Source organism: Sorex fumeus, unplaced genomic scaffold, assembly GCF_029834395.1.
Source record: "Sorex fumeus unplaced genomic scaffold, SorFum_2.1 ptg000026l, whole genome shotgun sequence".
NCBI classification, from domain to species: Eukaryota; Metazoa; Chordata; class Mammalia; order Eulipotyphla; family Soricidae; genus Sorex; species Sorex fumeus.
In genome coordinates this window covers 7,486,559-7,610,232 of record NW_026606083.1, presented here as the reverse complement: position 1 = coordinate 7,610,232, position 123,674 = coordinate 7,486,559, and the positions used below count along the sequence as shown (strand labels likewise).

Here is a 123,674-nt window from a genome sequence, read left to right as displayed (position 1 = left end):
GTACAGGTACTGAAAGGTTATCCTTTATCTCCCTTTATTTCCTTTCAGCTCTCAGTTGTTCAGAGTGATCGTTTCCAATTATCATTACCTTAGTGGCCCCTTCTCTGAGTTCAGACTTTTGTAAGGAATCACTGAAAAGTCATTGAATATCAAAGTCATGTGTTTGGGGCCTGGACAGAGGACAGTGGGGAAGGCACTTGACTGACAGAGGGTGATCGACCTGGGTTCAGTCCCTGGCACCACACAGGATTCCCCCAAGCGTCACCAGGAGTAAAGCCCTGAGCACCTCCAAGTGTCGCCCAAACACCCCCGCAGGTCACGCTTGAGGACCTGCAGGAGTTCATTACACACCCACCTGCGCAGGCGTTATGCTATGCCAGGGAACCCGCCAGAATTTCTGGTTCTTGATTATCTCCAGATGGTGTTAGCTCCTTCCCACCCCCAACAACCAAATAAATGTCTTGGAAGAAACTCAGCTTGATGGGCGAATCCTCCCGAGACTAAGTCACACAAGGCCCTGTTTGAGTGGTGGCTGCCCTTTTCTCGCTGTTGCAGAGAACTGTCACTGTGCCCTTCATAGTGAGGGTTGTCAGGAGCCCGAAGCTGTGCTAGACCTGACCGGCCTCCTTGGTGCTTGGGAAGCCGTTGTGTTTGCACTGACACCATGTGAGACCCCCAAACATCTGCAGCCTGGCTTTTGGCCTTCCAGACTGGCTGTGATCATGGTCTTCCAGAGAGTTCTCCATCCAGTAGCCCCGAAGCCGTAATTCAGCAACCTCGGAAGCCACAGATACTGTGATGCCAGTGAGTGGCAGGGCTGGAGACAGTGCCAAGGGCTGGAGCGTATGATCTGGGTGCTGGCGGTCTGGGTTCTGTCCCAGCACCCCTGGGAGTAACCCCTGAGCACTGCAGGATGTGGGTCAAAAAACCAAAATTAACAGCAACTGGCAAAGGAAGTATTAACGTTTCTCTGTGACTGCAGAAATGGTGTTGACAGTTGTGACAGCATTAGTTCCCTCGCTTCCTCGCCAGAGTCCCTTTTCTTCCATGGGGACTTGAGAGTCGCCTCAATGCGGCTTCTCTGAAACTGCAGAATGTTTCCTGGCTGCTCTGTCAAGTTTCACTCCCTTGAGACAGGTAGTAGAGCAGGCAGAGCACTTGCCTTGCATGGGGCCAGCTTGGGTTCATCCTCAGCATCCTAAGCTTATAATCCCCCAACCACAGCCAGGAGTGATCTCTGAGCACAGAACCAGGAGTAAACCCTGAGCACAGCCAGGTGTGGCAAAAAAAAAAAGGAAAGCGACAAAATGTTTCATTCCCTAAATCTTGTCCTTCTTGCACTGCCAGGGATTAAACTCAGGGCATCACACATGTGAGTGAGTGCCCTGCCGCTGAGCTACGCCCCCCATCTCCACCCCCCCAGTCCCTCTTCAACGTTTTCTCTCCCCTTGACCCATTACTCAGCACTTCCTGCTACCAGGAATGTCGCACATCTTGATCAGTTATCCATGTGTCCCACTAAAACTGGAGCTTCGTGGGCATGGCAGCGCCAGGTCTCTCCCTGGCAGTCACCCGCTCTGGCTCAGGAGAAGAGTGTGGGCATGGGGGCAGCCTCCTGCGGGGCTTCTGTGGCCCTGACCTCCATCTGGCCCACCTGGCCTTCTCGAGTTTGAGCAGGCGATGACTGCCCGGTTGTCCCTCCCCAGAAATCCCCCTGCGTGACCCTGGGATCCTGGCCGCTCCTGGAGCGTGCCCGGACTCAGGGGCTGTTCTGAATCGTGTGTGGGCTAGCCACAGGAAGGAGACGAAGAGGAGAGAACTGCTGACCACTGGGCCTAGATGGCAAAGCAATCCTTGCGCACAGCTTCCCAGAACTCCGGAAAGGAAGGGCAGGCCAGAACCTGAGTGATGCCAGGATGGCACCAGGAGCCACCAGTAGGTGGCAGGCCAGAGAACGTGCACCCCTTCCATAACCACTTGTTTTTCCCACTGAACTGAACCAAGGACTGCAGGCTTGTGCTATAAGGGCCAGCTCCAGAGCAGACCCAGGAACGGGCCTCTCCTCAAAGGGCTTTTGGTTCATAACAGAGTCAATAATGAACTGAAAACAGCCTGTCAGCCAACCATCAGAGATGCCCAGGGCTCAGGGCTCAGGACTCAGCAGGGTACATGCTTGTCAAAATGCAGCTTCCCTGACTCTGTTCCAGACAGATTCCATGCTCTGCAGAACTTTGTAAAAATATTTGGGGTTCTCAGTGACCATACAGGTGTGTCCTGCTTTGCCTGCAGCTGAGCAGGGCTCCACCTCCAGCACCAAGCCCTCCAGCAGTGATCCCTGGGCACAGAACCAGGAGGATCTCTAAGTGCTGTTGGGGATGGCCCAAAGCAACAAAAACAAAATTTATTAATTTACTTTATTTAAACACCACGATTTACAAAGTTGTTCATAATGCAGTTGTGACAGGCATTCAGTGTTCCAACACTAATCCCATCACCATTGTCACCTTCCCTCCACCACTGTCCCCATTTTTCCATTCACCCCCAAGCCTGCCCACTTAGCAGGCGGCACAGAATAATTTTATATTGCCTGTTACAACTAAATACCTAATGAAATTATCAAAGAATACTACAGACATACTACAGTGAAAGAAATGTTGTGAACTTTTTTATATTTCGCCATCTCAGTCCTTCTCTGAGGGTTTATCAGCTGTTTATTGGTGAGCCTTCTGTGGTATAGTTGTTATTTGCATGTGGCTGGTTTCAGTGTTGCTTTCCCATCTAATTTGGTGTGCTCGGGGCTGGAGTGATAGTACAGTGGGTAGGGCGTTTGCCTTGCATATGGCTGACCTGGGCTCGATTCCCAGCATCCCATATGGTCCCTTGAGCAACGCCAGGAGTAATTCCTGAGTGCAGAGCCAGGAGGAACCCCTGTGCATCGCTGGGTGTGACCCAAAAAGCAAAAAAAAAAAAAAAAAAAAAAAGGAGTGTGCTCCTCTGTGGATGACAGTAGTGTGGAATTTGGAGGTGTTACAGGGCCGAATGTGGCTGCATGCTCCAGAAAATGTAGGATCTGTAGAACTGAGCCCATGGTTGACAGGCCATGGTCATGGGATGTGAGTGTGGCTGACGAGGCTTCTGCAAGTATGGGGGAAGGTTGCCAAGCCCCGCTCCGAGAAGCCCCCAGAGGTCCCTGTCTGAAGACTGGTGCAGCTGGAATTTTCATCCATTTGGCATCTCTGCAGAGAGGAATGGAGAAGCAGTGGCGTTGGGCCGTTGGTGTGGCAGCAGCTGTGGGGTGTGGGTGCAGCTGCCGAGACTTCAGCAGGGCAGGGACTGGATCCTCCCTCCCAAGGGCATCCCAGAGCACAAAAACAAACTTTGTGAATATTTTTTATTTCTTTTATATTTTTGTGAAGCAAGAAAGATTTAATTGAAAGAAATTTAGAGAAAGAAATATGAGGGGAGAGAAAGAGAGGATGTGTGTTCAAGAGAGAACGTGGGCTTCTCCGGAGAGAATTCTGGAAATTTTTAACAACTAATGATCTGTAAGTATTTATTACTGGGGGTGGGTGGGTGGGAGTGAACCCTAAGTGGTGCCTGAATAAAACCCAGGTTGTGTGAAGGCAAATCCCTTTTCCACTGACCTATCTGGCTCTATGATCCCGTGACGTGACTATTGCCCAAGAAGGGGGACGTAGGGGCTTCTACCATGGCCCCGACAGGTAGCATTACTGCCTACTGGGCATGAGTGCCAGAAAAAACTTTCCAGACATTTGGCTGCTTGCAGCCCAGAGAGAGGCAGCAGACAGAGATCTGGGGAATAACACGGGGTACCAGCCTCGCCTGCTGCCACTCAGTTTCCCCAGAAGATGCTGCACTGCAGAGGGACACTGGGACGAAGTCGGAAGGAGCAGGCGCCATGGAGCACCGTCATCCTGTCCCTTTGGGTCATTTTCCTCCAGGTGGGAAGGAGGAAACCAGCAGAGTTCTGAGCAAAGGAGAAATGAAGACTAACCTGTTGTTTCTGTTTGTCTTGTTTGGGGGCCACACCCAGCATTGCTTGGGGGTCTACCGCTGGGCTGGGGGGGTAGAAACCTTGTGGTCAGCATGCATACTCCAGCCCTCCCAGCCATCTCCTGACCCCATATTATCTCTGTATGCAGGTGTGTGTGTGTGTGTGTGTGTGTGTGTGTGTGTGTGGTGTGGTGCTGGGAATGGAACACATGAGTCATGAGCTCGACCCCTGAGCCACAGCCCCAACCACTACTGAGATCAAATGATCCTTCCTGTATGCCTCCTGAGCCGGGGGGAAAAGGCAGCTGGGATAGAGAAGGGATCACTAAGTCAGTGATGGTTGGAGGGATCACTCGGAGGGAGACGTGTACAGAATAAGCAAAGGACCAGATATAATGACCTCTCAGTACCTGTACTGCAAACCAGAATGCCCCAACGGAGAGAGTAAGAAGGAAATTGCCATAGAGGCTTGGGGTGGGGTGGGGTGGGCGTGGTGGGAGGGAAACTGGGGACATTGGTGGTGGGAAATGTGCACTGGTGGAGAAATGGGTGTTCAATCATTGTATGGCTGAAACTCAATTATGAAAGCTCTAGCTATTTCACACGGTGATTCAATAAAAACAACAAACAAAAGATACAAATTCCTTCCCTCCCTCCCTTTTTTTCCCTCCCCTCCTCCCCTCCCTCTCTCCCTTTCCCTTTCTTTCCTTCTTTCATCTCTCCTCTCTTCATACCTGGAGATGCTGGAATCCATGTGAAGGGCAAGAGACTGGCCTTGACATATCTCTCCCACGATCTCTCTGACCTCTGTCTTACATTTTTACACTGGAAAATAGGTCACTGCCGGAGCTCATCAAGAATCACCTCCCTGTGGGTCTCAATGGGTCTCCAGTCAGAACAGACACTCCAGTACCCAGTGAAAGGGCTCAGGCTGCTCTTTGGAAATCCCCACTTTGTCTGTTAGAGACCTATGGAACCACGCCCATCCCCACAGGGCTGGCCTCCTCTGAGTTAGGGGGTGGGGACCCACCTTCCCTTGGGGCCTTACTCAGGATTTCCAGCACCTGCAAAGCCCCAAGGGAGTAACTAAACACTCGTCCCAGGGTCCTCAGCCTTGCTCCTTGGTTTGGTTGGCAGTGGGAGGGAGCTGCCAGTCCGGGGGTTGGGGGGCAGGCTGTGGGGCCTAGCAGACACCACCCAGGGTGCCAGGGATCTGGTCCATGCCTGTCCCAGATGGTAGGTTGACCACAGTCACCCCTTGGCCCGAAGGGGAGGGGGTATTCCCTGTAGGCAAATGACGCCCTCCCTGGGGTTGACCTGGAAAACACCCTGGAGCAGTTCTTCCTCTTTCTAAGTCCCTGAGTGCTGAGATCACTCCAGCAGTCTGGGGTTGGGGTTCAACCCCCGGCCAACATGGTTCTGGCCGAGAGGTCAGTGGGGAGGGCGCTTCCTTGCATGTGGCTGGCCTGTGTTTGATCTGGCATCCCATATGGTCCCCTGAACACTGCCATGAATGATTCCTGAGTGCAGAGCCAAGAGCAACCCCTGAACATTGCCAGGCCAGGTGTGGCCCCAAAACAAAACAAAAGAAAAAAAAAGGAACTGTGGGTTAGCTTCTGCAGTGAATGGTTAGAGCAAATTCTGGGAAGGTGAGCCCTCAATGCGTGGCTGGCTTTGTCCCCTGAGGGGACGAGTCTTGACCCTCCAGCAGGGTGGGGAGGGCATCAAGAACGGCTGAAGCTGTGCCAGGGTTGGGGGTTTCTGAGACACCCTAAGACTCAGGGTTGGCTCTTTCAAGGTTTTGTTCAGGGTTGGAGTGATAGTACAGCAGGGAGGACACTGGCCTTGCACACAACCCCCCTGGATTCAATCCCTGGCATCCCAAGTGGTCCTCCAAGTGGGCCAGGAGTGATCACTGAGCAGGTGTGGCCCAAAAACAAAAAATAAAAAAGATTTTCTTCAGGGCCAGAGAGACAGACTAGGGTTTGGTCCCTGGCACCACATCTGGGGTCCCTTAAGTTCCACCAGAAGTGACCCTGAGCACAAAGGCAGGAGTAATTCCTGCGTCCAGCCAGGTGTGGCCCAGAAACCAAGTGTCTGTCTCTACAGATCCCTACATCAATCCCCAGCACCTCTGGGAGATGTCCCCAAGCACTGGCCCAGGAGGACCCTGAGCACTGTCAGGTATGGCCATATGAACAACAACAACAAAGGAAGGTTTGATCTCACGATGTCACAGTCAGAGCAGAGAGCACGTGCGGGTGCGACTGGAGGGTTCCTGAGTGTTCTTCCTGCTATTCCCCAGGCTTTCGCTCCCCCAGCCCCATGGGAGGAGACACGCATGGCTGGAGCTCAGGCCCCAGAGCCCGGTGGGGTGAGAGGAATGGAAGGGTCCAGTTTCCGTGTCTCCCCCAGTGAAAAGGCTCCTTCCTGTCAACCGTTTGCCCCTCTCACAGGTCTGCACTGTCCAGCCAGCAGCAGTTGGGGGCATAGCTGGGTGAGAGGGCCCGGGCAGATGCCAGGTTTGTGGTGGCATCCAGCTGAGGCTACAGCGGGGACCTCAGCTCCCCTGGGGCCAGGCAGGAAGTAACAGTTCCTTCCTGCAGATCGTCCTGGCTGCCCGACCCATTCTCCAGCTGCACTTCCCTCCTCAGCATCCAAATATGGACGCAGGCACTGGGTCAATGTGGAACATAGCTGAGGTGCTGAACAAGGCTGACATTTTCTAGGGCAGCAGGCTGTGCTCGGGTTCCTGGTGCCGGTGCCAGCATGTGCCCTTCCCGCTGCCCTATTTATCTAGTCTCACTTCATTCAGTTCTTACTGGTGTCTTCCACCTAGAACCAGGTGGTACAGAAATTCTGTGGAGCCTTCTCGCTTCCATAACAGCGAGACCATGTCGTGTCCCGACAGCCCATGCTCGGTTTCGCCACACCCTGGTTCGCTGGGAGTTGGTGGACCTGTTTCATCTTGCATGTGAAGCAGATAGCCATCGTGCTGGGGTGAAGCTCTGCCTCCGAGTTCTGGGCTGCGGTTCCCCAGTGGGGCACACAGCTTTTCTTGTGCTGCCTGCCCATCTGTGGGTTTTTTTTTCTTTTTGATTTTGGGCCACACCCGCTTATTCCTGGCTCTGCACTCAGGAATCACTCCTGGTGGTGCTGAGCGACTAATGGGATGCCAGGGATTGACCCAGGTCTGTCATGTGTGCCCTACCTGTTGTCCTGTCTCTCCATCCCCCATCTGTAGGTCTTTTTTTGGGGGGGGGGCAGGGGGAGGATCATTCCCAGTTCTTCTCAGGGCTTACTCCTGGTTCTGAACTCAAAGATCACTTGTGGAAGGGCTCCGGGGACCATGTGAGGTGCTGGGGATCAAACCCAGGTCAACTGCGTGTAAAGCAGCAAGCATCCTACCTGCTGTACGATCTCTTGGGCCTCTGTATCTTTTCTTTATTTTCATTGTGTGTTGTGTGTGTGTGTGTGTGTGTGTGTGTGTGTGTGTGTGTGAACATCTTCCTTAGGTCAGTGTTCATGTCCATGGCCCATCCCCAGCCAAGCACAGAGCTGGGAGTAGCCCGGGAGCACCACTGGGTATAGTCCTGCAAATCAACCAACTGAACAAATGGAAAACAAAGACAAACCGAGACTCTGAACTGGGAATGTGCCCCGGCAGCAGAGCACTTGCCTTTCAGGCGAGATCCTGGCTTCCACGCCCAGCTCCGCCCTGCGGCCAAACTCCATCTGCCTCTTTCCAGGCCGAGGGCCTTTCTGAGAAGCATGTCCTGAAGGCCTTTTTGACCACTTGGAAACAGGCTCAAAGAGCAGGTGCTCAGTCTTAACTGTTGGTCTTTTATTCAATTGTTTCCCACCCTCCCCTCCTCATACTCAGTTAAGGAATGAATGAATGCCCTAATTGCACTTCTTCAAGCCATGGCTACTTTGCACTGTGCCTGAACACGCCCCTCTCATGTTGGACAGTGGGGATTGTGAGTACAAGCTGCTTCCGTTTCTGTTGTTCAGTCCTCCTGCATCCCCAGATGTGGCAATGTTGTGGTTTAATGTTCCTTACTGATGTGACAATACTATTTACAACCTTGGCTGCCATATGTTACAGTGTGAGGAGAATTTTGGTGACTCTTGTGCCACACCAGAACAGTCCTGCCCCCAGAAATGGGCCAGAGATAGTTGGCACTAAATATTACCAGATGTCTCTCCCCAGGTGGCACTCGCTGTTTTAGCCTCTTCATGATGCTAAGGATACAATGGGCACTATCTCTCAGAAATGAGAGTCTGACCCTGGAGTGTTCCACAGAATATTCTGAGGGAGGAGGGCCCGGAGGCGCATGCACTGAGTGGACGGCTGGGGTTGTTGGGCTAGGCCTCCTGCTTATCTGTCACCTGACTCTTGTTCTTCGCAGCCTTCACAACATAGCCAGTCCTCGTTTGTCAGCGAGCCCAAGAACAGATTCTGCTATTTCTGAGAGAAGATAAGATGTTCTTCTAATACTTTGGTATTCATCTCTGGTGGGAGTCAAGACTAACTCTGGGAATTTGCTCTGGCATATCACTGTCACTGTCCTCCCGTTGTTCACTGATTTGCTCGAGTAGGCCCAGTAACATTGTGAGACTTGTTACTGTGTTTGGCATATCAAATAAGTCACAGGGAGCTTGCCAGGCTTTGCCATGCGAGTGAGATACTCTCGGTAGCTTGCTGGGCTTTCAGGGGTTAAATGTGTGACAGTTCCCGAAAAACAGGGCTTCTGCTTTTAGATTACTGCTAGGAACACCACAACTCACAAAGGTTCTCACAGCAGAAAAACCCACGAGGTATACGCAAGAGGTTTTATCTCAAACTGGAAAATTGGGCCAGAGAGATAGGACAGGGGTTAAAGGCACATGTCTTAAACAAGGCGCCTGATTTTGTCCCTGGCACTGCACAGGTTCCCCTGAGCCCCACCAAGAGTGATCCCTGAGCACAATGCTGGGAGTAAGCTCTGAGCACCACAGGCTATGACCCAACTCCCTGTGGAATCCTCAAAAGTCAAATAGACTTTCCCCCAACAGCCATGCTCTTGGCCCCCTGTATCTCAGTCATGCGCCAGAGTGAGACGAAGTAGCTCTCTGAAGGACAAAGGGAGACTGCTGTGTGTTTGAGTCTATGGAGTCAGGACTCCCAGGCCCAGCCCGACCCTCCTGCGCCTGACTGCAATATTCAAGCACTGCCAGAGCAGAAGCTGGTGACAGTCGCCGAAGGCTCCCATTCCGCAGACAGGTTTTTATCCCATGCACAGCACTCAGTCCCCGAGCAATGCTGGGAACTATTCCTAAGCACCTCCAGGTATGCCCCCCCCACCCACACCCCAAAGTTGTGATCTAGGACAAGGCACTGAGAAACAATCTTTGCTACTTAGTTTCTTCCTGGAAGTTATGTTTTTTTTAAGTTCTGGGAAAATGGAAGTCATTCTTTTATCTGCACACAGGTTTCTTAGCCTTGTGGGAGTAGCTGGTAACAGTTCTGTCTCTGGAGAAGATGGCCGGTTGCTGGAGTCTGCCTCCAGTCTGAGGCCCTTAACCAGTTAGTGATCACCACAACTCCTTCCGAGGTTATTACTTGGGCATTGGCCATCCACTCCATGCACAGCATCAATTCCTGCAGTGGGAACCCTGGGGGTGCTGGGACATTACGGGGGCAGCTGTAGCCTCAGTAGTAGAGGACACCTTCTACTTGTTCACAGAAAGAAGATAGATTACAGGGGGCCACTGACTAATCTTTTTCTGAAAAGGGGAAAGAAGGACCATAGACATTTGGAAATCTCTAATTTTTGTTGTTTTTGGCCACACTTGGGGATGCTCAGGGCTTGCTCCTGGCTCTGTAGACAGGGACCACTCCTGACAGGGCTTGGGGGGCCATATGGGGTGCTGGGGAGTGAACCCAGGTCTGTTGCGTGGAAGGCAAGCACCCCACCTATTAGCTCTCCAGCCCCTCTTTCATGTTTTGTTTTGTTTTGGGAGACCACAATTGGCTGTCCCGGAGGGCTTGGAGGAACATATAGGGTGCCATGAATTACACCCATGTCGGTCTTGTGCAAGGCCCTACCAGTTGTACTATTGCTCGATACCCCTTTCAAGTTTGGCAACAAATTCCCAATAGTAGATACTGCATCCAATATCATTGTTTCAAGTACCTGAGTTGGATGTCTGTAGCTAGAGATCAAACCCAAGGCCTCATCCGTGCAATTGTGACAAGCTGAGTGCTTTATAGCTAAGCTCACGTGAGTGCCCCAGCCTTGACAGACAACAGCCAATGTCCAGCTCCTGAGCCCACTGTGTCCCTAGAAACCTAGCAGATAACAGCAGTTATGGTTTGAAGCCAGCAGGCTTTTTTTTTCCCCTAAAGCCATGGGGTTCTGGGTCATTTGCTTCATAGAAAAATGGAATTGATGTGGAAAGAGAGAAGGCAAAATCAGGGATGGTACTTGAAAAGCGGGTTCAGGGTTAGGACCCTGCTGAGATGGAGATGGGAGGAGAGGGGCAGTTTGGGGGGAAATGGATGTGGACAAAGGCTCCATCAGAAACTAGGAGATACATTTTGGGAATTTCATGCTTTCTTTCTTTTCTAAGTTTCTTCTTTGTGTGTGTGTGTGTGTGGGGCACATCCCATGGTGCCAGGGCTTACTCCTGACTCAGCACTCAGGAGTCACTCCTGAAGGGACATGCACGGTAAACACCTTGTACTATTTCCCTGGTCCTTATTATTCTTGCTCTTCAGTACTGCTATCCAGACTTGAAACTTTTATATTTTCTATACTCTAGCTTGAGATATTCTGAAATATTAATCTTAATGTCTTCTGTTATAAGAAAAGCTGTATTACCCTCAGGCCAGTGAGAGAGTACAGGCTTTAACACATGTTCCTTGCATGAAGCCAGCCAGGGGCTCTATCCCTGGCACTCCATATGGTCCCCCGAATTCTGCCAGGAGTGATCCCTGAACACAGAGCACAGTGCTCTGAGCACTGCCAGGTTTGGTCTCTGCTCCCCTCCACCGACCCAGAAAAAGAAAGCACCCCAAAACATCAAACCAAAATGAAAAATTGTCCTGCCTCTCATATCTGAAGTGGTGTCTTTTACATCACATTAGTTGTTGATTAGGGATCAACACACAGGCCCTATTCACCATCTTCACCCATCCTGTTTATTTAGTCATCCCAGTTTCTCCCTGTCTGCCAGATCTCAGCACTCTGCTGTGGTCTCTGGTTGGAGCAGAATTGTGCAGGAGTCATTGGCAGCCAGGCCCTGTGGAATTATATTCTGATTGACAGGCAGAATATAATTGATGTGGAAAGAGAGAAGGCAAAATCAGGGGTGGTACTTGAAAAGTGGGTTCAGGGCTAGGACCCTGCTGAGATGGAGATGGGAGGAGATGGGCAGTTTGGGGGAAAATGGATGTGGACAAAATGGATGTGCTCTTTTTTTTGGGCACAGAAAACAATTGCTAATTTGCAAAACGCTATGAAAAGAGCAAACAAGGTGTTGAAAGAGGAAAAAGAGTTAAGGGGACGGGGACGGACCCTACTGAGATAAGGGTGTTGAGATTTTGTGTAGGTGGGTATGGGGGGCAGTGCTGAGAATTGAACCCCAGGGCTTTACATACATGCAGGCAAGTGCCCTGCCACTGAGTCACATTGCCCACCAAAGAATGATCCTTTTTTAAAGCTGAAGTTAAGGAAGTGGAAGGACCATCTGTGAGAAGAGGTGCAGGAGGGGAAGTGAGGGTGGGTGGCTAGGGGACAGACAGTCTGGGGTGCACAGGTCCCTGGTGGGGGTAAAATCTGACCAGATTCTAGGAACTGAAAGACTACAGTATTTGGAGGGTAGCACAAGATGAAGCTGGGAGGGTTGAAACAAGGTGTTGAAAGAGGGAAAAGAGTTAAGGGGATGAACCCTATTGAGAAAAGGGTGTTGAGATTTTGTGTGTGTGTGGGGGGGCAGTACTGAGAATCTAGAGGGGACTAGATCAGTGACTTGATTCTAAAACAAAAAAAGATGGGCAAAAACATGAGGGGGAACTGATGCAGGGTTGAAGAATTTGGTGGGGGCTGAAGAGATAGTACAACGGGTAGGGCATTTGCCTTGCATGCAGCCAATATGGGTTAAATCCCCACCACCCCACGTGGTCCTCTGGGCACTGCCATGAGTAATTCCTGAGTAGAAAGCAAGAAGTAACCCCTGAGCATCACCAGGTATTGGCCCCCTCTACCCCAAAAAAGAAGCTGGTGGTTCAAATAGGATGGAGGAAAGTTGGTTGATAAAATATTGTAGTGATTCGGCACGGAAAAGAAGTCTGGGACTAAGATTTACACAACTTTCTTTCTGACTCTTCTTTTGTAAAGTGCGGAGGAAGTCACAGTTTAAAAAAAATTGGGGAGTGGATAGTATAGAGGGTAAAGTGCTTGCCTTGCACACGGCCAACCCAGATCCCATCCCCAACAACCCATTTGGTGCTCTGAGCCCACCAGGAGCGATCCCTGAGTGCAGAACTGTGTACAGTAAGTCCTGAGCACAGCTGGGTGTGACCAAAAAAACAATAAAACCCCGCTGACCCAAAAAACAACAAAACCCCGCAAAACAGCAAACAAATGCCCAAGTATAAACTAGGTGCGAGTCTTTGTGTAATGATTTGAAATATTTGAAGGTCGATGGTGCTTTCCACTCCTCCGCACCAACCACCTCCCCCAAACCTGGGGTTCAGTCTACCAGAAACTGTCAGTCTATGGCCTTGGAGACACTCAGCAATTAGTGTTTTTGAAGCTACTTCACCACAGACAATATTTCTTGTCTACCAATTTTCTGGACAGCCGGCATAGGTGGGATGGAAGATCCAAAAGCAAGCATAGAATTTTGGGTGGATTCAATCTGTTGAAGAACAGCTCACTTGGTTTTGTTAGCTTATTTCTGTCCTTTTGGATCACAGGACTTGCATTGCCAACAGAAGGAAACTTTGGTGTAAGGGACCAGACAGAGGATCCTTATTAGTCAAAAATTTAGTTCCTGGGCTGGGAGGTGGCAAAGGGTGCAGGTTTTGCTTTGCATGTGGGAGCCCAAGGTTTAATCTCTAGCACCACACCGTCCCCCCAAAGCATGGCTGGGTGTGACTCTTAAAAAAATTCATAAAGCTAGAGCAAGAGTACAGTGGATTGGCAGCTTGCCTTTCCAGCAGATGAGGTAGGGATGATTCAATCCCTGGCACCCCATATGGTTCCTGAGTCCCACCAGGAGTGCTCCCAGAGTGCAGAGCCAAGATTAAGACCTGAACACTCCTACAGTGTGACCTCCCCCCACCAAACGCACAAAAAAAGACTGGAGCATGCCCAGACCTGGATTTTATTGCCACTTATCGTGGACCATGTAGCACCAGCACTGTCCAATGCACCTGTGAAGCACCAGCTGGAAGTTGCTCCAAACACCACTGCAATTGGCACCAAACCAAAGAGTGGGTCAGTATTTCATGTCACTTAACAAATGTGGGTAATGTTTAAAAATCACGCCCAGGGAGAGAATCTGCCCCCTCATATTCAGATACTATTTAAGAATCTCCAACAGGGTTGGAGCCATAGTACTTGCCTTGCAAGTAACCAATCAGGGAGGGCTCCAAGCAGATGAAACCAAGCTGAGGGGGTGAACTTGGGAAGCAGGCAGGCATGGCATCTGGGCACCTGGAGTTGGTACTCTCCGCCTACTCTTGTCAAGCTGAATAATAATGCATTTGTAAACATACATAAAATAAATCAATTTTTTTGGATGGGGGGTGGAGACATATCTCCATCATGACCCCCAGGGACTTGGAAAGCTAAAAACGGGTGGAGGCACCGTTTGGCCAACAGAAAAGCCACAACTCCCTCTTCCTGGATGCACTCACAGTGTGTCTAGTAAACTCTGCGTAGGTCTTTAGCTCGTTAGAAAAACTCTCCTGGGCAGCAACGCTTACAAATGCCAAGGATGCACATGTACTCAAAGACTGCTTTCTGCTCCCACTTCGCAGAAAAAAACAAAAAACCAAATCCACAGACCCACTGACGTGTTCGCTTCTGGGGGCCTGGTAGGCTTGGGGCCACACTGAAGGTCTGTGAGGCGCTGTGGGGGTCTGTGAGGGAGTTGTGAGGGATCGGTGGGGTCTGAGGTGGTCTGTGGGGGCTGCAGGGTCGGTGGGATCCGAGGGGTCTGTGGGGGGGGGTGTGGGGTCTGAGGGGGCGGTGGGGTTCTGAGGGGGCAGGCCCCGCGCCTGCAGCTGTCCCAGCCGCCGGCCTTCCTTTCCTTCCGGCTCACTCCGCCGAGGAGGCCGCACGCGGGCGCCGCACCCGCGACGCTGACAAGGCGGAAGCGCCTCGGCGGGAGGCCTGCGGGCCCACGGGGCCGGCCCCGTTACGTAAAGCGGCGGCGGGGCGCGGTCCACGTGGCGGCCGCAGGCTCAAAGGCCGAGGACGGCGGCCAGGCGACAGGGTCGCGCGGGGCGGCGCTGACGAGGCGCTGGGCCACACTCCGGTCGCCTGCGGGGACCCGCGCCCGCGCTCGCGCCCACCCCGAACCCCGTGGCAGCGCCGCCCGCCGGGAGGCGGAAGCCGGGGCGCGGACGGCCCGCCCCCTTCTCGCGACAGTTCGGCAGGGAGGCGGGCGGGGCGCGGAGGCCACCGCGGCCAATGAGGGCGCGGGACGCGCGTGAGCGACGGGCGCACCGGCGCCTAGGGAGAGCCCGCCCCCCGCGGAGGCCGCTCGCCGCCCCGCCCGTTCCCTGCCCGGCTGAGGTGGCGCCGGCGTCCGCGTCCCGCTCCGTCCCGGCCCCCAGCCCGCGCCTCCGCCGCCACCCGCGCGCCGCCCGCCATGAACGAGGAGTACGACGTGATCGTGCTGGGCACCGGCCTGACGGTGAGGGGGCGGGGGGCGCGGCGCGGGGGCGGGGGGCGCGCGGGCGGCGTCGGCGGGGCGCGACCGGGGGCTTGGGGCCGCGCGGGGCTGCCCGTTTCCTCCCGAGCCCGCGGCGGCCGCTCGGGGCGCGCGTGGCCTGAGGCCTGGCGGGGCAGTGGGCAGCGTCGGGCCCCGCCGCCTTTTGTTCGGGCCGCGCCCGGCCGCCCCATTGTCCGCCGGGCGCCGCCTGAAGGAATCGGGAGCCCGCGCGCGAGTGACCGCGGGCGCTGCCTGAGGGAGTCGGGAGCGCGAGGCCGGCGCCGCGCGGCCCTGCCCGGCGCTTCCGACAGACGGACCCGCCGTGCTGTTTCCACGGGAGCCCCCGCGAGCAGAGCCGGATCCGCCCTCTGGAGTCTTCCTCTTGCCTGAGATGCAGAGAAAATCCTGACTCGGCGTTATTTCGGCCCGATAACGCGAGCCCGAGCGGCCCTCAGAGCCCTGAGTCACCCCGTGCGCGGCGGTGGCGACTCCAGATTTGTGGCCGTCAGAGCAGGCCGTGGGGCTCGCGCGCGCTGGACTCTTGGGGTGCGGGGACGCGCCTCAGGGCTGACCCCGGGGTGCAGGGCGAGGAGGGGAAAGACGGAGCGGGTCGGCCCCGGGCAGTGCTTCAAGGCGGGTGTGCCAAGCCCCTCGTTTGACATCCTTCGATTGGTTTGTCTTTGCGTCACCTGGGGTTGCTCAGGGATCACTCCAGCCTTAGTGCTCATGGAGCACTCCTTGGGAGCCATGTGGGCGCCAGGGAGCAAACCCTGCTCGTCTGCGAGGAAGAAGGCGAGCAACCTTCCTGGCCCGTCTTTTGACTTTTTTTTTTTAAGCAAAAAGTTAAGAATAGAATGACACTTCTTTTTTTTACGGTGAATTCTGGTGATTGTAGAAAATTCAAGTCTGAAGGCTTTCTTCTGTTGGGGGGGTGCAGAAATAGACGTTTGATTGCCTGGGAAATTGGTACCCGGAAAAGGTTACTCAGAAAGCTCTCTAGTCACTTTGATTGAGGGCTTGGGTTGGATTTCCTGGGGGCGGGGGGGGGGGGGGGGGAAGGGGGGCCGGTTGCAAGTCTTGTGGATGTCAGATGAAGGGGTCTATCTAATAAAGCGGGTGGGTTTTCGTTTTGTTTTGGGGAGGCGGTTCGGCCACACCCATCCGTGCTCAGGACTTCCTTCCTCCTGACTCTTTTGTCTGGATTACTCCTGGGGGTGCTTGGGGGACCGTCTGGGGTGTTGGGGGTTGAACCCAGACCTACCAAACCTACCTGTTGCTCCAAACCCAAAGCAGGAGATTTTAAAATTGTTTCTTTGATTTTTTTTTTTTTGTTTGTTTGTTTTGGGAGCTACACCTGACTGTGCTCAGGGCTTGCATCTGGCTCAGCTTTCAGAGATCACTCCTGGTGGTGCTTGGAGTGAACAATAGGGAGTTCCAGGGATCTAAACCAGGTCAGCTGCATGCAAGGCAAAACTTCCTGCTTTTATTATTGATCGGGCCCTTTTATGTGTTTTTTGGTTCTGGGGCTACACCTGGCGATGCTCAAGGGTTACTCTTGGCTCTGCCCTCAGGAATTACTCCTAGCGTTCAGGGGTGTGCAGGGGCATCATATGGGGTGCCAGGATCAAAAGCAGCTCAGCTGCATACAAGGCAGGCACCTTACCCGCTGAGCTATTTCTTTGGCTCCAGACAAGCTATTACTTTTCAAGATGGTGCTGGTATAAACAACCACGTTAAGATAATGCACTTTATTTAAATTTTCGTTTTGATTAAAATGAAGTTGTAGATGGTTACTTAATCAACAGCCTATTTTTGCTTGTTTTTGTTTTGTTTTGTTTTCTTTTCTTTTTGGGTCACACCCAGCGATGCTCAGGGGTTACTCCTGGCTCTGCACTCAGGAATTACTCCTGGCGGTGTTTGGGGGATCATATGGGACGCTGGGAATCAAACTCAGGTCAGCTGCATGCAAGGCAAACACCCTCCGCACTGTGCTATCACTCCAGCCCCCAGCTTGGTAATTTTATAGGTTTAACTTTGATTGCTACCAGCCATTCCTCCCTTGTTTTGAGATTTTTTTTTTCTTTGAAAATTAGAGCAATTATTGGTAGTAGTTGTTTCAGGGTTGATAAGGATAAATCTTAAAAATGTTTGTTTTGCACTCTGCCTGGCTCAGTGTTGCAGTGGAGTGACCCAAGGAGGTGCTTGGGGTCCCTATAGCGCCAGGGATCAGCCTGGGTCTTCTGCATGCACTCCAGCTCCTTGAACTATTTCCCCAGTCCCTTATTCTCTGGATTTTAGTGTAAGGACTTAAATGAAGAGACCGTTAAAGTTAAATTCTTCAAGTTGAATTTAATTTTAATTATTTGATTTTATTTTTGTCTTTTTTGGCCACATCTGGCAGTGTTCAGAGGTTACTCCTGGCTCTGAACTCAGGAGTCATTCCTGGCAGGGTTTGGGGGACTATATGGGATGCTGGGTATTAAATTCTGGTTGGCCTCGTGCAAGGCGAACTTCCTACTATTGCTCCAGTCCCTGGATTTAAGTTTAGTTCGTGGAGTGAGCTTACTATTTAGATTTCTTTAGGTTTTGTTTATAGAGTTAAAACCCTAAAAACAGGGTAGAGAGATAGCTCATTGTATAGAGAGCATGCTGTGGAGGAAACTTTGATTGGAGCAATCTCTGAGCCAAATGTGGCCCCCCAAACTGCACAGACACCCCCCCCCCCCCCCAATAAACAGAACTCCTAGCAGTCAAGACACGGTGCTTTCACTGGTGGCCATGCACAGGACCTATCTTCTGCGACCAGTCCACATAATTCTGGTCAGCTGTGCTGCTTCAGGCCAATGTGCTGGGGGCCACCCCATATATCTCCAAGGTGGCCAGGATCCTAGTCAGTGGCAGGATTCACACTATTGCTAAGTAACCTTACTAGAGAAGTCATAAAATGAGAGTGGACTTTTCCGTATAAATATACCTCTGAAGGGTTTAGGGCGGTGTTAAAGAACATTTCCCCTCCCCTTCTGTGATGATCAGGGGTGTGCGGGGGCATCATATGGGGTGCCAGGGGTTGCACATGCTTATACCTATTAAAGTACCATGACTTTTAGATAAAAGCCTTTTCAAATGATGGTACAACATCAACCAATGAGCAGCAGATTTCCTTCATGAGGGCTAATGACTGTGGTATGTTGTAATGAAATGAAGACGTGGCCTGGGTGCTTTGTGTGCAGGAGCCCAGCGCTTCATGGTCCTCCAGGCACTATAGGGAGTGGCCCCAAATATCGCTGGAAAAACCAGTGTAAAAGTAAGCATTGCAACCTAATACACTTTGTTGGAGCTTGGGCCTTCTTTCTCAGTTGCCTGTTCAGTGTTATGAGTTCTTTAGTCTCCCACTTACTCTGGATTGGTAATTTTCACTTTGATTTCAGTATGTGTCTGCAGTCTGTCACCAATTAACCTGCTCTTTCAAATGACCTTTGGATTGACTGTAGACTCCTGAATGTTCTTGGAAATAATACATAAAATAAGGATAACTTTTTCCATGGCTGTTTCGGTGGGTGGCGATAGCTTTCATTTTGTTGTAAATAGTAATTTGAATAAGGATACATTTGTAAATAGAAAAACACACTTAAGGGGCTGGAGCAATAGTACAATGGGTAGGGCGTTTGCCTTGCATGTGGCTGACCCAGGTTTAATTCCCAGCACCCCATATGGTCCCCTGAACACTGCCAAGAGCAATTCCCAAGTGCAAAGCCAGGAGTATACCCTGTGTATTGCTGGGTGTGACCCAAAAAAAGCAAAAAAAAAAAAAACCACATTCAGGGGTATCTGATTATTCAGTATGATACATTTTTTAAAAGTTTATATTCTAGGTGTACTACTTTTAATCCCTTTATTTATTTATTTATTTGCTTTTTGGGTCACATCCAGTGATGTTCAAAGTTTATTCCTGGGAGTGCACAGGGGAACATATGGGTTGAACCCAGGTTGGCTGTGTGCAAGGCAAGTGCCCTACCCACTGTACTGTCACTCTGACCCCTCTTAAATTCTTTTTTTTTTAATTTCAAGGAGTAGATATGTATTATACCTGATTTTAAAATCTTGATCTATACACCGTCCTTTAGCTTTGCTGCTTAAAAAGTGCTGATCCTTGCCCCTACCTGTAGTGCTGTTGACCAGGCATTTCTGTGCACTGCAGTAGACCTTACAGGCAGTCTCTATGGTTTTGCGGGGGGGGGGGGGGGGTGTGTGTGTGTGAGTGGACATTGCTGGGGGCCAACAGTGCTGTATCCAGTGGTTCAAAGGAGGCCAAATGGTGCGATGGATCAGATTTGAGGAGCCCTGCATGCCAGGTATGTGCTCCAGCCCTTTGAGCCTTCTTCCTGGCTGGTTTTAAATCAGTCTTCAGAATCAGCCTTCAGCAGTACGGCCTGATAGGTGCAAGTATAGTCATATATCCGTTACCATACAGGGAAGACATTTGGGTTGAGAAACCACTAGGTAAATGTTTTGACTCTTGAACAGTGATTTGCCTCAGTTTTTCTTTCACAGTAAAGACTCAAACTGGATTAGTTATTTAGCTGCCTGCCTGTGACTGTTGTGATCTGTTATAAGTAATTACCATTTAGATGCAAACATTTTTTTTGGGGGGGGTCACACATTGTGGTGCTTGGGGCTGACTATGTGATTGTGCAGCTGCTGCCGCGTTTCCCCCCTCCCCCACCCACCTCTCTGGTGCTCAGGGCTGATACCTGGCTCTGAGGTCAGGGATTACTCCTGACAGGGTTTGGGATTCTGTATGGTGTGCGGGAGATCAAGCCCAGGGCAGTCACGTGCAAGGCAAGTGCCCTTCCCGCTGTGCTATTGCTTTGGTCCCTATGCAAACATTTTTGAGCATTCACAGGTCCCCAGATAGCCAAATGTGAACACTTTATTTCAGACATGGAGAATTCCTATATAGAAATTGTGCTCAGACTGCTCTCTGGGCTCTGTTTGATCTGGATCTGTCTGGGGGCTATCACAGTTGGTTGCTTTTTGGTGATTTCACTGGTAGTTTCATGTGTGGGTTGCTGAGTGGACACGATCAGTTTGCCTGATGGGTCTTTTCCCCTCTCTTTTCACGTACATAGCTACACAGAAGAGAGCTTTGTGTCAGCAAACTTTATTCTTTTGTGAAGGTTTGGGGAAACGTGGTGCTGCAGACATGATTGGGGTTGACTGCACCTAAGGCCAGGCCATAAGCTCCTTGCTGTTTACTGGGCCTACAGCTGCACACTGAGCAGCTTTCCCTAGTGACCTCATTGTGTCGAGCAGTATGAAGTGCCAATAGGGGCCATCACTACCAGAAAGAACTTGGATTCTGAAAATGTTTGGTGAGCATGCGTTTACAAGGAAACCTCATCTTTTCAAAATAACCCAAACACTGGATTTTCCTGAGGTCCTTTGAAACCTCTGCTTTATGGCACTAAGATTATGATCATACACAAAACATAGCTGGATCTTGTAAGACACAATGTTGATCAGAGTATATGCTGTACAGTTCATTTATTCAGTTTGTATCAGAGCCCCTTTGCTGTGAGAAGTCCTAGGGGTAGCTGGGTTAGGGATTATTCTAACTGAAATTCTGGTTTTGGATTTTGTTTGTGGGGGATTCTGTGCTTAGTGTTGCTCCCAGTGGTGCTCAGGGGACTATGTGCTGGTGGTCAGACCCAAGCCTCCTGTGTGCAGAGCAATCCCTAAGCTCAGAGCTACCTCCTTTCTCTGGTTTTCTGTTAGTTCTCTTTGGGTTTAGCAATACTTCTGGGTCATTTGGAAAATACTGGTTTCCTAAGTAGTACAAATCTTTTTTTTTTTTTTTTTGCTTTTTTGCTCCAGCCCCTTTTGAATTCTTCACACCTTGCATCATACAGTGAATTTTCTCAAAAACACAGATCTATCCAGTTAGTACACTTGGCTTGCACATGGCCAGCTTGAGCACAGCCAGGAGTAAGCCCTGAGCTCTGCTGGGTATGACTTCCAAAGCCAAAACAATTTCTCTGTTAATATTGCTAGTGTTTAAAAATTCCTTATGAGTATTGAGTTTTGATGGGCTGGAGTGATAGCACAGCAGGTAGTGCGTTTGCCTTGCACGTGGCCAACCCAGGTTCGATTTCTCTGTCCCTCTTGGAGAGCCCAGTAAGCTACCCAGAGTATCCCGCCCACACAGCAGAGTCTGGCAAGCTACCCGTGGTGTATTCAATATGCCAAAAACAGTAACAAGTCTCACAATGGAGATGTTACTGGTGCCTGCTTGAGCAAATCGATTAACAACGAGAGGACAGTGCTACAGTGCTATTGAGTTTTGATATACCCCTGAAGTTGATGGGAGTTTCCCAGATTTCCAGGGTTTTTTTTTTTTTACATTTTTCTTTGGCAGGATATACTGTTATAATCCTTAATGTTTATCTTTATGAAACATGTCTACCAAATGTCTGAGTAATGAATTTATATGATGATCCATGAAAAAAGTAGTAGCTATTTTAGCTTATGAATCATTTTTATAGAAGGTTTTCTGGAGCCAGAATTGAGTAATGTGTATTTCCTCTTTTGCCACACAGAACTTTTTTTGTTTTAGTTTTTGTTTTTGTTTTTGTTTTTTGGGTCACACCCGGTGATGCACAGGAGTTACTCCTGGTTTATGCACTCAGGAATTACTCCTGGCGGTGCCCAGGGGACCATATGGGATGCTGGGAATCGAACCTAGGTCAGCTGCATGCAAGGCAAATGCCCTACCCGCTGTGTTATTGCTTCAGCCCCCACACAGAACTTTTTTTTTCCCTGGGGGAGGGCACAGCCGACCATGCCAAGGGATTACTTCCAGTGTGGTGCTTAGTGATTGTCCCCAGCAGTCCTTGTACTGTGTGTGATGTGGTACTGGGAATTGAACCCAGGGCCTTAAAGGAAATGCTCTACCTCTGATCTATGTCCTTGACCTGCCACACAGAATATTGAGTAGATGGTTCTTACAGATGCATACTTCACAGAGATAACTTTTAGTATTTCATCGAGGGCATTCTCTTGGGGCCATACCTGGTGATGCTCAGGAGTTACTCCTGTCTCTGCACTTGGAATCATTCCAGACGGTGCTTGAGGGACTATATAGGTAGATGGGGATCAAACCCTGGTTGGCCACCTATAAGGCAAGCACCCTGCCCACTGTGCTATCTCTCTGGCCCCCATCATCAAGGGCATGCTTAATTCTTAAGTGAAACTAGCTTTCTCTTGAGTGTGGTGCAATATGAAACTGTGAGTGTTTGGTGGTGAAGATACAGTGACTAGAGTAGTTGATCCACCTTTGATCTTGAACTAGTAATGTCACAAGTATCAGTATAGGAGAAGTAAATCATATTCGTGTTATGTCAAAAATAGCTTTTGTTTTGGACATAGCTGGCAGAAGTTGGGGTTCTGGGAATTGAACCTGGGAGTCCAGCATACAAAGTGCGCTACAGCCTTTCAAGCCTTCTCCTCTCCCTGGCTCATGAAAACAGTTTGGTTTGGGGCTTGCAGGGGTCACTTAGAACCTTGGTTGCTTGAGGGCTGTGTCCTTAAATTATATCCCAGATTGCACATATGTAAGTTAATTACAGAACGGACGTTTAATGATAAGCTATGTTATGATTTGAGGGGAAGTCTCCCAGGCAGTAGTTGGATAGCCAGGCCTGTGGTTGAATGAGAGGACCTGAGGGTGCTCTGCTGCTCTGGCCAGGTACTTGAGGGGCTCCAGAGCCAGCTGGCCGTGCTTGGGAGACCTTCATCCAGAACTCTTGTTCCAGCTCCCCCTCCCCCCCCCCCCCCCCCAATGCATAGATCCCTGCCCCATTTTCTGATCTTTTCGTTGTTTGGGCCACATAGACTTGAGGGTCACTCCTGGTGTCTCCGTGGTGTTTGGGGGGGGGACCATGATGTACTCAGCCTTAAAGTGGGGCTTCCCCCATGCAAAGCAGGTGGCCTTGCACTTTGAGCTGATCTCCAGGTCCCACCTTCATGCTTCTGAAGCTGCTTATGCTTCTCTCATAGGAATGTATCCTGTCAGGTATAATGTCAGTGAATGGAAAGAAGGTTCTTCACATGGACAGAAACCCATATTACGGAGGAGAAAGTGCTTCTATAACACCACTGGAAGATGTAAGTATTCAAACAGATTACTCTGCCTTTCATACTTGGAGTGATTTTCTGTGAGTACTGTCATCTTTATTCTTTATTGAATTACTTTTTTTAGCAAAGCAAGATAGTTGAAGTTTTTCTTTTTTGTTGGTTTTGGTTTCTGGACAACATCCAGTGGTGCTTAGGTCTTAGTTCTGCCTGGCTCTGAGCTCAGATCAGTAATCACTCTTGTTGATGCTCAGGGGACCTTATGGGATGCTGGAGGTCAGACCTGGGTTGCAAGCGCCCTACCTGTTGTACTCTCTCCCCAGCCCCAATCAGGATAGTTTTTATTGAAGGAGACTTAGAAAGACACAAAGAAAGATGGGAGTGGAGTTAGGAGAGAACACACAATTGAAAGCACCAACAGAACAGGCAGAGACAGAGTCAGCGAGATACATCCTCAAGGGAGAACATGGGCTTGAGGAGCAAGGCTGCTTGCTTTTTAATTTATTCTGTTTTGTCTTTGGGCTATATCCAGCAATGATTTGAGGGACCATATGTGATGCCGGGGATCCAGCATCAAACTCAAGTCAGCTGTTTGCCAAGGCAAACCAAGTGCCTTCCCTGCTGTACTACTGTCTCTCTGGCGCCAAGCCTGATTATTTTAAATTTTATTAAATTTACTGGTAGCATTATTGTTTTCAGAAGTTCCTAGTTTGAGGTTCGTGGAAATTTAAATGTTTCTTGCCCTCTGGAGCCATTATCTGCATTAATGGACCTAGAAAGGTGCACGAAGAAGAGCACTTTATCTGGAGCAGTTTGTTGTCTTCTGGGGCAGTTACCTGCACTAATGAACTAGAGAGGTTTATGGACAAGAACACTTTTGAAGAGCCGATGTACCCCAGCCACACCCCAGCCATAGTTCCAGTTTGAGCAAACTTGTGTTGAATCACACCTGCTGGTGCTTAGGGACTACTCCTACTCCTATCTTTGTTCAGAGGTCACAGGTGGTGGTCAGAGGACAGTATGTGGTACTGGCAGTAAAACTGGTATGGCCACATGTAAGGCAAGCATCTTACCAGCTGTACTCCTCTCTCTCCAGGCCCAAGTAAAGCTTTTTTTGTTTTGGAGAGGAGTTTAAGTGATTTTTACAAATAATAAGAAATGTATCTGTAGGTGTAAAACAGTGTCATTGATAAATTGTTGTGCTTTTTTTTTTTCTGGTAGTGAAAAATTGTGCTTGTATAGCTATTTTAGCCTGTATTTGTTCAGAAATATATTTAATTTACATATTTAATTTACATAGGGAATTTTGTAAGATTTTTTTACCAGATTGAAAATTAAATGCTACCTCATAGTGTTTTACTTAGCCTATCCAAATCACTTAAATATTGGGGGCCAGGACTGTGGCTTAGTAGTGGAGTGCCTGCTGTACGGAAATGAGGGTTTGACTTTAATCTCTGGCACTGAAGAAAATTGCATAACATAAATTCTTATCAGTATTTTTCTTTGCTTTAGTTATACAAAAGATACAAACTACCAGGAACACCTTCACCATCAATGGGGAGAGGAAGAGATTGGAATGTTGACTTAATCCCCAAGTTCCTTATGGCAAATGGTAAGGAAAGCTTGCTGAAGTCTAGGGCAGCCAGTGTTGAAACTGACTCATGAGAGTATTAGTCTAGACATTTGAAAATTGATTTTGAATGTCAGTGTTGTGAGTAATAATGGTCTGTTGGCAGTGTTTGAGTCAGTAAAAGAGGGAGGGAGAAAGGGATGATTTATTAATAATTGGTTTTGGAGAAACAAAATTATGACCTGTTCACAGTATGCATCAAAATTGTCAACATTAAGGGCTGGAACGATAGTACAATGGGTAGATGTTTGCCTTGCATGCAGCTGATCCAGGTTCAATCCTTGGCACCCAATATGGTCCTCTGAGTGCCGCTGGGTGCAATTCCTGAGTAAAGAGCCAGGAGTAACCCCTGAGCATCGCCAGGTGTTACCCAAAAAGCAAAACAAATGAATTTAAAAGGTCGAGATTTGTTTTGATGCTTTTGTGACAATCTTAGATCACTGGAGGGATTAATCTAACTGAACCTGACTGCATAAACCCTTCTGTTTCTTGTTTGCAAAGGAGGGAATTTGTTTTGTTCTGTTTTGGGGCCATTCATTTCTGTGCTCAGGGCTTAGTCCTGGCTTAGTCCTGGTCTGCATGCAGGGATCTCTTCCTGGAGGCACTCAGGGGTAACATTTGGGGTGCTAGGGATCAAACCTGGTTGACTGTGTGCAAGGTGCTTGCCCCTACCCACTGTACTATCACTATGGGAAATTATTTTATAGAGGCCACCCCCAGAGGTGTTGAGGGCCATCAGGCTAGCCACCATGGTTAATGCGGCGCTGGGACTGAACTCAGAGCCTTGCATATGTGGGGAAAAAAGTTCTTGACTATTCTGTGAGTTTGTCCTTTCAAATGAGTTTTAAGAAGCCCGGAAGGCTGGAGCACCCACTTAGTATTCAGAAGCCCAAGTTTGAACCCCAGTACTGCCTGGTTCCCCAAACACTGCTAAGTGTGCCCCTGGTAGCCTCTGGCACTGCTGGCCTCTGGGCCCACTGGATAGTGCCTAGGAGGTGCTCCCCCAAAATAGAACTTCATAGTGATTATTTGGTTTTTCAGAAAAGTTTGTTTCTGGTCTCCCTCATTTTTCAACGCTCCCTCTGCTGGTTATTGTGGTTTTATTTTTGTCTCTGTGCCATGCCCTGGGGGGTGCAGGGTCTCCTCTCAGCTCTGTTCTCAGGTCTGTTCCTGGTGCCAGGATCAGTGTTCAGTGTACCCAGCTCTCACTCTGTCACCCTGGGCCCGTCAGAGTTTTAAATTGCCTGGCTTTTTCTTTTCCTGGAATTAATTTTCATTTTAGTAAAAGTAAGTTGTCTTGGAGAATCCTCGGGCTGGGTGTAGCTTAGTGGTGTCCTGTGTCCTTCAGTTCACAGAAGTGAAGCCCTGCATTTAATCCCTGGCACCACAGAGAAAGAAGAAACCACGAAGCCCCAAATCCTTAGGAAATTTTATCTGTGAATCCCCCCCCCCCGTTTTTTTCTTTTTGGGTCACACCGGCGATGCACAGGGGTTACTCCTGGCTCTGCACTCAGAAATTAATCCTGGCGGTGCTTGGGGGTACCATATGGGATGCTGGGAATCGAACCTGGGTCGGCCACATGCAAGGCAAATGCCCTACCCTCTGTGCTATTGCTCCAGCCCTGTGAATCCCCCTTTTAAAAACGGCAGGAGGTTAACTCGGGCAGAGTGCGTGCTTTGCATGTGGGAAGTGAGCCAGGAGTAGCCCGTGAGCAATAGCTGGTTTTGCCCAAACATTCCCACCCCCCCCCCCAAAATGCTAAGTGGATGCTATTCATATTCTCCCCACTGATGGGTGGTTGGAGAGCTGGTACAAGCGTTATGATGCATGATGCTGACTCTAGTTTGATCCCCAGCACCACGTGGTTCACCAAGCATCACAGAGGCTCTGGAGCTCCCCAACCACCACTGGGGTGACATGGGTTATATCTGGCACTGCAGGGCCTGGCAAAACACTCCTCAGGTTCCTGAACAGAATTGCCAGCCAGGATGGTTCTTGATTGAGAATTGCCGCCTAGGACCCTTGAACACCAGTTGGGACCTGCTACCCCCCAACAGGACAAATCCAAATTGGAACTGGGGAGAAGTTCAGAGAGCTGGAGCTGCGTGCTTTGCTCCCTGGCACTGCGCGTGTCCCTCCTTGCCACCCTCTCTTAGAGGCTTTTTTGGGAGGCTTTGTGGGAGTTAATGGACAATGGTAAGAAAAAATTGCAAGCTTGTGAGTAAATGCATTTTCAATTTGCTAATTTTTGAAGTTGATTTACAGTCATGTGTGAATTCTGTAATTCACAGGTCAGCTGGTTAAGATGCTGCTTTATACAGAGGTCACGCGCTATCTGGATTTCAAAGTGATTGAAGGAAGTTTTGTCTACAAAGGAGGGAAAATCTACAAAGTTCCTTCTACTGAAGCAGAAGCCCTGGCCTCTAGTAAGTCGTTTTATTTTCTCAGACTAGGAAGATTTGACAGTGGAAATAGATCTTTCTCCATCCCTTTTCTCGTCATCTGGCTTCTGTTAAGTGACTTAGGTGCCTCTGAGAATAGACCGAGAACAGAAGAGTAAGGAACCTAGACCCCTTTGAAGCATAGTTTATTTTTTTTATTATTTTTGTTTTGGGGCCACACTTGGCAATGCTCAAGGAATATTCCAGGCTCTGTGCTCAGGAATTTTCCTGGTGGTGCTTGGAGGACCACATGGGATGCTGGGGATAGAACCCAGATCAGCTGTGTGCAAGGCAAATACCCTACCTGCTGTACTATCTCTCCAGCCCATGGGAGCATAGAGTTAAGTGGCCTGCTTGCTCTGTGTGATGCAGTGTTTTGGTGTTGAATCTGGGCTTCTGCAATACTCTTTGCAAAATGGTCACTCAAAAAGGCTGCTATTTTTTGAGGTTTCCTGTGTTTTTGGTCCTGAGCTAAGCACTAGGATTTTCTAATTTTGATGTTTAAGATATCTTTAATGAGGTGGGGTTCCTATTTTTATAGATCAGGAACTGGGGCTTGAAGTGACTTAGGTAATAGTTGTGGGATTGGAATTGTAACACTGATTTCCAGTGATGCCATGCTGGTCCCTTGAGGGCAGATAACTCCTTCTGTGGGCCTTTGATGGACAGTCCCAGTTCCCTGCTGACACCCACTGCTGCCTAGAACCTACAGCGACCTGCAGGGTGGAGCTTGCCTGCATAGACCCACACAGTGTTCAGATCTCAGTGTTACGTTGTCTTTGCTTAATTCTGCGGCAGTTTGCCTGCCGCTTTCCTCCTTGCTGGAGCTGGTGACAGGCTGGCTTAAAGAATTTGAGTTCAGGCCTAGGGCATGATTGCTTATGATAGTCATGAACATAAAACAAATTATAAACAATTTGGCGAAGACTTTTCCCACCTTCTCCCTGCATTGTTGCTGCTACCCTGACTATTTATCATCCCTAATACTTGGTGTGCTGCTCACTGGGGGCCGCTGACTCTGGATTGTGGGGTTTACTGGGGGTTGTTCAGTCTGGGTTGCGGTGCTGGCGCACTTGTACTTGCTGGCTCACACAGAGCTGCAGTGTCACCCAGTCGAGGGGTTCTCGAGAGTGCAGGTATGGCTGTGCTGGGGAATACAAGTGGCATTGCCTCTGAGAGGGGATAGTGCTGCTATCTATAGAGGGGATTATTGCCTCTGACTGCTGCTTCTGTAAAATTCAGTTAGAGATGTTATCTCACCCTGTGACTCTGACTTTTGAGAATGAGCAGTGCCTTAAAAAAAAAGCATTTCTTGTCTGGGCCCTGGACGGTGGTAGTGGTGGAGCATGCTAGTTGGTGCGTCTGTTACGGCGGCAATAGGGTGGAGTGAGCGGGTCCAATGCTGTCCTGATCAGCCCAGTGAAGAGAGAAAATGGAAGAAAATGAGAGAAGTTTTACTGATTTTTTTCAAACAAAATAGATGAGTTTATTGCGGAGGTTTGGCTGACTTGGCAGGAAATGCAGGCTATTGGAACAATAAGTTTCTATGGTTGAGTAAAAAATTTTAAGATAACTTGAAAATAAACTGTTGGTAGTAACTTTAGTCTTTGTGGTTTTCTTGTTTGTTTTGAGGCCACACCTGGCAGTGCTCAGGACTAACTCCTGGCGGGGCTTGGGGAACACATGAGGTGTCAGGGATCCAATCCGGTTGGCATTGTGTAAGACAAACACTGTCCACTGGGGAGCTCTAGCCCCAGTAGCTTCATGTTAATTGTGAATTTTGTTTCTGGGGCACAGTTCGTAGGTTTATTCCTGGTTTTCTGCTCAGGGATCTTGATATGGTTCAAGGGATCACGTGGTGCCCAGGATTAAACCTGGGTCAGCTGCATGCCAGGCAAGTACCCTCCCTACTTGTACTTTTTCCAGTACAGTAGCTCTGGTTCCTCCAGGGTCTGACTCCTGAATGATGAGCCCTGCATGTTTGTTTCCTTATGCTGAGATCAGTCCCACCTGTCAACTTAAATCTGAGAAGTGGCCTTTTCCTCTGGACTTCCTCCTTTTCCTCTGAATGATGCCTTCTGCCTACACACTGTGAATAAAAAGATTAGATGTAGTCAGCTGTGTAGCTTTATGATCATTTACAGTTTTCAGTTTTGTTGGTTTTAACTATAGTTATGAGGAAAGTAACATTAAAAACATCAAAAGATAGTTGCAAATGAAATTTTGGGAGTTTCTCTTCAAGGCTGTGTTAACCATTAAAACTTTGTTATTTTCCCTCAGTGTCCTAGTCTGAATTTTTTTTTTGTTTGTTTTTTTAACTTCTTTTCTAGGCTTAATGGGGCTATTTGAAAAACGTCGATTCAGAAAATTCCTAGTGTATGTTGCCAATTTTGATGAGAAAGATCCTCGGACCTTTGAGGGTATTGATCCTGTGAAGACGACGATGCGGGATGTGTACAAGAAGTTTGACTTGGGCCAAGATGTCATAGATTTTACTGGCCATGCCCTAGCCCTTTATAGAACTGATGAGTAAGAGTTTTGGCTTTTAGATTTATCGTTTCCTTGCCAAACTTACTGAGTTTCCTTATATGCTATGAAATAAAGAGGCTCTAATTAGAATTTTATATTAGGCCTTTTAAAAGTGAAAAATGATGTTACTGATGTTACAGCTTCAGAGAATTCTAAATTGAACACGAGAATGAAATCTAAAGCCCTTTTCTAATATCCATTTCCTTTTCAGTTATTTAGATCAGCCATGTTGTGAAACCATTAATCGGATTAAACTTTACAGTGAATCCTTGGCAAGATATGGTAAAAGCCCATATCTTTATCCACTCTATGGCCTTGGAGAACTGCCACAAGGATTTGCCAGGTGAGAACCCATGTTTAATGGAGTTGCTAAATTTAAACCCTGCGGACCCTGTTCTGCTCTTCTGTGGAAGTAAATGAGATACAGTTGTGAATGATATGCCTGTCAGAAAGTTTTCTTTTTAAAAGTTTGAGTAAAATTTATGATTAATGTAACACTATGTTGAATAATTTGTGTTTGATGACTACAGATCTGGATAGCCAGAATTCCAGTCGGGATATAAAACCTTTCTAATCATCCAGAAAGTTTCCTTCTATCACCTCATGTAATCACTTAATAGCTATTATATTTGTGATTTCTATCACTGTAGATGATTTTGCCTGTTTTTGAAATTCATATAAAGAAACTAATATAAGACATGGGCGCATTTGCCTTGCACGCAGCTGACCGAGGTTTGATTCCTCAGTCCCTCTTGGAGAGCACTGCAAGCTACTGAGAGTATCCCGCCCACATGGCCGAGCCTGGCAAGCTCCCTGTGGCATATTTGATATGCCAAAAACAGTAACAACAACTCTCACAATGGAGACGTTACTGGTGTCTGCTTGAGCGAATCGATGAACAACGGGAGGACAGTGCTACAGTGCTAATATAAGAAAGACATTCATTTGTCTTAGGGCTGGTGCAGTAGCATAGCAGGTAGGGCGTTAGCCTTGCACGTGGCCATCCTGGGTTCGATTGCCCCATCCCTCTTGGAGAGCCTAGCAAACTACTAAGAATATCCCACCCGCACGGCAGAGCCTTGCAAGCTCCTTGTGGCGTATTTGATATGCCAAAAACAGTAACAAGTCTCACAATGGAGATGTTACTGGTGCCTGTTTGAGCAAATTGATGAACAACAGGAGGACAGTGCTACAGGACAGTGCTACATTTGTCTTAGGCTTATAAAAGACTCCGTAAACATAGGTGTGAGGACAATATCCAGAATTTGAATTGCTGATTGGCAAGATAACTAACTTCTTAAGAAATTGTTTCCAGAGTAGTTGTACCTTATTTTATGAAAACTCAGCAGTATATTCGGAGATTTAATTGTTCTCCATTCTTTTTAATATTTATTATTGTCAGTCTGTTTAATTATCAAGGAGTATAAAATGATATTGTTTAGTTTTTTTTGATTGAATACTCATGAGATAGACCACCACAAAGCTGTTTCTGATTGGGTTTTCACTCATACAGTGTTCCAGCACCCATCCCTCCACAAGTGTACATTTGCCACCACCAATGTCCCCAGTTACCCTCCCACCATCAGCACAGATTCCTCCCCCTACTTACCTTTATGGCAGGCACTTTTCTTCTTTCTATTTCTCTCCTTTTGTGCATTATGGTTTGCAGTACAGGTGTCAAGATGTCATCATGTTTGTTCAAGGCATTCAGTATTTTTATTGGGAAGATAAGTCTCGAGTAGCATATTTAACTGGGTGACAGCTTTGGGGTATGGATGTGACTGCCAAGGCTTTCAGAAGTATAGGGGAGTAGGGGAAGGGTAGCCCATTCCAACTCAGAGAAAACCCGGAGATTTCTGTCATGAAACCCACATACCTGAATTTTCAGCAGATTAATATCTCAGTGACGTCTGTCCCAAAACGCTGGAGTCTAGCCGGGCATGGCGGGGGCTCTGCTTGGTGGGCACCAGGCTGGCCTGCCCCACTCTGATCTTCCCTGTCTGTTTAGCTTTGTATGGGTCAGAGATTAACTGAAGCTTTCGATCTCTTTCAAGATTGATTTATGGGTCTCTGGAGCAAGGCCGATATAAATGAGCTTATATGACTGAGCTGGAGATGGTTTGTGGGCGTGGCTCCCACATACCTGACTTTTGGCAGTTTAGTTTCTTGGAAAACTTTGTCCTGAGTTGGTGGGGTCCGGCCAAGGCAAAGTGGTGATTTTGGTTGTTATCTGTTAGAGCGCTGAGAGCTGCTGCCACTCTGCTGGCTCTCATGCCTGCTGGGTTGTTTTTATGATTTCTCTTCACTTTGGCTGGTCCCTGAGGCAGGAGAGCTGGACAGGCTTAGGAGGAGGCCCAAGTTCTATCCCAATACGTAAGGTCCCCTGAGCACAGAGCCAATTAAACCAAAAACTAAAAGCTGTTGTGTGCCTTAGCCTGCTCAGTTCATTGTGAAAAGTTGTCATTGGTGTCAGTAGTTAGTTGCTCTTTGGCCGCTTTTAAGATTTTGTTTCTTTGATAGGGTCACCAAATTTGTTTAGACAAGATCTTGCTTGAGATTTGTTAAACTGTTTGGGTGTTTAGAAAAAGTTTTAATTAAAAGGGCATCTAGCTTCAGGTATCAGCCCCTTTTCTCTCATAGCTTGGGCGCTGATTTTTGTCAGATCCTTTTACTGTCAGACTCACTCAGGGTCTGCTTATTTTCTTTCTCTGCTGTTTTCTGGTTTTTGTTTTTTAGATTCCCCCCCCCCCCCACCCCCACCCCCAGCGCAGGCTTCTGTTGTCTTTCAGGGTCATTGGCCTCTCAGGTATTTTCATTATACTTTTAATCATTTATTTTGGGGGTTTGGGGGCCCTGCTTGGTGGTACTTTAGGGCTATTCCTGGCTCTGTGCTCAGAAATGACCCGTAGTGCTCAGGGAATGCTGGTGCTGGAGATCAGACAGACATGCAGGGCCAGAGCCATTACCCTTATGCACTCTCTGGCTCTCATGATTTTAATCTCAAGGGTTTTTTTTTTATTTTTTTTTTTTGGCTTTTTGGGTCACAGCTGGTGATACTCAGTACTCCTGGCTCTGCACTCAGAATTATTCCTGGCGGTGCTTGGTGAACCATATGGAATGCCGGGGAATCAAACCTTGGTCAGTTGTTTGCAAGGCAAATGCCCTACCCGCTATATTATTACTTCAGCCCTCTCTCAGGGTTTTTTTTTTTTTTAAACACACAGACACAGACACAGACACAGACACACACACAGACACACACACACACACACACACACACACACACACGATACTGTATTCTTAAATTCAAGTCTCCATTTTTTAAATTTTCTTGGGCCACACCCAGTAGTGCTCAGGGACCATATGGAGTGTTGGGGATTGAACCAGGTAGGTCCTGTTCCCTACCCACTGTACTGTTGCTCCAGCTCCTCTTGGTGTAGGTTTTGGATTGTTGCTGAGAATTTATATGCAGGATTTGAACATATAGGCGATGCTTTGTGTCATTGGACTTGGTTTTCAGAATTGTGAATTATGAGGTATTTTGATTTTTTTAAAATTTATTTCCCTCCCTCCCTCCTCTCTCTCCTCCCTCCCCCTCCCTCCCTTTCCCCCTCCCTCCCTCTGTCTCATACACATGCACACACAACACCCTTTTGGGCATTGTGATTTTTGTGGTTTGCAGTATTGATACTGAAAGGTTATCAGGAATATCCCTTTACCTAGTTTTAACCCTCAGATCTTGATGATCATGGTCATTCTCAGCTATTATTGTCCCTTACTAGTCCCTTCTCTATCTTCCTTACCCTCTGCCCCCCTCACACTTGTGGTTCCAACTATTGACCAGACCTCCTAATCCCAGTTTTCCCTGGCCATGGAAAACTCTATTCTCTCTCTCTATATATATAGATATATATAACATTTACTATATATATCTATATATATTTCTATATTTATATATATAGTATCTACTATATATATCTATATATATACTATGTATATATATTTTCTACTATATATATTTTTTCTTCTAATATATATATATAATGTACCACAAATGAGTGCAGTGGTTTTATATCTGTCCCTTTCCTTCTGACACATTTCACTCAGCATGATACTCTCCACGTCCATCCATTTATAGGCAGGTATTTGATGGTTTTGACTAACTGATGCCATGACTTTTAAGTGAGCATCATATAGTGAGAGGGGAAAAAAGGTGGTAACTGCTGTCTTGTAACTAAAAGGAAAAGGGAAGGTTGAGACATAACTTGGCGATAGAGCACTTGATTTGCAGATGAGGCATTGGGCGTGGTTTCTGAGCCCCCGAGCCATGCCACACACAAAGGATGTTTAACATCATCTGGGAGGAAAGGAAACAAATATGCCTGTAAGCCCATGTTATCAAAGGAGATTTTAATAACTGAAACAATCATAGATTGTAAAAAAATTTTTTCTAGACTAAGTGCTATTTATGGCGGTACCTACATGCTGAATAAGCCAATTGAAGAAATCATCGTGGAAAATGGGAAAGTGGTTGGTGTAAAGTCTGAAGGAGAAGTAAGTAGCTTTTTCAGTTTAAGAAAATGTTCTACCCATGTGAAGACATTTTCATGAGCCAAATATGCATATAATTTGGTTTGTACGCTGAAGCCAGATAGTGAGACTGCTCACTGGCTTCAGAGATAGTCTTTCTGGTAAGTTGGTTTATTCATAATGACTCAAAGGCTTGATACAGTTGATAGATCAGAAACAGATGTTACTACTGTAGGGCCAGCCTGGAGAACCACCGGAACACAGCACCACATTGCCAACTGTCCAAGCAAGAAGCACTGAGCCCCTGAGCCTTGCCAGGAGTGATCCCTAAGCGTCAAGCCAAGAATAAACCCCGAGCACAGCTTGTGCCTCTAAATAAAAACGAAAAGGGGAAGTATTTTAGCCTAGTCTTTGTTTTTTTTCCCTGCTTTTTGGGTCACACCCAGTGATACTTGGGTTACTCCTGGCTCTGTACTTGGGAGTCATTCCTGGCATTGCTTGGGGTTCCATATGGGATGCCAGGCATTGAGCCTGGGTCAGCCTCATGAAAGGCAAAGGCCCTTCCTGCTGTGCCAGCTCTAGGGTAGTCTTTTTAATGGAGGAGGCATGGGATGTTTGGAGGGCACAGCCAGCATTGCTGAGGGGCTTCTCTTGGTGGTGTTTGGGGAACCTATATGCAGAGCTGAACGTTAACCCTATGTGGGCTGTGTGCAAGGCCAGTGCTTTAAGCCCTGTCCCATGTCTCTAGCTCCTAGTGTAGTCTTAAGATGAGTATGATTTTGGTCTATTAAAACACTTTTTAGGGGACTGGAGCAATAGCACAGCAGGTAGGGCGTTTGCCTTGCATGCGGCCGACCCAGGTTCGATTCTCAGCATCCCATATGGTCCCCTGAGCACCGCTAGGAGTAATTCCTGAGTGCAGAGCCAGGAGGAACCCCTGAGCATCGCTGGGTGTGACCCAAAAAAGCAAAAAAAAAAAACCAAAAAACAACCTTTTATTGGTTATATCCATGTGGGCTGGAGCGATAGCACAGCAGGTAGGGCATTTGCCTTGCACGCAGCCAACATGGCCGACCCGAGTTCGATTCCTCCGCCCCTCTCGGAGAGCCCGGCAAGCTGCCGAGAGTATTCAATATGCCAGACACAGTAACAACAAAGTCTCCAATGGAGACGTTCTGGGCCCGCTCAAGCAAATCGATGATCAACGGGAGGGCCTTTACTTTACTTTATATCCATGTATAAGTAGTGACCTCAAATACATTCATTCCCCCCCCCCCCCCACACACACACACATTTGTGCGTGTGTGTGTATTTTGGTGAAGGCCCAGTGCGGATTGTGCTTGGGGATGGAGCTTGGTTTATTTTTTGGTTTTGGGCCACACCCAGGCGATGCTTAGGGGTTACTCATGGCTCTTTGCTCAGAGATCCTTTCTGGTGGGCCTTGGGGGCCATCTGGAATGCTGGGAATCAGACCTGGGTTGTGCAAGGCAAGTGCCCTATCTGCTGTACTATCACTCTGGCCCCTGGTTTCTAAATATTTATATTTGAATAAGATTTAGAATTCATGTATCTATTCCAGAATTTGTAAGGATGATTGGCAGAGCTTGTTTTGTTAGCCATAGTTAATATTTACTAATATATTCAAGGGAAAATAGTTATCTAAAACATGTGGACACTGAATATTATTTTCTTATAGATTGCCCGCTGTAAGCAGCTCATCTGTGATCCAAGCTATGTAAAAGATCGGGTAGAAAAAGTGGGCCAAGTCATCAGAGTTATCTGTATCCTCAGCCATCCCATCAAGAACACCAACGATGCCAACTCCTGCCAGATTATTATTCCACAGAACCAAGTCAATCGAAAGTCAGGTGCGTCTTAGGATCTGATTGGGTGTAGAAAGGGACTCGGGTTTGAAGGGCTCCCTAGCATGTGCTCTAAATCTGAAAGTCCAGTAAGAGTTAAGAGAACCCAGTGATGGTTTTCCACATTGAAAATTTTGGCATTACTTCAGTAACATGCAAATAGAGTCCATAGAACTTTGTCATGCCAATCTAGTAATAGTTTCTACTAACTTAGTTTGATTTGACTTTAATAAATGACAAATTAGTATTCATCTTAGCTTTTATTATACAAGTTCTTTGTGCAGGGTTCTGGGTGTGAGACACCTCGATAACTAGGTTTGCCAATTTTCCAGTTAGTTGTGGCAGGGCCGAGAGAAGAAATTTTTGGCCCCACCTGTATGTAAACAGTCACAGAAGGCCGCCAGGTCACAGTATAATTGCTGCCACCCATCATTGTCACCCAGATTGTCTAGTCAATCTGGTGCCTGCTGCCTAGTTTGGTGAGGTGCAGAGACATTGACAATGAACTGGATTGTTTCTAGATATCTACGTCTGCTTGATCTCCTCTGCACACAATGTGGCGGCTCAAGGGAAGTACATTGCCATCGTCAGCACCACTGTGGAGACCAAGGAACCTGAGAAAGAAATCAGACCCGCACTGGAGCTTCTGGAACCAATTGAACAGAAGTAAGCAGCACATTCATTCATAACCGCTAATAGTCAAATGCTGGGTTTTGATTTTGACTTGGGGTCCGGGAGTCTGGCTGGACAAATTGCATAGCTGTTTGGGCCCTTGGCCTAGCAACCTAGGCTTGACTCCTAGCCATGCCAGTTGTGACTCCTGAGCAGAGCACAGACAAATCACTTGTGGCTGTGGGGAAACTGTTCTCTCTAGCCTCATCCTTTGGGTTTTGAATTTCAGACAGGAATGAGTTGGTATGGGGTCTTTGACCTCTTGATTCTTTTTCTCTCCTAGATTTGTTAGCATCAGTGACCTCCTTGTACCAAAAGATCTGGGAAATGAAAGCCAGGTGAGTGGAGATTAATCTGAAAAATCATTACAGGTTTTATTGGGATAAATTTCACTTAAAATCCATTGTTTTTTATTTCCAGATCTTTATTTCTCGTGCTTATGATGCTACAACTCACTTTGAGACCACCTGTGATGACATTAAAGACATCTATATGAGGATGACAGGGTCAGAGTTTGACTTTGAGGAAATGAAGCGCAAGAAAAATGATATCTATGGGGAAGACTAACAGCTCTGACAGCTCTTTTCTGATTAGGACAAAGTTAAGATTTACCAATGATGCGTATTCTATGAAATCAATATTTTAAGGCCTGCTTTTGTAATCTGAGACTGCAGAGCACTGCACCAGTCAATCTTCCTCCCCTTTCTAATATCATGTATTAACCTGTTTTCATGGAGCGGCTATTCAGAATTGGCAGGTTATCACATTCTGTTCAGTTTAACTAATACTGGCTTTCTCCCCCAAGTGAAGGATCGGTTTTTTTTTTTAATTGTACTACTGATAGAGAACTTGATACAGTATTTGTATCTTTTAATCAGTGTAGCCTTTGCAATTATGTGCTTCTGCTGCTCAAGAACTGGATCAGTACAATTGGTGTGTGCCAGCTGTCCTCTGGACATTGAGATTCTAAATTGAACATCCACAATATGGGGCAGCTTTCCTGTTTTTTTCCTGTATGTTTACATTCTGTCCTGTCAAGTATTACGACAGTCTCTACATGGCACAGCAACATGTTTGGTTCACGTGGGCCTCAAAATCCAAATCAAACTTTGACTTCGTGAGTCATTTTGGAGGAAGCCTGTATACGGTGTTTTAACCTAGTAATATTGATGAGAAAATGGGAAAGAAATGTATAAGGCAGATAAAACGTAGAAGCTTCTTTCATATCCCAGGTATGGCTAAATGGACCAAGCTGCAATGCAGTATTGATTTGACAGAGCCCCTGCTCCAATGATGTCTTGTCTCAAAATGGCTCCAAATGATTTCTGTACTGCAAAATAAAGCCAAACTCTGGAAACCAGCTCCTTCCTAGTTCCTCTGTGTGTCCTGATGTTTGAATAGTTTCTGCTGTGCTGCTGGAAAAGTTGCTCAGTAGAGCTGATGCTCAGGCCGGGCAGCCAGAGGGAGGTGTGTGCAGGCTCAGACTGCTCGAGTCAGGATTGAATCTGGCTGCACTCAGTGACTCTCAGATGGCTTCACTGTGAACATCCCAAGTAACAGGTTTGATACAGTGTAATGCTAAAATAGTTAAGACTGGCATTTCTCAACTGATGGGGTCAAAAGGATATCCAAGGCTATGCCTATTGGTAGAACCAGACAGATAGGAAGACAACCTGGTCAGAGGGAGCCCAGAGAAGTGCAGGTTTTGACGGAGCATTCTCCAGATGAACACAGGCTACTATGGTAGTTCTGCTGTTTTGAGCAGTGAGAAGAGAATCAGCAAATTGGTGGTCTCGTTAGTATTCTTCATGCAGCTGGAACTGGTTGGTTTTATTGATAATTTCCTTTCCCCCTACTTAAGCATGTACCACACATTTATTTTCTTGTATTTTTGGTTTTTCTTTCAGTGGTGGCAGGGGGAGAGGGACCATATTACAAGGCAAGTGGTTTAACTTCTGTATTTAGTCATTCCAGCCCCAGCCGAGGCTGAATTTTTAGGGCAATCGTTACGCAGATAAAGAGGGTTCTTTTGATTTTTAAAATCTCTTGCTATTCTTTTTGGCCAGATTGTTTAGATGCTTCTGCAGCGTCTCATCTCTAGCCATTCGATGCCAGTAGTGTGACAAAACAACACCATAACCGTATATACTTTTTTTTTTTTTTTGCTTTTTGGGTCACACCTGGCAATGCTCAGTGGTTCCTCCTGGCTCATGCACTCAGAAATTACTCCTGGCGGTGCTCAGGGTCATATGGGATGCTGGGAATCAAACCTGGGTCGGCCATGTTGGCTGCGTGCAAGGCATACGCCCTACCCGCTGAGCTATCGCTCCAACCCCCCCGTATATACATTTTGCCTTATGTTCTTCTAGCAGTCTCTTCCTTTGCCAGAGTAGTTGTAAACTGTTAATGCAGGCTAAGGTGTAATAATCTAGGTTAACAGTAGAAAAAAAAAATGCCGGCATTTACTACTTAATGTGCCAGGCCAGCCTGGTACGAAGAAAGTAAAACTGAAAGAGGGGAAGCTATAAGAAAGCAATAAATGGTCTTTGGTGAAACACGCACCAAAGGCAGTTATAGTCTTAGATAATCATTTCTTGGAGTGCTACTGGCAACTTCTTAGTCCTCCAGAGAAACTGCATTATGTGTAAAGTTCGCGCACCTCCTTTGAAAGACAAAACATCCCATAAGCAAAGTGATATAACAGTAGGGTAGATTACAGAAACAGTTTAATTTTTTAATTTTTCTTTATTAAAAAATGAAACAAAAATAGTTACAAAAAGTTGTTCTTAGAAATGTATTTGCTTCGTTTATTGTAGAAATCTATTTCTAATATCATAAATAAAATTATTATTTTCTCTTCCTCCCAGAAGGCTGATTTTGTAGTGTACTATGTACAAAAACTGAGTAACTGAAAAATACCAGCCTATAAAATTTTACCACATAGGAAAAAACCTTAGTGTTGTTTGAAGAATGTCTTGTTTTTTTTCTCACCACATGAGTTTTCTGATACTAACATGCAAGAACCATTTTTTCTGCCATAATGGAGCAATTGTGTTTGTACAATTATTTTCAATGAATAGCACTGAAGGCATTCTTAAAATAATTTGTGAAAGTATTTAAATGGCCCACTCAAACCTAATTAAAAGCTACTGAATGAAACCAGGTATTTTATTAGCCAAGCATAAATAAATATTAAGGTGATGTCAACACTGTCTAAACCAAATATTTCATATGAAGGATGCGACTGAAATCTTCCATGAAATGCACATGTTCAGATAGTGTGCGTCCATCCATAAACACATCCAATGTTCATTCCAGTTCACAGTGGGAGAGTTGCATAAAATATTACCAGTAGCTACTCCTAAATGGAGCTGCTACTTTCTGTATATTTTCAATAAAGTTTTTTACATCTGTAACAAGGATGCCACTATTTTCGAAGACTTCTCTGGAACCTGCAGGCTTTTCTGTGAGAAAAAAAAACACCTATTTTGGTGAAAACTTCATTTATATACTCTTTTTTTTTATATATAGCATAACACAATCCCCATCTTACTAAAAAGTTTGTGACCCACCCTCCCGCCCCCAAAAAGGAAAAAGGTAAAAGCTATACCCCTACATTGTTTATGGCCAGGAGAAATACTTGAGGGAAACTTGCCTGTCAGGAAGATGGCGAACCTGGAGCAGATGTGCTGGACCTGCAGGCTCCGCAGACATTGCAAATAGTCGCCCTTTGCCGGCTGTTGGGAATCACACTGATGGTAGTGAAGCGATTCAATGAGATTTGCACTCTGGCATGACTTCAGTATTAAGTTCTTTTTATGTGCAGTTGAATCCACTCTGGAAAAGGGAAAGTTAACTTTTACATATATTTTCAGCTGTTAAGTTTTATTTGTATTCCACCCCCTCCCTGTGTCTTAGTTTTAATCATGTTATAAATGCTGGATGGTATCTTTGTTTCCGTCCTATTCTAGTAACTTCTTGAGAGCTTACTACTTTTGAAAATAAAGCTTAAAAAATGCGTGGCATTATGGCTCAGTGTTGTAATGCTCCACTACTGCACATGGGAGGCTTCAGCCTCATCTCTGGCTACCCTCAGCAAGGTCACTGTGTTTGCCCCAGGTTTGTCTTTCTGTTCCTTTTTTGACTGGGCAACCATGCAGTACCTGGGAAAGCAACAGGCTCAGCTGTAGGGAAGGCACTTGGACCACCGCACACTCTGGCCATCCCCTCTATAGTGATTTCTCACCTCCCTTCAACCTTGGTATGACCTTTGGTCTTCCTCTTCTAGAAGAAAACTGCCAAGCTTCCAGCTTTGTTCTTGATTCCGTCTCTCCAGTCATGTTCGCTTGGAAAGATCCATATCCCCACTAGTTGCTAGTACAATCTTTATAGAAATTTGGTTTGAAGTAAATTCCCGCTGAAAACCCGTTTGTGGTGTTTCATTCCCTTGCCGCAACTTTTGAGTCCCCTTAAATGTTGCGCTTTCTAGGTTTCTGTACACCTTTGCCAGCTGAAACCAGCTTCAAAACCAAGCTTGTGCCCCACTTGACCTCATTAGAATGAAGCAGGTGTCCCGTGACTCACCTTCTGCAAAACATTGGGTCTTTTCCTAGCTCCAGGTCCCGTTTTTACTCTTCTGTCCCTACCTGGGCTAGAACTAGGCAGCCTCAGCTATAAAATACTCTTAACAATGAACTAGATAGGCTGCTTATGGTTCTCCTGTCTATTCTTTGGTGTTAAAATGTTCCCGTGTGTGCGTGACAGAGGAAGGTCCTGAAAATATGGTGCGGATCTACGGCCATACCACCCTGAACGCGCCCGATCTCGTCTGAAAATATGGTGCGGAGGATCAGACTTGGGCCTCCCGCATGCCAAACCATGCCCTCAGCCCACTGACCTGGTCAAACTGGGGGCTGAGTAATGGCTGGACATTTGCACAACTTTTTTTATATCTATGCAGTTAACCAGGTGCTGTGTAAATAATTTGGGGGCGAAGAAGGGTATGAGAGAAGTTTACATTAACTTGTGGCCCAGAGGAGCCCTAATGTCCCTCAGATTCAAACCTCTCCATAAAGCTCTTACCTGACATCTTCTTTGAGCTTTTTCTGTTCCCTGTAGTGAAGGAACCATTTCCACCTTCCATTTCCATTTAGTTTCTCCAGGATTTTAACAACTTCTTTCAGCTGAACTACAGAATAGATCAGTGGCAAGAGAAGATACTTCAGGGTGTCGGCTCATCTTGTAAAAGTAATTTTTATTTTAATTGTGAAAAACTGGATGCTGTTGAATGTATCATCACTGCTGACTGTGGAGCCAGGCAGGATTTGAAAACAGCTCCTGACTGAAGTCCCGCCAACTGACACTACACCACCGTGGGAGAGGCCTCAAGCTCTAGAGAGAGCTGGGCCAGGAGTCAAATGGACACATTTAAACTGTGACTAATACTCCTTAAATTTGGTGCCCTGAGGGGCTAGAGCAGGGAGGGCGTTTGCCTTGCACTCTGACAACCTTGATTTGATACTGGGCATCTCATATGGTCCTCCAAGCAGAGCCAAGAGCAACCCCTGATCATCACCGAGTGTGGTCCCCGCCCCCCAATGTGCCTCCCCACCCCCCCAATTTGGTGGGCTGGGAAAATGCAGTGTTCAAGCACATAATTTGGAGGAATTTTCACAACGCAGAGTACTAACCACTAATACGATCACGGCTGGGGATTTTCAAAAGAAAGACCCCCACCTGCTGACTTTTTTATTGGAACTTAATTGGACAGTTTATTTTTGGCTTTTGGGATCACACCTGGCAAAGCTCAGGGGACCATAGGGGATACCAGGGATCAAACTTGGGTTGGCCACGTGTAAGGCAAACACCCTACCCGCTATACTACCAACCTGGCCCCTAACTTGACAGTTTAAAAGAAAAAACAAAAAATGCAGGAAAATAAAAGACCAACCTAATGTTAACATTTCTAATACTCTGTCATCTGATACCACGAAGCCACCTGCTGGAAACAGCTCTTGGTAGGTATAATCAAGTACATCCTCAGGGCTGTCGATTCCAGCAAAGAGGACATTGGGAAAATGTTTCAGCTTCAGCAAAGAAGGAATCTGGAGAAACAAAAGGAGGGCCCCAGTGAGGAGCAGCTCATAGCTCGGGGGTTCAGAAGCTGAGCACACTTTTAATCGAGGTGAGTGACCTTCTGTCTTTTTTTTCCTTTTTGGGTCACACCCAGCAATGCTCACGGGTTACTCCTGGCTCTGCACTCAGGAATCACTCCTGGCGTTAGGTGGGGGACCGTATGGGATGCCAGGGACTGAACCTGTGTTGGCTGCATGCAAGGCAATGTCCTACCCACTGTACTGTCATTCTGGCCCCATGGTGACTAACCTCTGCCCAACAAAAGACAAGAACTAAATTCATTCATTACAAAGTTACTTCTCCAAGTCAAAAGGCTGAGGTAGGCCGAATAAGGGGAGTGTCTCTAGGCTCATATTTTGGGGCCCTGTAAATTATGAGGCAGGTGAAATGCTGGCATCAGCTCCCTTGTGTGTGGTGTCACAGTCTCTTTTGAGGGTTCAATTACTGCCCCTTGACCACTCCCCTCTATCTTAGGACAGCAATTATTTTAATCAAAGAATAAGGAAATACATATATAGTAGAACTGAGCAAAGTTTTTCGTAAATCCTAATGTGAGACATTCAAGAGGTGCCAATTTATATCTCAGATGAGAAACTGACCATTCTTTCCTGTTTTAAAAGTTCTTCCTTAGGTACTATAAATCAAAGTTTTCTTTACAAAACATAATTTTCCCTATACATACTTGGGGTAATATAAAATCCTATACCTCTTACTTGATTCATTATCTGAGTTACAGATTCAATGGGTTTTAACTTCTCTAAGATAAACAACAGCAATGCTGACTTACCGAACAACAGAATGCCTAGAACATGTTTCTCTTTTAATAAAACACCCAAACCTACTTGATGCAAATGTGATGCTATATCTTCATTTCTGATAATGATTATTAGCGTATCATTCTCTCTGTGGAAGGTTTGACAGAAATGTTGAGGTTCAATTTCTTTGTGGCCTCCTTTCCTCAGAATGTTCTGAAAGAGTTACAGAGCACAGAAGTTATTGTAAAATACATGGATAATGGATAGCATAAAGCACGTAATTTAAATCCTAACAATGCTTATTACTAAGCGTATTACTGGCTGTCTTATTACTAAGCATTTACCCATAAAACACATGTCACTATTAGCTGGTGTGCAAGTTTACTTTTACAAAAGACAAAAAATACCATTGTATGATTTTATATCCGTAAAGAATTAAAGGCCAAATCTTTTGAAATAGGACAACGTGCGCGCGCGCGCGCGCGCGCACACACACACACACACACACACACACACACACACACACGTTTACCCCTAACGTGCAGTTGTCAGTCAAAATGCTTTGGAAATAATACTGTAATTCCTGAGATATGCTTTCAATCTCACCAATGGAGAGTGATTTTGAAGAAAACCAAGCAGTAGTTGGTTTATGTTGGGACAGGACTCAATTCCTAAGCCTCTGTCCTGTGACTGACAAGTGTCCCAAATCCTTGACAGCCTTGTGGTGCCAAGCACTGGTGAGTCATATCTCCAGGTAAAAATACACTGATATAATAGCTCAGCCGTGAATCTCAACTGCACTGCACTGTAGCACTGTCCTCCCGTTGTTCATCGATTTGTTTGAGCAGGCACCAGTAATGTCTCCATTGTGAGACTTGTTGTTACTGTTTTTGGCATACTGAATACGCCATGGGGAGCTTGCCAGGCTCTGCCGTGCAGGCAGGATACTCTGGGTAACTTGCTGGGCTCTCCAAGAGCGACAAAGAAATCGAACCACATGCAAGGCAAATGCCCTACCTGCTGTGCTATCACTCCAGCCCCAAGTCTCAACAAGCCGCACTAATGGAGGTGGGGCTGAGGCTGTGTACATGTACTTACAGACAGACATTGGGCAGCTCCCAAGCTGTGTGTGCATAAAACATAATTTTTCTTTGGGGGTGAGTAGGAGGAAAGGGCCTCCATCCCAGGAAATGATCAGGGCACCTAGGGGTCACTCCCAGCCAACAGCCTGTGTACTGGGTTGGTGGCTCAGTGCCGGGGAATTCCAGGGTCACGCCAGCAGTGCTTCTGAGGTGTCAAGAGCTACACCTAGGAGTGCTTGCTTGGGTGAGGGGCAAGTGTACTGGGTTCAGATTTGGGTCCTGATACCTGCAGAGCACTGGAATCCTGAGCTATCTTCTTGGCCTCTATTTCCTTCAAATCTGTATTTTTGCTTTGGACTGTGTTTCCATTGGGATATTAGTGTGTCTGACAAATTTCTGTGAAAATCCATCACTGCACTCATTCAGGAATACCACCCACTTCTAGTATTGATGGCACTTCCTTAGAGCCACAAACCATGAAGTTGTGAGACTGAGACCCCAAATCAGGATCATGTTCTGAAAGTCAAGAGCACTGAATGTACTACTACAATTTAAATTGAAATTAAACAGCAAAATCTGGCATACCTTCGTTCTTAGAAAGAATGACTTGTCTTCTGTCTCCACAAGATAGAACAGGAAGGTGTTCTTACGGGCTTCTTTCATGACGCTCTTCAGTCGGATATGCAGGCTGGCACATAAGTCTGTGATCATGTCTTCATAGGAGGCACACCTTCTCGGGAAAGAGGAGCACATCTCTTCCAGCAAGGTGCCCCCAGAAGCAACACTGGGTTCACCCTCTGGGATGATGACTTGGTTGCTGTCCACCATCACCTTATTGAATTCGGTATACTCGTTCAGAATAAGTGAAATATCATTCCGGGGGTCTTTCAAAGTACTGTTATATTTCAGTTTGTTGAGGTGGAAGGAAACAGTCTTTCTCTCAGGATTGGCAAGCTTTCTACTGAGACTTCTCTCCTTCCAAAAGGGAAAACTGTCCAAACCACTGGTGGGTAGGTGGCCTCTGGCATGCACACACTGCCCAGGATCTGGGTGCACAATGGTTACCATCAGGGGACTTCTGCTTCGGGCCATAGGACATGGGCCCTCGGGTGTTTTTGTCAAAGGGAAAGCTTCACTTCGAGAGGATTCCTTTGGAAATATACTAGTGGCAGGAACAGAATGCCGAGAAACTCTGTTCTTTACTATTTGTTTTAGTTTATGTGCAAAACGCAGATACTCCAGATCTACTGTCCTCTGGGTGAGGCTGCCTGCTGCCTGCCATGTGTTTACCCAGGAGCTGAGCAAATCATACTGTGGGCGCGTCCCTGAAGCATCCTCACACTCCTTAGTTATGGTGAAGTTAGCGTAAGTTCTGGGGATGCCACGGACATCTCGGATCTGAATAAAACGTGGTGCACACTTATCTTTCTTTAATCCGAAGCCCCCATTTCTAGAAGTCTCCAATCCTGGGATTTGCTTTGAATAGCCCCAGTTTTCCCGATCATTTGTGCGTGCGAGCTGGAAAGCGCTGCCCTCCTCTTTTCTTCTGCTGCGATTACACCGCAGAGTAAATGGGGGTTCCTGCAGGTCAGATTTAGGTTTTCTACCAGCACCTGGAGAGTATGCATCAGAGTCGCCAGAAGAGGGTTCACGGTGCATGTGCGAGTTTGCATTGACATCCAAGTCTCTGCTCAGGGCTCTTGCATGACCCCAGGGCCTGGGCCTCTCACCAGGGCCATTCCCTTCTGTCTGCTCTTCAGATACACCACAAATAGTGTCGCTAGATTTGGGAACAGAGGAAGCAGAAGGCTCACTACTCACTGTGTCACTCGATATGGCTCTGTCTGGGGAAGAACCAGCACCTGGGAAAATAAGCTGAGAACCCCATGGATCTTTGATTTCAGACACTGATGTGACTTGTCCACCCTTTGGAACTGTGGTGTGTGTCTGAGAGACAAAGCTGCCTCCATCTGTGACATCTTGTAACTGAACTTCAGTTTCGGTACTCTTAGGCTGAGTGGACATTCTGACTCCTGCTACTTCCTGTGGTGGAAAGTAGGCTGGCGGGGCACCATCAGAGGGGGCAGTGGTTTGGGGCCTCTCTGAATACTCATGTGTCTGTGTGCTATCACCCCCATCCGCAGAGGCCAACTCGAAGGGCCTGACTTGTATGTAATTCCCTTCCCCGCTAGAGAATGTCTGCATCATGCTCTTAAGGCTCATCTGCGGTTCGGATGACGTGTTCATTCCATTACTTGGAGCAGCTGTGGAAGTCAATGTGTCTGTTGAAGTCTTACTTTCCAGACGCCTTTGGGGACTAAATGGAAGCTTGCTGATCTTAAAGACAGGATGATTTAAGTCTGGGTTTCTGTTCTCCACATGAATTGGCCACAGCGGATCTCTTGACATTTTGAGAGAAGATCTGAGGTCATGAATGTGATTGGTAGCTAAGTCTGAACCCTGAGTCTGCTCTGAGGAAAAGATACCTTCACCAGGCTCACCTGGGGCAATTTCCTCAGAGGTGCTACTGGGGATGGTTAAATGTCTCTCTTTTCCTTCTGGATGATTATATAACAGCAGAGGCTTTTCAGCAGAGGGCTGTGTTTCCAGTACCTGAGTTAAGTTATGTTGTGCGACTGGATGGGTAGGACTAATAAAAACATTTTCTTCATTTATGGCTGAATCTCCTGACTCAAATTGGGAGCATCTGTCATTTCTCTCGCCATCTATACATGGGTATTTTATACTGGCCTGAGCAGGCTGTGTTTCTGCAACAGGAGCCCGGGGGGCAGGACTAGAAGCTGGTGACACTTCTTCAATTAAAGAGCCAAAGGGGAAATCTGAGGGAACACGAATTTCCTCGACAATGTCAAGGGTACTGTCTTTCTGAGGAAGTACAACAGTTAAAGGCTGGACATGATTGCCTACTTGTTCCTTATTTTCTAATGGTTTGGCTGCCTCTACAGGACACATGGATGTGGAACTGGAATTCACTTCTATGTTTTCTCTGAAAGCTGCCCCTTCAGGCTTAATGTTTTCTTCACCCGTGTGCTGAACGTGTGCAATTGTGAACAAGTCCTGCTGCTCTGGGGCTACTTTCCCACATGGTGCTTCTCTGGGGCTGGGAGGCGGTGATACTGTTAGAGTTAGGTTGATGTCAGAATCTTCCTCTGATAACTCTAAACTGATCTCTTTGCTCAGAGACAAAGTGCTTTGTTTGGCAAATGCTAAATTAACTGATTCAAAATTCACATTTTCACTGTTAATAGCACAGTTGTCATTCCTTAATTCTAAAGAACCATCTGCAGTATTACTATTTGATGAAATGTGGTTAAGTGAGTGATTTTGCACGGAGACTTCTTTGACCTGGGAAGGCACGATAATCTCTTCTGAAGAGATGCTCAAGACTCCTGAGGACTGCAGAGCCAGGTCCCGAGAGCGGTTTGTTTCCTCTCTGGGTAACAAGTACTTTGAAGTTTGAGCTAATGATAATGCCTCCATTAGCACTGCACTAGCAGGTGGCAACGAGGCACCTGCAACAGGAACCTCCTTCTCTACTGAACATATTTCTTCAGCATGTGGCTCTCTACTTAATGGGAAGGCACAAAGGAACTTAGTGTCTATTTGTCCTGGCACTGCGAGAGACCTGATGTCACCATTATTTTCTGTCTGTGCCTTCTCGAATGATACAGAACCTGTTATACTCGGAGAAGGTGGCTTCTGTTTGATCAGCTCCAGATTGAACGTTGCAGGAATATCGGTTCTATTTACAATTTCTGTCTGTATTGGTACATACGCATGTTTTTCAAAAGTGAGAGTGATTGGCTCCAGATTGATCACCACATACTCGGTACTGCCATCTTTCTTTTCCAAAGGAGACTCACAATCTTTGGACGGGCCATTGGACGGGCCATTCTGAGGGATGAGGCCCTGGAGAGCATCACTGTCTGTCTGCACTGCTGTCTGGAAAATGTTGGCTTGGCTTTCCGGGGTTTCCAGGGTGCTGTACCCTGACTCGTCACAGCTGACAGATTGACTGGTGAGCCTGCTGCACATCTCGAAGGCTGTGGCTCGTGTGATATCATCAGTGGAAATCACCACTCTTGCGCTGTCAAGTGGCTCCAAGGGCCTATCTTCACCAAGAACAGAAGGAATAGATGTGTGGGAACTTCCAATATTAGAGAACATAAAATTAGAGGTTTCTAGTTTATCTGATGATTCTTGTTCATCTTTTTCTTCAATTGTCTATGATGAAAGTAAAAATAAAAACATCAGGTTCAAAAACGTTTATATACAAGGACAGATTTCAGTTTGTTCTCCTCAATCTTCAGATATATGAACATCACAATATAGGAATCAGGAGAATTCCGCAAATATGAGTTCTTTTTTTTTTCTTTTTGGGTCACACCTGGCGATGCACAGGGGTTACTTCTGGCTCTGCACTCAGGAGTTACTCCTGGCGATGCTCAGGGAATCGTATGGGATGCTGCGAATCAAACCCGGCTCGGCCGCGTGCAAGGCAAACGCCCTACCCGCTGTGCTATCTCTCCAGCCCCGAGAGTTCTTTTTTAACACGCACACAGGTAAGAGCCTGAGTTAAACCACAAAGCCTAATTTTGAAAGATGTATGAAGTGCTGAGGCAGTCAAGTGGACCAGGGGTTCAGGCTGTGACGCTGCCTGGGCCATGGGGGCTGGGGATGAGTCAGGTCATCCTGTCAGTAGTGGGAGGGCACCATGTGACATCATGGATCAAACCAGGGTCAAACCATCCAAGGCCTGTGCCTTTCCTTCATTTCTCTCTAGCCTTTCAAGTGGATTTTTGGAAAGGAAAATGGGATTAGGCCACTGGTAACTGAGAAAAGTTGAAAATGAAGCCTAAAATGACATGGATTCACACTTTATATAATTCAGAATGGTAGCAATATAGAGAAATTTATTTTCAGTACGATTAAAATAAATTTTTTATCTGGGGGGACCACACCCAGTAGAGGTCAGGGCCTACTCTGTTCTGTGCTTGAAGGTAACTTGACAGTGCTTGTGGTACAGCAAGTTCAAACCTGTGCCTCATGCATGTGAAGCAAAGGCTCAGCCTGTTGACCCAAAAAGGCCTTCCCCCTGGCCCCCTATTAGGAGTACTCCGGGCTCACTCCTAGTAAGCTTGGGAACCACAGGGGAGCCATATGGGGTGCTGGGGATTGAATCTGATCCACTCTGTGCAAGGCAAGCACCTTACCCACTGTACAATTGCGCCAGCCCTTCTGGGTTGTTTTGTTTGTTTAGAAAGGTAATTTTTTGGGAGCAGGTGGGGGGAATGAATGGACTTTTTTTTTGTGATGCTCAGGGGTCACTCCTGGCACTACACTAAGGAATTATTTCTGGCAATGCTCAGCGGAGCATACGGGATGCCTGGGATCGAGCCCGGGTTGGCCACATGCAAGGCAAATGCCCTCCCCGCTGTACTATCACTCTGGCCTCTAGAAAGATACTCTTAAATAGCAAAGAAAACAACTCAGGGCCAGGGCAAAAGTCCAAGGCCAGCTGGACACTGGGGAGTCCTGCACAGCAAAGTGACCCCCATGGCACAGTTCTGGTGCGAGGGATGAACTCAAGGAAGGAAAATACATCCCAGCACTTGGCTCCCTCCAGAATAACTTTCTAACTCCCGGGAGGAAAGCAGTATATATTTACAGTCCCTCAGACACAACACACTGATTAGTAGGGGTTTTTCTGGGTACAAATCATATTTTTATTTTTATTATTTCCATTCTCAGTATAGAATTTGGCAAACTTTTCTCCTATCTTGCTGTTATCCACATCTTTGTGTGTCATGTGCAATTTCTATTTTTATTTATTTTTTTGTTAAATTTATTTATTGAATCACTGTGGGAAAAGTTACAAAGCTTTCAAGATTAAGTCTCGGTCATACAATGATCAAACATCTTTCCCTTCACCAGTACTTATTTTTCACCACCTAGAACCCCAATATACCCCCTCCTACCCCTCCCAATGCCTGTGAGGCAGATGATTTCTATTTAACTCTCTCTCTTGATTAGTAGTTTTTTTAAGGACGCAATCTCCTCTGAGAAAAGGCCCCTTACCTTTCCAATAGCTATGCTCTTTGTTTACAACTGGAGATAATTTCTTTCTCATTATTATATGTCTATCACAGAGGAACAGGAAACATAAGGTACTAATTAGTAATAAGATGGGATATAAGTGAAAATAACATATCTTGGTCAAAAGCTTCAAAGAGCAGGTCTTCTGTCAACCAATTACATACTACCTCTCTAGACCTTAGTAACTTCTGATTGTTCCAGTTAAAACGTTCAGCCTGGGGGGTATGGTGCTGCCAGCAGGTCAATCTGTACCTGTGAGGCGAGTGCATCAACAGCCTGATGGCACTGTCAGACTTTCAGATACCCCAAAATTGCTGCTGTGCCTTTGGCTAGACCCCAAAAACTTGGGGCAAAGTTTACCAGGGAAGTAAATGGCCAAAAGTTAGGTATGTGGGAGACACACCCACAAACTACCTCCAGCACAGCTATATAATTGGAGGCATGGCCTCTCTGGTTCCTGATCAAACTGTTTAACGGCCATGATCCCAGAGACACAAATCTCGGAACCCAAAGGCTTTTCGCAGAAATGCATCCTGTTCCTGCAGTAGGTTACTGGTGCTGGGCCACTCTAGGTGGGAATAGGTTTCGTGCCTTGGCCTGTTCCCCTTGGCGGCCTAGTGACCACCATCCTCCAGAGGACACTGGACAGTCAGGTTTGAGCCTGCATGGACGAGAAAAGTGGGGCCTCACCAGATGGGGGTGGAACCGACCCTTTTCTCCCCATCCCAGCGAGACCCCGAGTCGCTGCCTACAAATGGCCTCTCTCGCTCCTGATCAAGCTAATTCTAACGGCCATGATCCCAGAGACTCAGAAACAAATCTCGAAACCCAGCAGCTTTTGGCAGAAATGCATCTGAACGGCATACAAGGTGGCTGCTGCCTCAGATCTTATTGGAAAGCCAGGTATGAGCCAGCGGTGATGGGGCAACTGCAGTCTCATGGGAAGGGGGGCGGTACCATCTTGTCCTTCATGCTCTACCGAGGTCATGAGTTGCCCCCCCACAAGTGGCTCCAGAGGCAAAAGGACTTACTCCAGAGCCCAGCAGCTTGCGGCAGAAATGTGAATGGACCATGTGTTAGATTATGGCACCATGCCTCCCCGGGAGGGAAAGGGTGTTGCTCCCTCCTCAGTGATGAGACACATGAGGCCTCATGGGATGGGGTGGAGCCAGCCCTTTCTTCCCCATCCCAACGAGACCCTAAGTCACCACCCTGAACGGCCTTTCTGGCTCCTGATCAAGGTGCTTAATGGCCATGATCCCAGAGACTAAGGAACAAATCTTGGAACCCAGCAAGTTTGGGTAGAAATCCCTCCAGATTTAATTGTTAAAATTTCGGAATTTCAAAATCGCGTGGTCACTACTGCAGCCACACGATATCATATAACCAGCAATAGAAAACAAATTGTCTACTGTTGCCTTTTTAGCAGATCTGAGTGTTGGGGTAAAATCCCAAATAATAATGGTGGGTCTGGTGTCAAAATATTGAATGTAATCAAAGTAGAGAGAGAGAGTAATGTGGAAATCATCTGCCCCACAGGTAGGGGGAGGGTGTGGGATGGGGGTATTCTGGGGTTTTTGGTGGTGGAGAATGGGCACTGGTGAAGGTACGGGTGTTTCATTGTATGAGACCGAGACTTAAACCCGAAAGCTTTGTAACTGCTCTCATGGTGATTCAATAAAAAAAAAAATTACAAAATTAAAAAAAAAAAGGTAAGGTGGAGTTCATGCCCAATTCAGTCAGCTAATCAGTGGCTGAATAAATATCAGTACTCCTACATTAAAAAAAAAAAAAAGAAATAACTTGCCCCAAATGACACAGATCTGTTAAGTGACACCCTTATGTTGAGCTCGCAGATCAAATAATCACTGTGATCTTTCTCAACTTGGATTTCTTCAGCCGAGAACCTTAGAACACTAGGGCTGCAGAAAACTACAACTCAGGGAAACCAATTGTCACTTCTGGTATAACCCTTAATACAGTCAGAATCCCCTCCTCCCTCAAGCTTCCTCTTTCCAAACCCAATGCCTGCCCTGTAATGATTTCACATATGAAACATAAATGTTCTTCAATCGTGGGGCTGGAGTGCCCACAGCAGGTAGAGCATTTGCCCTGCACATGGCCGACTCGGGTTCGATTCCCAGCATCCAATATGGTCCCCCAGAATCCCCTCCTCCCTCAAGCTTCCTCCCTCCAAACCCAATGCCTGCCCTGTAATGATTTCACATATGAAACATAAATGTTCTTCAATCGTGGGGCTAAAGTGCCCACAGCAGGTAGGGCATTTGCCTTGCACGTGGCCGACCCAGGTTTGATTCTCAGCATCCCACAGCAGGTAGGGCATTTGCCTTGCACGTGACTGACCCGGGTTCGATTCCCAGCATCCAATATGGTCCCCCAGCACTGCCAGGAGTAATTACTGAGTGCAGAGCCAGGAATAACCCCTGTGCATTAACAAGTGACCCAAAAAGCAAAAAATTAAATAAAAACCAAAAAACAAATGTTCTTCAATCATGAGTAATAGCACAGTACTCATTTTCACTTACCTCGCTCTCACGAGAACAGACAAAACTTTGTCTCTGTGGAGTGTCTGGATGGGCCTCTCTTGTAAATGCTTCTTCCTGATCATTCTGAACCCAGAGTCCCAAGCCTCTGGCTGACGGTGGTTTAAGGAGAGGAAGCACCGTGTTAGTGTCGGGGAACACTGTAGTCGTCTGAGCCCTGGGGGTGACACTATCCTCCAAAAGTGTGTCCACACTAAGGGGGTCCTCACTTTCACTGAGTTCAAAAGAGTCTACTGTGCTATTGATAGACACATACTTTGCTGGGTTACTGTGTTCAACCACTCTTCGAGATGACCGCAAAATTTTGTTGTGGCTGCTGTAAAACAGAGCCACCCACATATGAAGCAGGAGCTTTACTTCTTCCACGTTGTCAGGAAGGTTGGTATTCCAGGGCCTGCAGTTTTAAGGCACAGACACAAAGCACCAAAGTGGTTATTTTGGTCGACTTTTTTTTTTTTATCAAAAGCAAGGGCCTTCATTATTAACCCTTGCTTTTGTTTTCACTTAAGAAAATTATACAAATATATACAAGACTAAATAAAGACAAAAACAACACAGTACTGAATCCATCATTACTGTGATAGAAGGAAACTAAAAAGCTATCTCGGTGGTGAGCAGATGACACAGACCTCTGGACTCCTGATCCTACATTTTCGTTCCAACCACACGATCTCTGGACTCGATCTGCCTATTATATGAATAATGTTTCAACAACACAGTCATCTCCTTGCTTTTCCTGAGACCGGCTATCTAATTTCTATTTTTGTGTCTCCTAATTGGGAAAACCTGTAGGTTCAAGTAACTCTGGAAAATTCGGTAGAATTTTAAACTTTAATTCTGGAAAAGTCTCCAGAATCCCTAAGGTATAATACTAAGCATTGGGAGCAACCACCTTCCAGGTGCTGGGCAGCAGAGTTCTGGAGTGGGATGAGTCCTGACACTGAGTGGGGATTCAGGAGAAATAAAAGCCCCTCGAAGTAGTTGGAGATTTATTTATATGCACTTATTCGTGTGAATATTATTTGGTTTTGGGAGGGCCATACCTGGAGGTACTCAAGGCTTACTCCTGGCTCAGTGCATAAGGATCACTCCTGGAAGTACTCAGGGGGACCATATGAGATGCTGGACACCAAACCGAGGTCGGCTGTGTGCAAAGAAAGTGCCTTACCCGCTGTCAACACTCAGAGAGCTCCAACCCCATGAGCATGATCTTTTAACCAGGAGAATGCAAGACGTTGGATCCAATTCAGTGGTTTATATGAGAAATGTTCCACTAGTGGAGTCATGGCACAAACTGCGCTAATGCTACTTGTTAATAGGAGGGGCTGCTACTTGAGATGTGCTACTCACCAAGTGAAACCTCTACAGACACTGCATCATAACAAAGGCATGACTAAACCCGCACTTAAGTGTTGTTCAAGGCTGTCATCCCTGAGGAGGCTAGAAATGTGGGCACATAGGACCCATGCAGAGACACTGAGTGAGAGGGAACTTCACCCCTCAGGCCTAAGCAGCACTGTCCTGCAGCACAAGCACTTCCAAAGCACAGAAAATTCCAGGAAGCGCGTGGGCTGGATGCCAAGACCTGGCCTGCACCACGGCCACTACTCTGACCCCACCCCTCTGCACATGTCTAACTGTTCACTCAGAGCAACCTGACCATTCTTGGCCGAAAGAGTTCTTTCCAACGTTATTACTGTAGCCCACTAGTTTACCTAAGTTCTAGTTTTAATATTCTAATCCAATGACCACAAGGGCTTCAAAGGAGCGTTTCAAGTTTGAAAAGCGGTTTCCAAAGCCGCAGTTATTTTGCACTTTTCCCATGTTGATCACTGACAGTAGCAGACCGCTCCCATATTTCTCATCATCAATAAACAAGATAAACAGTGCTATCATACAAGAAGTCCCCTCCTTCCCCAAAGCTGGCCCCAACAGTCCCCCCTATTCCTAACTCATGGCAGCAGGTGTCTCAATGCTTACCCGTGTAATGCTCGCAGTACTGTTTTCTCCAGTGGGTTGTTGGTATACTTGCTGTCTAAGTTGAACGCATACTCTGGTTCACACTTGAAAGTGACCTTGAAGGATCCTTCACAGTTAAACACAGTACGAGAGCAGCAAAAATCTCTCGGGTTGGAAGACAGCGATCTAGTCTTACGCTTCAGGAGAGGGTTCCCAGGAAGCTTCTGGAGAGGAGACATGATCTGCTGATGCCGAAAAGGCATTACTTTTCCCACTGGAGTTCCTGCTTCAGGGCCTTTTGTGCCAGTCTTGGTGAAGCCAGGGCCAACCACCCCTCTCTGCTGAGAACTCTGCTTCAAATGCTCCACATGGAGAAGGGCATAAGAATGTTCCACAGCAACAACGGAGTTTTGATCTGGGGAAGTTTCCAGCCTCTCCTCGGTAAGTGCCGACGGGGCTGCAGAAGGGCCCTGGCAGCCCGAAAGCGCTCTCTCCTCCTCCTGGCAGCCAGCATGGTCCGACACAGAAAGACTCTTCTCATCAGTGGGGAGGACAGTCAATAGGCCACTTTTTGGACTTCTGACTCCTCTGTGATATTCGTGGTCAGATGTACCTCGCAAAGAATGCTCTTTAGAACTCAAAATACCATTCTGTGTTAACTCGGGAGAACAGGGACTACTCCTGGGACTGGAGGGTGGGGGGGCAGAGGGAGCAGAGCTTAATGCTAGGTCAGCTAACATATTTAGGGCCTGGGAGTCACAGCTGACAATGTTTTCAGGGAGATCTTTGGGGGCCACTGTGACATTTTCTGGTTCACCTGAATTTGTGTTTGTAACATCTGCTTGAACGTCCGATGAACTTTCTGACTGAAGATGTGAAGTAGTTTCTTCAATGGCTTCAGTATAAAGGAAAAGAAAGATAAAACAGCATTTTTCCATATAATTCATTTTTTGCCATGTTACTGTGGCTTGATGAAAATAAAGACACTCAAAAAACCCTCAGATGCTGCAGTTTGCACACTGAACTTTTATCCCCACAGTGAGGGCTCTCAACTCCCAGATCTCTTGCAACATATTTACCAGAAAAACAAGTAGTAAGAATGTGTGTATTAGTTGCTGGAGAGATAGTACAGCAATTAGGGCGCTTATCTTGCATGCAGTTCACTTGGGTACAATCCCTGGCACCCCACTGGTCCCCAAATACCACCAGGAGTGATTCCTAAGTGCAGATCAAGTAGTAAGTCCAGAGCAAAGGCAAATCTGGATCAAAACCAAAAAAGTTTTAAGATTTCAGGGGCTGGAGCAATAGCACAGTGGGTAGGGCATTCGCCTTGCACACAACTGATCTGGGTTCAATTCCCAGCACCCCAGATGGTCCCCAGAGCACCGCCAGAGGTGATTCCCGAGTGCAGAGCCAGGAGTAACCCCTGAGCATAATAAAATACATGTCATTGCTTTAATTAAAAAGCTGGCATTCTCAGCAGTTTACTTTTAGCATTGGCAGAACACTACTTTTATTTGGGGGCCACACCCACTGGTTCTCAGGACTTACTCCTGGCCCTGTGGTCAGGGCTAACTCCTGGAGGGGACTGGGGGACCATATATGGTGCCAGGCATCAAGCTCTGATGCAAAGCAAGCACTCACCTAATGAGCTATCTCTCCAACCCCTAAACATTTTGTTTTTTTGGCCAGAGGAGGATGGGTGGGTGGGGAGAGGCCTAGTGTTCAGGGGCCCAAGGGTGACGTGACCAATACTCTGCCAACTGGGTAGAACGGAATGGCTCTATGCTCGGTTCAGGCCATTAGGACCAGTGTGGGGGTACTCAGGGCCTCCAGGGCTAGCCTGGAAAGCTATATGAAACTGGGGTCCAATAGGGGCTCTTGATCTGGAGTGCATGTCTCTCTGTCTGTCTGTCTGTCTGCCTGCCTGTCTCTCTCTCTCTCTCTCTCTCTCTCTCTCTCTCTCACACACACACACACACACACACACACACACACACACACCCTCTGTCCCCAGCAGGGAATTCGTAAATGTAGTTCCTAGAGGAGTCCAGTTCAGAATAATACCAATTCCTGGGAGCATACAGAGAGCAGTTAAATGTGTTATGTGTTACTTTTATAATGAGCAGCAGCAGGGCTGAAATCAACTAGTAACTTACCAGCAAAATGCCAATGACTAACTCATATAAAAAATTCTCCAAGGTCATGAAATAAAATGAAAAGAATTTATGTGTATAGTAGGGAGGGTGAATCAGCCAATCAAACACTGTTCAGCTTTTTTTTTTTTTGGCTTTTTGGGTCACACCTGGTGATGCTCAGGAGTTACCCCTGGCTGTGCACTCAGGAATTACTCCTGGCAGTGCTTGGGAGACCATATGGAATGCCGGGTATCAAACCCCAGGCCGCATGCAAGGCAAACACTTTGCATGGCAGGGCTTGTAGGTTCAGTCTGGGTCCCCTGTGCACCATTAGGTATGGCCATTAGGTCTGGCTTAAACACACACACACACACACACACACACACACACACACACACACACCAAATTACAAAATATTAATAATAAAAAAATTAGAACAGCAAACCCCAAAGATCAGTTGAAGAAAGTGACCTAAAAGTAAAGAATTATTATTTTGGGCGCAGGTTATATTAGCATAATGAAATTTACTTTTTGGACCTGAGACTGATGGTAATTCCGTTCTATCTTCGTTCATGTTACTGCTTCCACAGCCTTTGTAGGGGTGGGTTTGGGTTACACCCAGCGGCACTCAGGGCTAGCTCCTGGCAGTGCTTGAGGGATCTAACTAGGCTCAGGTGCATGCACAGGAAGTGCCTTAACCCTGGGCTTTCTCTCCGCCCTAGCTTCCAGACCACATAAACAGAGTATCAGTTATGCATAAGGTCAAAAGTAAATTTACTTACTAAATTGTTAGAGGTTCTTGATTAATTTTAATTATATTTAAGAAAAACAGATTAAGGGCCGGAGAGATTACGTAGGGGGGCTAAGACACTTACCTTGTATGCGACTGACCCCAGCTGAAATCCCGGCACTGTATCTGTTCTGAGCACTGCCTGAGCAGACCCAGGAAGGGCCCTGATCACTGCTGTATGGGTCCCCAACCCAAAAAAGAAATACAGGGAAGAAAAAAAAAAAAAGAAAAGAAATACAGGAAGAGCAGACAATGATAAAGTAACAGAATTTTAAAAAACAAAGCAGTTAATAAAAAGTACATTGAGAGGCAGAGGAGGAGCCTGCACCAGAACCTGTTTGACCCCAGCAAACCACGTCCCAGCAGCCCCACAGCGCTGCCCTCACGTTGAACTGCCCCGTCTGAGCAGCCCCTGGCATCTTCAACAGCACGTAGGAAGGCACCTTCACCCCAAACAGGAAGAAGGCACTGATATTTCTCTAAAGCACAGAGAGACATCAGTTTCAGTAATAAAATCATATGATTTTTCTGATACTTTGGTATTTCAAAGAAAAGAAAAAAAGATGCACACAGAAGATTGAGAAATGGTAGGGAAAATGTAAGTTGAAATGTTGCTGTGTGACATGCTACATACACAGACATTTTGTAATACAAGTCATACGACTTGAAAATATGCATTTTGCAAACTTTCGTACTTGGAATTTACTTTTATGACAATACCAAATTAAGTCCCCCCCCCCACCCAATAATCAGCTTACAAATATCTGAGCATCAACTCAGTGAACAGAATTCAAGAGACAGCCAAGAATACAAGGCATTATGTGTAGATCTATACTTCTATTTACAAACTACTTGGAAAAAAACAGAGCCACGATACAGCAAATGATGGGAATACCATATGGATTAATTTCAATGCTCTCAGAAACTCGAAATAAAGACATCCGTGAAGACCAGAGAGCATCAGGAAAGCTGTAGTGCAGAGGCAGGATTCTGCTAGCAGAAACTGGGCATGCGAACCAAGAGGATGTACATGAGAAAGAATAGGAGGCCATGTTTGGCAGGGAAGGGATGTGTCAGGAAACGAGAGAGGAATATGGAAACACAGAACTTCCAAAGAGAATCAGAAGAGTAGCATTTGGTAGGTATGCCAGCCTCCAACACAGAAAGCTTCAGGATGATGGTCTTTCCAGAAGTCTTCACTAAGGGGCTAGGGAGCTAGCTTCAGGAGTCTGAGGGGCACACTCTGAGTAACTGCCGGACTCAGTGGGACCTGACTCGCAGTTGGAGCACCCTTCCGATTCAGTCATAAAATTTAGTATAAACTCAGAGAAGAGAGAGCTGAGATGGCAGCAGCGTGTACGCAGGGGCTGGACAGGTGGAGCAGCGGCCGCTCTGAGAACTGAACTGTGGGGCACAATGGCACAGAAGCTCTGTAATTTCACTGGAATAGATTGTCAATTCTTTAAAAAGGCACTTCTCAAGGCCAGGCTGGCACCTAAAACTGCTTGGCAACTGGCTTGGGCAGCCGGGTGGCCCTGGAAACTCCCAGCCAGCCGGGCACCCACTCTGGACCCAGAAGCTGTGCCAAGACTAAAAACTTCCACTGCTGCTCCTGCGGCTCCTGCTGTGGTACCCCAAGTACTGCGGGCAGCCGGCCCTGAAGTGCACCGCTGCTCCTACGACGTGAGCACTTGCAGTTCCCTTGCAGTGCCCCAAAGGGCATCTCCTAAAGAATGCTGCCAGCAGCATATTATGGAGGAAAAACTCCCTGAGCGCCAACTGGCTGGACAACAGACCTGAGGACCAGGTTTGTGCCCCCTGGTCAGGTTCTGCGGGCCTGGTGGCTGCGGCTCTCCCAGAGTGCCCAAGTAGCTGCCCTTACCCCGGGGCCACTGCTGCCATCACCGCTGGGGCCCGTAGGGCGCTGCACCCCAGTGGGTCAACCTGGATCCGACGGGTGAGCGCATCAGCAGCCTAATGGGGCCCTCAGGCTCCAGACACCCCAAAGTTGCCACTAGGCCTGTGGCTGGACTCCAACATCTCGAGGCCAAGTTTTCTGATAAATCAAACCACAAAAATTCAGGTATGCAGGAGCCACACCTACAAACACTCATAAATAAATCTTGAGAGAGATCAAAAACATGCAGTACATCTTCTCGGACCTGTGCATAAGGCTGGACAGACTGGAGTACATCAGAGGTGGGCGTGTGAGCCCAGTGCCCCCACCCCCACTCCAGCAGTCGCTTGCTCCAACAATCCAAAATCGCACCACTTCCCTGGCCAGACTCCACTGTCCTGGGACAGATCTCACAGATATATCAATCTGTTATATTATTCAGTATGTGGAGTCTGTGACGGAAATCTCTCTTCAGGCTTTCTCTGAGCTGGGATGGGCTACCTCCCCCCATTTCCCTATACTCTTGAAGCCCTGGCAGTCGCTCCCACAACCTCTTCTACATGTATGCTTTTCCACCAACCTTGCTCCAGAGACCCATAAATAAATTTCAAGAGATCAAAAGCCAGCAGTTAATCTCAGACCCATACAAGACTTGAGGTACATTGGAGGGGGGCCTGCCCAAACAACCCCCCGGGAGCGGCCTGCTTCCACAATCCAAAGTCACTGCCATGCCCCCAGCTGCACTCACCGAGGTATTGTCATTGTCACTGTCCTCCCGTTGTTCATCGATTTGCTCGAGCGGGACCAGTAACGTCTCCATTGTGACAATTGTTACTGTGTTTGGCATATCGAATACTTCACAAGTAGCTTGCCAGGCTTTGCCGCATAGGCGAGATACTCTCAGCAGCTTGCCGGGCTCTCCGAGAGGGGTGGAGGAATCAAACTTGGGTCGGCCATGTTGGCCGCTTGCAAGGCAAACGCCCTACCCCCTGTGCTGTCGCTCCAGCCCCACCGAGATATTAATCTGCTGAAAATTTGAGTATGCAGATTTTGTGACTTAAATCTCCATGTTTCTCTTGGGAGTTAGGATGGGCTCCCTCCCCCCACCTCCCTGTACTTCTGGAAGCCCCAGCAGTCATGTCCACACCCCAAGGCTGCCACTAAGTTAAAAATGTTACTCTAGCTGTGCATTTCTAATAAAAATACTGAACTCCCTGAACAAACACGATGACCTCCTGGCTCCTGTATTGTAAATCATAATGGACAAAAGGAGAGAGACAGAGAAAGAAGAAAGGTGCCTGCCTCTTCGGGGAGATGTGGGGAAGGCATTAGGGAATGATGGAAGGGAAACTAGGAACACTGGTGTTGGGAAATGTACACTGGTGGAGGGATGGGTGTTGGGTCACTGTATGACCCAGTTCGATCCTCAGCATCCCAGATCCCTGGCATGCCAAGCATCACCAGGAGTAACTCCAAGTGCAAAGCCAAGAGTACTCCCTGAGCATTGCCAGATGCAGCCCTCCTGCCAATAACAATAATAATAAATAATAATAATAATGTTTAATGTTTTTTAGGACCAGAGCAAGAGGTCCTAAAAGTATAGGGATAAGGCACTTAAATGGCACAGAGCTGACTCTGGATTGATCCCTCACCCAAGCACTGCCAGGGAGGCACCCCTGAACATAAAGCCATGGACAGCCATTAAGTATCCCCAGGTGTGGCCACACCCCACTACCCCAAAGTTTAATACCTTTAAAAATCAAATACAGTGGGCCAGAGAGAGTTTAGGGGTTAAGGAATTTGCCTTGCACACAAAAAAACCCTGGTTTGATCCACAGCACTGCATATATGCCCCTTAACACTGCCAAGGGTGATCCCTGAGCACCAGAGCTAGGAGTAAGTCATGAGCACAGCTAGGTGTGGCCCGCCCTCCCTGGGCCCACCCCCTGCACTGCAAGGGTGGAGTGACCCTGGTGGTCTGACACCACAAGTCTTGAGCAACACATCAGTGGCCAAAGCACTGCAATACAGCTCAGAGAGCTGCCAACTGCCATGAGGGCCCTGCTTGGGAGGTTAAAAAAAAAAAAATCAAATGCAGGATCGTTTGACAGGGTGTTTTATTTTATTTTGGGACCACACCCAGTAGTGATGCTCAGAGGTTACTCCTGGTGGTGCTAGGAGAACTATATGGGATGCCAGGGGTTGAACTTGGGTTGGCCGAGTGCAAGACACCCTACCTGCTATACTCTCTCTCTGGCCCCTGTATGACAGTTTTTAAACTGTTTATAATTCCTTTTTGGACAAATTAACTTATAATCTTTTACTTTTTATAACTGATTACTGTTCAGAAAAACACTGCCAGATACTACTTATTTCTACAGTTAGTTATTAACAAAAGGTCACTTTAACTCTTGTAATTAAATATATGTTTAGGCTTTATAAACTCAAAACAAAGGTGCTATTCCACTCATAACAGGAAAGCTAAAGAATATAGCAAGAATTACTTGTCGATTTCAACAGTTTTTCTTTTTTGTTTATTCTCTTTATTAATGATGGTGTCTAACATTTTGGGCAGAGCATTCCTTACCAGGTGGTGGGGGCTCCACGAATCTGGGATTCTGGTTGCCTCTCACTGTATTTATCCTCTGCTTCTGTGGAGATTTCTGCACAGGCAGCTTCGTCTTTACAAAAGCCGTGACTAACGATTTATCTTGCTTCCTTGCTCTTTTAGCATTTGCTATCGCTGGCACAGCTTTAGAAATGGGATCATCTTGGTCTTTCCTGTCCAATCTTGCTGTCTGTACAAACTGTGCCGTTAGTACTTCAGCACCTGATGGAGAAAAGACAATGTTTTGTAAGGGATCAGGGGCTCTGATGTTTATCAGCATCATTTTCATTTCTTTCATCCTCTGGGTAATCTAAGCAATGCAAAATAAAATACAAAATCTGGGACTTTTTATTATGGAATGTTTTTTTAAAAAAGTGCGATCTCACACAAATATAATGAAACGAACTTGCAAAGTATCAGCTTACCTTCTATCAAAGGAGAAACTAAAATTTTCTTGATTATCATGGCATATAAAGACGTATAATACAACACAGTTCCTGTCGGGTAACATTGCTTTGTCCTTTCTCCCTTGCCACAAGGAGCTTAGGTTTATCGGGTCACATCCATCAAAGTACTCCCGAGTCACTCCCATTCTTTTTGTTTATCTGTAACCACTTCTCTATGCTCTCTTCTCCAACCAGTTAATCAGCTTATTCCCCTAATCAGTTTCTGTTAATTTGTAAGGTCAGATCGTTCTAGAACACTAAACTTGTAAGTTAATATTGCCTTTCTCCTCTCCTTATGTCTTTTGAATAGTTTACTTTAAAGCAATGTCCTTTTGGGCTGGAGCGATAGCACAGCGGGTAGGGCGTTTGCCTTGCACGCAGCCAACATGGCCGACACAGGTTCGATTCCCAGCATCCCATATGGTCCCCTGAGCACCGCCAGGAGCAATTCCTGAGTGCATGAGCCAGGAGTAACCCCTGAGCATCGCCAGGTGTGACCCAAAAAGCAAAAAAAAAAAAAAAAAAAAAAAAAAAAAAAAGCAATGTCCTTTTGTATAGACACAAGAAGAAAATTAATATGCTTTTGTAACTTGGGATTTAACTGGCTTTGAATATTATTCATTCCCGGGCATCTGCTTTCTCAACTTAAGCCTCAGTTGCCCTCAGTTCCTAGCATCCCAAAAGCAAGGTCCCGGCAAGGGACTGAAGGGACCGAGGGCAAGCTCTCAGCTACCCAGGCTTTGAAATGGGCCAGGCCAAAGTACCACGATTCTTAACTATAAGAGCTTGATCATGGACAAACGCTGTCATGATCCAAAAGTAACAACGAAACTAGGACCCTGCTAGGGATAGGAAAGACTAATCTGGCCTGAGCACTGTAGTCTGAGATCAAGAGCAATTCTATAAGCTTAATACATCTCTTACTGTGTACATACAAAATGATTAATATTATGAATGCTTCTATGTTTGTTGGACAAGGAAAGGAGAAACATACCCATGGGATTTCGCCCTTGGGTGGGTCATTCTGCTGAAAGAGAATCTGTCCTAGAAGCAGCATTCCCTGAGGTAAAGAACTTTGTGACTACACCTATGTGTAAGCCCAACCCCTCATGCTTTGGGGATTTAACGAGGCTGTAAGAGTGGACTGGAGGGTCCAGATTGGGGGGGGGCGCCGGGAGAGGAGAGAGAGACAGGAGTGAATGGGGATGAGACTGGAATAAACGGCTATTGAGACCAACCAGCCTGGCTCTCTCATTCCTTCGCCTGCCCTAGGCCAACAGCAGTTCCGATCCAGTCCACACACAGCAGCTCTAGAACACCTAACAAGGGCGGTGAGGTAGAGCCGCCCGGCACACCCTTCGACCTGCTCAGCCTGCGTGGTTTTTTACTAATTTCCACCCCAAAAAAAGGAAAAAAAAAAACCCAACAACTTGAGACTGGACTGTGTTCATAAAGATCCACCATATATATATATAGGCTGGAGCGATAGCACAGTGGTAGGGCTTTTGCCTTGCAAGTGGCCAAATGGCTGACCCGAGTTCGATTCCTCCACCCCTCTCGGAGAGCCCGGCAAGCTATCGAGAGGATCTCGCCCAGACGGCAGAGCCTGGCAAGCTCCCCGTGGCGTATTCGATATGCCAAACACAGTAACCACAAGTCTCACAATGGAGACATTACTGAGCCCACTCGAGCAAATTGATGAACAACGGGAGGACCGTGACCGTATATATATATATATATATATTATATATATACATATATAATATATATATTCTTCTATATATATATTCTTCATTTCACTATTCATTAAATATTTAAGTGTTAATACCACCTGAGAACTATTTTAAGAGAAGAAAGGTACACTGAAGAAAGTCTTTACTAGATCAAGCTTCCTAGTCTATTATTGCTCCTCTGCTACACTGCACCTGTCCTATGGAAGGCCACAGCTAAAGGTGCAATCCATGGGGCAATGTGTGGCCCTTCAAAAAACTCGTCCTCTCCAACATTTCCCTAATGCCATTCTTTCCTCCACAGTTTGAGAGTACTAAAGCAGCACACACTGGCGTAAAACAAAACCAAAAACAAAACAACCAAAAAGCATTCCCTTCTAGAAATTTCTATAGTATTTAGATTTTTGGGCCACACCCAGTGGTGCTCAGGCTTACTTTTGGCTGTGCACTCAGAGAACTCCAGGATCAAACTCAGGTTGGCAGACAGGCAAGGCAAGTGCCCTACCTGCTTAACTACCATTCCAGACCAATTTTTTTTTATTTTAAGTTCCTATAAATTTTAGCATCAAGACAAAACTGATTAAGCAGAAAAATATTTAAGAGTAAATTGAGAAAGAAAATCAATGAGAAGCCAAGAGCAGAATCAGCAAGCTGTAAGCAGTGATTCAGCAGAGGGTTACAGACTACAATCAAAGGGCTGCCACCGGAATCCTTTCTTAAATCAGGCAACAGAGTAGAAAACAGAATCTATTAGACAGCTAAATTAAATGTTTTTTGAAAGTTGGGGCCAGAGAGAACCCAGGTTGGATCCCCGGCATCCCATATGGTTCTTGGAACACCACCAGGAGTAATTCCTGGCACAGAGCCAGGAGGAACCCAAGCACTGCTGGCTGTGGCTCAAAACCCAAAAATAAGTGTTTGGAATTTGTTTCAAAAGCCATGTGAAATCTGCACCAAGATTGACCATAGAAACCATTTTTCCTGGTCTAGGGCCATAGCTGGTGGCCATCAGGCTTACCCTTGGCCTTCCAGGGTCACTCCGAGCAGGACAGAGTAGCTAAGCCATCTGCCTGGCCTTTCACTAAGGTCAGCGGTTTAGAAGCTCTCCATCTGCCACTCCATTTGTTTTGGGGCCACATGTGGCTATGAACGAGACTTATTCCTGGCTTTGTGCTCAGAGGTCATTTCTAAAGGTGCTTGGGACTAGGGCTGGAGCAATAGCACAGCGGGTAGGGCATTTGCCTTGCACGCAGCCAACCCCGGTTTGATTCCCAGCATCCCATATGGTCCCCCAGCACCGCTAGGATTAACTCCTGAATGCAGGGCCAAAAGTAACCTCTGTGCATGGCTGGGTGTGACTCAAAAAGGAAAAAAAATAAAAAATAAAGGTGATCGGGGCAAGATGAGTTGCCAGGGATCGAGCCAGGGTCAGACAAGTGCAAGGGAAGAACCTTAACCCTTTACTACCTATCCAATGCTTCACTATCCACATGGATCTGTCCACAGATGCTCAGAAACCAAATTATACACAGAATGGTACTGAAATAACTGGGCTTGACTATTCTTACAAGTGAATGCTTTGGGTCCACGGTTTTAAAGGTGTGATGACATTTTTCGTATCTATGCCAATGCTTCTCAAACTTGCAGACAGACAAGCTATAGTGGTGCCAGCACGTCTAAGGAACCTCTAATGGACGCTGGAAGCTGTAGTCCACAGTGACACATAGGCAATGTTAACGGCACCAGGAACTGCTAACTGCTCGGCTAATAGCACACATGCATCTGCTTCATCTGCTTACCTCTTTTTCTTTTTTGAGGAAAAGGGCCTTTGACTAGTTTCAGAGTGGCTGGTGAGTCGGAAGTCTTGTCTGCTGCTGCGGGAGTTCTTTTGGGGAGCGGACGGCACAAGCTCCTCCTTTTGCTGCTTTGCACCATGGAAGGTGTGCTGGCTTTTCTCTTTGGCTGAACTCTCACATTTGATGCCAGACCTGCTGGGATCGCCGTTTTCTGTCTTGCTTTTAATGCCTCTTCAGAATTTTTTTCTGTTTTTTTTCTGACTCCTACTTCTGATTCAAGAAATTCAGGGTCTGGAGTCATGACTAAAGAAAATTCAGCATCACAAATTCCATCTAAGACACAGGGAGACTGGGGAGGTTCTGTTAGGAAATCCAGAGCAGCAGATACTTCTAAAATATAACTGCTAGGATCTGACAGGTAAGACCTCAACTGACTCAGAGACTCTAAAGGACACTTCTCAGCAGCCTCAGAAGCACTGGGTGCTTCGCCAAGGGATGCCATTTCTTTCATTCCATCCTGAGGACTTTTACCCGCCTTGCACAAGTCCTGGAGATTACGCTTTACCAAGGTGTTTGGACAGATTCCTTCTTCGGTAAATAATTTCTTTGCTTCCAGCAGGGCACAATTAAGTGCAGGTAAAATAGGTAACACCTTCAATGAGATGTCTTCTTCAACTTTCAAGTCTTTCATCCCTAAGACAAATATTCATATTAAAAACAAAGCTTATTTTATAAAAACATGCAGTTTTAGGGTCGTAATTCTGGGATGACTGAACCAGAGTGTATAATAGGATAGTGTTTCAAAAGGTAACCTAAATAGCAATACAAGACTTAACAAATCTATTTAAATACAATACATCCTAAAGGCACAGAGAACTAAAAAACAATCACCTGTTAAAACTAAGGAGACTTCTCCCACCTCCCGGTACTATCAGAAGCCCCCACAGACACACCCATGTCCCATCCCCACCACTTAAGCTCACTGTTCAGTTAAACATTTTGGATTTTCTGCAGCAACATCTCCACTGCTGTAATACCAACATCCCTGTAGGAGCATATCAGATTGGATGGAAACATAATGTGGAAACTAAGCTTAACTAACAAGAATATCAACACAGGAGGCTAACTAGCAACAACAGCTCAGTAAACCCTCAGACAAAGACTTAATGTCCCCAAGGGCAGAAAGAGCAATTTTTACAAATTTTCTTTTACTAAAGTATTTTTTTTTACCTTCCCATTAGCCATTTAGCAGTTACAAACAATACAAAATAAATTATTGTGGGCCTATCATAGGAAGCCATGAGGGGTGGGTGGGAAAATGGAGACAATGGTGGAGGGAAGATGACAGTAGTGGGGGGATCTGTGTTGGAATAGTGAATGCCAGGAACAAATCATCATAAACAACTCGAGAAGAAAACAGAACACAAGGTCAAGTGCTACGCAGGGATCCATTAAGATGGGGTCTGGATGGACCGGAAGTCACTGGCCCTTACCTGTTGGCAGGGATGAATGGAAAACATGCAAACCACACAGACTCATCTGTTCCTCTCCAAGAGCTATTAGAACAACAAAGACAAGAGAAATTAGGCCGAGACCTTAAAAAACAAAAGTAAACACACTGAAAAGAATTTTTTCAAGAAAGTTGTCCTTACTTGTTTCCGCTATTAAGGCCGATGACATAAGTAAAATGAAAAATCCCCGATCTTCTAAACACTTGATGATTGCCTTAAACAGTAAACATAAATAAATGAAAAGATGCAATTCCTTTATTTCTCCCTCTACCCCACTCTTCCTTCCTGAGCCATGAAAAGTGAAACAAACAGGGGCTGGAGCAATAGTACAGCGGGTAGGGTATTTGCCTTGCAAGTGGCTGACCCAGGTTCGAGTCCCAGCATCCCATATTGGTCCCCTGAGCACCACCAGGAGTGATACCTGAGTGCAGAGCCAGGAGTAACCCCTGAGCATCGCCAAGTGTGACCCCCCCAAAAAAAAAAGAAGTGAAACAAACACAATTCTCAGGACTAGCCTGAAGGGCAGGAGCACAACTCTCATGCCAGGGGACCAGCTTCCAGTCCCTGCTACAGCCTGGTTTCCTGGGAACCACCTTGTGTGGCCCCAAAATCGAAAGAAAAATAATCTTGGAATGGTAGTTGTATATGAATCAGGCAAATTTATACCCAGTAATAGAACATGCTAGTCCTTGGCCACAACCACAAGACATCAAACAGAGAGTATTTATTTATTTTTCACTGAAATCTTCAGGTTTGTTATTTCTTAATACTTCTACAGAATCAGACCAATAGCACTTAACCAACAGTCAGCGTGAATATAATTAGCATACAATTAGGCATACAATTAGTATCTTAAACATAGAACAAAATCCTGAAATAAGTCACTGTCACTGTCCTCCCATTGTTCATCGATTTGCTCGAGCGGGCCCAGTAACGTCTCCACTGTGACAATTGTTACTGTGTTTGGCATATCGAATACGTCACGGGTAGCTTTGCCGTGCGGGCGAGATAATCTTGGTAGCTTGCCGGGCTCTCCAAGAGAGGTAGAAGAATCGAAATCGGGTTGGCCATGTTGGCCACTTGCAAGGCAAACGCCCTACCCAGACCCCTGAAATAAGATCCCAAAAAATTATTCAATAAAACTATACTACAAAACATCCAGCGGGTAGGGCGTTTGCCTTACAAGCGGCCAACATGGCCGACCCGAGTTCGATTCCTCCGCCCCTCTCGGAGAGCCTGGCAAGCTACCGAGAGTATTCGATATGCCAGACACAGTAACAACAAAGTCTCCAATGGAGACGTTACTGGGCCCGCTCGAGCAAATCGACGATCAACGGGAGGGCCTTTACCTTTACCTTTACCTTATCCAGAGAGATAGAAAATATAATGCAACCTGGTCCCTTGGTAACAAGGCATGCAGATGACCTTCGGTGGATTCCAGAATTCAAGCAAAAGGAACATAGTGCTCCACTGCTAGTCTGGGGTTCGGTCAAGCTCAGTGGTCGGGCTGGATGCCTTGCCCACACAGGCACCCAACTCTGAACGCCAGGCACAAGTCTCCATCTGCACATCTGCTCTGCGAGGTGGGTGTGGAAGCCCCTAGCATCTACTCCAATCCTCACACAAAAAGAAATCCTGGTTTAATGTAGCAGAAAGGTCTGCAATTCTATTTCTTGGTACCAGTAGTTGCAATTTCCACACCATGGAAAAAGCAGAGGCAGCCACTGTGTGCACAAGCCCCTTCTCTTGCTCCCCGTTGACTGTCCCAATGAATAAGATCGCTTTTTTTCCTTTTGATTTTGGGAACATTTGGCCACATTTGACAGTGCTCAGGAAACCATATGGACTGCCAGGGACCAAGCCCAGGTAGGCTTTGTACAAGGCAAGATCCTTGCCTACCTATCTTACCTACCCACCATTCTATTGCTTTGACCACCCTAAAGGTCAATTTTAAAGAGGAATCTCACAAACAGTCCTTTGATTAATAAAGAGACACTCAATTTTTCTGTCATTAAAAAAAAAGTCAAAAAGAGATTTGAGAAAATTCCTTATTTTTTGTTTTTGGGTCACATTCAGCAATTCTCAGGGGTTATTCCTGGCTCTGCACTCAGGAGTTACTCCTGATGGTGCTTGGAGGACCATATGGGATGCAGGGGATCGAACCTGAGTTGGCCATGTGCAAGACAAATATCCTACTTGCTGTACTATTGCTCCAGTCCTCTCTCCTTACTCTTAAATTTTGGACTATGAAGTAGTAACTCAATAAAACTGTCTAGGATTACCAGAGTAATCTGAGAAATAAAGTAAACTGAGATACAAGGTGGATGAAAACATTAATCATTAAGTATTATATCAGTAATATTAAATGCAAAAAATTCTTTCAGCAAGCAAAAATGACCTCAGGTAGGCATAGTTAATTGTCACTATCAATGTTACTGTCCTCCCGTTGTTCATCGATTTTGTCGAGCAGGCCCAGTAATATTGTGAGACTTGTTACTGTGCTTGGCAAAGCGAATACGTCACGGGGAGCTTGCCAGGCTTTGCAGTGCGGGCGAGATACTCTCGGTAGCTTGCCGGGCTCTCCGAGAGGGGCGGAGGAATCAAATTCGGGTCGGCCATGTTGGCTGCATGCAAGGCAAATGCCCTACCCGCTGTGCTATATCTCCAGCCCATAGTTAACTATTATGTGGATTACAATTTCTCCAGAATAAAAAAAATACATTCCAAACTGCTGATTCTTACCAACTGTTCATTTTTAATGTATTCAGTTAGTTCATTTATTTTTCCTCCTTCTTTGTTTGACAGTTCCACCTCATATATACTGAAGCACATTTCTTGAGAAAAGGCTGCAGAGGGAAAAAAAAAATGGAGAAACAGATCATTTTCTACTTTTAGAAAAGGCATTATGCCTTTTGTTGGCTTTTTGGGTCACACCCAGTGGTGATCAAGGGTTATTCTTGATGGTGGCTCATGGGACCATATGGAATGCTGGGGATCAAACCCTGGTCTGCTGCGTGCAAGGAAAACATCCTACCTGCTGTACTATCACTCCAGCCCCACATTATGCATTTGTATAACCAATTATGTATCACTTAATCACTTAATCCCCGTTATTCATCCATTTACTTGAGCGGGTGCCAGTAACGTCTCCATTCATCCCGGTTGCGTGCTAGCGTAGCCCAATGGTATCTGTTCGTTCTAGGAACATGCAGAGCCTCAAACCGATCATTCAGGGTCTTGACAAAGAAGTCTGACCATCTTGTAGGTGGGCGTCCACGTGATCTTTTGATGTCCCGTGGAATCCAATCAGTAATGGCTCTAGTCCAGCGGTTGTCTGTAAACCTTATTACATGTCCAGCCCATCTGGTTTTTGATGCCTTGGCAAATGAGACAGCGTCCCTGATTCTTGAGCGTTGACGAAGATCAGAACTCTGGATTCTATCTCTCATTTGAGTGAATCATGATATTCCAAGCATAGCTCTTTCAATTCTTCTTTGAGAGACCCGAATAGCGTTCTCATCCTGTTTTCATAGGGTCCAGGTCTCTGAGGCATATGTTAATGCAGGAAGAACAGTGGAATCAGAGATGTGCTCGTAGCTGGAGGTTCTTTGTCCTTTTAGTTATTTCTTCAATGCTCTTGAAGGCATTCCAAGCTGCTCTCTTCCTCCTGCGCAACTCAGGTGCCAGGTCATTCATCATGTTGATTTTTTGAACTCGGTATATATAACTGTTGCATTCGGAGATGGTGGTTCCGTTGAGAGTGAATGGAGCGTCAGGAACAAGGCTGTTTCTCATAAACATTGTCTTCGTAAAATTCAGCTGTAGTCCGACCTTTCCACATTCACGGTCAAAGTTGTTCAGCATTTGTGCCGCTTGGCTGATGTTTGGTGTTATTAGAATGATGTCATCAGCAAAGCGGAGGTGGTGTAGTTGCCGACCATCTATCTTCACTCCCATGCTTTCCCATTTCAGTCGTCGCATGGTGTTCTCAAGGGTGGCACTGAAGAGTTTTGGTGAAATGGTATCACGCTGCCCCCAAATTATGTATGCCCCCAAAATAAAACTACTAGGAACATTATTTAAAAAATTGGGAGCCGGAGCGATAGCACAGTGGGGAGGGCATTTGCCTAGCATGTGGCCAACCTGGGTTTGATCCCCAGCATCCCATATGGTCCCCCAAGCATTGCCAGGAATAAGTAATTCCTGAGTGCAGAGTCAAGAGTAATCCCTGAGTATCGCTGGGTGTGACCCAAAAAGAAAAAAAAAAAAAGGAAAAATCTGTTCAAGTAGTGGTTATAAAACTCACTATTTACTGTATAAAATGTCTGAAAATTATTTCCTTTATACTGACATTACTACAAGTACAGACCACCTCCAACTTTCATGAATTTAAATGACCTAAAACTTTCTTTTTTATCTATTTGTAAACCAAAAAAAAACCCTATAAAAATAACTACTTTCCCCTAAAAGTAATGGTTACAAATCTCCAGCTATCTGTAAGCATGTCTACTTAGTATTTCTGTGTTAAAAGCTAGTCTTAGAATGAAGTGACATCCAGTTTCTAGCAGGCCACCTTGAAGAAACCGACTCATAGCTCTACCATTTCACAAAAAAACTTTTAAAGAACTACTTAAGGAGAGACAGAAGTGTGTGTAAGAAAGCAGAAAAAAATGAACAAAGTCTAGGACAGACAGCATACCGCTATGCCAGTATATTTAAACAGACCTTTTTGTTCCAAGTTATTCTGTTTTTTAAAGACAGCTTGTGGTAGTATTTGTTTCAGAGATGACACTTTCATGACATACTTGAAATCCAGATCATGTGGTCTAAAAAATATACATATATCATAAAATGTAATAATGATTAAAAGTAGCTTAACCATCATAGTTTTTAGCTTTCTAATATAAATGCAAACAAGAAAAAAAAATCACAACCAGAAAGGAGTCCTTAACCACAGAAGAATCCTCAAGTAAGATGCTTGGGCAAATAATGCACATGCTTAGAATTATAAATTTTCAAATACATGTAAAACACTGGTAGACCTGTTCACATATTTTGAATCCATTCCTCCTTCTTGAATAACGTGAAGATGTAAAGAGATCATGCATAATGGAATAAGAGTTGCAAATTTGGGGCAATATTGGATTTCCAACCATGCAGTGTCAGAAAAAGCACCACATCCACAGCTTTTGTTTCAAAATTCCCTAGTATATATGTATCGTCTGTCCTAAAAACATATTTTGAGGGGGAGGAGCTGGGTGAGAAAGTACGGAGGTTCAGGTGCTGGCCATGCACCCAGAGCCCCACAGCACCATAAGCGACATTGCAAGCACTGCCAGGAGTCACTCTTGAGCACAGAGCCAGGGACGGCCCCTGAGCAGTACTGGATGTGACTCTCTACCCCAAAACAAAGCACTATGCATTGTAGCACAGTCTTCCAGTTCATCGATTTGCTTGAGCGGGCACCAGTAATGTCCCCATTGTGAGACTTGTTACTGTTTCTGGCATATCAAATACACTACAGGGAGAATGCCAGGCTCTACCATGTGGGCGAGATACTCTTGGTAGCTTACCGGGCTCTCCGAGAGGGATGGAGGAATTGAACCTGGGTCAGCTGCGTGCAAGGCAAACGCCCCACCCATTGTACTACTGCTCCAGCCCACAAAGTAACAAAGGATAAAAATTAATACTTACAATTGTATTGGAATCACTGTGCCGCAAGAGGACCTAAGTGTTATATCACACAGTAGATAGCCTTGAAGAATTAATTTTCCTTTCCATGGAGAGGTGAGAACTTAAAAAATAAGGGAAAGAAACTCCATTTTATCTGTGAACAAAACACTTAAAAAATAAAAAAGCAAATCAAAACCCAGAGCACATTAATTTCTTACCATTTTTATGGAGTTCAAGTCTAGAAGAAAAAGGAAAGAAAAAAAAAGCTTTTTACTAAGAGAAAGGAAACAAAATTACAGAAACAGACAGTGGAGGGAAACACTTACAGGCTCTGATGAGTGAGCGTGGCCATTCTCTTAGGCTCTTGGTACTGAAAAGCTACAATAAGGTAGGGGCAGACTTGTCTGGGTCGTTTAGTTATGGTGCTGCCTGTGAGTTCATAGAGGTAATACTGAAAGAGGAAAAGGAAGAATTATGAGGTAAGAAAGTCTCTATCTCCACCCTGTCCTGTAATCACACATTAGACTCAGAAATTCATTTTAGGATTTATTCCCACGTGACAGTACCTGACTCAGTTCGAAGGTGCGGAAATGACTCGTCTTGTGAGAAACCTTGTTAGTATTTGCAGCCACATGGCAATCATAGCCAACAGATGGGCTAGTATAGTTAGTTGTATAATTCTCAGGTACAAATTTGACTTTTCCCTAAGATAAAAACATGAATCAGATGTGTCAAATAGCAATATTTACTGTACAAATTATTTAAAAGAGCTCAGAAAGATGTTGCTATGTTTCGGCTACCACTTAACTGGGTTGAGAACTCTAGTTCTGGAGCCAGAGCAATTTCTGAGTACAGATTCAAGACTAACCTGAGAATTGCTGGATGTGGCCAACAACCTCAGCACCACCAAAAAAAATAAAATAAAAAAGAACTCTAGAGGGGCTGGAGCGAAAGAGCAGCGGATAGGGCGTTTGCCTTGCACGCGGCTGACCCGGGTTCAATCCCTGGCACCCCAAGCACCGACAGGAGTAAGTTCTGAGTGCAGAGCCAGGAGCAAGCCCTGAGCATAGCCGGGTGTGACCCAAAAAGAAAAAAAAAAAAGAGAACTCTAGTTGTGGGGGCTGGAGAGCTAGCACAGTGGGAAAGATGCTTGCTTTGCACGCAGCCTACCTAGGTTTGATACAGCACCTCAAAATGGTTCTGAGACCGGCCAGGGGTGATTACCGAATGCTGAGACAGGAGGAAGCCTTGAGCACTGCATGGTGTGACCCTCCCCGCCCAAACAACTCTAGTTCTGGATGAAGATAATAGCTCTGAAGGCTGGATCACATACTTTGTTTGTGGGAAGCCTAGGTTTTATTCCTGCCACTGTAGGGTCCCCTAAATGGGCAACATAAGGAGTAATCCCCAGCACAACTGGGTGTGGCCCCCAAAGAAAATGTCCATCAGTTTTATCACAGTATAAAATGATAGATGAATCATTCCACACTTAAGAGAATCTTTTCTTTAAAAATTTGATTCAGGGGCTGGAGCGATAGCATGGCGGTAGGGCATTTGCCTTCCACGCAGCCAACATGGCCAACACAGGTTCGATTCCCAGCATCCCATATGGTCCCCCGAGCACCGCCAGGAGCAATTCCTGAGTGCATGAGCCAGGAGTAACCCTTGGGCATCGCAGGGTGTGACCCAAAAAGCAAAAAAAAAAAAGGTTCATCAATAAGGTCTTATGGCCATGACATAAGAGGGTAACAATAAAAAAATTGAGTTTCCTAACTATTTTCAGTTATTAAAGTACTAACTGCAAATTATAGGCCAAAAATTCAATCTCCATTTAAAGCAGAATTTTCCTACTGAACGAAAATTCTTGTCATGATCATTTATACTGGACTATTTAAGGATGTTTAAGAATGTCTAAGACTTTCCGTTACAGGTGCCATATGAAGCTGTGAGCAAGACTTTTGTGTTTTACAAAGAGATTTCTTTTATTATACTTTACTACCATTACTAATAGTAGTACTGGCATTTTGAGTGGTGGTGTACTATAGTAATAAAGGTTGTGGTAGTTAGTAATAGTGGTGGTGGTAGCAGGAGTCCTGCTATTTTGGTTTCTGAGCTATACATTCAAGGTCTCAGGTCTTACTCTTGACTCTGCTTGGAGGTCATTCCTGGAAGACTAAGAATAGAACAGGGGATCCAGCAGGGGTTGGTGGCCGACACATCTCAACCCTTGTATCTCTCTAGCCCCATGAAAGATTTTGATCATTTAAGTCAGATAATGTTGCTTTCTAAATTCACCTCTTTTTAGTGTAATCACATTATTTTCTTTCTTTTTTCTTCTGCTTTTCGGGTCACACCCAGTGATGCACAGGGGTTACTCCTGGCTTTGCACTCAGGAATTACTCCTAGTGGTGCTCAGGGGACCATATGGGATGCTGGGAATCGAACCCGAGTCAGCCGTGTGCAAGGCAAATGCCCTACCTGCTGTACTATTGCTCCAGCCCCACATTATTTTATTTCTTACAAAATGGTTCTGTAGGACTGAGGCAAAAGAAAGGCTTTTTACTTGAAAGGAAAAGCAAAACTAGCAGCTATTTTCTTTTCTATATTTACATAGTTACTTTGGCTGCATTTAATCCTTTTTGGGGATTATGTTTAGATAATAATTTGCATTACCACAGATTGAAAATACTCAGTTCTTAAAGTTTTTTAGAAATATTTTTTGGGCTTTACCTTAATTAGATTAAAAATTACAATATATCCAGACTTCCCATGATACCATGGTCTTGCCTGAAGATAGTCCGAATACTTAGAAATGTATACACCTATAAAAGAAAAAATATAGATTAATTTAGAACTCAAGACAATGACACAAAGGTTAAAATGTTATGATAAAAATAGGACTGAAAAGGTAGTACAGGAGATAAGGCAGTTGCCTCAAATGTGGCTAACTTCAGCTGGATCGCCAGCCCTGCTTATGATCCGCTGAGTAACACCAGGGATCAATCCTGTGCATACAGCCAGCAATAGCCCCTAAGTACCACGGGGTGTAACCCTGTCCCCACAAAATGAAAACATCTTTTGTTTTTTTGGGGGGGAGGGGGTATTTGGGGCAGGGCTTTGGGCTACTCCTGGCTCTGATCTCAGTAGTGGTCACTAATGGGGACCATGTGGTAGAAGGATAACCCCAGGGTCAACTGCAAGCAAGTCAAGGCCTTTAACCCCTGTGCTATTACTCTGGCTCTGAAACAATGCCTTTAAAGAAACCACCATTTCTAGTTGGGTCCAACAACTAAAATGGGCAGAGACAGGATTAAAGCCCGAGCACAGCCTGGTACATACCTCCTTTGCAAAAAAAAGGTTCAATATTGGTTTTTCAACTTTTATTTTACATATGACACGTGACCCAGCAACTCCACATGTAGTTACATACATAGAGAAATGTAAATGTTTCTAAGCAGAAAACTTGGGCATGAATGTACACACATATTTCTAAGTCAAAAAGCAGAAAAACACAAATGCTCACCACCGTTAAATGAACCAAGAAAATATAGTAAAACTATGCAAGGACAGATTATTCAGCCAAAAAAGAAAACAGTATTGGTACCTACAACATGAAATCTCAAAAACATACACCTACGTAAAATAATCCGTAAGATCATATGTGGTATGATTCCATTTTTATAGAATGTCAGAAATGTCAGATAAATCAATAGAAACAAAAAGTAACTTATGTCGCTTAGGTGATACGCACATAAATGGGGGTGGGTGGAGATGAGGAATCACTAACAGATACAGGATTTCTGTTTTGGGTAATAAAAATGGTCTTTCTGATGGCTGCAGAACTCTGACCACACTAAAAAAATACATGGACTTTTATCCTTTAAATCAGTGAAATGCATGTTCTATAACTTGGTGTCATCTGCAGGGGTGCTCAGAAGACCAAATGTGGTGGCAAACACTGAGTCAAGGACTGCTGTGTGCCAGGAACGTGTCTTAACCCCATACTGTTCTCCAGCTATTAACAGGGCTATTATTGAGGGGTGTGGGGGGAAATTCGGAATCTAACCATGAAGCCCAATTACTTTTCTTGGTTCTTAAGTCTAAATTCTACAGTATCTGCTGCTCTCCTTGAGTCCCCTCAACCTTCTATACAACTGTACTTTCTGACTGATTCTCTGCCACTGGATAGCTTCCAGCTCTCATGGTCCCCCCAAACACCCACATACCTATGTAAAGATCAGAAAGTTCTACTGTGATCTCTTCCTTCTTTATTATCCCATGTAACAATATTCTTTTACTTTTTTTAGCCACAGTCAGCAGTGCTCAGGGATCTGCACTCAGGGATCACTCCTGGCAGGTTCTGGGGACCATATGTGGTGCTGGAGATTGATTGCTGGGTTTGCCACATGCAAGGCAAACACCTTTACCCACTGTACTATCTCCCTGTAACAATATTCTTCAATTAACACCAAGCCCAAAGACCAGTCCTCAAACCAGTCCTTATCTCTTTCCCAAGTAATTAGGCCACCATTGGGAAATTTTCCAGAAATATTTATGAAAATCTTACCATATCTCAAACTTAATTCAATAAAAAAACAACGTCCATTTACTGAAAGCTTATTTCTCAGCTAATGAGCATTTCATATACTCAGGAAATTTTTACAACAAAGCCCAATAGGTAGTTTTGTTTTTTTTTGCAAATGAGGAAAGAAGACACAGAAATTTAGTTTTAATCCATATTCTTAACCATAAAATTACCTTCCTCAATTCATCAACTTCTCTACCAACTTCTTTTCCTGTTGTTCTGTGAATATCAAGGTAGTGAAAGATTAACACTACCTTACATTTGATTTTCTTGCTTATCCTTCACATTCCACAGTTGCCAAGCTTGGTCAGTTCTACCAATGATTCTCTATTCTTACCACTGTTATGACAGCTCAGAAGAGTCCTCATTAGTTCTGGATGACTGTGCTCTTGGCACTGAAAGATACTGCACCTTTTCTAGATCTTTCAACCAGTTTTTAAGTTTTGATCACGTAGTTCCTACTGAAAAAAACTAATCTCAAGGCTTATTTGTAAGTTCTGGTTCTAAAGATTCTTTACCTAATGGAATTTTTTTTTTCTGCCTGGGCTAAACCTGGCTCTGAGCTCAGAAACTACTCCCAATGGTGCTCAGGTATGGTAGTGGGTGCCAGCTTTTAAGCCCAGGTTAGTAACAGCAAAGCAAGCGCCCTGCCCACTGCACTGTATCTCTACCCTGTAAGTGAATTTAAATACAAGCATTGAGTAAAATTAACCAAATCCCACACCATCTTGTAAACAGATTCATTTTTTCTAAAAGACCTACCTTTTGCTGGGTCACCCAATGTGGTAATATCACTGCTGCTGACACAAAGTCCATGCTGACATACTAATTTTGCCTAAAAAAAAAAAAAAAAAAAAAAAAAAAAGAAAGGCAACTTTGAAATAGTGCTATAGTAAGTAAACTTAGAAAGATCCAGAAATCTGTACATGTATTCATGGCACAAAACAAGTTGAGGTTAAAATCAAGTTGAGGTTAAAGGCAATCATATTTTGTATAGTGGTTTAAAGTTTTTGCAAAATTTTACCAGCTCTCATTAAGAAAAATATCAGCAAAATCAAATTATACCAGTTCACAGAGAATTTCTCCCAGATGTTTACAAAGCTTTGTAAACCAGTGTTTACACTGTTTACAGGGTATGGTAGTGGGTGCCAGCTTTTAAGCCCAGGTTAGTCACAGCAAAGCAAGCGCCCTGCCCACTGTACTGTATCTCTACCCTGTAAGTGAATTTAAATATAGGCATTGAGTAAAATTAACTAAACTAACAAAGCTTTGTAAACACTGAATCTGAACAAGCTACTCACCCCATATATTCATAATGTATCTTATTTGAAAGGAAATGATTAAGTTCATGATATTCTATATAGTTTTCATGTTGCAGTGAACTCATTATTCTTTGAGCATGTCTACCCTTCTTGATAAATTATGAACTCAACCAAAACACTACCTGTGAATTGCTTAAGGTTTGATTACAGATCTTTACTATTGCTAAAATTGTACAAAATGTAAAATGTACCTAGCAAGCCAACATGCCCTACCCACAGGAGTAGTTCCTAACTATCATACCGATGATAGGAATAGAGAATCAGCAGAACTGACCAAACTTGACAACTATAGGACATGAGAAATAAGAAAAACAAATCAAAGGAACAAGTAAAAATATAAATGCTTCATCTTCAGAGAGAGAGGCATGAAACATTTCCAAGAAACTATAATGTTCAAAGTGTACATCTTCATTCTTTTTTTCTCTCTCTCCTGTGTCCAGGATTACTCCTGGCTCTCCTCTCAGATCTGGGTCATTCCTGGGGGGTAGTTGGAATCGGCCACACGTTAAGTCAAGCACCTTACCAGCTTTACTACCTTCTCCAGTCCTGCAAAGCATACCTCTAATACCCCAACCACATATATGAAGTTCTGGAAAACAAAGTATCTCTGTAAACAATGATCTGGAACAAAGAAATATCTTTGTACTACTTTAAAGGCATTATTGATACTTCAAAAACCTTGTTTAAATCCAAATTTCACCATGACTAAAGAGGCCCTATGAAAGTTGTGGAAATAAAAATCTGTTTCTTGATTAGCTTTCACTGTCATTACAAGCCACCAAATCTAAGTAACGTATAAAGACTGCTAAAACAATCTTACAAATATACAGAATTGAAACACCAATACCTAAGATGAGTGATAGCAACTAATTTTGTACATTAAGACCACATTAGTTTTCTATAACCTAATTCCCTCACCTGTTCTTCAGTTTCAAACAGAAGAAATCCATAAGTTTCTTGAAGTTCTTCCTGAGTATAGTTTCTTGCTTTTTTCACTTGGTAAAAAGTTTTGTACTATATAAAGAGAGAACCAGAAGTTTATAAATGTATTCTGTCTTGCAAGTTAATTTTAAGAACTATTTCCTGAATTCTTCCTGCTAAAAGACTAATAAAACATATTGTTTTTCTATTCCCAATGCAGATACTTTCCAAGTGACTATCTCCAATGACTTTTTTTTTTTGGTAGGAGGGCTGGAGCGATAGCACAGCAGGTAGGGCGTTCGCCTTACAAGCGGCCAACATGGCCAACCCGAGTTCGATTCCTCCGCCCCTCTCGGAGAGCCCGGCAAGCTACTGAGAGTATTCGATATGCCAGACACAGTAACAACAAAGTCTCCAATGGAGACATTACTGGGCCCGCTCGAGCAAATCGACGATCAACGGGAGGGCCTTTACCTTACCTTACCTTAGAACTAGGCTTATATACCAAAATGATGAGTTCTTTTAAAAGGAAAATAAAACTAACACACAGGGTGTGTACCAAGCACCTCACCTCATTTAAGAAAATGTCATTTTTCACCAAAGTCACTTGACTGTACTGAAAACCATGCTCAGATGCAGAGTCCAAGTAAGAAGTATGGAGAATTGAAACTGCCCTCTGGAAGAGAGAGTCTGAACTCAAGGGCACTGTCTCAAAAACTGTAAAACACAAACAAAAATAATGCAACTGTTTAAAATAACAAAAGGATGGGGTTCAAAGTGGCATACTAAATTATCAATCAATACCTCATCTCTTTCCTTACTGGGTAACATTTAAAATATGCTTTTGCTATCAGACCTGACCTAATCATAACTTAAAAAAAAATTTTGTGAAAAAAAAAGATGAATCACAAAGAAGGGAGAATTACTTTTAAGGCAAAAGTGGCACATAACCTATCAGGTCCCTTACATCCTCTGGCTTAAAGCTGTGGCATATCTGCAGCTGCTGAAGCCAAGCTGGTGGCCAGCACTCACTCACTCACTCAGACTGTATTTCTCCTGAGAATTCTTTACCCAAGACCTTGATACAGTTCCCCCTTTCCTATCATCTCACTGACTCCCCTCTCATTGGCTTTCATTCTTCTGGGTCTCTTTTTAGGGGACTCCTATTGCATATTCTATAAATACGTGAGAAAACATCCTAATCTTTAAGGTTTCCTCACTAGCCATAAGGAATCTATTGAACTTACTTCTTCTAGGGGGTATTACAAATTTACTTTTTCATTTTTCAAATTTGTTTTGTTTTTAGGTCAGACCTGGCTCTCTGTGCAGGGATCATTCCTGGCAGTGCTCAGGGGGCCATACGAGATGTTGGGGCTCTTGTCAGCTGGGTGCCAGGCAAATGCCCTATCTGCTGTACTGTTGCTCTGGTCCCTGTGTTTTTGTTTTATAAAAATATTATGTTATTAGTATTTTGGAAAGTTTATTTTTCCCTGAAGCCATATGCCCATGTTATCTCAGGGATCCTGAAATGCCTTCCCAGGAGAGGCCTTTCTCCTAACAGAATTACTGAGTAGATGCAACAGTTTTTTCAGCAAGCATGTATATATATTATTTTTTTTTATAAAGGAGTCTAGTTTATCTATTTATTTATCTATGCTTTTTGGGTCACACCTGACGATGCACAGGGGTTACTTCTGGCACTGCACTCAGGAATTACTCCTGGCAATGCTCAAGGAACCATATGGGATGCTGGGAACTGAACCCAGATTGGCTGCGTGCAAGGCAGACACCCTACCCGCTGTGCTATTGCCTCAACCCCCAAGCCTGTATATTTTTTAGTTTTACAAAAGTCTTCACTTAAGGAACTGAGTCAAATGAATATTCATTCTATTTAGTCACTTAAATTATTTACTTCCTCTTTTATAAGTTGGGAGGAGGGGAGAAATGACTTATTTATAAATTATAAAGGGTATTTACATATTAATAGTTTATGTAGCAATGCAAATTTTAGTCATATGTGTCATTTTTTTTATCAGAACTAGGTCAACTGCAATAAAATTAAAGTTAAAAAATTTAAAAAATAGCATTTCAATTAAAAGCAACTTACAAACAACAGATACCTAAGAAACAAGTGAAAACAGGTATTTTAGTACATTTAATTTGGACTAAACTCTCCTAACTCTTCAAGATAACTTTTAAATGTTCTAATAAACAAAACTCCCTGATCCAAAGTATAAGATTATACAGTGTAAGGAAGGAAAAGTTATGATGAATATTCCATCTGATCTATGATGTGTTTTACTCCACTTTTTGTTTTATTTTTTCCTTATTTAACCAGTGCTGTGAGAAACGAGGATACAGTAAAGAGTTTCAAATGTTAAAATGTTAGTGATGACAATCAAATATAATTCAAACCAATAAGTTTATTCATTTGCACCCCACTGGTTCCCCATTCCTGCCAGAAGTGATGAGCACAGAGGTAGGAACACCCTGAGCAACACTTCTGTGGCTTAAACACCAAAACAAAATCATAAAAAGCACTGTTTACTTAACAATGTGTAATCTTGGGCTGGAGTGATAGCACAGCAGGTAGGGCGTTTGCCTTGTATGTGGCCGACCAGGGTTCGATTCCCAGCATCCCATATGGTACCCTGAGCACCACCAGGAATGATTCCTGAGTTGCAAAGCCAGGAGTACCCACCCCCCCACCATGAATCGCTGGGTGTATCCACAATAAAAAAGGCCCCCCCCCAAAAAAAAAACTCAATGTGTAATCTTTTTGGTAACACACTAATGAAACTAATCTTGGGGGAAAAAAAAATCCCTGGCCTGCTCTTTAAGATCATGTTCTCCCAAGCAAACATGTATCTTCCTTGCTTATCTATGTCTCTGCTTTTTTCCACTCTGGAACTTTCTCTCCCCTCAAATTTTTCTAAGTAAGTGTCAATAAAAACTACTTTGTTTATATAAAAATAAATAAATCCCCTATCAGTATTTCCTATAAACAGATTGTAACCTATATCCATTAATACACACTATATGCTTTATCTAATCTAAATAGGGCATTTGATAGCTATTAAAGAGGCCATTTCTTGTTTAATACTAAGATGTATTAACATTTACTTTTAAGATGTTAAAGAATTGTCAGTTAAAGATAAATATAACTTTTTCGAACACCATTTGGCATTATCTAACAAAAAATAATGTATAATAAACCAACTTATTTCTGGGAAGCCATATTTGTATCAGGGTATTCGGTGCACCAGCATCTAGAACAGCAAAAACACTGGAAATAACTGAAAGTCACCAGTAAGAAAACACCTTGCAACCAGTAACTAAAAACAACAAATCTATATAAACTGCATAAGAAGATACCTCTTACCTATACTACTGAATAAATAATATGCATTACATGTGTTCTGGCAAAAATACTTTTAAAAAGTGTGTATCTGAAAAGTGTACAGAAAAGTAACTAGAAAGGTAGGGAAACTTTTTTAGTTTTGCGTTTTGGGGTCACACCCAGCAAGTGTTTGGGGCTACTTCTGACTTAGTGTTTCGGTCACAGCCTGTGGGCTTGGGTGATCATGTAGTGCCAAGGCGCAAATCCAGGTCTCCCACATGTAAGGCACGCACTCACCCCACAGAGTTGTCTCTCTGTTTTTAAGTCAATGTTTATTGAAACTCAGAAGTAGATAAAGGGGGAATTTAAGACTTCTTACCTTATATATGTTACAACAATGTGGGTCTTTCTTACTTAAGAATGTTATTCCTTCTATTTAAAATATCTTATTCAAAAATGAAATTAGTAAGTTGAAAAAATATAGAGGAAATCTCACATTTTTTCCTTGGGTCTGCACCTTTTATGATACAACTGAAAAACGTAATCACCTATCAATTTTGGACTAATGATTCTAAGTAATTTGTAACTATTGGAAATATATTTTTAAAAGATGTTATGTGAACTAAATTTACAATTTGCAATTGTACTGTTCTACTTGAAATAAGCAATAACTTATAAAATTTAGTTTAATACCTACTCTTTTCTGATATGAACCCTGTCTCACTCTTCTCTAAAAGAGAAGGGAGCTGGGAAGATGGTCTTAATTCATTTTCACCAAGTATACCCTCAGAATTCTTGACACAGTCCTGTTCTCTGTTAATGTCATAAATGCTAAAATGAAAAAAAAATCATAAAATAAATGGCTCTCTTTATAAGACATCTATTATATAAATAAATGTTTTACATTGGATACCGTTCTGCAATGTTTATCTCTTTTAAGAAAGCTCCAGAGTTAAGGGGCAAATGTTTTATAAGAAGCAATACACTTAATTTGAAAAGCTTTTTCTTCAGTATTTGTTAGGTTCTAAGAAAAATTGTTCACTTAAATAAATTATAGGAAATAGTTTTACCTGATTGGAAATAAAATCTTTCAAATCTTTGAAAGTAGATATTACAGAACCACACCAACATTCTACTGGTTAGAAATAACAAAATAATACAGACAAAACTAAAATTTCCCTATTCCCAAATTTGTAGGCAGGGTTCATCCATCCATTAAAATTATTAGTGGTGAGTATCAGTATCTCTCTATGGAGTTTATCAAGCACACGAAAAATAGGCCCTACACATAAAAAAATTTCAGACTAGAAAAGAAGGACAAATCTTTAAAGCCAGAATTATAAATGTGGAGGAGGATCTAGACTATGATATGGTGGGTGCACAATAGCATAACCAATTTCATTGATAGCAGATATTTCAAGAGAGGCATAAGAGACTTCTGAAATCAAAGTATTCAAATGATATGAATGGTCAAGAAAACAACAGGAACAGATGCAAAAGTAGAGCTATGAAACATTATGTAATTTAAGTCGTTCGCTATTTGAGGAATTCAGTATGAAATACAAAAAAAAAAGTGACACCCCCGCCCTCCCCCCCCCCCCCCCCCCCCCCCCCGTAGAACCCAAGAGTAAGTCCTGAACATGGCCAGGTGTGGCCCGAAAACAACAAAGAATCTTGAATATACCCACACAATTCTGCCTCTAATCTTATTTGGATAAAAAGATGTACTTTTTGTTTTCAGTTCTGGGGACGGAATCCAAGGCTCAAACATGCAAGCTCTAATACTGAGCTTGTACTGAGCTACCTCCCTGGCCCTAACTAGGTTTACTCTTAGAACACCAGAAAGTTAATGTCAATGCTACAGTTTATGCTGTTATTTATTGTGTCTATGGTTTGGATCACAACTAGTGGTTCTTAGGGGCTACTCTCAGCTGATACTCAGGGGTCAATCCAGGCAGTGCTCCTGGAGGTGACCATAAGGTGCTGGGAATGAAACCCAGGGACTAACACATGCTAGACAAGTACTCTTCCACTTCTTCCACTGAGACACATCTCTCACCTACTACTCCTTTGCTTTGTCACCTTGCTAGCGGTTGTTAAAACACAGATCTAAAAATGTTCAAGTGGAGGTGGTGGGAGGGATGCTGGGACCACTGGTGGTGGAAAATGGGAACTGGTGGAGGGATGGGTACTCGATCACTGTAAAACTGAAATGCAAGCACGAAAGTTTGTAAGTCTGTAACTGTTCTTCACGGAAATTCACTAGTAAAAAATTTAAAAAACAATAAAAAAATGTTCAAAACCATCCCAGTTTGTAGAAGTTAATGACCTGCTTATAAAACCTACAGAAGTAGTCAAAGGTCCAAAACAATTGTGAAAAAGAATGAATCTAGAGGACTCACCGTCTTTTGAAAATTATGACAAAGGCAGGGCAGAAGTGGATATAGTGGGTAGGGCATTTACTCTCTATTGGCCACTGGGGTTGATCCCAGAAACCCCCTACAGTTCCCCACAAGCCCTCCAGGAATGATCCCTGAATGCAGAGCCAAGAGTAAGCCCTAGCACAACTGGGTGTGCCTCAAAAAAAATTACTACAAAGGTAAAGTGGCCAAAACAGAGTTGTGTTGATGTGCAGGTAACATAAATAAAACAAAAGAAGAGCAGAGAGTATAGAAACCGATTTTCAGCAACACTGCCAACATAACAGGGAACAACAAGTGATGTCTTAACAACAAAAAACGGGGGAAACCCCAACATGAACTCTGGAATGAAGCAGGAGAACCTCACAGACTGTCACCATAAGTGACTATATAATTCTTCCATACTATAGCTCATCCAAATTTTTATTGTTAGAGCTTTTAAAGAATTGTGTACTATTATTTTTATACTAAATTTAAGAACCAAAGACTTCCCTCAATAAAAGCAGGTTATTGAATAAATACAGAAAAAAGGCATAATTTGTTTAAAGAAAAGCAGATTACCAAATAGAAAACACACATGTATTAAAAAAAATCCACACATATAGAATTATTTAAAGAACCTACATCACAACAAGTGATCATCTTCTGAACAACACTACTAAACCATGATACTATACTGTTTATCTGAATACCCTTCAACCACTCAGGAACTATTAGTTTCATGAATACAGGGGATCTGTCTGTTTCAGGACTATAATCTTGTGCCCAAGGAAATACCTGGTATAGAGCAAGATTCCAACAAACATTTATGTGATTAGCTTTCCAGATGAGTTTCATTCCTTTCTTAAAAATCCTTCAGTGAAAGCCAGAGCTAAAGTACAGTGGGTAGAACACGACTTGCCTCGCACACAGCTGACCGGGATTCAATCCCCAGCACATCCCTACAGTCTCCTGAGCCAGCCCTGAGCAGAGCCAGGAGTAAGCCCTGTGCACTGCTGGGTAACAAAAACAACAAAAACCCTTCCTGGCTTCTTAGACCACAAGGTAAATGTTCCTTCTGGCCCCCACTTACTCCCTCCCACCTCTTATATTCAACTCTTTCCCCCTCAGTTATTGCTGAGCCCCCAGCCTCACTGGTTGTCAGCTGCAAAGCTCTTTCTTCTTTTCAAACCTTCAAACATGTTATTTCTTTTACCCATTCTGACCATGGTTTAGCTCCCATTTCAGAGTTTATCCCCAGTCTCTGGTCATACTATCTGAAGAAGCGTGTTCTTAACATCATTCATTGGGACACACAATTATTTATCCACTGACAAAGTTTCTGTCTTGCTCACTAGCATGTAAGATCCATAGAGGCACATAATATTAGCCCAGTCCAGCCAAGTGTCAGTATCCAGCAGAACCCTAGTATCAGAACAAATACAAATACTAAGTATTCTTGCCAAGTTACCTACAGTGATCTAAGTATAGGAAGTTTAGCTCTTTAAAAAAAATAATCTAAACAAATAAATCTAAATTTAATTATATTAAAATATATCTAAAGTGGCATTTCCATATGTGAAAAACAATAAAAGGCCCATAAAACAAAGCATCCCTACTAAAAAGAACAGAAGTCATTATAGAATGAGAAATATGTGAAAATTTTCAACTAAAATTTATATATGTATGTCGTACCATGTGCAAAAAGGTAAATGTTTTCAAGATAATCATGTGCTAAAGGTACAATTATCAAGGGGGCCTTAATGAGGAAGTGCAAAATCCACCCGGGATCACAGGTGCTTCAAGAGCTGACCTACTGCGCAGTGCGCACCCAGAAAAAAACAGAAGGACGGGGCGCGCCCCCCATCCCCGCCTTCCTCAGGGACCACTGGTGCAGGGAAAATCTCTCAGGGCCCCCAAGTCCCTCACGTCTGCAGTACCACAGGCGCCGTGAGTGCGGCCCAGGAGAGCCATGACCCGTGAGGCGGCAGAGGACGGTGATTCCCGGAGACCCGCAGCGGTGGTGGTGGGGGATGGGCAGCGGTAGGTGAGTGGAGGGGCCTGGAGCCCCCTCCTCACCTCATAGTGCCTGGGGGAGAGGGCTGTGCCTCTGTCCTTGCCCCTGCGGGCCCCCTCCCGCAGCCGAAGCCAGTGCAGCGGACACGAGCGCGGGCCGGCAGCTTTTGAAAGTCAACGTGGCACGTGGTGGTGCGCACGCGGTCAGGTACACAGCAGCTGGTAGGAACGGCCCTCAGGGCCACAGGGGAGAGCTTACTGTTTCCAAGGTCAGCTGCTACCCGCTAGCCGCTAGCCACCAGCTGGGCTAAGACTGTTACTTCACTCCAAAACTTTTTTTTTAACGGTTATTTGTTTTTGCTTTCTGGGTCCCACCGGGAGATGTTTAGGGGCTACTACTGGCTCTGTGCTCAGGGATCACTGTAGCAAAAGGCAAGCATCCTATCCTACCCGCTGTACTACTGCTACAGCCCCCACTCCAAATCAGTTTCATTGAGGGTCTTGCTGGCAAGCATTCAAAGCCTTTTGCAAAAATGTCAGGCTACTTATTATATACCTAAAATTCAACTATCAGCAACTTTTTAAATCGCTGTTCTTTAAATAAAAAATAACTATCCAAAAATAAAACAAAACAAAGAAAACAAAAGACAACCTTTAAACGCTAGACTACAAATAAATAAATAAATAAATAAGCACCAGACTGCAAATTCCAGGTCTAACCTGACCAGGAGACCTCAAGTTATTCTAACTCACTGCCCCCAGAAAGCTTGCTTTCTCCCCACTGCGCAAATACAGATAGGTATGGTTCCATGAGGGAGACCTTACTGAATAAGTCTTTGAATATTAGATCGTCTCCTGGGTTTGGAATAAGAATGTTTCCCCCCCCCAAAAAAAGAATGTTTTCCCCACTCCACTAAATGACTGAGCTCTAACCAAACTTACCAAACAAAACCAAATTGAAGGCATATGGGGAGATAAAACATTTGGTCTGATCTTAGTTCATCTCTATTTTTGACTGATATTTTAAGCAAGGAATCTAAGATAACCACATGCATTTCCATATGCTAGAGGAAACCATGAGATCCTGGGAATAATCACTATTATGTTGTAAATACAGAAAACATTAAAAAAAAAAAACCTCTGAACTCAAAGGGCAGATTCTTATATTTGTGGTTTCAGATACATACATATACACACACAGATATGGATCACTTAAAACAGTATGTTCACTGTGGGCATTCAGTATAATCAAGAAAAGAGAATACCTTTTAAAAAATATTTGGGGGGGTGGGCATGAAGGATGAGGGGCTTGAAGGGCTGAAGCACAGCCATCTCCGAAGCACCATGGCATGGCTCTGTACAAGGCAATGGCTGTCTCAAACTGATGCAATAAGCCAATTACAGGGATTACACCTGGCTCATGCACTCAGGAACTACTACTCCTCATGGTGCTCAGGGGAGGGATGCTGGGAACTGAACCCAGATCAGTCAAGTGCAAGGCAAATGCCCTACCCCTAGCCCTACCCCTATCGTTCCAGTCCCAGAACAGCTACATTCTAAGACTCACTTCTGATTCTTTTGATAACTATACAAAAGAGAAAGTGACACTTAATCTGCACAATAACAAAGATAATGCTTAAATTGCCACCACCCCAGCTACATTCCACCTCAAGTCTGTTCACTTACAGGGACTGAGACGGGAAACAGGGGGAAGCAGGTGCTTCAACTGCGTGGGGCAGGTCTCAGGAGTGGGGGGTCCTGAATCCTCTTTCTCCTAATGAGGAAGCAGGTGTACATCAAAGGCTGTATTTCATGGTTCCAAAGAGGATAGTGAAACACTGAGTAAGTAGTTCTCCAATTAAGAGTTATTAAAATCTTACTAAAGGAAAAGAGAAAATATGCCCCAGACACAAAAAACAAATTTGAAAAAAGGTCAAGTGAGTTAATAAAAGCACATTCTTTTCTAAAGGTGATAAAATGGATCACTATTTAGAACAAAAAGTGTTAAATACTGGAAATGAGGAAGATCACAAAATAAGGTAAAGTATTTCAAAATTATGAATCACCAATTTATACTTGTAAGTTTGAAAAATAAAAAAAAAGTTTACAACCATTATCTAAATGGAAGAAGCACCTGAATAAACCAATAATGATAAAAAAAAAATCTCAAGAGTAGTTATAGTTTGGGGCTGGAGCAATAGCACAGTGGGCAGGGCGTTTGCCTTGCAGCAGCTGACCAGGGTTCAATTCCCAGCATCCCATATGGTCCCCTGAGCACCGCCAGGGGTAATTCCTGAGTGCAGAGCCAGGAGTAACACCTGTGCATTGCCAGGTGTGACCCCCCCCTCCAAAGGCCCTCCCGTTGATCATCGATTTGCTCGAGCGGGCCCAGTAACATCTTCATTGGAGACTTTGTTGTTACTGTGTCTGGCATATCAAATACTCTCGGTAGCTTGCCGGGCTCTCCGAGAGGGGCGGAGGAATCGAACTCGGGTTGGCCATGTTGGCTGCGTGCAAGGCAAACGCCCTACCCACTGTGCTATCGCTCCAGGCCCCCCCTCCAAAAAAAAGCAAAAATAAATAAATAAAAGCAGGCCTTTTTTTTTAAAAAAAAAAAGAGTAGTTAATAGTTCTATACCTTTTCTCAAAAGGCCCGGTTACAGAGTTTTATCATTAAATTTTAACTTTTCACTTATCAGATCATCAAAATTCACAAATTTGGCAGTGCATTAAATGTGGGAAGCTATGAAAAATAAAGTGAAAACAAAAGACCAAAAGAAAATATTTATCATGTACACTACAAAAAGATATCAATACATTAAGGAACATAAGTAGACAATATCAGAGTTCAGAAATTATGAATACCCAAAAAGGGCAGTTAAAAACATTAACTTATAGATATAAGCCACAGAATTCCAAATAAAATGGAAATATTTACAGTTAAATAGCAATAAGTTAAGGACTAAAAGAAAGACAGCCAGAGAAAAGGAATCGATGACAGCTGACCTCTCAAAATTATGTTAAGTCAAAACACTTGAATGAGGCAGTCAATTTAATAAAAAAAAAAAATCTTCAATAAAAGTCATTCCAAAGATGTACTTATTTCAGCAAAAGGAAAATGGCCCAGATGAGTCATCTAAGAGTTTTAGAGGGTTGGAGAGTCCATTGCAGGCATTTGCCTTGCACACGGTTGATCCTACAGTTTAATCCCCAGCACAGCATAAGGTCCAAGATTTGTCAGGAGACATCACTTAGCAAAGACAGAAGCAAGCCCTGAGCACAGCACCAGCACCCACCACCTCCCCTCAAAACAAAAGCAATGTAAAAATAAAGTAGCAAACACATGGAAAATATAAATAAGCATCAACTGCAAATAGTAATAAAGTCTCCAAACGTCTCCAACTTACTGGAAAGTATTTTAAATTATAAGATAATAAAATGTGTCATGAAAGTGTTGGGTAAAGTTTCTAAAGTTCTTGAACACAGAAGAGGAAGATAAATGCGGGGCTGGAGCAATAGCACAGCGGGTAGGGCGTTTGCCTTGCACGAGGCCAACATGGCCAACACAGGTTCGATTCCCAGCATCCCATATGGTCCCCCGAGCACCACCAGGAGCAATTCCTGAGTGCATGAGCCAGGAGTAACACCTGAGCATTGCCGGGTGTAACCCAAAAAGCAAAAAAAAAAAAAGAAAAGAAAAAAAAAGTCAAGAATGCATGATTTTTCTAAAATAATGATAAAAACACCATATAGTTTACAGGATGATGACTGAAGCTAAAAAAATCAATATATAAACAGAAGAGACAAATGTACAACAGCCACGACAAGTGTAAAATAAGAACAATTGCAATAAGTGTAAATATACTATATATGCCAGTTAAAGGTATTTAACATTGCATTTAAAAATTCCAAATGCTGTTAATTTTATTTAGGGTTTTTTGGCCACAAAAAACTCTCAGGGATCATTCCTGGTTGTGCTGAGGGATCAAGGCAGTCTGGGGGTAGACCTGAGGTTGGCCACCTGCAAGGTACTTAACCCCTTGTACACTCTCTCTGGCCCCATGTTTTCTACTTATTTTATTTTGGGGTGGGGTATTGGTGATAGATGTTATGGTACATACCATTTACTCATTTACAGAAAGACAAAAATAATGACAATTTTATTTGCCTAGTTTTAACATTTTAACATGTGATAGCACAGCGGTAGGGCATTTGCCTTGCACGCAGCCAACATGGCCGACCCGAGTTCGATTCCTCCGCCCCTCTAGGAGAGCCCGGCAAGCTATCCATGATGTATTCGATATGCCAAACACAGTAACAACAAAGTCTCCAATGGAGACGTTACTGGGCCCGCTCGAGCAAATCGACGAACAACGGGAGGGCCTTTACCTTTACCTTACCTAGTTTTAACATTTTAACATGCTGTAATCCAAATACACAAATTTAAAGGATCTTCAATAGTCTTAAGTGTAAAGGCCCTAAGAGATTATAATTTTTAATTTTAATGTAGGAGTATTGCTATTTATTCAGCCTCTGATTAGGCTGATTGAATTGGGCATGAACTCCACCTTGCTTTTTAAAAAAAAAATTTTATTTATTGAATCACCGTGAGAGCAGTTACAAAGCTTTCGGGTTTAAGTCTCAGTCATACAATGATGAAAACCCATCCCTTCACCAGTGTCCATTTTCCACCACCAAAAACCCCAGTATACCCATCCTTCACCCTCCCCCTACCTGTGGGGCAGATAATTTCCCTATTACTCTCTACTTTGATTACATTCAATATTTCGACACCAGACCCACCATTACTATTTCGAATTTTACCCCAACACTCAGATCTGGCGAAAAGGCAACCATAGACAACTTGTTTTCTATTGCTGGTTATGAATAACATATGATGTCACGTGGCTGCAGTAGTGGTTGCGCAATTTTGGAATTCCAAAATTTTTCTTCTGTTTCTTTTTTTTTTTTTATTTAAAGAACTATGATTTAAAGTTATTGAGAGTTCCATTCCAGGCATACGATATTTCTTTTTTTTTTAATTTTTATTTTAACAATTAAATCTGGAAGGATTTCTACCAAAACCTGCTGGGTTCCGAGATTTGTTTCCTGAGTCTCTAGGATCATGGCCATTTAGCAGCTTGACCAGGAGCCAGAGAGGCCATTGGTGGGCAGCAACTGTTGGGGTGGGGAGGAAAGGGCCTAAGAGATTCTAAATCACCAAAATACAGACACATTGTTTCAACAAAGATGGATCTTAAAAACAACACTGAAGTAATTTACATGTAAGTAATTTGCAGCTATCCTATTTAAATAAAGTCCAATTAAATAGATGAAAGAAACAATATAGCTGTTAAGGTACACTAACAAGTGATACACTGTACACAATGTAACTGAGTGCAGGGTCAAGGTTGTCCCTCAGGGCTAGAGCACAGGCCTTGCAAAGGTGGGGCCCTGGTTTCATTCCTGAACTAGCTGGTTAAGAAGGGCAAGCGAGGGGCTGGAGAAATAGCGCAGTGAGTAGGGCATTTGCCTTGCAAGCAGCCGACCGGGGTTCAATTCCCAGCATCCCATATGGTCCCCTAAGCACTGCACTGCCAAGAATGATTTCTGAGTGCAGAGTCCTGAACTGGGTGTGATTCCTGAGTGCAGAATCCTGAGCTGGGTATGACCCCAAAAAGAAAAAAAAAAAAGAAGAAGGGCAAGTGGGACGGGGTTGGTCAGGGCATGAGCAACAGCACATCCAATAGGGTGCTAGCTTTGCATGTGGCTGACCTGGGTGGATTATCCAACTCCTCACAAAGTCCCCCGAGCCCACTAGGAGTGATCCCTGCACAACACAGCTGGGTGTGACTCAAAACCAAACCAAACCAAACAGAAAAGCAACTGAATAAATAACACAAAATTCATGATCATGGGGATGGGGATGGGAGAGATGAGTGATACTTTTTGCTCCTAGGGAGAAGATGACGCCAGAGGCATCTACTGTATTTGTGACAATCTTATAAAGTTGGGTACACAAATGTACTTGGACAAAACTAAATATATATATATATACATATATATATATATATATACTTAGAAAAAGTTTAATAGAAGAAACAGGTAAACATACCTATTCTAGAAGAAAAAACCCAAAAGCATCTTCTCAAATTAAAACTATAAATTCAATGCAATCGCAAGCAATATCCTACCAAGACTTCCTACAGAGCTTGAAAAGATGAGCCCATATTTCATCAGGGAGTAAAGGTAAAGGTAAAGGTAAAGGCCCTCCCGTTGATCGTCGATTTGCTCGAGCGGGCCCAGTAACGTCTCCATTGGAGACTTTTGTTGTTACTGTGTCTGGCATATCGAATACTCTCGGTAGCTTGCCGGGCTCTCCGAGAGGGGCGGAGGAATCGAACTCGGGTCGGCCATGTTGGCCGCTTGTAAGGCGAACGCCCTACCGCTGTGCTATCGCTCCAGCCCTATCAGGGAGTAAGCCCTGAGCATTGCCAGGTATGGCCCCCAAACAAAAAGCAAACAAAAATAAATCAAATAAAAATAATATGATCAGATGCTCACGAGAACCTAATTACATTAGGTTCACAACTACCTTCCTTGAGGCTTAGAAATGTCTCCAAAACAAACACATCAAAAAAGAAATATCCATCAGAGGAGATTGATACCTATTTCCTATTAAAGCTATATAAAGCATGTACCATTTCCAACTTGAGGCTAAATGAGGAATTTCCTAAAAGCAATGGTTAATTATTAACAATTTGGTGTTGGCAGTGATTTCTGGCATAACTGTAAAGAATTAGAACAAACTCTATACATTTTAGGGAAGAAGAATTTAACTCTTCTGAAATTATATGAGATCAGCCATCTTAACAGTATCTTTAACACTGAAATGCATATAAATCAGTCTTTATTAGACTTCACGAGGAAAAATGTTATTTACACCTTCCAGCATATATACATATATATATCTATATATCTGTATACATATATATACTGTCCACTACAGTCCTCTGCTCTACCAGCTGAGCTATCGAAGAAAGCAATAGCACAGCGGCAGGGCGGTTGCCTTGTGCAGAGGCAGCCAGCCGAGCCGGGTTCGATTCCTCCGCCCCTTTCAGAGAGCCCAGTAAGCTATCGAGAGTATTTTGCCCGCATGGCAAAGCCTGGCACGCTACCCGTGACGTATTCAATATGCCAAACACAGTAACAACAAGTCTCAAAATGGGGAAGTTACTGGGCCCATTTGAGCAAGTCAATGAACAATGGGAGGACAGTGCTACAGTGCTACATATATATACACATCTATCTATCTATCTATCTATCTATCTATAATTATCTCCTCAATGGCTCTTATTTTCTCAGACTGGATTCATCTCTACTATTCAGAAGAAAAAGAGGAAAATTTAACAATAAAAAAAATAAAATTAAAAATAAATTTCATCAGGGAGGGAGAACACAAAAGAGCCCAAAGGATTTTTTTTAAACAAAGCACCAAAAATATGCTACAAAACTACAAACGTTAAAACAGTGTGGTAATAGCCAATCAAAGAAGAGTTCAGATTCCAGTTTGAGGGGGGAAAATTGAGCAAAGGAAATGGTCTGAAATGGTCTAAGGGAAAGAAAAGTTTTTGGTATTATCTACAATTAAAAAAAAAAATCTCTGGACCATGACAAGAAAACCCGGTCTCCGCTCTTGGCTGGCAGGGAGGCACACCCAGCTTTCCCCGGAGGTCCGTCCCTGGAGAGTGTCATCCAGCCCCCCGACTGACGAGGAACCCAGCATTCCGGCACTGACCACTGAGCACAAACTGAGAACACCATGGCGGGGGGTATCAGCAAGAGCCTGCAGCCGCAAGGAATGCAAGTCCTGCTAAACGCCCCCCACGGTCCAAGGTGGGCGCTCTCTCTCTCTCTCACACACACACACACACACACACACCACGCTCACATACACCATATTCACACCCACACACCACATTCACACCCACACCCACACCACATTACACCCACACACACCACATTCACGTGCACCACACACGCTTACACACACCCAAACACATGCACACACACACGCTCACAACACCACACTTATGTTCACACACATACACTCACACACCACGCGCACACGCTCCCCACACTCACGCACACGCACGCTCACACACTCACACGCCCCGTTCGCCCCGGGGGTTTGAAGCGGACCAGACACGGGCCGCGGGTCCCGGGAACACCGGGCTCGCCCCCGGGTCGCGTCCGCTCTCCCCGCCCGCCGTTACCTGCCCGCGGCGCCGCCCGGGACTTCGCGCCCGGTCGCTTCCCCATGCTCCGCGCTGCCTCAGGCCGCCCGGCCGGGACGACGCCGCCCTCCACACAGAGACAGAAGGCGCGCTGCGAACCGGAAGCAGAACCCGGCCCCCGGGGGCGGGCGCTCCGTGGGGCGGGGTTAAAAAAAAGAGAAAGCGAAAACTCAGGCGCGCGTCCGCCCCGCGCACGGCCAATGGCGAGGCGGCACCGCGCGCCCGTCAGCCGCCGTCCACACGGCCCCGCAGTCCCCTCTGCGCAGGCGCAGCCGCGGCGACGCGCTAGGGGTGGGGCCGGAAGCGCCCGTGCCACACCGGATGCGGAAGTGAGCGCTCTCGAGGCCGCGGGCTCTGCCAGGCCGGGCTCCTGAGCCACTGGCAGGCTCATGCCGCACCGGTGATGGGGACCGTGATTTGGTCTTGCCCCAGTGCCACGTTCCCGAGGTCTCGTCCTTGTGTTTTAATAAGGGTGAAATCCTTGCAGTAGTTGCTTACGTAAGTGGTTTAAGAAGTCACTAGAAGAGACTCATTTCGGAGAACAAGGCATCCAGAAATAGCATTAATTTACCAATCAGAGATGTCAGGCGTTACATTTACCACGAACCAGGCACATGTGCCATGGAGTGAAAATAGAAAGAGTTGTTGGTCAGTAACGCCTTTTCATTTTCTTATTCATTGTTACCAGAGGCTGCATTGAACTTGAGGAGATTGTAGTAACATAGGGAGGCAGGAAGATAGGAAAGGGCCCCGGTGGTGATGGAATTCAGGGGAAATAGTACTCTGGTGGCTGCAGAAGCCCACCTCCGAGCGCAGGAAGTAAGGCCTGATCAGACCTTCACCTGGCACCAAGAGACCCAGAGAAGGCGTAGAGCCCCTCCCACCTTGGAAAAAAGCTTCAGCAGGAATAAAGGCCAGGAAAGGAATTTCAAAGAGGATCATTGCCCACTCCCAACTCTACCCTCTTGCAACCACCCTTGAAAAGGACTTTTACCTAGGTAGAAGTCTCACGTGGGGGCAGGTTGGAGAAACACTATAAAAGCCACCTTGAACAAAGGAAGGGCTCTCATATGCTGCCCCAGCCCATGTACTCCTTGTGCTCATGTGGCACATGTGGCACCTGCATTTCCCCTCTTGAGATGTGTACTGGGGCTTTCTCCCATCTTTGGAGAAGCTCACCTCTCTCTCACTTTCTCTCCCTTCTTCCCCTTACTCAAAGCCTCCAAATAAAATCTCTTTTTTACTTCACTGCTGTCTACTTCTAAAATTCCTTTCTGCGAGAAAAAGACAAGGAAACCCAGGGTAAGGCCTAGGACTGACTTTCCTTTCCCTCAAAGAGCAATTCCTCACTCCAGCTGGAGTCTGTGGCTCCCCAGAGAGATCAGGTGGTGGGGATCAGTTCGGTGGGGATCAGTTCCCGTGCTGAGAAGAACAATCGGATGTCAGGTGTGGCTTGACAGCCACCTCTTAGGGCTGGCAGGATGTGAGGTCCTTGCCGTGCAGAGGCTCAATGCAGGTTTTATCAGACTTGCCTTTCCCAACTGTTCCCGGGGTGGTAGAGATGGATCGGGAGAAAGTAACCATCTCTCTCCTCTCTGCCTCACATAACCCACCCATGGGGGCCCACTGACAGACACCCAGCCACTACCTCAAGAAAAACAGAAGTGTAGCTAGCTATATCGTATGAAGACAGGCTGGAAATGTTTCAGGTGTGTGTGTGGGGGGGTATAGGTGTCCTCAAAACAAGAGGTATAATAAGGTCTAACTGAACAGAGAATTCCTGAGTTCAAATTTCTGACAAATAAGGAACTCAGACAAAATTGGAGACAGGGAGATGAGAAGAGCAAGAATTCTTATGCCTTGCCATTATCTACATGGAGAACTTCATTGTGTAACCCAATGGGGACACCAGTCTGCCACTGACAAATAAGGAGGGATCTTACTGCTCAACAGCACAACTCTCTCATCCAGCAAAAGCTGCACCAATAAAAAGCACCACAGCAGAGTCAAAGAGAAGTGGGCACTTATTCCCATCCAATCAAATCTCGGGACGATTCTTCCTCACACTCTCAGGGTTTTATATAAATAAGCTCTTCTGAGCCTTAGTCTTGGGTTTACATAAGTTCCATCAGAGCTTTCTTCTCGAGTTGCTATTGCTTTGGCTATTCCTGAATAAACTAAATTTTAATTTCACATTTTAAGGATAAAACTCTTATTCTAAAGTATTTTGCTAATAAATTCACTATTCTGTTTTGTTTAAAGTTTACTTATTTTGCTGTCAGAAGTGGGCTCTGAAAGTGCCAATCTCTGGAATGCGGGGGGTACCCATAGGGAGCTCCTGCATCAGTCCTCAGAGTTGCCCCTGTCTTTTGACTGTAGTAAGAATTCCTTCAGATTTTGAGCTCCACTCTCTATCCCACTCAGCCTTTCTTTAGTGTAAGTGTTCCATCTGTCTGGTTTAAAGAATCTTTTTCTATTTGATTCTGGACGCATTCTAGAATATTGATGAAAATTCAAAAAAGAGATGGGTCAAGTATTTCTGAGAAAGGACCAAGAAAAAAAAAATGGTTCAATGGGGTTGGAGGACTGACTCACATCATAGATGCCAAGAAAGAACACATTCCAAGTGGGTTTTGAGGATAGCCTTAGGCCCAACTGGGCTAAGTGGTAGCCCAATTGTTGAAGATGTCACCAATGCGGTATGAGTAACTGCTCAGAGAGCTGATCAATAAGGTGACTCAAAGATGGGAGTGGTGACCTGGTAAGAGAGGTAAGAGAGGGCCAGGTGGTGACGGAGCACATGTCACAGTCTCTTGGGAGTGGTGGGCCTGAGGTAAGAGAGGCCAGGTGGTAACAAGGCACATTTCACAGTCACTCTAGTTACAAGCCAAGGTAAAGAGAAACCAAGGAGACCTATCTTAGGGAGCTGTGGAGCTGGAAAATAGGGCAAGAGGTCTCTAGAGTTCAAATCAGTGAGTGCCCCACTTCACAGCTACAGCCAAAAGGCGGCCAGAGCAAAAGGCTAAGATGGAAGCAGGAGTGGCCACACCCCCCTTTGTTCCCAATGCCTTCCCGGGTTCCCAACCCTCTGTATCCAGAGCTGGAGGTCTGGGTCTCCAAAGGAAGTGCACTCATGCCTTGAGATTCATCACTTTCCAGTCCAACCGCACAAAAAGACTCCCCAGAAAGAACATCGGAGAAGAAGATTCATTTTCTTGGTTGTAGCAGTCCCAAATGATCAGCCTTGATCATGTGGGTTGTTATCATATACAGGCCTGACCACCTCTGAGCCAGGTATACAGGACAGACCACCTCTGAGTCATGTGATTGTCCACTGGGATGCGATGTAACTGAAGGGACTGTAATTTCAGCACTCGGATTCTGAAATATAAAAGTTCCTCAGAGATCAGAGGTCTCACAAGGTGTGCTAAGTTGTGTGGACATTTCCACTTTCTGCGTCAAACTAACCTTCCCATTTAGGGCCAGGGCGGGCCAGGGTAGAGGAGAAGTTTGGTGAAGAGGCTGTAATCAGCTTTGGAAAAGTGAAACCTTCCGAGTATTGTAAACTGTCAAAGGCAAAACCAAAACCAAAACCAAAACCAAAATCCAAAGCAAAACCCAAAGCAAAACCCAAGTGTGTTTCTTACCGGGTCACTTGAGCGTCCTTTGGAAACGTGTTCCAAGCCTTCTTTCTTCCGGCCACGCAGAGCTCGGATGAGCATAGACCCGTCTCTGAAGAGAGGCCGGGCTTTCCTGTTTTCCACATAAACCCCGGCTATCTGAACTGGTGATTGTTCTGCAGGGGGGCACGTCCGGCAGGGCTCAGGCTTGACTCCTGGCTCTGCGCGCGGGGTCCCTCCAGGCGGTGCTCCAGGGACCTTCGGGGACCCCCGGGGACCCCGCGGGGTCTGCACCTGGGTGCAAGCTGGAGCCCTGCCCGCTCTGCTCTCCTGCTCTGGGTGACTTGGGGAGCGCGTAGTCGGGAAGCCTGGCGGGGTGTGGGCCGGGGTGCGCTGAGGATAGGGGCGAGCGGCCGCCCAGGGCCCGCGCGCTCTGCAGTCGGACGCGCTGGGCACGGGCAACTCCGCCGCGAACTACAAGTCCCCGCGGCCCCTTCGCGGGCGCCGCCCCGAGCCCGGCCCGCCCGCAGGTGCCCGCGCTGCCCGGCCGGCCGGCATGGAGTCCCGCGCGGCCGACGGCTGCTTCCTGGGCGACGTGGGTAGGTGCCGGCGGGGCTCGGGGGGCTCGGGGGTCCCGGGGCGGGGAGCCCGGGAGGCCGCACGGGAGACTCTGGCTGGCGCCCGCAGGAAGAGGGTGGGCGCAGGGGACAGTGTTGGAGGGACGGGGTTTGGGGGACACGCAGAGGGACAGTGTTGGGAGACGCGCGGAGGGACTTGGGGCGCGCGCGAAGGAACAGTGTTTTGGGGGACGTGCTGAGGGACTGTGTTGGGGGGGCGCGGAGGGACAGTGTTGGAGGGACAGTGTTGGGGACACGCGGAGGGACAGTGTTTGCGGGGAGCAGTAGCCCTGCGTGTCACCGCGGCGGACACAGGCATGGGGGTGGACGCACTTGCAAAGGCTGGAGAAAGGAGAAAACACCCGAAACAGCCAGCTTTGGTGATGCCGGCGCAGGCGAGGGGCTGGGGTGAGTCCGGAGGAGCCCGGAGGGTTTTCAGAGGACAGAGGACAGCGCGGCACCCGCAAAGGTGTGCACTGAGCGTCCCTCATAACCGGACACCAGCCAGCCCCAGACTTTGCCCTGCCGGTGTGACCTGTGTGGGGGTCACCTCGGTGAGCAGCTGGCAGCTGACCCCGGTGCCCAGTTAGACAAACGCTCCAGTGCTTGTGCCGGAGCACGGGGTTTTCCAAAGCAGCAGCCCTGTCCCCAGCAGCCTGGCAGGAGGGTGTGAGTCCTGCTGCCTCAGCACCTGGGGAGTGTTCTCTGCAGAGAGAAAGTAGATTTGCCGGCAGGGGTTGCTAAAAGTGATTTTTTTTTTTTTCTGAAAAGGGAGACCAAAGAGGGTTGGGAATCCTGAGTCCCCTTAATAGGTCCTCATTGGTGACCGTCCTTCGCTTTGTTAGGAAAAGCGTCTGGAGAGCAGGGGTTGTGAATGGAGGGGGCTTCTGAGACAGTTTCCATTCACAACCCCTTTCTTGCCCGAGAATTTGTTTTGTGATTGTACATACGGAACATATGCCAAACACAGTAACAAGTGTCACATTGGAGACGTTACTGGGCCTGCTCGAGCAAATCGATGAACAACGGGAGGACAGTGACAGTGACATACAGAACAAGTATGCATGCAGATGCTTACTGATAATAAATCACAAATTTATTTCAAGATGCACCCCCCCACAACCCCCACATAGGGCTGTGGTCCAGTTTAAGAAGCGAGGCTGTAGGAGATGGAGAGGCAGCATAGTGGTGGTACGTGGCCGGCACCCCGTAGGGTCCCCAAGCCTTGCTAGGAATGCTCCCTGAGCACAGAACCAGGAGTAAGCCCTGAGCACTGCTGCATGTGGCCCCCAAACAAAAATATACTCCAGTAACAAAAAATGTATTTTCTGGGTCACAGCAATATGCCAGGGGCTGGAGCTGGTGTTACACACGGAAAAAATTACGTTGGGTTTCTCAATAATATGTGGACCCTCCAAGTCCAAGGATCCGGAAGTGATCCCCGAACACTGAGCACTGCCAAGGGGTGACCCAAAAACAAGATAGGAAAATGCACACACACACACACACACACACACACACACACACACACACACACCTCCCTAATTCTGTCCCCACTGACACTTTTATCTCAACACTAATGAATGAACTGAACACGCAGCACACAGCTGGGCCCAAAGAAATCCAGGCCCCCCCTGGGAATGTTCACATTCTGACCCCAAACCTGCCATGTGTAGTAGACTCCAAGCAAACAAGCAAGTGATTCAGCCAATCAGCTCTCCACGAGCTCAGGATGATGGCGTGCACACGGTGTCTGCAGAAAGCCACATCCTCAAGGGAACATGGTGTTCACAACTTAGCACCCACAGTGCAGACACCCACGAAGCCCGGGGAGTAAGCTAATCAGATACCGCCCAGGGTGGTTTTGAGGTAACTCAGGGCTGGAGTGCAGGCGCTGCCTATGGGAGTCTGGGCATTGGCCCCTTTTCCTGCTCCCCGAGCAAGGCTGGGAGGGTTCTTGAGCACTGTGCTAGGAACATCTCCCTGGACCATGAGACGGTGCCTGATACCCTGAGCCCCAGGGTCATTGCTGGGGGGTTGTGCAAAGGCAGGACGTGGAGGAGGGGCAGACTGGCCACTGCTGTGTGCCTGCCCCACGTTCCTCCCTGGCCAGGGATTTAAGTATCTCCCAAATGCTGCTTTAAAGCTGAGGAATCAGCAAGCACAGGTTGGAAGCTGGTGTATTTTGCAATGCGCTGATTGCAGGCGGCAGCTATTTTAAGGGACAGAATTTCTAGATGTGATGAGAAAATTTAACTTTGCATCCCTCTTCTGGACTGGCTTGGTGCAGATGGGGCTGAGGAAGGCTTTCTGCATTCTGAGCTGGGCCTCGCCCCTTCGGCTAAACTTAGTTGAAAACATCCTCTTGGGGATGCTGGCTCAGCTCAGGCAGCTCCCAAGTGCATATGGGCGGGCCCGGGTTGTTCTCCTTACATGCATGTACTTCCTTTCTTCTCGACAGCTAGCCCTTTCTGTGCCCTGTGGAGCCCCTGCTCTGTGGCATGGTGTGACCTCAGGATTACCCACAAGCTCCTGGGACTCATACCTGACACAGGGAGAAAAGGAAATCGAGAAGGCTCTTAAAACCAGCAGAAGGAATGCTGAGTGAGGGTTTCTCCTCGGCAGAGCAAAGCTTTTATTCCGTGTGTGTGTGTGTGTGTGTGTGTGTGTGTGTGTGTGTCCGTGCATGCACGTTTAGGGGTGGGATATTTGCTCCTTTTGAACCCTCTGTTACAATTTGAGGTCACGATAAACACCCGAGAAGCACCCAATGTGCCAGGTCCCCCAGTAGCGAAGCCAGCAACTGTGGTTGAGTGCTTTGGGGGAGGGAGGGGGTGACAGAAAAGGTTTTAGGGAGGGAGGGAGGGGTGCCAGGAGACCAATTAGCAGGGCAGGGATCTGGGGACGGTTCCCCCAGGGGGGGTAGTAACAGAAGCTGAGGGCTTGGGTTTCTGGGTTTCCGAGGAGGCCCCTCTCCCCAGGGACTTGCCCAGGCTGAGATGCCCCTCACAGCTGAGACCCCTTCTGTGCCCGCGGCTGCTGGCTGCAAATCCTACCACCTGAAGACCGTGACCCTCTGCTGACCCACCTTTTGCATGAAGCAGGGGGTCTTACTTCTGGGGGATGTCAGGAGGCTTTTGCGGGGGGCGGTGGGTAACCCTTCCTCTGTGTCCCCATCCCTCTGACCCCTGGTGGTGGCAACCAGCTCCCAATTGCGTCCACCTGTGTGGGGCCCCACCCTCATCTTTTGTTAAACATGATTTCTAATTTTTTACTAGTGGTTGGGCTGGAGCGATAGCACAGCGGGTAGGGCGTTTGCCATGCACGCAGCCAACATGGCCGACCCGAGTTCGATTCCTCCGCCCCTCTCGAAGAGCCCGGCAAGCTACCGAGAGTATCTCGCCCACACAGCAAAGCCTGGCAAGCTACCCGTGATGTATTCAATATGCCAAACACAGTAACAATAAGTCTCATGATGGAGACGTTACTGGGCCCGCTCGAGCAAATCGAACAACAACAGGAGGACTGTGACTGTGACTAAGTACTAGTGGTTAAAAAAATCCCCAAATCTAAACTGTAATCTTATCCCTTTGTAAGCGTGCAAGTTTGTGCTCATTAGAGCACCTTATTGATCTCCAGAATGTTCTAATCTGGCAACACTTAGTGTTTCCACTAAACGAGTCCTGGTTTTCCTCCCCCAGCCCTGCAGGCTGCCATTCCATCCCCAGCTCTGAAGTTGGTGCTCTGGACCCCTCCTGTTTGTTAGGTGTTAGGGTCTTCATCTTAGGGACCCATGTCAGAGGCCACGTCAGAGCCCACATTAGTGCCCATGTTAGTGCCCACTTCAGAACCCACATCAGAGCCCGTGTCAGAGCCCACATTAGTGTCCACATTAGAGCCCACGTCAGAGACCACATCAGAGTCCACGTCAGAGCCCATGTTAGTTTCCAAGTTAGAGTCCATGTCAGAGCCCACATCAGAGCCGACGTTAGTGCCCATGTCAGAGCCCACATCAGAGCCCATGTTAGTGCCCATGTTAGAGCCCAACTTAGGTCCCCATGTTAGTGCCTTTCTGTTAGAGCCGCTAATGCCCTTGTTAGTGCCCTCCCATTAGGACCCACATTCCAGCTTTGATGAGAGGATTTGTAGGTTTGTCCTGGGTGGTGTTACTCCGGATTCCTCAAGGCTTATGGATGCGTGTAGCACCCCCTGGAGACCAAGTGAAGAGTCGGGATGAGGCGGCTGATGGCAGGAGTGGGCCCCGTGCCCCACCAACACGGCGAATGCTCTCCCACAATTCTGTACATTGAGCCCAGGGCCCGTGCAAGCACGGCCGCTTCCTGCTGCACCCTGGCCCCGGCCCCCTGCGGCCCCAGATGGCACACCCCTTCTGGATAGACGCCTCCTGGGGGTTTCTGCTTGCTCTGTGCTCCCGGGGTCAGGAACAATCGCTCAAGCCCATCAGACCTTTCAATGGATCAGATACAGTCTACTTAATTTTATTCATATATTTTAGGGCACCCACAGTGCTGTCGAAGTCCTGTTCTGTGCGCCCCCCTGCAGATTTTGGAGTGGTGGGCCCCACACTCAGCCCACTTTGCTTTCAGGGTTCTGGGTGGAGCGGACACCCGTGCATGAAGCCGCACAGCGGGGCGAGGCAGTGCGGCTGCAGCAGCTGATTGAGAGCGGGGCCTGTGTGAACCAAGTGACCGTGGACTCCATCACACCTCTACACGCCGCCAGCCTGCAGGGCCAGGCCCAGTGTGTGCAGCTTCTGCTGGCAGCTGGTGCCTGGGTGAGTGACACAGGTGGATCCTATTGGAGGAGAGGGGCAGAGGGAAGGAGAGGGGCATTCAGCCGGGGCAGGGGAGCGACCCAGGCAGCAGGGTGGTCTTTGCCCTAGAGCTGCTGGGGGTCTGGGAGAAGCAGCAGCAGCGGGGGGGGGGGGGGGTGGTTCCCCCCGCCCTCGTCCTCATCTCATGAGGTAGCAGTTGGAGGGTCCCCATCTCGGGGAGCAGCAGGGGAGGGTCCCTACTCTGAATGGCAGAAGGCTGGGCCAGGGATGAGAGCAGAGTTGTCCCTGGGCCCCCACAAGCAGGGCCCCCACCTCGGGGTGTCTGGCGGGAACTCCGGCTGCTCCCTCAGGGCCAGAGGAGAGAAGGAGGGAAGGAGTGCTTCCATGGGCTCTGTCTGCAGCACTGCTGGGGGAGGGCCAGTGGCAGTGACCAGGTGGCACATCTGTGGCTTTCCCAGGGGGTGGCCGTGTGCTGGCAGAGCTGCCTGGCCCCTGCAGGATGGCCCTGAGGCTCTGCATCCAGGTTAGGGGCCAGGAGTGGGGTGCCTACCCCTGGCTGCCTGGCGTGCTCGACTGGCCAGGGGTCGGGGTCACTGGGGACAGAGCGGCCTGCACCTGCGTGTCAGGGCCTGGTGCCCTATCCCGGGGTTGCTCAGCGAGAGATGGTGCTGATGCTGCAGGCGCCTGAGCTGGGGTTCAGAGCCAGGGCTAGACCCCGTGTGTTCTCAGACCCCCTGTGCTGAGCGAGGCTAGAGGGGAAGCCCCAGACCCTCTTCCTGAGGCTCTTCCATCCCCCAGACCCACATGCTGCGCGTGCGCCAGTCCCAGAGCTGCCCTGAGCCCTCTCTGTGCCACCAGGTGGACGCTCGGAACATTGATGGCAGCACCCCACTGTGCGACGCCTGTGCCTCGGGCAGCCTGGAGTGTGTGAAGCTCCTGCTGGCCTATGGGGCCAAGGTCAACCCCCCGCTGTACACGGCGTCCCCCCTGCATGAGGCCTGCATGAGCGGTGAGTGAGGCGCGTGGGGGCAGCTGGCTCTCCCGATAGCTCAGGGGGGCCCAGAGGATGCTTAACCCAGCAGTGGCGGCCCCAGCCCCAGCCTGCCCACTCAGCCCGGCTCCCCGGCACTTTCTCCCAGGAAGCTCCGAGTGCGTGAGGCTCCTTATCGACGTCGGGGCCAACCTGGAAGCGCACGACTGTCACTTCGGGACCCCCCTGCATGTCGCCTGTGCCCGCGAGCACCTAGACTGTGCCAAGGTGCTGCTCAATGCAGGTGCGTCCTGTTGGCTCCTGCTGTCCACACAGCAGCTGTGCAGAGGCGGCTGTTCCTCCCCGCGGTCTCCCCACAGGCGTGTGTGTGTGTGTGTGTGTGTGTGTGTGTGTGTGTGTGTACCTACAGTCTCCATGAAGGTGTGTGTGTGTGCATACCTGCAGTCTCCATGCAGGTTTGTGTGTGTGTGTATATACCTGCAGTCTTCATGCAGGTGTGTGTGTGTCTGCAGTCTCCGTGCAGTTTGTGTGTGTGTGTGCCTGCAGTCTCCGTGCAGGTGTGTGGGTGTGTGTATCTGCAGTCTCCGTGCAGGTGTGTGTCTGTGTGTGTGTGCCTGCAGTCTCTGTGCAGATGTGTGTGTGTGTGTGTGTGTGTGTGTGTGTGTGTTCCTGCAGTCTCTGTGCAGATGTGTGTGCTTGTACCTGAATCTCCTTGCAGGTGTGTTCTTGAGTTTGCAGGGGCGGTGGGGCTGTGGCTATGCGCTGTCCCCTCCCTGCACGCTGGCTCGGGCTGTGACGTCTGCTCTGGCCCTGATCCCACAGGCGCCAACGTTAACGCAGCCAAGCTGCACGAGACGGCCCTCCACCACGCAGCCAAGGTGAAGAATGTGGACCTCATTGAGATGCTCATCGAGTTTGGAGGCGACATCTACGCGCGGGACAACCGGGGCAAGAAGCCGTCAGATTACACATGGGGCAGCAGTGCGCCTGCCAAGTGCTTCGAGTTCTACGAAAGTGAGACTCATGGGCATGCGCGGGGCCCTCGCGAAGGGCCCGGGGGAAGGTTACTAGGAAACTCTGTCCTTACAGTCTGTCCTGCCACATTAGGGGCAGCTAAACAGTCTGAGCCATGCCCAAAGGGGGCTGTGACCCTATTTCAGCCCCCCAGTAAACCCCCCAAGTGACCAGGCACAGGACATCTGGCCACTGACATGGGTTCTTAGGGTTCTGTTTTCTATTTTGTGTATGTGTGTGTGTGTGGGGGGGGCTTACTCCTGACTCTGTGCTCAGGGATGACTCCTGGCAGTGCTCCGGGAACCATGTGGGGTGTCAGGGATTGAACCGCAGCCAGCTGTGTCTCAAGGCAAGCGCCTGTCCCCTGTACTGTGTCTCCAGTGCTCATTTTATTCAGTGTCAGCATCAATCCCTGGTCTTCTGCATGCGAGGCATGTCCTCTGCCACTGAGGTGTCCCCACATCTAGTCCCTCTTGGAAGAGTGTGTTTGTGTGACGGTGTATGTGTGTTGGTCTGTGTGAGGGTGTATGTATGTGTCTGTGTGTGTTTGTGTGGGTATATTTGTGTGTGTCTGTGTTTGTGTGTGAGTGTATGTGTGTGTCTGTAAAAGTGTATGTGTGTTTGTGTCTGTATGTGTGTGTTAGTGTGTGTGGGTGTATGTGTGTGTGTTTTTATGTATATGTGTGTGCGTATGTATGTGTGTGTGTTTGTGTTTGTGTGTGTCTGTTTGTGCGTATATGTGTGTCCATGCGTGTGTGCATACGTGTGTGTGTGTGTGTATGTGTGTGTGTGGTGTCTACACCGTCCTGCCCCTGACTGTGCTTCCTATGTCCTTTTGCAGAGACTCCTCTGACACTGTCCCAGCTGTGCCGGGTGAGCCTGCGGCGGACCGCTGGGGTCCGGGGCCTGGAGAAGATCGCCAAACTAGACATACCTCCCCGGCTCATCGATTACCTGTCCTACTGCTGACCCCTGCTCAGGGAGCTCCAGAAGCACCTGCTTCCCGTCCCCTCCTGCTTCCAGCTCATCTTCCCCGAGGACCCCCGAGCCCAGGTCCAGGGTGTGGGCAGGACCCGCCCTGGCAGCTGCTCTGTGCTGGGCTCTGGCTGCGGGCGGTCTGGCCTGCCTTTGCCCCTGCCCTGCCTCCAGGTCCTTCCGGAAGACACCTGTGCAGCTGGGGAGGCCGGGTGGACAGAGGCCAGATTGCTGAGCGCTTTCTTGGGCCTGGGGTCTGCCCTCACCCGTGGCCCTGCCCCTTATGGCTCCTATCCCACTCAAGGCTCAGGTCTTTGAAAAGCTTGTGCGGGGGGCTGAAGCACTTTGATGGGGTCCCTGGGCTGCCCCTGGGTTCTGTGAACCAGTCTCAAATAAAGGAAGATGCAAAACGCCACGAGCCCCAAGTATGTGTCCTGTGGGTTCTGTGTTTGCTGTCCCCAGTTCTGTCTCCCGCGGGTCCTGCGCCCCCAACTCTGTCTCCCGTGGGTCCTGCCCTCCCCAGCTCTGTCTCCTGTGGGTCCTGCATCCCCAGTTCTGTCTCCCGCGGGTCCTGCCTACCCCCATCTCCTGCAGGTTTTGCTCTGGCTCTTTGCACTGCGGCCAATGAGTCTCTGTCCACTGATGACCCCGCGGGGCTATGAGCTGAGGGTGCAGTGACCATGCCAGTGGCCATCCTGCATACTCTGGGCAGCATCCAAACCTCGCCCCCTCAGGGCTGTCCTGCAGCCATCGAAGCTGCCCAGGTTCTGTGTCCACTGGAAACGTGCAGCCGGGGCCCAAGGGAGAGTACAATGGGGAGGGTGCTGGCCTCAGTGGCTGGCGCTGCACACGGCTTCCGGAGCACACAAGGAGTCACCCTGAACACAGCCAGTGGACAGCAGCACCCCGGTCTTGGTGGCCTTGGGCCCTGCGTTCGGAAGAGCCCCAGACTAGGGGGACGTGGGGATAGGGTCTGCAGGCCCAGGGTCTGCCCAGCTACAGGATATGCCCACGGAGGGGGTGCCTTGATAGGCCTCTGCAGTGTGGGGGCACTGCGTTCACCGCAGGAAGAGCCAGGCAGTATTGGGGTTTGGGGCTCACTGCCCAGCAGGATGAAGGGTGAGGTTTGTGGCAGTGTCCAGGACCACTGGGGAGAGATGTGCCCAAAGGCGGGAGATGGTCAGTGGAGTGTCTAGGACAGCAGGGATGAGTCCTGGATCTGGGGTGAGGAGTGTCCAGAGGGGTGTTTACGGGTCTGCAGAATCAGCCCAGTGCCCTCTGCCCTTGGACATTCCTGACCTTCAAGCCAGCAGTGACCCCTCAGGGCCGTGGGACAATGAGGCTGCAAATTGCCCCGCCACTGGCCCCAGGCTGGACAGGACGGGCAGGGCCACCAGAGTGGCAGTTGTTCCCGAGCCTTCTGGGACCCCTGGAGGCAGGACCCCCATCCACCTGCCCCCATACATCAGGGCAGCAGCTGGACCTTCTGTGGCTTCTGCCTGTGACCCAGGGCACACTGGGCCCTCCTGCTCTGAGTGGACATTGGCCTCCCTCCGGCCTGATCCTGCTTTGAGCCAGTGGGGATGTGCCAGTCAGCCCACGTCCGGATCACAAGCTGAGTGTATGTTGGCGGCCAGTAGGGTCAGACACCCCCAGGTTACAGCCCTCCCTGTGAGGTACAGCCTCAGGACAGCCCCTCCAGGACAACACCCCAGGGCAAAGCCCCCCAGAACAGAGATCCACTCCAAGAATGAGCCCCCTCTAAGCCCCCTCCCCGCAGGACAGAACCCCTAGGACAGCCCTGAGGACAGTTCCCAGGAGAGCCTCCAGGACAGAGGCTCCCAGGAAACAGAGGCCCCCAGGACAGAGGCCCCAGGACAGAGCCCCCAGGACAGCCCCTTTCCTTCTCTGGACTGTCCTCTGTCCCACATGGGGGCGCCAGAGAGCACAGGTGTCTGTGGACCACAGACGAGCTGGTGGGGTCCCTGAGGCACCCTCTGCAGGTACGGGCGTCAGCAGCCCCTTCTCAGGAGAGCAGGACTTTGATGTTTGGGGCCCCACCTGGCGATGCTCAGGAGTCACTCCTGGCAGTGACCATATAGGGCACTGGGACTGAACCCTGCTCTCCTGTGAGAGCAAGCGCCTGCTGCTGTACTATCATTCCATGGGGTCAAGGTTTGGTGCAAGGTTGGGGTCGATCCAGGGGGTCAAGGTTGGGTCAAGGTTGGGGTTGCAAAGTGTACAGAAGTCTCACCCAGAGGAACAAAGCTCATGCCTGGGCCTGCACCTCAGTGTCTGGCCACATGGGGGCACCAACATCCCAGCTGTGGGCCCCCCTTTCCCCTGCACAGGTCAGGAGCAGGCCCCTGAGGCCAGGCTTTATCTCCTCACTCCCAGCAGCCCTCAGGGAGCCCCGAGCTACCCAGACGCTGCTCTCCATCCCAGACTTGCCAGGGCAGGAGCTGGCTGCTGTGGCCTCTGGGGACGGATCCTGGTGGGCGCACATCTGCCTTCCCGGGTCACAGGGACTGAGGCGGCTGCAGGAGGGTGGGCCCCAACATAGTTAAGGGGTTCCACACCAGAAACTAGAGCCAACACCTCCCCACGGCTGAGGCTGAAGACTCTGGGTCATGGGGTATAGGGCGGACAGGAACCCTGGGCCCCCAAAGGCTGCAGTGCCCCCAATCAGGGGTGCAGACACTGCACATGCCCAGGCAGAGGCAAGTCCCTGAGCCTGTACTGACCCTCAGACTCTGCCCTGTGGGGTCCTCAGTGCTGGGGTCCCCTCAGACTCCGCCCTGTGGGGTGCACAGTGCTGGGGGTTCCCTCAGACTCTGCCCTGTGGGGTCTTCAGTGCTGGGGTCCCCTCAGACTCTGCCCTGTGGGGTGCTCAGTGCTGGGGGTCCCCTCAGACTCTGCCCTGTGGGGTGCTCAGTCCTGAGGATCCCATCTGCTGTTGAATTTGGGTTATTCCTCACAAGCCTCTCCCCCAGCTCAGCCCTCCTGCTGCAGCCTGAGCTGCGGACGCTTGGGGGCCTCAGAGGATTGAGCCCCAACTGTGCCATGGTGCCCTCACAGGCCCGGCACCCCTGTCCCTGGTGGGGTGCTGCTGTGTGCTGGCCAGGCCTTTGGTCCCTCTGGTCCTCCCACCCAGTTCCTGCTCTGAACCCCACTATGCTTCGGGGGTGTGGGATGTGGTGCAGGCCGTGACCTCTGACCTGCCACCTCTGGGCAGGCACCCCAGGTCTCCGGACAGGATGGCCACCTCCTGTCTCTCCCCACCCAGCTCCTGCGCCCCCCACGCCGCACTCCCATCAGGCCCCGCTGACCCCAGCCTGCCATGTTTCTGCTCCCTGTCCCCACTGGGCCTGTCTGTCCCCCTGCTGGCCCTGTGGGGTGTCTGCTGTGACTGATCCCAATAGCCTTAGGCCTCACAGCTCTCTTTCCCAGAGGCCCCCAGAGCCTGAACAGCTCTGCCTTCATTGTGGGCTATTCCCACAATGAACCTGGACCCCGACAGTGAGGGGAGGCCCAGCTCTGCACCTGCACCTCAACCCTGGACCAGCAGTGGGAGTGGGCTGCTGTGGGGGGGGGGGGTCTGCTGTGGGGGAGGGGCCACTGTGGGGAAGGGCCCGCTGTGCGGGAGGGTCTGCTGTGGGGAGATCTTTGGGGGGGGAGTCTTCTGTTGGGGAAGGGTTGCTGAGTTAGGAGGGTCTACTGGGGGACTGCTATGGGGGGAGGGGCTGCTGGGGGCTGCTGTGGGGGGAAGGGGCTGATGTGGGAGAGGGTCTGCTGTGAGGGGAAGATCTCCTGTGGCGCAGGGTCTCCTGTGGGCTGCTGTGGGGGTTGCTGTGGGGGAGGGTGTCCTGTGGAGGAGGGTCTTCTGTGGGGAAGCATCTGCTGTGGGGGAGGGACTGCTGTGGGGGAGGGTCTCCTGGGGGGTGCTGTGGGAGCTGTGTGGGGAGCAGCCTGACTTCGCAACCCCATGTGGTATGTGCAGACACTTGGGGAGAAGCCGCTTCCAAGGCGTGACTGTGGTTTGCTTTCCGAGGGGCCCTGCAGACGTGACCTCATCTCTCCCGCCGTGGGCTGGGGTCTCTGCCCAGAGCCAGGCTGTGAAGACTCAGCCAGAGCTGCAGGCAGCGGGCCGAGAACGGCAGAGCGGTGGGGTCAGCCGCAGGGTGCACACAGGGTCGGAGGAGGAAACTGAGGCTTGTGTTCAGCCGCCCCTACCCTGCGGCTCTCCCCCTGTCCCTGCCCGCCCCCTGCCGCCTTGCCCGGGCTGTGGACGCAGGCCAGTGGGCCTGGGTTATTGCTCCTCGGTCTGGGACACGGGCCTCCTGGGTGGTGAGTGCAGAAATAACTTGTGTTTATGTGTCTTGGGCCCTTTCGAGCAGTCTTGGAGCAGGTTCCCAGTGCCCTGGAATGTGGCCTCGGGCTGCAGGGCTGGATCGGCCAGTCAATACCGTCCCCCACCCCAACCTGACATCTCTGTGACCGAACCCCTGCCCCCGCCCCCTCCCCACACATGGGGGGTGGGGGGAGACAGCTGAAGCCTGGGCTCTGAGCTTTGCTTCCACTGAGGCTTCCCAGAAAGGACGTCAGAGGTTAAACCAGGATTAATTGTGTTGGATGACGTATGTCAAGGCACCCCCTCCACATACATACTGTCTCATGTTCTCACTCTCTCACACACGCACCGACTCACACACTTGGACTCACACACACACACACACCCCACTCACACACACTCGCCCCACTCACACACACATACACTCCCCCCACTCACACACACACTCCCCCCACTCACACACACACACACACACACACACTTCCCCCACTCACACACACACTTTCCCTACTCACACACACACACACACACTCCTCCACTTCTTCCTCCCCCCTCACACACAGAGCACAGCCTCAGGGGTTGTTGGGGTTGTTTCTGGAAGCTCAGAGGACACGGATGCCTGAGCACAGACCTGAGCCTAAAGAATGCTGGGACCCAGTGCTGACATCACCCGCCTGCCGTGGGGAGGAGCCCCCTGACCCCAGCCTGGGGCAGTTATTTTGAGCCTGGGCAGGTCCCTTCCCACCACTGCCCAGCGCCTGCAGGCCCGAGGCTGGCTCAAGGCTGTGGGCTGGCTGCCAAGGACCCAGCTCTCGCCCTGCTCTGTCTAGCCCAGCATCCACACTGCCAGCCCCTTTTGCAAAGGATTCCCCCCCCCACCCACACACACACCCAGTGGCGGGTGCCGGCCCAGACGCAAACAGCAGCCAGGTGTCACCGGATATCCTCAGCCCCGTGCTTTCCGGGAACACACCTGAGGGCCAGTGACGGGAACAGGGCCATTCTCAGCACCCTCTCTCTTCCTCTCTCCCTCCCTCCTTCCTCTCTCTCTCTCCCTCTCTCCTTCTCTCTCTCCCTCCCTCTCTGTCTCTCTTCCTTTCCCTCTCTCTCTTTCCCTTCCTCTCTCTCTCCCACCCTCTCCCCCCCACACCTCCAGAGTAGGCAGGAAACAACTGAGTCTTTGGATTTTTCTCAAAGAAGTTTGACTCTTGGGGGGTGCCGGCCCTCCGCAAGACCCTCTGCTCTGGGGCTTGTGCCACAGGGCTAGGGGTCCGCAGGAAACAAGGGCTGGAGAACTGGATGTCTGGATGTGCCCATGATGGGCTCAGTTTATTCAGGGCCCAGCCGCTTCGTTTCCTCCAACAACCTAAGGCCTGGCCCCCACCCCTCTGCACCACTGGCTACCGGCTCACGCAGCCTGGGTTTGGCGGGGGTCCCCTACCCAAGCTTTTGCCATGCCATACTCTTGTGGGCTGGAGCGATAGCACAGTGGGTAAGGCATTTGCCTTGCACGCGGCCGACATGGCCAACCAGGGTTCGATTCCTCCGCCCCTCTCAGAGAGCCTGGCAAGCTACCGAGAGTATCTCGCCCGCACAGCAAAGCCTGGCAAGCTACCGCGATGTATTCGATATGCCAAAAACAGTAACAAGTCTCACAATTTGTTGTGAGACGTTACTGGTGCCAGCTAGAGCAAATCAGTGAACAACAGGAGGACAGTGCTACAGTGCTTGTGTCTTCAGTAGCAAAGAGCTTTGTGGGGAACTGGGGCGGTGATGCTCAGTGTACAGTTGGGTGCCGCTGTCCCTGGTGACCAATGGCCCAGCCGACAGCCTCTCTACCTGCCTCCCGCAGGGCCTGGATTGTGGACTCAGACTCCTCAGCCCTGACTCTGTGCCCACTGCCCTTAACTTCCCGCTGACACTGCTGGTTTCTCTGAGACTCGGAGACAGACACACAGAGACCATCAGAGATAGCTAGAGAGAGGGCTTCTGTGTGCTTGGGAGAGAGAAGGAGAGAGAGGGGGAGGGAAAGAGAGAGAGGAGAGAGGAGAGAGGGAGGGAGAGAGGAGAGAGGAGAGGGGAGAAGGAGAGAGAAGGAAAAAGAGGGAAGGGAGAGAGGGAGGAAAAAAGAGAGAGAGGAGAGAGAGAGGGAGGGAGAGAGGGAGAGGGAGAGAGAGGGAGGGAGAGAGAGGAGAGGGGAGAGGGAGAGAGAGGGAAGGGAGAGAGGGAGGGAAAAAAGAGAGAGGAGAGAGAGGGAGAGAGAGTTCCTCTTCTTTTACCCCTCTCCCCCTCTCTCCCTCTTCCTGTTCCTTCCTCCCTCCCCCCTGGTCTGTCCAGGGAAGTCCTTGGCTGAGCTTTGGGCTGAGCCCAGGGAAGGGTGGCCGGGCTCGGGGGTGAGGGGTCAGGGTGTGCATTGCCCGCCACACCTGTCCTGTCCTGTCCTGTTCTGTCACCGCATGGGTGCCCATGAGCCCAGCGCCCTCCTGTGCCACAGCAGAAACAAAACGGCAGAGGGCGGACGGGCGCGCAGGGCTGGGGCAGAGCCTCACCCGAAGCACGGGCCAGAGGCCGGGCGGGAGGAACCAGGCTGGGCCGGGCCCAGGTGACTCAGAGTGAGTCAGGTGCTGTGGAGGTGGAGGAAGTCACGTCTCTCAAGCCTGAACAGCTGGGCACCTCCGGTCAGTGCATGGACACGGGGCAATGGACACAGCTCGAGTGGCCACGCCATCTAGTGCCAGCCCCAAGGATATGAGGTGGCGCTGAACCCCAGGGTAGTGTAGCCCAGGAGGAGAGGTGTGGGGGTCCCTGTCCAGTGTGAACCCTGGAGGGAAGGTGTGGGGAATTCTGGAGGGAGGTGTGAGGGTCCCCGTGGCCAGAGCGTCTCTGTGGCTTCGGGTGTGAGTCCCAGGCAGCCCACATGGTGTCAGCACCTGAGCAAGGTGTTAGAGGCCCCGAAGGCCAGATGGAGGAGGGGCTGAAGCCCACAGAAGGGGAAACTCAGGCTGCGTGTGTGTGCGTCGTTGTGTGTGTTCGGCTGTGTGTGCGAGTGTGTGCGTTGGTGCATGTGTATGTGGCTATGCGTGGCATGTGTGTGAGTGCATGTATGTGAGCGTGTGTGCACACATGTGTGAGCATACGTGCATGTGTGTGCGCATGTATGAGCATACGTGCATGTGTGTGTATACGTGTGTGTGAGCATGTGTGTGCGGCTGTGTGTGCATGCATGCTTGTGTGTGAGCACGCGTGCGTGTGTGCATGTGAGCATGTGTGTGAGCATGCATGTGTGTGAGTATAAATGTGTGTGAGCATGCGTGTGAGTATAAATAATGTGTGTGTGAGTGCATGAGTATGTATATGTGAGTGTGTGAGTGTGAGTTGGGTGGGCTGCATGGGAAGGAGGGCCAGGCCCCTGGAAGGGGAGGGGAAGGGCTGAAGGCAGCAGTGAGACTTCTCAGGTCTGGGCTGCTTGGGCCCTGGGCTCAGGCATGAGCCGACAGGTTGGAACCTGGGACCTCTGATAAGTCTCATGGGGGGTGGGTGGGGGCGGGGCAGCCGAGGGCAGGGGCTGGTGCTCCCACTTACAGTGTGTGAGGGTGTGGGCCCCAGATGGGGGGTGCCCCCGACAGTGCTCAGCACTTGCCCCTGGCTCTGTGCTCAGGCCTCACTCCTGGCAGGGCTGGGAGACCATACGGTGCCGGGGTGGCGTGGGCCCTCCCTGGGCCTGGCCCCAGATGAAACAGGCCAGTTGCTCCTTCCTTGTTAACGTCATAGCATCGCCCTTGAGCTGGTCTGCCCTGCCCCTGCCCCACCCCTGCCATCCCCCTGCGCCCCCCTCTCTGGTCTCCCTCCCACCCCTCCTCTCAGCAGCCCCCTGGCAGCCTGACTTCAAACCCAGCTTCAAATAGCCGCGCTAAGCCCGGTGCGGACACCCAGTCTCCGGGCCTGCTCCCCACTTCTCCTTAGGCCAGCTGTCCCTCGGGGCTATTTCAGGCCACTCTGAGCGGGCCAGTGGCTCCGGGCCGCCCCGAGGCCCCCCGGCTCACCTGCTCCTGGAGTTGGGCAGAAGGGCCCTGGAGTGGGCAGGTGATGGCCAGGGTCAGCGCAGTGGCTGCGGGACAGGAAGGACATCCACGCCGTGCGGAAACTGTCCTGAGGTCCGCAGCAGGGACCTTGGGTGCTGCACGACAGGAATGCTGCTACAGGCCCCCTCATTCCCAGATGCTCTGGAGGTAGCAGGACACCCAGAGTATGCTGGAGATGGGCATGCACCCAGAGAGATGGGGATCCCACAGACAGGGTCCCACAGAAGGGAGGTGCCTTAGATTAGGGGTCCCACAGACAGAGTTCCCACAGACAGACTGGGAACTCAGCTGCTCCCCCAGGTGAAGGACATGGACTGACTGCGGGAACAGGGTCAGCATCGCCCAGGCTCAGGGCTGCCTTCACTGCCTGCAGCTCCTTTCTGAGAGACCAGCTCTGCTTTCTGGAGGGTTCCAGGCTCACTGCTGTGTTCACAGTGGCAGGGGTTTCTGGCCTGTCTGGGGGGATCTGGCCCCTGTGAGAGCCAGAGCGCATGAGTCTGCCCTGGGAGCAGTCTGGGGGTCAGGTACCCCCCCAAACCTTCTGAACCCCAAGTGTCGGCCATGAGAGAGGCTGGTGGGGTCCTCTGAAGCCTATTGTGTCATTGGTTTAGCCCCAGTTGCTACGGTGACCCTGGAAGGCCAGGCCAGTTCTGAGCACTTGAGAAGGTAGTTCTGGTTTCAGGACCTTCCTCAGGATGCCCGGCCCCCCAGTGAGGAGCCTACCAGTGGGAGAGCACTGTGGGATGTCCCTGCGGGAGCCCTGGGCTTGAGTGACCATCACTCTGGCCTGCCTGGGCGTCCCCATGTGAACCAGCCCCTGGCTGAAGCTTAGAGTAGGTGACAGCCGGGTGTTCAGGAGGGAGTCTGCCATCTCCCAAGGGCCCATGCCTGTCGTTGTCAGCCAGACATCGGGGGCCTAGGACTGGGGCAGCAACAGGCCTGGGTTCATTTCCGGTACCACACAGCCCCCCCCCAGCATCAGTGGGGGCCCCAGGGACCCCGACACTGTAGGGCCCATCAGCACCATAGGCTGAGCCAAGAGAGTGCCACAATGAGGTTCCGGGACCCCCGAGTACCCTCACCTGAAAAGACACAGCTGGGAGTGCAGGCGCTCTGCTCCTTGGAGGCCCGCCAGACCCAGTGACCAGGCTCATGGGTGGGGTGTGTCCAGCTGCAGATTCCCCGGGGGTCTCTGGGGTGGGACTGTATGTCCAGAGCCTGGGGCTGTGTGTGCGGCCAGCTCCAGAGACAGCGGCTGTAGTGGAGCCTGAGGAAGGGCTGCTGGTTGACTGTGTCCAGTGCTGCCACTGCCCATGACCGTCTGGGAAGCCCGAGATGCACCGGGTTGGCGTGTGAGGCCAAAGATAGCCACTCTCTGGCCCCAAGCCCCCCGCTCCACACAGGGCAGCCTCACAATGGTGGGGCTTCCTCTCCCTGGGACCTGCCACGGAAGGAGGGCAGGAGTCCGGGGGTGCAGCCAGGTCTCCTGGTGGTACTTGGGCCCCAGCCGGGCCCACCATGGGCAGGAGAGGCCAGAGCACAGAGGGAGCTCCTAACCCCAGAGCATAGCCTGCCTCAGTCCCAGAGGCCTCTGGGCCTGTGTTCTGTCCAGGAGCCTTTTTCCCCTGTGTCGGCCCAGGTCCCTGCCATAGGCCTGCCGCTCGGGAAACTTCTCTGTTCACCTTTTCTATCCTGCCTCTCTCTTCCCCAGCAGGTGAATCTCAGCATCAGCTAAAGATGAGAAACCTCAGCTGAAAATCAAGGTGTCAGGGGTGGGGGCTGCTCCAAGCATCCAGGTCCTGCCTCCGCCTTCCCCACCCGGGGAACCTCCAGCTCCTGGGGTTTTGGCCCCCCAGCCCGGTCTCTGGGTGGGTGTTAGTGTCCTGCCCTGGGCACCGGGGGTTTGGGCAGTGCAAAGCTCAGGGTTCTGCTCTTAGAACGAGCCCCTGGAGCTCCCTCAGGTCCCACAGACCAAGAGGAAGTAGGAGGTAGACTGGGTCCAGTGGATGTGTAGGTTTTTCTTAAAACAACAATTTTTAAAAAATGTAATCACTATTTGCTCAATGGGCTGGAGTGACAGCGGGTAGGGCGTTTGCCTTGCATGCGGCCGACGTGGGTTCGATTCCTCCGTCCCTCTCGGAGAGACCGCAAGCTACCAAAAGTATCCCACCCACACAGCAGAGCCTGACAAGCTTCCCATGGTATTCGATATGCCAAAAACACTAACAAGTCTCACAATAGAGAGGTTACTGGCTTGAGCAAATCAATGAACAATGGGAGGACAGTGCTACAGTGCAGAATCACTATGAGATACAGTTACAAAGTTGTTCCTAATTGGCTTTCAGTCATATAATGTTCCAGCATCCATCACTTCACCAGTGGACATTTCCCACCACCAGTGTCCTGGTTTCCCTCCTCCACTGACCATAGCCTGCCTGTATCTCTCTCTCGTTCTCTGTCTCTGTCTCTTCTCTGTCTCTCTGTCTCTGTCTCTGTCTCTCTCTCTCTCTCTTTCTCTCTCATCTTCCTCTTAGGCACTGTGGTTTGCAGTACCATCACTGAAAGGTTATCATGCATGTCACCTTACCTCCTTACAGCACCCAGTTCTTGTCCAGAGTGACCATTTCCAATTACCATTGTCATTGTGGTCCCTTCTCTGTCCCAACTGCCCCCTCCCCTTGGTGGCTGGCTTTCTCCCATGGGCCAGCCCTCCTGGCCCTTATTTCCACTGTCTTTGGGTATTATTCACATGCCATGCTTTCACAATATTTTTATATCCCACAAATGAGTGCTATCATCTTCTGTCTGTCCCTCTCCCTCTGACTCGTTTCAGTCAGCTTGGTGCTCTCCGTGTCCATCCACTTATCAGCAAATTTCATGGCTTCATTTTTCCAGTAGATACACAATGTTTCATGGTGTAGGTTTGACCTGTCTGGATGGTGTCCTCACTGGACGGTGCCCTCACTGGACGGTGCCCTCACTCACTGGATGGTGCCCTCAGCTGCTTCCTTCGTCCTTGAGTGTGGCGCTGAGGACTGAACTGGTCTCGTGCATGCAAGACATGCACGGTGCTACAGAGTTAATTCCAGCCCTGGCTGCTGTTCTATGCTTGCATGCATGCATGCATGCATGTACCTATACATATGTGTGTGCACATGTATTTATGTGTGTGCTACATAGGCATTTATGTACACATTCATGCATGCATCCATATATCACATATACTTACTATATACATATACACATATATGCATTTGTGTGTGCATATGCATTTATGCATGCATGCATCTCTAATGTAGCAGGTATTTGTTGTTTGCAGTGGTCTCCTACGTGATGCTTAGGAGACCCAGGGTTCCTCTAGCATTCTTGGTGTGTTGGGCAGAGTCCACTGGGCACGGTCTGAGGATGGGGGGGGGCGCGGTCAGGACCCATGGGGCTCCTGAGGCTTCCGTGGCTGCATGTGACCATGTGCCATGTGGTGCTGGCATGGAACTGGTGAGCCCTCACCTGGCACTAGGCATTTGTTCTTTTAAACAGAAGCCGGGGGGGGGGGGGGCGGTGGAGTGATAGGACAGTGGGGAGGGCACTTGCCTTGCATGCGGCCGACCTGGGTTCGATCCCTGATTACCACCAGGAATGATTCCTGAGTGGAAAGCTAGGAGTAACCACTGAGCATTGCTGGATGTGACCCAAAGCAAAACAAAACAGAATAAGAAGGAACTGAGCTGTGGACTTCAATATTCCCTTGGAAACTCAGAGACCAAGAATGGTCACGCAAGGGAGGGCTGGAGTGATAGCACAGCGGGTAGGGTGTTAGCCTTGCATGCGGCCAATCTGGGTTCGATTCCCAGCATCCCATGTGGTCCCCCGATCACTGCCAGGAATAATTCCTGAGTGCATGAGCCAGGAGTGGCCCTTGTGCATTGCCGGGTGTGACCCATAAAGAAAAAAAAATAAAGAATGGTCACGCGGGTGTGAGAGGCTGCAGGGCTTGCTTGTGTGCAGGGTCTGGAAGGACCATTACATGTGTGACTGTGGTGTAGGAGCAGACTCAGGCCAGACACAGACCTCGCTGTGGAGAGCTGGTCATTCATGAAGGTGCCAGGTGGGTCTTCTGAACCGGTAGTTCTACAGTAGCAGCCCTGCGGGGCCGAGCTCTGCCTCCACATGGCGGGGGAGGCTGGGAAAACAGGCTCAGAGCAGGCTGCTCTCTGGTGGGAGAATTCTCTGCTCAACACAGACCTAGGAGTTGGACATCACTAAATGAGAACTGTCTGTTCATCAATGCCAACCTTGGCTGGACAAGCCACAGGCCGGGAGTAAAACCGGCAGATGCACATCCGGCCGAGAGAATGTGAACAACGCCGGAGACGCTGACACAGGTGAGGCCTGAGCGAACCTTCAGGAAGCCATGTTCAGCTGGGCAGCACGCAGGGAAGCGTGCTCAGCGTCGGGGGTCACTCTGAGTGCCAGGAGAGGGCGCCGTGGATGCCATGGTCACCACACTGACAGTCTGCACAGTTGGCCAGGCGTGGACTGCTGTGACCCTCATGCGTGTGGGTGTGGACGAGGCGGCCCCTCTGGAGAACAGGTTGGCAGAGCCCCGCTGTAAGATGCCCACGCTCTGTGTCCTCTCCTGGAGATGCAGAAGGACATGAAAGGGGGTCTCCAGGGAACCAGGGGACTGCCCGGTGACCCAAAGTGCTGCTCAATGCTCTGTGCTCAGCCCAGCAGCTCTGCTCCCACCCCAGCAAAGTGTGTTCTTGGCGCTGTACAGCTGGTGTGTGCCTGCTTGGCAGTGCCCGTGTGAGCCGAGAGTGTGGCACTGGTGTCCTGCCACCCTGGGCCCTAGGCGAGCTCCTGGGCCACACTGCGTGTGATGGAAGGGAACAAAGAAGTGAGCTGTAGCCGCCACTGCCGAGACCGACACACCCAGGAGGTGCCAGACAGGACACTGCCCGGCTGCCTCAGTCCTGGACAATGGCCCAGGAGTCCTTTACCCCCAGGCTGTGGTGCAGGGGTAAGCTCTGGGTCCTGTGGGTGCAGGGGTAAGCTCTGAGTCCTGTGCCCCCAAGGCCATAGGTACAGGGGTAAATTCTGGGTCCTGTGGGTGCAGGGGTAAGTGCTGGCCCGGTGACTCCTGAGGGCCTGTAGGACATTCCTTAGGACTCTGGGCTGATGCTTATCCAGAACCTTCCCGCATGCCCCCTCTGCCTCCTTGGAGTCCAGTTCCCAAGCTGAGTTGCTGCAGGCTCTTCTGCGTTACCTCTGCCCTCTACCTGCCCTCTCCCTTGGGTGCTCCCTTCCAGAGGCCCTTCCTCGCCCTCAGGCCCTGGGGTGGGGGTGGGGAGCCTTGTGGCAGTGTGGGGCCTTCAGGGCCGCGCGGGGCAGCACCTCCCTGCCCAGCCTCTCAGAGCCGAGCCTGTCCACCCCTGCTTCGCTCTCTGCACCGAGTGGACAGTTCCTGTTCCTCTGTCCCTGGAACTCGGGACACAAGCGGGACGGTCCAAGAGGGCATGCAGTGGGGCTCCCAGGCTCGAGGGTGAAGGGGTGAGCTGTGACTGCCCAGAGTGTCATTCCTCGGGGGCACTGGGACTTGCCCACATATGTGGGCCCCAAAGCCCGTCCTAGAAGGACCATGTGCTGGTGGGGCCAGGCCGTCCATGTGGATCCAGGTTACTCGACTTCTGAATGACCGGACTCTGAGTGCTCTCTCCCGCTGGGCCAAGAGGCCATTTCTCCCAGCGGGGCTGCCCACTCAGCTCACTCCCTCTCCTGCCGCCAGGCCTCTGGGCAGCGGGAGTGGAGGCGCCCAGAGGCCCAGAGGTTGCCTTTTGCACCCCAAACGTGCATTTTTGGAAGAAGCTCCAGGGGGTGGTGGTGTGTAGCAGAAGGGGTCTGCATAGGTGAGCTGATGCCGGCCCGGCTAAGGAAGCATGGCAAGCCACAATCAGCACCATGGAAGGAGCCCCCAGAGGCCCCTCTCTGAGGCAGGGGGTACTTGCGCCCCATCTCGCTTCACGACCAGGAGTACAAACTTTGGGGCACAGGCCGTGGGTACATCCAGGCAGAGCCAGGAGCGGCAGGGACGAAAGGCACTGGGCAGAGGCCGCCCTCTCTGCGGGGAGCCCCTCACTGGGTGCATCCAGGAATGAACTTCTCCCAGGACATTTGTAGAGAAGCAGGGACTTCTTCCTGGACAACACCTGAAGCAACCACACAGTTGCTGGGGTGTTTGTTAGTGTGGTTGTTGTTTCTATGGCGTTTGCTGGGGTAGTTGCTGGGGTGTTTGCTCTGTGGTTGTTACTGTGGTTGTTATTGCTGTGGTTGTTGTTGCTGTGGTGGTTGGTGCTGTAGTTATTGTTCCTGGGGTTGCTGTTGCTCTTGTGGTGGCTGTTGTGGTTATT

General features: G+C 47.8%; 3 protein-coding genes across 3 annotated transcripts; 2 read left to right on the top strand and 1 right to left on the bottom strand.

The window, feature by feature from the left end:
- The first annotated feature begins 14,773 nt into the window (after positions 1–14,773).
- On the top strand, positions 14,774–38,101 carry GDI2 (GDP dissociation inhibitor 2). The gene is made up of 11 exons (XM_056114559.1): positions 14,774–14,928; positions 23,002–23,109; positions 24,589–24,688; positions 26,999–27,133; positions 29,479–29,677; positions 29,889–30,020; positions 34,132–34,231; positions 35,904–36,075; positions 36,591–36,735; positions 37,025–37,079; positions 37,162–38,101. Exons 1-11 carry the CDS (start codon positions 14,884–14,886, stop codon positions 37,306–37,308), a joined length of 1,338 nt encoding a protein of 445 aa, XP_055970534.1. The 5' UTR covers positions 14,774–14,883; the 3' UTR covers positions 37,309–38,101.
- Positions 38,102–39,491: 1,390 nt separating this feature from the next.
- On the bottom strand, positions 39,492–96,935 carry TASOR2 (transcription activation suppressor family member 2). The gene is made up of 23 exons (XM_056114552.1): positions 96,802–96,935; positions 81,342–81,487; positions 80,768–80,863; positions 79,290–79,362; positions 76,673–76,764; positions 74,509–74,646; positions 74,269–74,393; positions 74,161–74,180; positions 73,964–74,063; positions 72,995–73,095; positions 71,012–71,115; positions 68,411–68,483; positions 68,252–68,314; positions 66,762–67,451; positions 62,766–63,008; positions 55,375–56,248; positions 53,377–53,788; positions 45,299–48,958; positions 43,719–43,844; positions 42,692–42,845; positions 41,824–41,929; positions 40,397–40,578; positions 39,492–40,205 (listed from the first exon to the last, which is right to left on the bottom strand). The coding sequence occupies exons 1-23, from the start codon at positions 96,845–96,847 to the stop codon at positions 40,087–40,089; spliced, it is 7,743 nt and encodes a 2,580-aa protein (XP_055970527.1). The 5' UTR covers positions 96,848–96,935; the 3' UTR covers positions 39,492–40,086.
- Positions 96,936–100,852: 3,917 nt separating this feature from the next.
- Positions 100,853–109,151, top strand: ASB13 (ankyrin repeat and SOCS box containing 13). The gene is made up of 6 exons (XM_056114636.1): positions 100,853–101,041; positions 105,667–105,854; positions 106,713–106,863; positions 106,994–107,128; positions 107,668–107,859; positions 108,701–109,151. Exons 1-6 carry the CDS (start codon positions 100,999–101,001, stop codon positions 108,826–108,828), a joined length of 837 nt encoding a protein of 278 aa, XP_055970611.1. The 5' UTR covers positions 100,853–100,998; the 3' UTR covers positions 108,829–109,151.
- The last annotated feature ends 14,523 nt before the right edge of the window (positions 109,152–123,674 follow it).

What these genes read in the sequence shown, in the direction of transcription:
- GDI2 (XM_056114559.1), top strand. Translation starts at nt 14,884, where the DNA reads ATGAACGAGGAGTACGACGTGATCGTGCTGGGCACCGGCCTGACG. An exon ending in CTATAACACCACTGGAAGAT is followed by an intron (nt 23,110 to 24,588) that starts GTAAGTATTCAA and finishes TCTTTGCTTTAG; the next exon opens with TTATACAAAAGATACAAACT. An exon ending in GCCCTTTATAGAACTGATGA is followed by an intron (nt 29,678 to 29,888) that starts GTAAGAGTTTTG and finishes TTTCCTTTTCAG; the next exon opens with TTATTTAGATCAGCCATGTT.
- TASOR2 (XM_056114552.1), bottom strand. Translation starts at nt 96,847, where the DNA reads ATGGGGAAGCGACCGGGCGCGAAGTCCCGGGCGGCGCCGCGGGCAG. An exon ending in TCTGTTCTCGTGAGAGCGAG is followed by an intron (nt 48,959 to 53,376) that starts GTAAGTGAAAAT and finishes CTTTCATCATAG; the next exon opens with ACAATTGAAGAAAAAGATGA. An exon ending in AAGCTCAAAGAAGATGTCAG is followed by an intron (nt 40,579 to 41,823) that starts GTAAGAGCTTTA and finishes TCCCTTTTCCAG; the next exon opens with AGTGGATTCAACTGCACATA.
- ASB13 (XM_056114636.1), top strand. Translation starts at nt 100,999, where the DNA reads ATGGAGTCCCGCGCGGCCGACGGCTGCTTCCTGGGCGACGTGG. An exon ending in TGCTGGCAGCTGGTGCCTGG is followed by an intron (nt 105,855 to 106,712) that starts GTGAGTGACACA and finishes CTGTGCCACCAG; the next exon opens with GTGGACGCTCGGAACATTGA. An exon ending in GCATGAGGCCTGCATGAGCG is followed by an intron (nt 106,864 to 106,993) that starts GTGAGTGAGGCG and finishes ACTTTCTCCCAG; the next exon opens with GAAGCTCCGAGTGCGTGAGG.